Here is a 144,179-nt window from a genome sequence, read left to right as displayed (position 1 = left end):
ATGTGTGTTTTTTTGTGGTAGAAGACATATATTGCTATGCTCTTCTAAGGCCATTTTCCTCACATTGCGTGCATCTCTCTTTAAATATTTTAGAAGGAAAAGTGATGTATTTTTTTGTTTGTTTTGTTATTATTATTATTTGTAACTTAGAGAGCCTAAAATCTATTCTTTTTAACGCTTTAACTGTGTTTAATGCATTGTTCATTTTTTTTAAATTAATTTATTTTTTTGGCTGCATCAGGTCTTAGTTGAGGCACGTGGGATCCTTCGTTGTGGCATGGGCTCTTCATTGTGGCACACGGGTTTCTCTCTAGTTGTGGCACGTGGTTTTCTCTCTAGTTGTGTGCAGGTTTTCTCTCTCTAGTTGTGGCACGCGGGCTCCAGGGCACGTGGGCTCTGTAGTTTGTGGCACGCGGGCTCTGTCATTGAGGCACGCGAGCTCAGTAGTTGTGGCCCGCAGGCTTAGTTGCCCCGCGGCATGTGGGATCTTAGTTCCCCGACCAGGGATCGAACCCACATCTCCTGCATTGGAAGGCGGATTGTTTTTGTTTTTGTTTTTGTAGTACATATTATATTCATGAGTCCTGTTTTATTCATAACTGAATCATCATTTTGGACTGTCATAGCCTTTAATAATAGACATTTTTTCCTAAAGTAATGCATAATTATGGTAGGGATCCTGGAAAATATAAAGTATACATATGATATACCAAAGTGTAGATAAAACATGATCCTACCAGAGATAAATACTACCAGCATACTGTCATCTGTCTTTCCATGGCTGGATTGAATATTTTAATGTAGCCCTTATCTGAGTCTGTCTTGCACTTCTTTTTTTTTTTTTTTACATCTTTATTGGAGTATAATTGCTTTACAATGGTGTGTTAGTTTCTGCTTTATAACAAAGTGAATCAGTTATACATATACATATGTTCCCATATCTCTTCCCTCTTGCGTCTCCCTCCCTCCCACCCTCCCTATCCCACCCCTCTGCGTGGTCACAAAGCACTGAGCTGGTCTCCCTGGGAAGGCGGATTCTTTATCACTGGACCACCAGGGAAGTCCCAGAGAGCCTATAATCTTGATTCAGTCAAAATAATCTTTGGATCCCTTTGTGTTTCATGCCAAATAGGCTTTCTCAGAACTTGGTAAACAACATAAAATGGTATTCAGAAATCTTCCCTTTCCACTTATCTTTCTAAATTCTCCCATATAGCTGAGGAATTGCCATTCTGAGACGTGGTGGGGAGAGGAGGGAAGAGCACCCCTCTAATTTCAGGCCTCCTAAATCTGGATTCCTTATGTTGTTCAAAGAACAAGTATTCTGACAATTCTGCAAAAAATAATGCAAATATTGTTCTCCCACTACTAAATGTGGTCATATGGTCTATCTCTTAAAGTAGAATTTATTCCTTCTTTTTTAATTAAATGAGAAATAAAAGGAAATCATGCACAAGCTTTCAGAGCAATGACTATAATATTAAAAATGCAGTTCCAGCCAGAAAAAGAAAAGAAAAAATGTTGAAATGTGGAAATAATATGAGATCTTACTCAAGTAGATTCTTATGCTCCATCCAAGAGCTGAAAGAATTAAGAAAAACTTTAAAGAAAGGTAGAAGAATGCAGACAATGGAGAAAAGCAGTCAAGGGCAGAAAATAATAAGTGTATAGAGTAATAAATTGGAGTCTGGGATGATTCTTAACTAAATCACTTTCAAATTGCAGTTTTCAAATTAAAAATGAGATTGAGGGACTTCCTTGGTGGCGCAGTGGTTAAGAATCTGTCTGCAAATGCAGGGGACATGGGTTCGAGCCCTGGTCTGGGAAGATCCCACATGCCATGGAGCAACAAAGCCCATGCCTCACAACTATTGAGCCTGCGCTCTAGAGCCTGTGAGCCACAACTACTGAAGCCCACATGCCTAGCGCCCGTGCTCCACAACAAGAGAAGCCACTGCAATGAGAAGCCCACGCACCGCAACGAAGAGTAGCCCCCGCTCGCTGCAACTAGAGAAAGCACGCGAGCAGCAACGAAGACCCAACACGGCCAAAAATACATAAATAAATAGTTATTTTTTTTAAATATGAGATTGAAAAAACTCAATGCCAGAAAACAAAATGAATTTGTAAAGAAAGCCCATTTTGAACTAAGCCTTCACAGATAAGGTCACCTCACTGGAAGGGTTGAAACCAAACAAAGTGGCACAGGTGAGGACATTTGCTAAAAAACAAACCATCATGACTTTACTACATCCACCCGATGTACCAGATATTCTCCCAAAGGCAAGTGTCTTTCCTTAGGTGGTCTACTTCCAAAAGGGATGGGATTTAGTCAACCGTATTAATTCTATGTTGCTGTGTAACAAATATCCCCAAACTGAGAGCTTACAACAATATTTATTATCTTACAGTTTCTTTCTGTCAGGAATCCAGGTACAGCTTAGCTGGTTTCTCCCACTCAGGGCCTCTCACAAGACTGCAATCAAGGCATCAGCTTTTTAAAAATTATAAAAGTAAAATATATACATACTTTTGAAAAGTATAAAAGCATATAAAATGACAAGTGAATTCTCACCCTTTGACTCCATCCCTAGTCCCACCTCAACTTTAAAGGTAAAGAATTTAACTGTTTCTTATTCTTCCAAACATTTTAAATGCAAATACAATGTGTTTCTCTGTGTGTATTTACCCACAAGGGATCACAGTAATATTGTTGTATACCTCTCTCTTTTAAAAACTTAATGATATGTCTGGGAACCCATAGACCAGACCCATCTCATTTTTTTTCTTGACTGCATAGTATTCTGTCGTATGGCTGGCTGTATCATAATTTATTCAGAGTTCCCACCTAACAGACATTCATTTCCACCCCCACCACCCCCAACTTTTTGGCAATTTCAAACAGTAATGCAATGGGCATGCCTATCTTTGCATACTTTGGTGAATATATCTTATAGACAAATCCCTCGCAGTGGAATTGCTAGGACAAAGGATATGTGCATTTAAAATTTTTAAAGCCTCTTTTTATTATAAAATACAAATACAGAAAACCAAACAAAGTAAATGCAGAGCTTAATGGATTGTTATAAGGCAAGGCCCCTTTACCCATCACCCAGATCAAGAAACAGACTTTTGTCAGCAACGAAAGAAGCCCTCCATATGCTCTGTGATCAAAACTCCCTCCCTCCCTGAAAATAACCACTATTCTGACTTTTATAGAAATCACTTCCTTCTATTTTTTTGTGGTTTTACCACCCAAGTGGCATCCATAAACATGATAGTTTAGTTTTGTCCATTAAAAAAACTTTTGATGTATCTTTTAAATCTCTTTAAATATGCAGTTTTCCCTCCCAAACGTTTCTTTTCCATGCAATTTCTCTGTTGAAGAACTCAGGGTTGTTGTCACATGAGCCCACAATGCTTTCAAGTGAATACCCCTCAGCTATTGTTGAACTTTCCTGTCCCCAGATCTTTCGGATACGCTGTTTCTCTTGGATTTCTCTGCTTCCTCCTGCACAGGTGCTGATAACATGCAGGTCTTCTGGCTATCCCCTTTCATTGATATTTTGATATTCATGGAGCTACTTTGTCACCTAGCTTTACTGTAAATATTTTCAAGGGTTTTGAGTTTTGCTACCTAGTTACTTTGTTTTGGGGAAGGGATCGGGGGCATTCAAAGCTATGCTACCACTTCCTCCATCTTCCCAGAATTCCCTCCTCGCTTTAGAATTTGGTAGATATGACCAAATTACCTGGAGGATGATGTGCTTTCTGTGGACATTTGCTTTAAATTAATACACTTCCTGTTCTTAAATAGCAAAAGGAAAATAGTGAATATTCTAGGAAGAGGCTGTACGTCCTGTGCGTTTTCATTCTGAACCAAAAGTCTGTGAATAGGTATCAGAGAGCTTTGTAAATAAGAGCTAGTGGGATCTTCAACTCTGTAGAATTTTTATAGAATCTTTATGGACTGCTCTGAGATGAATAAGGCAGCTGGAGGACAGGGAAGCATACTGCCTTTCAGAGGCCCAGTCAGGAGGAAGGTGCACATGGATCCTTCCATAATCCATAGCATCTTTGAAGCAGAAACTGAAGATCTCTGTGGGGTCATTTGTATATAAATATGTTGAAGGAGTTTATTTGGGCATCTCTCAAATCACAAGTCATATGTCTGTGTTTTTTCAGCTTTCTTCAAAAAGTAAGTCAGCAGGAAAGGACAGTTGGTTTTTATTATATTCTTCTATTTCAACAGGATTCTCATGAACAACATGTAGCTTCTGACAGGGACTTTCATTATGTTCTCAAAAAACTTGCTTTTTTTGTCCTCATATTTTGTTTATGTCTATACTGTAAAATTGAGTCCAAGGCCTCAAAAATTAGCAACGGACATAGTATTGTCTACTTAACTAGTGCAGACATTTAAGAAAAAGAAAACATTCTGTATTTGACTATCTTTCCAGACTGATGTGTGGAAGGGTTCCTAGTCATTGACTAATTATATATTTTAGAATATTAGACTCAACAATCTTCTTATGCTTGGGTCAACATTTGTCCCTGTGAATTTTGTGTTCACTCCCAATACTGAAATATGATGCCACCTACTCAGTGGCCTGAGTATGTAAAGGTGAAGATCCCACTTACATGTCCATGCAGCCCTACTGGCATTGAACCTGTCACTAGAAAACTCAGGATAAAAACTCAGTAGAGGCTTTCTTTGGGAAGTTTTGAGGGCAATGATGATTCCCTAGACTAAAAGTACTTAGAGTGGACAGTTCAGTGAAAGATTAAAGACACCCTGGACAATTTTCCAATTTTAATAAGCTTTTTTTAAAAAAGCTTTTCCTGAGTGAATGGATACAATGCTGCCTTTTTTGAAGATACACCAATGAAACATTAAAACGCATCATTTTCTAGAACTAATTAATTTACTTAAATATATATCGCTGTCATATTTGTGTTAATTCTGCAGAGTACTAGCCCTCAAACTATCTAGAAGGTCCCAAAGGGTATATTACCTCCTAAAAACTTAAAACCCATACACTCCATCCATTCCTCATCAATTCACCACATGATTTCTATCCATCCAACAAAAACATTCATAGAGCTGACTAAACTACCACCAGACATCTGCAGTAAGAAGTATAACCTATAGGATAGTGAGGTATTTCTCATGTAGTTATCAGAGTAAACCCTCATCAATTATTTACTATACATTTCCTATACACAGGGCGCCATGCTAAATCATAGGCAATGTTGTGGAGTCTATTTTTAAAGTATTTAATTATTACCTAAATGTAAGTTTCACAATTGACGTTTGTGAAGTATGAAATGTCAAAAGCTGTATTTTTAAGTACGAGGCACAGAAGATACTGTTAACTGCTAAAATTTATCTGGCCTAAGAGACCTACTTTCCCCTTGCTGCATTGGCTACACATTTGTTGGAGAGTGGGAAGTCTTTTCTTTTTGTTGTGTTTTCAACATATACCCAGTGGAAAAAAAAAAAGAAATATGACAAAGAACCCCTATGGGCCAGAAGAGAAAATGGAGTTTAGTGAGGGAGTAGAAGTATGGTCAAGAGAAAAATTTGGATGTGTAGGGAATAAGGAGAGGGTTTGTTGATTTGTATTTTGCAGGAGAAAAGGAAGGATATGTTGGTTTTCTTTTGTTTTGCATGTTTGTTTATTTTGAGCACATAGATGAGTGCTTAAGTGTACACAGAAAACCAAAATCAGGGAATGGAATGTAGCAGTAGACAAGGAGTTTTGAAGGAATGTTCTAGACAGGTGTTTGCTTCAGTAGAGGTGTTTTGTTTGTTTTTGCAGTAAGGAAATTTATATAGCAATGAAATATCTGGGTAAGAAGCATGGATTAATGACAAACTGTGGTGTGAAATACTGACCTGTTTATTACTAAAGAACTATGTAGACATCAACCTGGATATATATAGAACTGTGGTAGTCTATACCTCGAGTACTTATTGCCTTCTCTCCTTGAAACAATACACATCAATATAAACATGAAGATCTAGAAAAGTTCCAGAAAGGTCTCAGAAATGACTTGAGGACGGTTGACTTACTGAATGGGGTGAAGCACTTTGGAAAGAAGACTGAACAGAAACATGATTAGATTTTATGAAAATATGAAGTTTATACACTGTGTAATCAGGAATGATTCACCAGATTTTCCATCACTAAAACTAAAGGGAAGAAGGAGCCATTGAACTTTGAAGGGAGTAATTTTAGAACATGTAAGAGGAAATTCTACTTTTAGTCTTTGAGTTATAAATTCATCATACCAAGAAGCACTGGAGACATGAGCAAAATAAATGCTATAGGAACGTAGGTAACTGCGTGGATAAAGAATTCACAATGAGTTGTTAAAGGAAGCAAGAGCTGCTTAGGGTGTGTCTATAATTTTGTAAAGATTATGTACTAAAGACTATTTTTATCCTTCTACAAAAACATTCCTTGGTTTGTATACCAGAGTTGTCTTCTGAATAAACCAAACTAGATCTAACCTACTGTGACATCCAGTGCCCAGCACAGCGCCTGGTAGGAAGTAGGCTGTTGGTCTTTGCTTGATTTATTAACTCTCTTTTGTACTTCAGAGAGGAATGGCCTTCAGAAAACTGATGTTGTTGACCTAATATCCTAATATTTAATTTGGATGAGGAAGTCATTTGAGCAATGCAGATAATTGTCATTAATAAATAAACAAATGGAATGAATTGGTATTAGCAATGGGATGTTAATGCAGAGGATGCAAGACTGGGTTAAGATACCTGCGTTCCATTGTGGTTTCTGTGACTGCTCAAGGAGTGGTCTATTTCCTTTGATAAGTAAAATGATGCCGATAAACAAGGCTAGACCAAGACAGACAGCTGCCTTAATGGGCCAATTTGGTATTGCTTCAAACACATAATCTTAAATATGGGCTTAATATTTATTTAAAGACAGCCTGACAACCACAAGAGAAAGAGGATAGAATCTGTCTCTTCTCTACTGCCTTGAGAAATTTAGTTCTGACCCAGACTTGTACCCTCTGCTCAGCAGAAGAGCTCTACAGTTGACCACACCCCACCCCTCTCTGAAGGCAGGTGAGCACACTTCTGCTGTCACTTGAGTAACTCCCTTGGGAGTCTCCCTCCCCAAGCAGCTTCCTGAGAGGTTCCAAGTAAGCATAATTATCTCTATTTTATTCCATTTCAGTATATAGATTGATTCAGTATACAGACTGAGTATACATTTCATTTACAGAATGATACCTGGAGTTCCAACCTTAATTCAACTCTTCAGATGAAACAAAAAGAAGAGAGACAAAAAATTCCGCTGAATTTAAGATTCTTACTTAAATGATTTGCAGTAGCCGTAGATGGTCACTAGATTGGCATTCCATTAGGGATTTTTGTGTTACTTCTGTATCTACATTAACTGGTCCACTGTGGGCAGAGCATGCTTAGTCAGCGCAGTTGTAAACAGTGCATGGATGATCAAAAGAAGGTAACACTGGGTCACTCTCTCATTCTCCTCTTTGTTTGGCCCATGAAGGCACCTTAATGACCACCATATTTTATTCCCACATTGACTCATGGTGAGAATCAATTCAAACTTATGAAAGGAAGTGGCATCCCTGGGAAAGGGCTGCTCAGTTCATGCAAGCCAACAGCCCAGGAAGTTCAGCTTTTGAGCCCAATCATTTAAACTATTCTGCTCTTTCAAAATAACCCAATATGCATTGTATTAGATTGAGCCAATATGAAATAGCCTACTTTCAACCATTTTTGACCTGCAAAGAGGCTAATCATAGTGAAAACTGCATTGTTTTCAGCATGACTTGGTGGAAAGAACATGGAGATCAGCTTCTGGAATTCTGAATTCAAGTCTCAGTACTGTGAAACTGTAGAGGAGCCACTTAACCTCCTCCATGTCGCGTTTGCTCATTCAGTAAATACTGAGCTTATAGTCTATGCAAGACTCTCTAGGGAACACAAGATCTGTGAAACAAATTTTGGTCTCCTTTTGACTCACAGTTTATTTGGGGAGATAAAATTCACCTGCAAAAAGCTATAATCCAAGGCAGTATATGATGGCATCAAAGTTGCCCCTTTTTTATTAACTCCATCCCAAGCAAGAAAAACTACTTCTTGCTGCTATAATCAGGAGAGCAATATAGAAGGGAGGGCAGTTGAGCTTGGGCTTGAGGGATGGTTAAGTTTCATTAAGCAGAGAATTGGGGGAGGGCAGTTCAAGCAAGTGACATGCAGGAGCAAAGGTGCAGAGCCTGAAACACGATGCTATTTTGGTGCGGCTGGACAGATGGTTTATGTGGGCAGGCTGTGGGAGATGAGACTACAAACCTGTTTCTACCATGTCATGTAGTAGGCAATTTTTCACTTCAGTTGCTACACTGAATGAATGAAATAAGGAAGATTGGTAAAAAGAACCCTGGAATGGAAATCAGGACCAGACATCAGTTTTGTCACCAATTCTCTGGACTCCCTCAAACAAGTCACTGTGGAGCTGCATTGTCCTCAGCTGTCAAATGGAGGTAATTTGACTCGTTCCTACAAGGTCCTAAGAGTTACAAGGACAAAATGAACAATCAGAGGGAAAACTCTTGAAAAAGGAAAACTGCTGTGCCTTTCCCTCTAACACGAATTGCTATGGATTTAGATACTCTTGGTAACAGCAAATATGTGTACCTTCTTCCTAGAGTACTTACTGCATGGTAATCTCATTTCTCAGTTACAAGTGAAAGAAACTGGGGGAAAAAAAGCCCAGATTGTATTCACCCCGGTCAGCCAAGAACACAACAAATTCTCTTAGATGAAGGCATGGACAGAGATGGTATGGAAATAGCAGTTCAATATCAAATGAAAGGCCTATCACGGTACCTGGAGAGAAGTGGGGAGAGGAAGCCTCCTGGAAGTAGGAGATCAGATGGAAGAATTCATTGAGCCCCAGGAGTACAGGCTGCAAAACGCTCCTGGTGCCCTTCCAATTGCATGGCGTGCCCTTGCTCCAGCAGCTCATGATCCATGCACAGTTTACTGAGGCAGAGCAGGAAGAAGTATTCTTTTCTTTGCCAGTGACTTACCTGGAGCCAATCTACTTTGGCAGCCAGCCACCAGGGCAGGATGGGTGTTCCTCCATCGCAGCTTCTTAAATGAGTCTTACTCTTTTCAGCCAATTTTCCTCAGCTCATGGTTCCAGGATGGACTCTACCAGGTCAGAGTCTAAAAACAGCTCCACATTTCCCGAATGAGATCTGGCTGGACAGATTCTCCTCTGCTGACTCAAATCAGGTCAGATGCCCTCAGAGGCATCCCCTATGCAGATCCCAAGGAACGTGGCTGCTCTTGGTATTTACACTCTGTGGGTGTGAGAAGGCTACCAGGCAGACAGACCCATCCATGTGGCACTGCCACTAAAGCCGCAGGGAGGGGCAGCAATCTTCTGGGGAGTTTTCCTTGGCACTCTGGACCCAAATCATTGCCATCTGTCAGGTCAGTGACCAGATGAGCTCATTTCCTCTGGTGGGATGCGTTATCCTAGGAAAGCTAGACCTAGCCTCTATGGAGCAGAGCCTTAAGGAGTCCAGTTTTCATCATGGAATAGTTCCCCAGGCATCTCCTTCCTGAGCAAGCACCAGAGCTTCTACCTCAAGTGGAGCTCATGGCAACTCCAGGAAAAGAAATGAGGATGGGATGGCCATGGAATTGGGGCTGGGTAGCAAATGCCCTGCCCCCGTTGCTTCTGTTCCCTAGGCTAACTGATTTGGGGCCCGTCTCAGGTTTCTCTGATTGGGGGAATCCCGGGCTCCCTCATCAACCTATTGTGGAGAAGCAGGAGTCACAAGGGCAGAGGTCCAACCATAGTGGGAAAGTACATTAACATCATGCAGAAGAGCAACGCTAGTTACCAAGTATGAACAAGACAAGAACTAATGTTGCTCCATTTAAATAATTAGAGCAACACTGTCTGGACCCCTTGAGAAAGTTTCTCTTAATATTCAAGTGAGCAAGAAAGATTCAGTCCAGGAAAGTTCTCCACCATGTAAGTCTTCTGGTCTGAGAAACAATATCAAAACACTCCATTTGAATCTGGAGGCAAAAATACCTATCATTTCCTTGTGTGCCTGTCACTTACATCAATATTGTTTCAGAAGGATTGGCTGGTGCTCATGACATGTTTCAGTTACAAGATGGACGAGTTTCAGAAAATTATTATTTATGGCATTTGAGAGTCTGTCAATGTTCTGGTATCATAAAAGAAGGTAAAGGTTAGTCCTGAGGTACGACTCTGAGAAGATAAGCACAGAGCCTGATGGTGAGCTATTAACAGGACTGACATTTCACAGCAGAGCTGCCATGAACGAGATCAAAATTAACTAATACATACAACAGGGAGCTGCTTGGCAGCCTAGAAAAGCCCCGTCAAGAGAGGCAAGGGTCTGAGGCTCGGGGCTGGAGATTTGCAGGCATCCAGGAGGACCAGGGTCAAGTGAGGTCTCTAAATAATGGCGATAACAATACTCTTGACTGATTCCTAAGGACAAAGTGTAAGAGTTAGGGGTGTGTGGATACATCACATCGTGGTATGCCACCACAAGTTTGGAGTATACAGATTTGTGTATTTGATTACTCATGGCTTGTTCATGTATAATGATGTATATTTAGACATTTATGTCCTGAACGTCATCACTCTCTTCCAACGTGGACTAGGCTGAAAATTTTAGGAAACCTGCTTCTGCCATCACAGGTAGTTCATAGAGTTGGGAGATATATATAGAAGACATTTCCACTCCTCAAATAGGGTGACTTTCGGGGATTAACTGGGTGTGTAAGATTTTAATTCTCTAATACTTACCCTCTGGAAATGTATCCAGAATAGCTTGACTAAAGCACAGTTCCAAAAGCAACAGACTAGACATTGGGATGGTTGGGCAGGATCTGTGCCTGGGCTTCCTCTGCTTCCTCTGTGTAAGGTTATTATTGGATTGGAAAGGGTTTTCTCTGTTAGCAACACTTCTCCTTCCAAATAATCGCAGACTGTTCTGCTCACCCCTTCCCTGTATCCCCTCAATATTTATGGATTCCCTTCCCTTGCAATTGTTTATCGCATGCTGCTCTGTGATTACTCTTTTCTAGTAAGCCAGAAGCTCCCCAGCGTTGGGACCTGCTGCCTCGTTAGCCTGGATTTCCCCAGAGCAGGGACCGCTTCTCTTCCAACCAGCCTGGGACACTCATAGGTAGAAGCTCACTCTTCACCTCCTGTCCCCTCCTCAGGCCCCTTGGGGAGGGGGTTGCTGTTAGCTGCCTGCCCTTAGGTTGCCGGCCAAAGCACACAGTTGCAACAGGACCATAGGCAAATAGGCCTTCTTTCTGCAATAGAAAATTCAGTAATGGCTAGAGCCGATTCACAGACCTTGGAGTCCACTGAGAATTTGTGGTGGCTCATCTAGTCTGCTCCTTCTCTCTGTTCTCTCACATGCTCTCCCTGCCCCCACCCTTCTATCTGTCTCCTGCTTATTTTCATTAACCTAATCAGAAAGCCTTCAACATGGAAGAAAATCTTCTACATCTGCCTCATACATTTTGCACAAAAACAAAAAGTAAAATATACTGCAAAGACCTGGCATGGTCCTGAGTCTTTGCAGTTGGTGGCGTCATTGCCCGTGAACTGGTGAAGTTGGGAGGTTGGAGTGGGGGTGGTGGCTGGATGCCTGTTAGAGAGTTTTGGAGCCCCTTCTCTGAGCTTCACCATATCATATAGCCCCAAATTATTTGGATCCCTTCTGGGGCAACTGCTTGGCCCCCAAGTGCTTTTTGAAAAAAAGTGAATTGGCTGCATTTAGCAGAGTAGAGTTAGTTTATTTAATAGCCTGAAAAATGATATCCAGATGCTCAGCACAAAGGAGGGGGCCCTTCCCTCTAATTTCAAGCCTGCCACAGTGATCCTCAGCCTGGTCCCTCCCATCTGGACAGCTGCCCTGTGCTCTCTGGGGGTCTACCTTGGGAGACCGCCCGGGAGCTCCAACTGGCCCCAAACCCAAGGAAGGAAGGCAAACCATCTGGAATGCATCGTCCAGATTGGCTCCACACTGCCCAGGCACCCTGACAGCTTTTTGGGACTGTTAAGAGACTTGGATTTAATCCTTTAGGCTCTTCAGTCAGAGGCCTCCAGAACTCTCTTTGTCTCCTTCCAGAATTTAGATTCCACAGAGGCACAGTTAGACCTGCTAGTCACTTCCAAGTTTGGATTTCTCAGGAAAAGGACCAAGGTGTGCTCTGAGAGATACTTTCCAGCAGCTCTTGGATTAGGAACAAATGAAGGAAAGGGAATGGTTTCAGCAAGAACCTTTTCCTCGCCTCCCTTTTCATCCCCACTGCCACATCCTGACAATCTACTCCAGCCCTGATGATTGACACTTACCTGGACGCGAGAAAGAAAATTTGTCCCATTCCAGGATGCTTGGGGGAGCCTTTAAAATGGCAACCTGGCTTTCCATAGCGTCTTCTCACCATGCAAGGTATGCTTGGGAGAAACAAAGGAATCAACTCTCTACAGGGGAGGGAGTGGCTAGGAAGAGGTTTGGAACTATCCTCAAATCAAATTGTATAAAAAAGATCAAGGGTTTTAAAAACAATTTTCCCCAGAATTGTAAACCCCCATTAACTATCAATGTATTTATTGTAATTTTTTCCCTAGGGCGATAAACCAAGAATTACTAAATTTACAAAGGCTAAACATGTTTCCTACCATCTTGTCTCTACTTCTGATTTGTTTCTTCACAGACAAGAAAAAGATAATTTCACCCAAACCCCTGACCCTGGGAACACAAATTCCAAGTTAATTGGATCCAAATTTAAGAGACTCTAGAGTGTCTCATATCAGGCCAGCTCTCTCAAATGGTGAGTGTGTAATGACAATGAATCCCAGAAAAACCCGGCACAGTCATCTAGGAGTTGCCTTCAAAGCCTCCAGTATGTTTGGCAAACAGGGGGTATGTTTCATGTCCCTGCCTAAGTCTACCCGTGGTTGTTTCTGTGTCAAGGACTCCTCCCTGCTTCTCCCAGACCCAATTTTAGCTTCTGCTCACCCCTCTAGTGTTGACCACCTGGAACTAGCAGATTCCAGCCTAGAATCGAGATCCAGTGCTGCTAGCTACACGTGAGTCTCAGCAGAGGCGAGTGGAGCAGAGCACGTTTCTCTACACTGTCTTGCTCTCTCACTCTTCATGTCTCCACCACAAAAGTTGTACAGGTGTATCCAGATTTTTAGCAGGGAAGAGTTCATATTGTCCCACAGCAGACAAATTAAAATTGAACAGCAGAAGTCCTCTGGTCATGCCACACAGGGAATCTCTTATTGGCTCCTCTCCCCCTAGGTTACAGCATCCTACTGTGTCACTCAAACTACTCCAACCTTCTCCAGGGTCCTCTCTTTTGTATTCTCTCCACCACCTCCAGTATCCACCAATTCCTTATGCAGAATAATTTAGCCAACTCTCTGTCTGCTTTCAGACCACGCCTTTGGAGCATCACTTCCAAATGAAAAGAGGCCTCTAAGGTACCATCGTGGATGGGTCAGTGTATCCCTTCCCCATGCTGGGGAAAACCCACTCGAAGCACCTGCCCTCTTTGGGACATCTTTGTGCTGGATCTCACTGGGCAAACCAAGGAATGTGGCTAGGGTGAGATGGGGTCGGGGAACTGATCCAATGGAGAAGCTGGCCCATGATAGGTAGACAAGCATCCCAAGCTTGATGAAAATCTCAGCAATGATTTATACCAGGTCAAGCCTGGGATCTCCAATCTGGCAGGCAGAGCGCAGCCCTGGGGAATTCAAGAGACAATTAGTGCTCAGAAGACCTCTGGGTGGGCAAACACCATGTAGGAGGTTTGCCCACGGTCTGTAGGACCCAGTCACCAGGTTTGGGAATAGGCCAACAGTCCAGCCCAGGAAGAAGACCAACAGAAGCATAGTCCCCCAATGCTGGATGGTCATTCAGAGTGGAGCTCCAGCCTCAGAAGGGGACTTAGTTACTAAGCAGGATAAAAGACTTAAATGTCAGACACCAAGGTGAAAGCTTTGGTGAACATGGAGGATGTAGGAAGAGCTGTAACTCGGGGCCAATATGCATGACAAATGGTCACTGCAGAGGCCTCAGATCTCCACTCATTTACCCGTGAGGCTATTACGGGAGTGAGTAGGCATCAGCCTTTAGGAGTAGGCACCAGGCTTTGGGAACAGGACCTGATTCTTAGTCCCCCTGGATGGTGGAGTGAGTGGGCTGGGCTGGGCTATTTATGTACTGAGCCAGCAGGACCAGTGACGTCGGGCTGGGGAGGGCAGCAGAAGAGGAAACAACGTGGAGACTGGTAATCTTCAGCCATAAAGGAAAACATGGTTATCGTTAGAATGGTACCTCCCTGGCACTCTGACCATGCACCAGCCTGAAGTGGTGGGGAAAGCACCAGATTAGGAGTCGGGAGTCTCTATTCTAGTCCGACTTTAGCTAATAATCAGTTGTGGGCCCTTAAACACATACGTTTATTAATTGTTGGGCTTTGGTTTCCTCATCTGTGATCTGGACATTGGGCTAAATCAGTGGTTTTCAAAGTGTGGTCCTCAGACTGGCAGCATCAGTGTCACCCAGAAGCTTATGAGAAATGCAAATTCTCAGGCCCCACCCAGAACTACTGAGTCAGAAACACTGGAGGTGGGAGACTTCCCTGGTGGTGCAATGGTTAAGGATCCACCTGCCAATGCAGGGGACACAGGTTCAAGTACTGGTCAGGGAAGATCCCACATGCTGCGGAGCAACTAAGCCCGTGCGCCACACCTACTGAGCCTGCGCTTTAGAGTCCGCGAGTCACAACTACTGAGCCCACGTGCCATAACAACTGAAGCCCACACGCCTAGAACCTGTGCTCCGCAACGAGAGAAGCCACTGCAATGAGAAGCCCATGCACTGCAATGAAGAGTAGCCCTTGCTCGCCACAACTAGAAAATGCCTGAGTGCGGCAATCAAGACCCAACACAGCCAAATAAATAAAATAAATAAACAAATAAATTTATTTAAAAAAAAAGAAACGCTGAGGGCGGCACCTAGCAATCAGTGTTTAACAAGCCCTAGGTGATTCTGATGTACAACAAAGTTTGAGACGCCCTGCGCTAAATAATTTCTAAGTCTCTGAATGCTCAGATGCCTTTGAATCTGTTAGGAGAGATGAGATCAGTCTCTCTGTTTCTCTCTCTCTCTCACACACACACACATACAAAACACAAGCCACATATAACTTGACCAGTAAAATACCAGTCTTCGGATCTTGTAGTTAAAAGCTTCACGAGCAGGTCTTCACTACATGTTCCAGAAACCCAGCCTACATCCTTTTTCTCTTCAGCCTGTCACTAAAATCAGAGCCTGCCTTTGAAACGGATACATTAGTGTTCTAGTCAGCAGGTGGCAAATTGTAGCATAAATTCTTTTCTCCTCTACCTCCTGCCCAATTAGCCAGAGAGAAGATAGGAAGATTTACTCTTTTCCACAAGCAAGGTCACAACCTGGAGTCAATAGAAGCCAGTTTCCAGCCTAGCACTCCTGAGGCTGCTGCAGCGGATTGGCTAAGAGGCAGGTGGATCCGCCTGGTAGCAGGGATTTAATAGGCAAAGCAGCGCAGGGAGGAGGACCAGCAAGGAAGAATAGCTGTGCTAAGCCTGTTGCCTTCTAGTTAAAAAAATTTATAGGTCTATTTATAACCTGTCTTGCTCCACAAAAGATTTGAGGTGCTGCCTTCTTGTTGGAAAATGCTTGTTACCAATACCTGGAATCTGATACCGTGGGCTTTCTGGCCTGTAGCAGAGGGCCAGGTCTTATTCATACAGTCTCTGTGGAGTGTATGATGGCTGCTCCAGGCAGCCTGTTCTAGAATACCCGTCTTCCTGCTCATCCCCTTCCTTCTGCCTGCTTCCACAGAGAAAATGTCACCACAATCCTGTTACTTTTTGTTTTTAAACTGCATAACTTGATACCTGGCTTTAGTCAAATAAACAATATCACTAGGGCTTCCCTGGTGGCGCAGTGGTTGAGAGTCCCCCTGCCAATGCAGGGGGCACGGGTTCGTGCCCCGGTTCGGGAAGGTCCCACATGCCGCGGAGCGGCTGGGCCCGTGAGCCGTGGCCGCTGAGCCTGTGCGTCCGGAGCCTGTGCTCCGCAACGGGAGAGGCCACAACAGTGAGAGGCCCACGTACTGCAAACAAACAAACAAACAAACACACACACACACACACACACACACACACACACACACACACACACACAAAACAATATCACTAGGAAATGTTTAAAAGCCTGGCTTGAGGAGTGGCTCTGGAAGGTCTATACACAGAATTCTTCAGCTTCCCTCAGTGGTCTGTTCCTCGTGGGAGCACACCGACAGGAAAATCATCAGTTGGATACACACTCTGAGTTGATTTGGGTTGGGGTAGGCAGGATTTAAATAAATTACTACATGGTAAGTTCCTGGAAGAGAGGCAGGCCCATAGCAAATGCTCAGTGCTGTCTAAACAAACAATCAAACAAACAAAAATACCAGTAAATGGACATGGATTTGTACCAGAACCATCTATTCTTTTTGGAAGAAAACAGGCGGGTGTTATGGGTTCAGCTAGGTTTGTCTCCTTGTGATATTAGTTGAGCCCTATGAGTCTGAATCCCCAACTCTGGCCTCTTCCCATTTTCACTTATCTCCTTGGCCTAGAACAGTATTCAACAATTAAGTCACTCCTAGTTTTTCTCTTTTTTCAGAATAAATAATTCCAGTTCATTAATAAACCTCCCCAAAGGCAGAGGTTTAGTACCTTTATGATGTCCCTGGGCCACCGGGTTAATAAAAATAAGTAGAGACAGCCTCGTATCACTTTTTGACATTGGCTGAGCTTCCCCATACTGGGTGATCTTGTTCTGGCTCCCAGAGGCCTTGGCTACTGGATTTCAAATATGACCTGGCCACTGGCACCACCTTTCGTCACCTACTCTGCCCCAAGTGGTCCTCATTGCTCTGCATGTAGATGCTGCTCCCTGCTCCTGCTTTCAGCCACGACAAGTCCCTTTAAGAAGCTGACAAACCATTTAAAAATTTTTACAGGGATGAGCCAAGAGCAAAGAATAGATAAGAAGAGAAGAGACTTACTCTACCAGATATCAAGACTTATTATTAAGCTTATAGAAATTAGAACTGTGTTATTGGTTCAGGGATATATTAATAGACTAATAGAATAGAATAAAGAATCCAGAAACAGAGCCACACATGTATAAATATATGACTGAGAAGGTACTAAAGATAGGCAAGGGAGATGAGGGTCTATTCAGTAAGTGAGACTGGAAAATTAGTTTCTATTAACATAAGGAAAAAAAGGAAACTGGATCCCTACTATGTACAAAAACGAATTTCTGACAGAATAAAAATTTAAAGGTAAAAGGCATAATTTAAAAGATCTTTAAAAAACTACAGAATAATTTTAGGAACTCAGGATAGGAAAGAGTATCTCAAATAAGTCACAAAAGGCATAAACCATTATGGAAATGATTAATACATTTTTCTACCTTACAATTTTAAACTCCTATTCATCAGAAGTCACCTTAAAGAGAGTGAAAAGACAAGCCACAGTCAGTCTGGGAAAATATTTGCAACATATGTAACTGGCAAAGGATTAGTGTCCAGAATATACAAAGGATACCAATGAATAAAGAAGAAAGAGAAACACCCCAGTAGAAAAATGGACAAAAGACATAAACAGGCATTCAAAGAAAAGGAAACACAAATGGCTAATGAACAAGTGACAAGATGCTACAGTGAGACACGCATTTCATACCCACCAGATGAGCAAAAATTTTAAAGTCTAACAAAAACAAATGCTGGAAGAAATGTGGAGCAACCAAAACTCCTTATTAGTGTGAGTGTACACTGGTACAGGTATAGGAAAACAAGTTGGTATTTCCTTCTAAGGGTTAAGATAGGCATACCCTACCACGAGCAATTCTACATCCAGGTATGTACCCGAGATACTCTCTATCTATGTTTATATCTATGCCTATACCTATATCCACATCCACATTCATGGATATCCATATCCAAACCTGGAGACACTTACAAGAATGTTTTTGCCACATGTTCAGAATAACCAACCCAAATATCCATCAACACTAAATGAACATGTAAATGTTGATGTGTTCCTTTCAATGCAATACTATACGGCAGTGAAAATGAACAATAGCTACACACCTCAATATGGATGAATCTCCCAAACTATATTGAGTGAGAAAAGCAAGACCAAGAAAAATACACTATGTCATTTCATTTATGTAAAGATCAAAACCCAGGAAAACTAAAAACATGTTGTTCAGGGACACAGGTATGTTCTAGTCAGTGTTCTAGCAAGAAAGAGATGGCACACACAAGCTGGGTGGCTGATGAAGCTTCTTAAAGGCACTCTTCACAAAAAATGTGACTTGGGTTAGGGTATGCATTCTCCATGAGGCCAGTATTATCCCCAAGGGGGCAAAAATTGATTCTTGAGGGCAAAAAAGTATTATTCTTGTCATGTATAAAGCAGAGATATGTATAGTACATAAATAGATACATAGTGTGTCTGTGGTATTAAAATTTCATGGTGGGGAAGAAGATTAGGGAAAAAAATCTGAAAAGGCTACATAGTGGTTGGGGGCGGATGTGAAAATTAAAAAAAAAAAAATTGAGAAACACTAAGTTTGGGTAACCACAAACAATGGTGTAGTGCCCTGGGGGCTGGCAAGACAGTCTGGAAGCTTCACCCTCCCTAGGCTTGAAGGAGCCAGGGGTGGGCAGGGAGCTGTATGGAGGGCTGCCTGCCTTTGGTAGAGGAATGCAACCGACTTATCGTGGGTGACCCAGCAGGGAAGGGCAGGGGAGCTAATATCCCAACCTCATTCTCCTCATCCTCTGATCTCCTGTCAGCACTTCACTTTAGCCAAACCCATCAGAAAGCCAGGGATCAAGGGAGCCTCCTGGTACAGTCCATACAGGGCAGCCTCAGGGGGCACCGGGAAGGATGGAGAAGATTGAAGAATGGATCTGGAGGGGCAAATGGCAATGACACAGCAAATACACATGGTAAAATTATAAGGCACAAAGGTATCACTGGCACACATTTCAGGATTGTGGGAAGGGAAGAGAGGGGCATATGGGACTTCAATAATATTGGTAATATTTTATTACTTAAGTTGAGGGGTGGGTTCATAAGCACTTAATTTTCTTAAACAACACTTGTATATTATTTATATTCATTTGCACATATAATCCATTTCATATAATATTGTTAGAAAGTTAACATGGTAGTAACTTGGTAGGTGAGGTAAAATGAAAAGAAATAGCCTTGGACCTGGAGACGGAAATGGAGGATGAGAATGTAGGTTTTACCACTAATTAGCTGTTTGAGATTAAGCAAGTAAGTTAGTTTCATTGATGAACCCTGTTAGAGGCTGAGGAACCACCATCCCCAGGTCCACCTATTCCCAGGGATGTTAGGATGAAATGAAACTATATATAGTATGCAAAATCATATGATAAACTAATTAGTGCATACTAATTTTTTTCCCTCTTCCCTATTCTACCTATCCAATTCTATTTCCTACTGTTTACTCTCTTACAAGTTCCTGTGCCCCAGCCAGCCCCATCTCCTCCCTGACCCCCCACTCTGGCCTTGCATCCAGACCTGGGTCCATGTGTCCTTCCCCAGCCTGATCCTTTCTCCTGTCAATCATCCTGGCTCAAGACCCCCCCACCCTGCCCCACCCCTCCAGTACCTCCTCCCTTTGGTTCCAGCACAGTGCATCCTTAGTCCCTTACAAATTGTAGACGTTAATAAAAAAAGGAATTAAGATATCATTGCAGATCCTCTCATCAAATGCAAATGGGACTACTGTTGATCAGTTACTTAAAAACATTGGTTAGAGCAGATAAGACAAGGAAACACACAAGCCTTAAGCATCTTACTTTAACTTAAAACATACAGAGAGGGGTTTATTTGCCAGTCTTTTGATGAGAAACCTAGGCTTTTCCGCTAAGTACAAGTTCCTTGTCATCTTTCTTGCATCATGCCGGTTTCTCTAAGGCGGAGCAAGAACACAGTCACTTGAGAAGCCCAAGGTCACAGAGCCTGCAACAGACCTAGTATCAGAATGACTTTGTATTCCTCAGTACAGTGCCGAGCAGAGGAGTGTCCTATAAATTTAGTTGAATTGCACAGAGCAGCTTGGAGGGGTGCCTGACGAGGGCTGGGATGGGAACAAAGAGGCTAAACTGTGAGATGCAGGCGAGTGCCAAAGACGACTTGACTTAAATTATAACACTGCCTCTGGTGGTCATCTCTGGATCGAGCACTGGGCACAGCTACACCCACTCACAAAGCTTCAGCTGGTGTCTGTCTCTCTTATACCCAATTGCCCATTCTGGGATTTAATTGGTGTATGTATTGCGGGGTGGGTTTGGGAGGCTGGAGAGGAGAGAGGGACATGGATGGTGAGAAAGGTGGGCTTTGGCTTCCCTGGCATCTTTAGGCCCTTTTTTGTCCAGTCTGTGCTCTGAGGTCAGAATCTAGTCCACAGCTATTTAAAAGCCTTGACTTGGCCCTGGAATGCTGGCAAGCTCCAGCCGAATTAGAGTTCATAAGTACAGTTTCCTAGGGCTGTTGATGCTTCATGTAAGAGGCTTAGCAAACCCCAAGGAGAAAGCTGGTATGCATACATGCATATAAATACATATGTGTACATGTGTGTCCATGCATGCACGTATGTGTGTGTGTATATGTGATCCCTTCCCCACCGAGGCCAGGTGAGGACAAATTGCACGGGGAGTCAGGGAGTGCCTTTTCAGTTCACGGCTCCTAGAATGTCAAGGTGCACATGCTGCTGCAGATTTTATTGTTTCTCATAAATATTATCTTATTTCCCCTACCTGGACAGTGCTCTCCCAGGGTGCAGGGGAGGTCATGCCAATCCGGCCTCTGTGTCTTGGCTAGGCCTGCCCAGGGATAAAGCATGGTAGGCATTGGCCCTTCCCGTGATGCTGGTGGCCAGCTGTGGGGGAGCACCTGTGCTGCACAGGGAATAATGGCAGGGTTGAGGCACACCGGCTGCAGTGGCTGTCGGAGAGTGGTGAGGTAGAAACCCAGGGGAGGTAGAAACCCTTCAGCACTCACTATATTTTTTCATCCTCCTGCCTATTCATAGGTCCTGATTTAGGAGAGTTACAGCATAGCTGTACAAGTGCTGTCCAGCCAAAACGGTTGTGAATTCCTGATGTACTCCTGATAAGTACTAATCATTTACTTCCTATTAGTACGATTTAGGGTCTTGAGAGATTTGGGCTGGGCAAGAGGAAGTCCTTCTTTGAGAACAAGGGTAATTAAAGACTGGGTCAAAAGCTCTTAGATGGTAGATCACTCCAGAATAGCCTCTTGATTTTATAGAAATTCAAACTATAGCCCAGAGAGGTTCACTGACTTGTCCCAGGTCACACAGCTCATTGGATGGCATGCTTCATGAAGTCTTTTTTTTTTAAAAAAGGACTGAATTATTCAGAAAATTTTCATTAAGTTTTACACTAAATAAAGAGCAAATCAGCAACTGGCTTCTCTGTTAACTAGCTGTGGTACTTCGTGCTACAAAGTACCTTCTGTTTCCTCCTCTGTAAAATGGAATAAATAACACCTCCCAAGATCATTGTGAGGAAGAACAAGTTAATGCGTGTGAGGCAGCCATCTCAAGCACTCGAAGGGCTCAATAAATGCTAGTTCCCCATTCCTTGCCTCAGTCTGCATTTTCTCCTCCTTGCCCTTTAAAATCACAATAAACTAAACTAAACTAAGTCCACACCTTACTTCATAGACAGGTTCACCTCAAATCTGAGAGGATAGGACAAAAACTGGTTAGAACGCATTAGATCCAAGATGGCAGAAGACTCGACTTCCAGTAGACCTTGAAGCTCATTATACGCTCATTGTAATGCATTAGCACATGCTAAATGACACACCCATAGGCGCCATGACAGTTCTGAGGCCGATCATAAAAGGCCAAAAAAGTGGGCAGTGCTCCAATTCCTGGAAATCCCCACCCCTTCTTCAAGATAGTTAAAATATTCCTCCCACCTGTTAGCCTATGAAATTACCCGGTCCATAAAAACTAACTACCCCACATCTCGGGGCTGCTCGCAATTTCCCAGATGACCTCATGCCCTGGGGCTGTTTCCCGCCTTCTGAGACAGTCCACACTCTGTCTATGGAGTGTGTATCTCCCTGAATAAATCTGTTTTCACTTTACTATGGCTCACTCTTGAAGTCTTTCCTGCGCAAAGCCAAGGACCCTCACTTAGCAGCCCATCCCAGGGACTCACCGGAGACCTGGGCCGTGACCATCCTCTCACGCTCCTTTTTCCTGCAACACTTGGAGCTGAAATGCAGACCTGAATGCACAATGTGGGTGGACCACCCTTCAAGCCCAACTGAAGCTCAATTTCAGTCTCTTCTTGGAAGCTTTCCTAGAGGAACCCTAGAGGCACATGATAACTTTAGCTGTCTCCCCAGGCAACATCAATTTGTAGGCAACAACTCAATTGCCTTCCACTACCTGGGTTCCCAGGTGCTCCTTTCCTCCCACAAAAATCATTGTGGGAGAATCTCCTCATTGCTGTGCCCCACTCTGCCGTGTGGTGGCTCCACTCTGCAACTTCCTACCCACAATCCAAGACCGCAGAAACCAAGGTTGAAATGCCAGGCACCAAGGTTGCAGCAGCCAACGTCCAAATCCTCCACACAGACCAGGGGTCCTGAGGGACTGACTCTGGGCAGGGAGTAGCACTCACACAAGCAGGAGAAATGGAATCTGCCAATTCTGGGTGCCAATGATTTGAAGAGGGCAACATCCAGGGGAGAAATGGAAATGCAAATCTGGTCCCATCCAATCCAGTCATCTATCCAAAAGGGCTTAGGAGAGATGGAGAATCCATTTGTAGGCAAAGCAGTGCAGCCAGGAAGAATTCCCTGAGCCCAAGACCACAGCTCCAGCCACTTTTTAAGAGGAAGGAGAAGAAGAAAGGGACCACAGGTTGACTGGACAAGCTATGTCCATTCAATGCTTACTGCCCTGGTCACTCAACCCAGAGGAGGATTCTTGTTCTCTCTGTGCTGCTAATTAAAACTCTTACTAGGTTTCCGAAATGAAGTTTAACGCCCGCTCTGATGAAGAACTTGGGCGAGTTCCTAGGACTCTGCCAGGAGTCTAGAGCTATTTGTGAGTAACGCTGCCACGTCTCTTATCAAAGGTATTCCTTTTACCTCACCCATCCCTGCTAAATCCCCTCTGCCTTCAAGTTCCCCCTGCTTGGGGCAGATGGGCATGTGTCTTCCCTGGAATCAGGGGAGCAAATCAAAAATAGAACAGGTGAAGACGAGAGGGCTGAGTTCTGTGAGCCAAAGACGGGAGTCTAAATGGATGAAGCCAGGGAGATAATGCCAAGACAACAGTGGCTTCACACTGGCAAGCAGGTCATGGTAGAAATCTGGAATGTGGGCTGGAACCCTGCCCCTGCCCAGGCTTTCCACAGCCAGAGGCCAGAAAAAGCTGCGTGTACAGGCCTCCCTGGCCAGCCCAGCCCAGGCCCAGGTGTGGACTTCTCCAGGTACCTCAGCTCTCCTACCTGGGGCTTTCAAGAACTTCTTCCCAGAACTGAGGACTTGTTTATTGTCCCTCTTTCAGGAAAGTAAAGCCTGGAGCTTTGGGACCAATTGTCAATCCTTACAGTCCTCTTTGCCATTTCTCCCCAAAGAAATGGGAGAATTGTCTCTCATGCAAATAAGACCTTTAGGCCTGCCCTCCTTTTCCTAAGCTCAGGGTATTTTATGTATCCTGCCTCACCCCAGACTTTTACTACTTTACTCATTTAGGCATTTTCTTTAACGGCCGGTTATGTTTTTGACAATTATAGCATATAATATGTGTTTTGTCACTCCAATTAAGTAGTACATACTTTGTGTTTAAGTATGGCGAGCCTACTATGTTCTAGACTCTTTGCTAAGTGCTTTACATAGATTTTCTCACCTAATCTGCAAAACAACCCAGTGAAGTAGGTATCATAATTTATTAGCCCCACTTTTCTGGGGGAACTAGGGGAACAGAGATGTCAACAAACCAGCCCAAGGTTCTGGCTCCTTGTATGAGTTGAGCAAGTTAAATAACCTCTCTGTGCCTCACCTCAGTCTCATCTGTAAAATGGGAAGAATAACAGTACCTACCTGATAAGACTGCTATGAGAATTAAGTGAGCTGATATGTGTAAGGTGCTCGCACAGTGCCTGGCCCATAAGTGTTTGTGAAATAACAAATGAACATCTAAATGGCAGAGCTGGATGTGACACAGGTGGTTTGATTCCAGAGCACACATTCCTAACCACTATCCATTTCCTTGTTGATCATGGCCTGTTCTGTTTCTTATGAAAGTTTTGGCAGGGCTTTTGATTTCCACTGTACAAAGATGGGCAAACTGAGCTATAGAAGTGATCAGTACAGGGTGACGCGTGAGCTCCTCTTCCTGAGAATGCCATGGTGACAGTTTATGTATTCTTATGGGCCAGGCACTGCTCTGCTGGCTTGGTTAGTTATGGTCTATCATTGTGTTTTAGAAAAGTAAACTGGAGAGATCTCCTCCATCAGGAAGGAAAGTCTCCCAGGATTTCCCTAGTGTTCCAGCAGGTAAGACTCTGTGCTCCCAGTGCAGGGGGCCAGGGTTCGATCCCTGGTCGGGGAACTAGATCCTGCATGCATGCCACAACTAAAGAGTTTGCATGCCGCAACTAAGAAGCCTGCATGCTGTAACTAAGAGCTAGCACAGCCTAAATAAATAAATAAATATTAAAAATAAAAAAAGTAAAGAAAGTTTCCCCAATAATGTTCTTTACCCTCTTGTGATTTAAAACCAGGAGCTAAACTTCAGTGGATCAGAAAATGGCTGCAGGTTTGTTTGGTGCATAGGGTGACCAACCCATTCTGCTTTGCCCAAGACTAAGAGGTTTCCTATAACACAGGACTTGCAGCTTTAAAACTGGGACATTTCTTGGCAAACCATGTTGATTGGTCATCTTAGAAATAGGCCAGACTGGGAGGGTCTGAAGGTTAGGCCATGAAAGTTATACCCATGAAAGTCAGGCTGGGGCAGTTATCAAAACCTGAGGTCCAAAGAAAGGCTTAGTCATAGACCAAGGCAGAAAAGGTGGGACAAAGAGTGATTCGAATCCCTCAGTAAGATGTCCTTCACACATGACCCACCAAGCTATTATTTTGTTTTCCCTTCATGTTTTCATTCTTCCTAAGAGAGACTTCCCCTAATGATTTCCTTTTAGTGGAAGGCAAGCAGCAGAATAAAGAGATCTGGGCTTGGCATTAGGAAGACAGCATGAGTAGAAGGACAGACATGGACATTGGAGGCAGAAAGATCAGCATGTGAATCCTGTCTCTGACATGTCAATTTATATCTTTGTGTGAATGACAGCTTCTCTGAATATTGTCTGTAAAAGAATAATATGAGAAGATTAGTGATGACGTATGTAAACTGATTTGCATAGGGTGGACTGATAGATGCTAAATGACTGATGAAAGAGGCCATAGCTCAAGGTTGGAGCTCCCAATGGACTGGCAGGATGCTGAGCCTAAATGGGAGTTGAGGTCTCCAGAGGGATGCTGCTGGGTGTCTGATACCTGCCTGATGTTTCTTGGCCAACTTCTTCTCTTCAGTGTCACTTCTCTAGGGAAGTCTTATTACAAACTCACAGGATCCTGTACTTCATACTGCTTTTCACAATTTGAATTCAAAATTTACTTGGAATCTAAAAAATACAACATACTAGTGAATATAACAAAAAAGAAGTAGACTCACAGATATTAAGAACAAACTAGTGGTTACCAGCATGGAGAGGGAAGGAGGGAGGGGATTAAGAGGTACAAACTGTCATGGATAAAATAAGCTATAAGGATGTATTACACAACACAGGGAATATAGCCATTATTTTATAATAACTATAAATGGAGTATAACCTTTAAAAATTATGACTCATTATAGTGTACACTTATAACTTATATAATATTGTACATCAACTATACTTCAATTAAAAATAATAAAAATTTAAAAAACAAAAATTTACTTGACAAATTACTTAATTTCTGTCTTTCCCATCTGACCGTGAACTCCCTTAAGGCAGGGACCATGTCTATCTTGTTCACTGTTTTGTAGATTTAGCAGACAAATCAATGCTCGGCACACAGTAAGCATTCAATAAATGCTGTTGCATGAATGAATCAAACAACCATCAAATGTACTAGGGGAAGGGGGCTTCCCTGGTGGCGCAGTGGTTAAGAATCCACCTGCCAATGCAGGGGACACGGGTTCGAGCCCTGGGCCGGGAAGATCCCACATGCCGTGGAGCAACTGAGCCCGTGCGCCACAACTACTGAGCCTGTGCTCTAGAGCCCACGAGCCACAGCTACTGAAACCCGTGTGCCTAGAGCCCGTGCTCAGCAACAAGAGAAGCCACTGCAATGAGAAGCCCGCGCACCGCAACACTGCAACTAGAGAAAGCCAGCGAGCAGTCATAAATAAAAATAAATAAATAAATAAATAAATAAATGTACTAGGGGAAGAGTTTTGTGAGGAAGCTTAGGCAGCAGTAAGCCACTAGATGGAGCTAATACCCTGCATGAAAACTATCCAGCACACCTTGCAGGTGACATAATGAGGCTCTGAACCCAGGACTGTTGGCCTCCAACAGCATGTGTAGCATTCTGAGGAAGGAGTAAATGATATTCAGTGTATCAATCAGTCATCAGTAGTTCTTCACTGAGCATCTGTGTTGCACACAGAGGGCTGAGCAAACACAGATGAGTTTATAATCTAGTAGGGGATACAAGACACGCATATACAGGACATAATACACTGAAGTACCTAAGTGCCTCGTGGATGATTTATATAATAATAGCACTAGGAATTCAGAGGCCAGAAAGATTCCTATGACTGGGGTGGTCATAGATCTGAAAGTCAGGGTTGACCTCCACAGAAAACACATTTAAAGAGATGGGCAGCAAGTAAACTTGTCCCTTTCTTCTAAAGATGTAAACCAAGGACCAGTTGCTTTGATACCACCGAGACCTTGTTAGAAGTGCAAAACTGTGGGTCTCATCTCAGGCCTGCTGAACCAGAATCTGTATTTTAACAAGATCTCCAGATGATTAAAGACTTTGGGCAACTAAGTATTTGTATTTACATGTCCCTTTAAAATGAAATAATACTCTAACTAAAACACTCTTTAATTTCACTGTTTAGTTTAACTTTGGATTTTGACTTGCTTTTAAAAGAAAGGTATGAAGTACTCCAAACTTCTGCCATTTCTCTCAACAAGAACCTATGAAGATTCCTAATAGCCAAATTTTCTGTGGCCTGGTGATTCATTAACTGGAAGGAAAGCTCTTATCCAAAGCACCTTTGCATGTATTTATGCAATGGAAATTGTCGTTCAAGTAACTAGGCCTTGGAAATTCCTAAAGGATGTTTTCTGAATCACTAAAAGAAGTTTACCTACTATACCTGTTCAATATAATTTTGGTACATTCTAATTCTTTGCTAACCTATGTATGATAGAACCATAATACTGGATCAAGTCTCTTCAGGTCACTACCTACCTCCCCACACTGCTATGTCTTCTCCTAGTACCTCTGGTGGTCCAGCATATGCCATGAAAGTAGAGCCAACAACTGGGGGAAACGTTCTCTCCTAATGGTAAGGTTTCCAAATTCTCTGACCCAATAATCAAGTCAAATGATCTAACAAGTGTGAAAACTACATTTCAATAATGAAAAAAAAGATTTTGCTTAAACACAAGCATGATATTAACTCTACTTTTAGTATCAGCTGGCTAAATGAAAATTGTTGGAATATGGAATCTGTCATAACTCTGGAGAAAGTTATATACTTAGATACCAGCATATCCATAATACTTGATTTGACATCTCAGTAAGAAGTGATGGTGGCCCTATGTCTAACTGTGGTCCCATTTCTCTTATCCACTCATGGAAGTTGGGTGAGTCCATTCAGAAAGGCAGCATGGTGAAAGGAAAAGAGCACTAGAAAACTAAGTGAGGAAACATGGGCTCAGGTCTGAGACATGTTAGCTGTGTAGCATCACTTCTCTGAGTATCAGTTCCCCGTCTATAAACCTGGGATGTGAACTAGATACTTGCAAAGGTCCCGTCCTGGTTTAGCATTATATGAGCCTAGTACTAGGAGTTAGAGCATGGTAGCTATTCATTAAACCCAGATTATATACTCCCAAATAGAAATGGCCCATATTGTCTTCACTTACAGATACAAAAGTTGAGAAGGCTGGTTGCCATAGCAATTTACCTTCATGGAGTCAGTTATAAATTTCATTCTGTGAAGTGACAGTATTATGTACTGGCACCTGCACAACTCCCTAATGTTTCCTTTGCTTCCATTCTTGCCCCAGGCAACGGTGCCAAGAGTTGTCCTTATCTGGAGAAGCAATCAGAGTTCTCAAGCTGCCTTTCGGTCTGCTAGAACAGAAGGTGCTGACAGGGGTGGGAGTGAAGGCAGGCTTCCTTTCAGTTTACTAATTCTGTAGCCGCCCTTCCCAAACTCCAGCAAATATTTTGCGATGTTGCAAGGTGTTACGAGAAGTGAAAAGCAAGCTGTGATTCAGCTGGTATGAAGATTTTGCAAACAAAAAAGAGTGATCAGGACTTCCCTGGTGGCGCAGTGGTTAAGAATCCGTCTGCCAATGCAGGGGACACGGGTTCAAGCCCTGGTCCGGGAAGATCCCATATGCCGCGGAGCAACTAAGCCCGCGGGCCACGACCACTGAGCCTGCGCTCTAGAGCCCACGAGCCACAACTACTGAGCCCGCAGGCCACAACTACTGAGCCTGTGCGCCACAACTACTGAAGCCCATGTGCCTAGCGCCTGTGCTCCGCAACAAGAGAAGCCACTGCAATGAGAAGCCAGTGCACCGAAACGAAGAGTAACCCCCGCTCGCCACAGCTAGAGAAAGCCACCTCGCAGCAACGAAGACTCCACGCAGCCAAAAAAAAAGTGATCTGTTTTGCAAAAATCTATTATTTCTGCCAGAGTCCACAGACTGGAATACTAAAAGAGATATTTGTGTAAGGCATCACCATCATACATTTTGGATTTTCCAAATGAGACTGATTTCAAATTAATTGGCCCAGCAGGTCCCAACTTGTGGACCTCAGACCTCTGGGAGTGGTAGAGTTACCTCACAGGATCTGCAAACCCACGTACATGTTCTGTCTGTAGACTGAATGAAAAATGTGCTCATCCATATGGATTACTTCTCAAATATGCATAAGTGTTTTTATGATGAATAAAAGAAATTATCTTACAATGTTGCTGAATATAGCTTAGCCTTTTGTTATGTATTGTCTTAATCAGCTGAAACTAAAAGTAGAGTTAATATTAAGCTTGAGTTTAAGCAAAATCAGTTTTTTCAATGTTGAAATGCAGTCTTTACACTTGTCAGATCATTTGACTTTATTGATTGGGTCAGAGAATTCGGACATCTTACCATTAGGAGAGAAACTTTCCCCTGTTATTGGCTCTACTTTCATGGCATATGTTGGATAGTACACTCACCATTTGGTTTCTAGAACCTTGAAACCTGTTAAAAAGACATTTTAGTGGCTAGTTGAGCACTGCTCCTCTGTGGGAAATGTCATCCCTAAATATAAGATACGAGCAGTGGATACATGTCTTTATCCACAAATTTATATAAGAAATATAACCCAATTTTTATTTCAATCTTCTATTTCTTTGCACTGTCAGTAACATAATCTCAGTGAATTTGTAGATGTCAACCTCCCCTTTCCCCTGGATTGTGTCTAGTTCTGGGAGGGGTTTATGAGGTGTCAAGGTATGCAGTGGGGGAGGGGGAGTGGAGGGAGTGAGGAATCTGGTCCTCAAGGTCATTCTACCAAATACACTGGTAGTTATTGAGACATCCTTTATCCTGGTTGCATGACCCCTTCAGGTTCAGAGCCACCCTCCATTTCTCTGGCATCGTCTTGGGCACAAGGAGACATGCTTTATGTCTCACTGGGGCATGGAAAATTCTGCTGCCTAAAGCCCATTCAGCAGCGACCCACCATGCACCCACTTCTCTGAGGTCTTGCAACCTTCCTGGGGCTCTACTGAGGATGTAAGGAACACATCTTCTCTATTCCCAGGCCCCATACAAACATCTGGGATTGTGCCACCTTTCCATGGTGAGCCTGTAGAGTAGCACACAGGACTTAGCAATGTCTCTTGCCCTTGGTATTTTCCCAAGAATTCATCCCCCTAGGACTCAGGAGCTCTTTTCTACTCTTATTATCTTTTCCTCCAAGTATTTTGTCTATGGTGCAATTTTTCTTCTTTCTCCTAAGGGCAGCTTTTGAGACCAAAAGCCAGGAAGACACTCATTTCTCTGCTTCTAGCTATCACATCCCTCCTCTGGGTAAGAAGCACAAACTAGGCTAGCTTCCTGAGTGAGGGGAAGAAAGAAGGAGGTTAAACACAGGGAAAGGGATTGGCTGATACTATTCTGCCACGTATACAAATTAATACAGATTTCATGGGTCCAGGGCCTGCAAGAGAGGAAACCAGCCCCAAATGAAATCAGACACTAAGCAGAGTGAAATTTTATAGAATAATTAAAATAAGACCCCCAGCAGTGGTGCAGTTTTTCTAAGGCTCTTCATGTTTTCTGCAGTGCTTGCATCCGGAGCTAAATGACTTTTAGACACAATGCTGAATAATAAAGGGATCTTTTCTAGGGATGGGGTTAAGGATGAAAGCTCTCTCTGTGGTACATGAAGGCTCTCCAGCCTTCAGACTGGGTGTTGGGAGAGGAAGGGTGGTGATGGGAAGAAAGGGAAGGCGCTATGCACTGCCAGGCGGGGTACGGCTCTCTCTGGAACTTCCCTGCCCCTGGGGCTGTTGGAAAGGTACCTCTAATTCTGATGTTCCTGCCCTAGGTAGATCTGAAGTTTGTTCGGTTCGTTCGTTCATTCATAATCATTGAATTCCTATGCTGGGCTATGCACTGGGGAACAAGCAACCCTGTTTTGGTCTTGGTGAATTTATCTGAGTCTTGCTGAACAGAAAAGACATGGTCGCTGGATTTCAAGATCTTATAATTTAGTTGGGGATGGGGGTGGAGCCCATGGAAAGACAGAAGGAGCAATGCCAATATTATGATGGGGAAAATGCAGGTTGTAGTGAAACACTGAGGCAGGACACCTAGCCAAGCCTTGAGGTGTCAGAGAAGGCTTTCTGGGTAGAAGAAGAAAGAACAGGTAGAACTTGAGAGAAGTAGCACCAGGGCTCTGGGGGTAGGGCAGACACTGAGAGGCCAGGCCACAGGCTGTGGGAGAGGGCTCAGGGAGCATCTGATCTGGCTCTGAAACAGCCCGAATTTCCGGTAGCCATACATTTCAAATTTGGTGATTATGAACACAGATTTTTCTCATTCAAAAGAGCTAAGTGCTGCAAGCCTGGGCAAGAATGTTCCATTTCCCTGTTTCTCAATTTGTGCTGAATCAGGAGCCTAGGGAAGGAACGCGTGGGGGTGGGGTGGGTCCTTCACAATGCGACAGCCGCAAACTTGCTCCCCCTCACCTCTTGGAGAGGGATAGCAGTTGACTTGAAAGATGCTGTATCTCAGGCGAAGAAGAATTTGTTGGCAAAACCATGCAGGAGACACCAGAGACCGAAATTAGAACTTTTGCCGGACTGGGGCACGAAACCGTGTCCCCTGCATCGGCAGGTGGACTCTCAACCGCGGCGCCACCAGGGAAGCCCAAGCAATGTATTTTTATCATTAAACTCTTGGCCAAAGCTCATTTGTTCCAAATGGGCTACCTTAGCTGAGTATGCTCACCTGAGTATGGGGTGAGTTCCTTGAAAATACAGGTGTGTTGCAAACGATCCACAAAGAAACCAAATTAACATTTATTTTATAAATGAAGGATAGTGAGAGAAGGCAGAAGGATCTTTGGCCCACTAAATCATGAAATAGGATTATGTTTCTCCAGCTGTGCGAAAATTAATATCCTGTTTGGGGAACCTCAACCACATCAACTAAAGGCCAGCTCCATGTTGTGGAAACAAATCAAAGGACTGCATTTGGCAAGAGGCCCCGACATTCCAGATCACACAGGAAATAATTACATACTATTATTCTGAGTGAATGTAGCAAGAAAGTAAAATCTGAGGGTAAATAATCAGAGCAGACTAAAGACATTTGTTTTAGTCATCTAGATCAAATTACTTAATAGTTTAATCTATGAATGTAGAATAATGAGTTTAGGCCAATAAGACAATCTTGAGAGATGTCTGAGTTACTTCTGGCCCTAAGTGTGGTCCATAAAGTGATTAAGGAGCTAAGAAACAATAAAAGCAGCAGTGTGGGAAAACATTGTACCACTACTGTGCAGCCGCTAGTCTTTTATATCTACCCAAGATTTTTCCCAAAATGCTGATCATTTCTAGCACTATCTAGAACAGGGGTCAGCAAACTTTTTCTTAAAGAGCCAGGTAGTAAATATTTTAGGTTTGCAACTCTGCCACTGTACACAAAAGAAACCATAGACAATCTATTACTGAATGGCCATAGCTGTGTTCTAATAAAACTTTATATACAAAAATAGGCAACTAGCCTGTGAATCATAGTTTGCTGACCCTTAATCTTGAACAACTGCACAGATGTAGAAAAATTATAAGCTCATTTGAAAATATTATGAGTTCGTTGGAGCACCACAGCAGACCAATTTCTGTGGGGCCATGATGACGGTGTATTGGTCTACTGGTCAGCAAACTGTGCCCTTTTTCTACAAACATTACATAAGGAAGCCTGGATGAGGATTGTCCGGTTAAAGAGGCCAGTTGGCTCGCAGGCAGCAGACCTGTGTGCTGGATTCACAGAGTTTTTAGTCTGAAGTGCAAACTACTTACATAGAAGGAATAAGCACACTAAGCCAATCCTATAATCTTTTCACACTTCCACCACTCATGGTGGCTTTGTAAGGTAGCTTGGGGATTCTGTAGCTGACACCAACTCTAAAAGGTAAGGTTATACACCAAAAAGTTTCCGTTTCCTTTCTAATTCAGATTCATTAAAACAATTCTTTCACCTGGGTGGGTCAATGTGCCTGCTGTGTTTGTGGTTGTGTTGACTGGACATCACTGTGTAACCACCCCTTCCCCAACCTATCCTCTGTCACTGCTGGCTGCTCAGGTACGTGTAACTTGTGCCCTGAAATGAAAGGTGGAGCTGGGTCCAAATTCTCTTTCAGTAATTTAACTGAAAGACTAGAGAGAAGAAGCAGTTGGTGGTAGAGATGTAGCCAGAAAGGTCACACGGCCTCAGGGATTAGAATAGCCATCTGTGGGCTTTGTACAAGATGTGTTCATGGAAAAAGCCGAAGTAAAACAGAGAAAGTGTTTCTGTTTCATTCCAGTTCCAGAAGGCTGGTTGTTCTTCAGGAATGTTTATATTCCAGTGAGACCCCTCTGTGAATTCTCAACAGCCTCCCTTTCCTTTTTCTTGAGCTGTCTTGATTGGGCCTTTTCTCAATGACTGAATCATGTGGTGCTCTAACAGGCACATTTCCTGCCACACCAACATTTTATTTAATGTGTTTAGATCTACCACCCATGAATATCAGATTCTGTACATTCAACTGTGATCTATTTAACTTCTATACCTGTTGGAGGTAACAAATACAATCAAATTTTCCTTGTCAATGGCTTTTAAATCTGTCCTTTCCATTCCCATCCCTCCCATTATGGCCTAGTTTATCACTTCTATCTGGATATCAGCCACAGTCTCCTGGAAAGCTCCTCTGCCTCTACTCATTCCCTATTCTTGTCCATCTGTTATCTGAGCTCTTAAGATTAATATTTATAAAACCTACTTTCATCAAATCACTTCTCAGATGAAAAGTCCATAATGCTTTTCTACTGCCTTCTGGATCCAATATGATATATTCAAATCAGTATTGTAGGCTTCATAATCTGGTCCCACCTTATCTATTTATTGTATTCATATCTCTCATAACCCTTCAACATGAACTTCAGTTTCAACCAGTTAATCTCTCATATCCTCTGTTAACATCTTTCTCTTCATTCCCACCTCCCAATTATAATATTATCTATAAGAAATAGAAAGAGGGGAAGGAAATAAAGGCTGTATCTGTTCCCTTCCACCTGACGGCCCACATTCCAAAGGGTAAATGTCTGGTGACAATTAGAAACATGACAACTATCAAAAGTATATGGAATTGAAGCTTCTGGATAAAGACAGTGGAATGAAACATATCTAATTTTTATCCTGCTCAATCTCCTCGCATAAAAATACAGTAAAGGCGCTTAAGGGGGTGGCATAAATCCTAAGGATAAAGAGAGTGAAAGAGGATACCAAAGGAATCAAATTTTGGAGGGTAGAAAGCAAATAGTAATGGACTTGGCAAACTTGAAAGACCAAATTGTAAACTGACATTAAGTAAAGATAAAAATAAATTCTATATGCACTCCAGAATCCTCAAAAGACTCAAGGATTGATGGTGCCTCTGGAAGTGGGGTGAAACAGCGTGTTGAAATAAGGAAGACTGGTTGAATGAAGGCTGTTTGAGGATCACGTAGCTTCCTGGATTTCTCCCCTCCCCATACTCCACATCACTGGTGATTGCCCATCCCACACTCTGGCCAAAGTCTAGAGATTCAGGCTCCAGAGATGGGTAAACAGATGGTTTCTGGATGGAGGAAAACCAGGCACATTTGAGGGTCAGTATGAAGTACTTAAAACAGGAAAAATAAGTGAATGCCTGTATATCGAATACTAAGGCTTCTTGCTTTCTTCCACTTTATCCTTAGGCAAGAGAAATTGGAGGACTATTCTGTGGAGAATATGATCACCTCAAAAAGAAGTATCTAAATATACTGACTTCAACAGTCCCTTTGCAAACAGCTTAGATAGAATCACCCTAAATCAGTGATTCTCAACTTAAGACGCATATGGCAATGTCTGGAGACATTTTTTATTTTCACAAAACTTGGTAAGGTTGGGGGTTCTGGCATCTAGTGGGTAGAGGCTAGGGATGCTGCTAAATATCGTACAATGCACAAGAAAAGTGTCCCACAACAAAGGATTATCCAATCCAAAACATCAGTAGTGTTACTGTTGATAACCTCTGCCTTACATGAAACTCATGGTCAACTTGTCTACCAACACAAGCACAGTTTCCAATAGTCTCCCCACACTATTAAGAGTAAGCAGAAAGAAAAAAAGGCCAGACATTTGAAGAAAACTAACAAGGAAGACAGAGACCTAAACAAACATAAAAGCAACGTGGAGGAAACAGACTGTGTGGGAAGAGGAAAACTCTATAAAACTACACTTGACTTCCACTTATGACCATGATGGACTGCCAGGAACCAAACTTACCTTACTGCTCTAAACAGTTAAGAAACCAGACAAAATCTAGAAAACTGTTTTCTGATACTGGACAGCAGGACTACCTTTCACGTCTAAGTTCTGGATTTGACTTTTGTGTACAGGGATCCAGTTTGAATTTACTGAAGAATTTCCCCATTGATTTACAATGCCACTTGTGTCATGTACCACCTTCCCATATATGTATTCATTGACTCCTGGTCTCTCTGTTTCTGTCTTTGTGTTGGTACAATAGAGTCCTATTGCTTCAGTTTTATGAAAAACTTTGATGCTTGGTATATCAAGACCCTCCAATTTATTATTTTTTAAAAGTGTCTTTTGGCCCTTTGCTCTTCCATATAAATTTTATGATCAGCTTGTTGAGTTCTATCTTGTTCAATAAATTTTATAACTTTCTCCAAAGCACTTGGACACCTTCTGTTATATTTATTCTTATATTTTTGGTTTCTATTATATAGGGTATATTTTAAAATTACATTTTGTTTTTGCTGGTATGCTTAAATGCATTCTACTTTTGTGTGCTGATCTCCTTTGTGGTAAATTGGATAAACTGTTTATTCAGCCTAATAGTTTGCTGTGGATTCTTTTGGGATCCACAAAATACTGGAATACTGCAAACAATTAGTTTTGCTTTTTCCTTCTGATCTCTATACCTTTTTTCTTCTTTGTCTTGTTTTATTGCAATTGCTAGAATCTCTAGTACAATGTTGAACAGAAGTGGTAAGAGTAGGCATTCTTGTCTTGTTACTAATTTTAAAGTCAATGCATTTAATACTTGATAGGATATTTGCTGTGGGCTTTTGATGTTACCTTTTACTAGGTTAAGGAATTTCTATTCTAGTTTTCATTGTTTGTTGGATTTTATAAAAAATAATCACATAGTTTTTTTCATTAATTTGTTAATGTGGGTAATGAATTAATAGATTTTAAAAAATGTTGGCCAGTCTTGCATTCCTGGGATAAACTCGTATTGGTCACAAAATAATATTATCAACTGTTATGCATTGCTGAATTAGTTTTCTAATATTTTCCATCTATGCTCATGACTGATAATGCTCTGTAATTTTCTTTTCTTTACAGTACTTGCCTGATTTGGGTAACAAGGTTATACTAGCCTTATAAGTGAGTTGAGGAGTATTCCCACTTTTTCTCTTGTTTGAAAAAGTCTGTGTAAGTTTGGAATCACTTGTTATTTGAATTTTTGTATAATTCACCTGTAAAACCATCTCATTCTAATGTTTGACTTCTGATAAAATTTCTTTAGTGATTATAGGACCTTTCAGGTTTTTTAGTTTATTCTTGAGTCAATCATTATTATTTTTATAAGAAAATATCCATTTCATCTAATATTCTTCAACTCATACTGGCATAAAAGCATCCATAATATTTTCTTTTGCTTTGCTTTATCTATAATTATGTTCCATTGTTTATTCTTAAAATTGACTATTCCTGATTTTTTTCTTTATCATTCTTGCTATAGGTTTTAGAATTTTACTAGTTTTTACAAAGAATGAACTTTTTGCTTTTTGAGCTCCATTTTTTCTACTGTATCTCTGTTTTACATGTGATTCATTTATGATCTTATTTTTATTAATTCCTTCTCCCTACCTTCTTTGGATTTGTCTTCTAACTTCAGTCCAATTCTTAGCTCATTGTCAGACTTTCTTTTCCCATATAAGCAATTAAAGCCTCTGAATTCCACTTTAGCTGTATCCCACAAGTTTTGATAAAATATTTTCATTATTATTTGATCTTAAGTATATTCTAATTCCACTATGATTTTTCAGACTCATTAATTACTTAGAAGTATGTCTTACATTTCCGAATACAGTCATCCTTTGATATCTGCAGGGAACTGTTTCCAAGACACCCCTCCCCCCAACACACACCACAATTCACAGATGTTCAAGTCCCTTACATAAAATGGTGTAGTATTTCCATATAACCTATGTACATCTTCTCTCCTGTAAACTTCAAATCATCTCTAGATTATTTATAATGCCTATAATGTAATGCTACGTAAATAGTTGTAAAATACAATGTAAATGCTATCGAACTAGTTGCCAGCACATGGCAAATGCAAGGTTTGCTTTTTAGACATTTCTGGAAAATTTTGGGGGGAATATTTTCAACCTGTGGTTGGTTGAATTCATGGATGTAGCACCCAAGGATACAGAGGGCCGACTGTATAGTTTTAAAAAATTATCTTTCTGCTGTTGATTTCTAACCTAATTATGTTGTGATTAAAGGTTGGTTTTTCTGATATCAAATTTCTGAAAATTGTTGAGACCTGTCTTACGGCTTAGTACATGATTAATTTTTTTTTATAAATGTTCCTGGCATGCTTAAGAATGCAAATTATTCAGTTATTGGGATGATCTTTTGTGTGTCCATTAGATTAAGCTAGTTAATTGTACTGTTCAAATCTTACTTAAGTTTTATATATTGGCTGCTTGTTTTTTAAAAAAAATTTTTAAATTTATTTTTTTTATACAGCAGGTTCTTATTAGTCATCAATTTTATACACATCAGTGTATACATGTCAATCCCAATCGCTCAGTTCATCACACCACCCCCCCACACTCCCACGGCTTTCCCCCCTTGGTGTCCATACGTTTGTTCTCTACATCTGTGTCTCAATTTCTGCCCTGCAAACCGGTTCATCTGTACCATTTTTCTAGGTTCCACATATATGCGTTAATATACGATATTTGTTTTTCTCTTTCTGACTTACTTCACTCTGTATGACAGTCTCTAGATCCATCCACATCTCAACAAATGACCCAATTTTGTTCCTTTTTATGGCTGAGTAATATTTCATTGTATATATGTACCACATCTTCTTTATCCATTCTTCTGACGATGAGCATTTAGGTTGCTTCCAAGACCTGGCTATTGTAAATAGTGCTGCAATGAACATTGGGGTGCATGTGTCTTTTTGAATTATGGTCTTCTCTGGGTATATACCCAATAGTGGGATTGCTGAATCATATGGTAATTCTATTTTTAGTTTTTTAAGGAACCTCCATACTGTTCTCCATAGTGGCTGTATCAGTTTACATTCCCACCAATGGTGCAAGAGGGTTCCCTTTTCTCCACAACCTCTCCAGCATTTGTTTGCAGATTCTCTGATGAAGCCCATTCTAACTGGTGTGAGGTGATACCTCATTGTAGTTTTGATTTGCATTTCTCTAATAATTAGTGATGTTGAGCAGCTTTTCATGTGCTTCTTGGCCATCTGTATGTCTTCTTTGGAGAAATGTCTATTTAGGTCTGCTGCCCATTTTTGGATAGGGTTGTTTGTTTTTTTAATATCGAGCTGCATGAGCTGTTTATATATTTTGCAGATTAATCCTTTGTCCGTTGATTCGTTTGCAAATATTTTCTCCCATTCTGAGAGTTGTCTTTTTGTCTTGTTTATGGTTTCCTTTGCTGTGCAAAACCTTTTAAGTTTCATTAGGTCCCATTTGTTTATTTTTGTTTTTATTTCCATTACTCTAGGAGGTGGATCAAAAAAGATCTTGCTGTGATTTATGTCAAAGAGTGTTCTTCCTACGTTTTCCTCTAAGAGTTTTATAGTGTCCAGTCTTACATTTAGGTCACGAATCCATTTTGAGTTTATTTTTGTGTATGGTGTTAGGGAGTGTTCTAATTTCATTCTTTTACATGTAGCTGTCGAGTTTCCCCAGCACCACTTATTGAAGAGACTGTCTTTTCTCCATTGTATATCCTTGCCTCCTTTTTCATAGATAAGTTGACCATAGGTGTATGGGTTTACCTCTGGGCTTTCTATCTTGTTCCATTGATCTATGTTTCTGTTTTTGTGCCAGTACCATATTGGCTTGATTATTGTAGCTTTGTAGTATAGTCTGAAGTCAGGGAGTCTGATTCCTCCAGCTCTGTTTTTTCCCCTTGAGACTGCTTTGGCTATTCGTGGTCTTTTGTGTCTCCATAGAAATTTTAAGATTTTTTGTTCTAGTTCTGTAAAAAATGCCATTGGTAATTTGATAGGGATTGCATTGAATCTGTAGATTGCTTTGGGTAGTATAGTCATTTTCACAATATTGATTCCTCCAATCCAAGTACATGGTATATCTCTCCATCTGTTGGTATCATCTTTAATTTCTTTCATCAGTGTCTTATAGTTTTCTACATACATGTCTTTTGTCTCCCTAGGTAGGTTTATTCCTAGGTATTTTATTCTTTTTGTTGCAGTGGTAAATGGGAGTGTTTCCTTAATTTCTCTTTCAGATTTTTCGTCGTTAGTGTATAGGAATGCAAGAGATTTCTGTGCAATAATCTTGTATCCTATAACTTTACCAAATTCATTGATTACCTCTAGGAGTTTTCTGGTGGCATCTTTAGGATTCTCTATGTATAGTATCATGTCATCTGCAAACAGTGACAGTTTTACTTCTTCTTTTCCAATTTGTATTCCTTTTATTTCTTTTTCTTCTCTGATTGCCATGGCTAGGACTTCCAAAACTATGTTGAATAACAGCGGTGAGAGTGGGCATCCTTGTCTTGTTCCTGATCCTAGTGGAAATGGTTTCAGTTTTTCACCATTGAGAACGATGTTGGCTGTGTGTTTGTCATATGGCCTTTATTATGTTGAGTTAGGTTCCCTCTATGCCCACTTTCTGGAGAGTTTTTATCATAAATGGGTGTTGAATTTTGTCAAAAGCTTTTTCTGCATCTATTGAGATGATCATATTGTTTTTCTCCTTCAATTTAATATGGTGTATCACATTGACTGATTTGCATATACTGAAGAATCCTTGCATTCCTTGGATAAATCCCACTTGATCATGGTGTGTAATCCTTTAATGTATTGTTGGATTCTGCTTGCTAATATTTTGTTGAGGATTTTTGCATCTATATACATCAGTGACGTTGGTCTGTAATTTTCTTTTCTTTAGTATCTTTGTCTGGTTTTGGTATCAGGGTGATGGTGGCCTCATAGACTGAGTTTGGGAGTGTTCCTTCTTCCACAATTTTTTGGAAGAGTTTGAGAAGGATGGGTGTTAGCTCTTCTCTAAATGTTTGATAGAATTCACCTGTGAAGCCACCTGGTACTGGACTTTTGTTTGTTGGAAGCTTTATTTTTGGGGGGGCGGGTATGCGGGTCTTTCACTTTTGTGGCCTCTCCCGTTGCAGAACACAGGCTCCGGATGTGAGGGCTCAGCGGCCATGGCTCATGGGCCTAGCCTCTCTGCGGCATGTGGGATCTGCCCAGCCCAGGGCACGAACCCGTGTCCCCTGCATTGGCAGGCAGACTCTCAACCACTGCACCACCAGGGAAGCCCTGTTGGAAGATTTTTAATCACAGTTTCAATTTCATGACTTGTGATTGGTCTGTTCATATTTTCTATTTCTTCCTGCTTCAGTCTTGGAAGGTTATACCTTTCTAAGAATTTGTCCATTTCTTCCAAGTTGTCCACTTTATTGGCATAGAGTTGCTTGTAGTAGTCTCTTAGGATGCTTTGTATTTCTGTGGTGTCTGTTGTAATTTCTCCTTTTTCATTTAGAATTTTATTGATTTGAGTCCTCTCCCTCTTTTTCTTGATGTGTCTAGCTAATGGTTTATCAATCTTGTTTACCTTCTCAAAGAACCAGCTTTTAATTTTATTGATCTTTGCTATTGTTTTCTTTGTTTCTATTTCATTTATTTCTGCTCTGATCTTTATGATTTCTTTCCTTCTGCTAACTTTGGGTTTTGTTTGTTCTTCTTTCTCTAGTTCCGCTGGGTGTAAGGTTAGATTATTTGAGATATTTGTTTCTTGAGGTAGGCTTGTATAGCTATAAACTTCCCTCTTAGAACTGCTTTTGCTGCATCCCATAGATTTTGGATTGTCGTGTTTTCATTTTCAATTGTCTCTAGGTATTTTTTGATTTCCTCTTTAATTTCCTCAGTGATCTCTTGGTTATTTAGTAATGTAGTGTTTAGCCTCCATGTGTTTGTGTTTTTTACGTTTTTTCCCCCTGTAATTCATTTCTAATCTCACAACGTTGTGATCAGAAAAGATGCTTGATATGATTTCAATTTTCTTAAATTTTCTGAGGCTTGATTTGTGACCCAAGATGTGATCTATCCTGGAGAATGTTCCGTGCGCACTTGAGAAGAAAGTGTAATCTGCTGTTTTTGGATGGAATGTCCTATAAATATCAATTAAATCTGGTCTATTGTCATTTAAAGCTTCTGTTTCCTTACTTATTTTCCTTTTGCATGATCTGTCCATTGGTGTAAATGAGGTGTTAAAGCCCCCCACTATTATTGTGTTACTGTCGATTTCCTATTTTACAGCTGTTAGCAGTTGCCTTATGTATTGAGGTGCTCCTATGTTGGGTGCATATATATTTATAATTGTTATATCTTCTTGGATTGATCCCTTGATCATTATGTAGTGTCCTTCCTTGTCTCTTGTAACATTCTTTATTTTAAAGTCTAGTTTATCTGATATGAGTATTGCTACTCCAGCTTTCGTTTGATTTCCATGTGCATGGAATATCTTTTTCCACCCCCTCACTTTCAGTCTGTATGTGTCTCTAGGTCTGAAGTGGGTCTCTTGTACACAGCATATATATGGGTCTTGTTTTTGTATTCATTCAGCAAGCCTGGGTCTTTTGGTTGAAGCATTTAATCCATTCACGTTTAAGGTAATTATCAATATGTATACTCCTATGACCACTTTCTTAATTGTTTTGGGTTTGTTTTTGTAGGTCCTTTTCTTCTCATGTTTCCCACTTAGAGAAGTTCCTTTAGCATTTGTTGTAGAGCTGGTTTGGTGGTGCTGAATTCGCTTAGCTTTTGCTTGTCTGTAAAGCTTTTGATTTCTCCATTGAATCTGAATGAGATCCTTGCTGGCTAGAGTAATCTTGGTGGTAGGTTCTTCCCTTTCATCACTTTAAGTATATCATGCCACTTCCTTCTGGCTTGTAGAGTTTCTGCTGAGAAATCAGCTGTTAACCTTACGGGAGTTCCCTTGTATGTTATTTGTCATTTTTCCCTTGCTGCTTTCAATAATTTTTCTTTGTCTTTAATTTTTGCCAATTTGTTTACTATGTGTCTCGGCGTGTTTCTCCTTGGTTTATCCTGTATGGGACTCTCTGCACTTCCTGGACTTGGGTATTTCCTTTCCCATGTTAGGGAAGTTTTTGACTATAATCTCTTCAAATATTTTCTCGGGTCCTTTCTCTCTCTCTTCTTCTTCTGGGACCCCTATAATGCGAATGTTGTTGTGTTTAATGTTGTCCCAGAGGTCTCTTAGGCTGTCTTCATTTCATTTCTTTTTTTTTTTCCCTTTATTCTGTTCTGCAGCAGTGAATTTCACCATTCTGTCTTCCAGGTCACTTATCTGTTCTTCTGCCTCAGTTATTCTGCTATTGATTCCTTCTAGTGTAGTTTTCATTTCAGTTATTGTATTGTTCATCTCTGTTTGTTCTTTAATTCTTCTAGGTTTTGTTAAACATTTCTTGCATCTTCTCGATCTTTGCCTCCATTCTTTTTCCAAGGTCCTGGATCATCTTCACTATCATTATTCTCAATTCTTTTTCTGGAAGGTTTCCTATCTCCACTTCATTTAGTTGTTTTTCTGGGCTTTTATCTTGTTCCTTCATCTGGTACATAGCCCTCTGCCTTTACATCTTGTCTTTCTGTGAATGTGGTTTTTGTTCCACACGCTGCAGGATTGTAGTTCTTGCTTCTGCTGTCTGCCCTCTGGTGGATGAGGCTATCTAAGAGGCTTGTCTGCTTATTTCATGAATTAGTGCAAAGAGTGCGTAAAATCTTTCACTAGAACACTTCTGTCAATTTTTGTTTTATATATTTTGAAGCTATATCGTTAGCAGTATATAACTTAGAATTGTTTTATCTTCGTGGAAACTTGAACTTTTTATCAGTATGTAATGGTCTTTCTTCCCTCTAGTAATGCTTTTTGCCTTAAGACTTACTTTTTCTACATTAATATAGCCACACCAGTTTTATTTTAGTTAGTGTCTACCTGATATACTTTCCCATCCTTTTACTATAAACACACTTTAGCATTCGGCTGGAACTTTAAAAAAAAAGTGACAATATTTGTTTAACTGGAAACTTTAGTATATTCACATCAGTTGTGAATAGAGATATTTGAATTTATTGACTTCATCTTACTTTGTCCCTTCTAAATGCCTTCCCCCCAACCCCCTCCTTTTTTGACTTCTTTTGGATTAATATATTTTCTCTCATTCCATATAATACCTCTGGTTTGCAAAGTATGCTCTTTATTTTATTCTTTGTTATTTAAGAAATTTTAACATGTATTTTTTAACTTGACCAAGTTGAAAGTTTGTCAATATCTTTTTCTTCTTAAGTACTTAACCTGATCAACTATATTTTAATATTTCCCAGTATTTTAGTTCTTATGAACTCCACAAATTAGGTATTATCTTGTTATATAATCAATGTTTGTCTACAGTTACCTGCATATTTACCATTTTCTGGGACTGATCATTCTTTCTTACATTTCATTAATTTTTGAGCTCATTTTCTTCTTCCTGAAGTATGCCTTTGGAATGTCCTCTACTGAGGATCTGCTGGTTTAAACTCGCTTGCCTAAAAAAAGTCTCTTTCATTCCTGTTCTTAAAAAACTATTTATTATGAAAAAAGTTTAAACATGTCTCTTTTGGATGTAGGTCAGACCTTTTGCCTCTACCTCTCATGTCTCAATTTCTACTTCATATTTTCTATCTCTGGATCTTTGTGCTAAAGTCTCTGGAGAGATTTTAATTTTCTTCCCCTGGTCCTCCCAGGGCTAAGGCCATAAGAACGTATTCCCACTGCCTTTTTGTGTATAAGTGGGGTTTTAAAGTAAATCCACTGAAATCATTGCCTTGTAGGGCTCCATGCTTAATGCACATGTCTCTTATCTAACCTTCCCACCTTGCTCAAGTCCAAGGCTTTGTCTTCCATGCACGTGATGCTTTAAGATGTAGGCTTTAGGCACTGCGAGATTGGAAGATATTCTTGAAGGCAAGTACTGGCTTTGGTGCTAGTTTACACTTTGGACTTGCACTTTCCCTCTGTTTCTGGCCTCTGAGGATCATCATCACTTTCTCGCCAGTTTAATCAACTCTATATTTTAAAATCATACATATGTACAAATTTTATATACTTATATGCATATGTATATATGTAAATATTTTCCAGGATTTTTATTGTATGGTTAAGTTTCTCTGGATATCTTGTTCACAATGTTGTTGGAGATTTACGTCCATCTATTTGATCTTTAAATTGCTAAAACTGCAAATCTTTTAGCATGATGGAAAATTAAAAACCAAGAAAAAACACCATTGCCCTCTGGTGGAGAACCAATACTATTACAACATCTAAATGAGACCCACTGTGACTCAACTTCTGATTTCCTCATTTAGTCAACAAGGCTGTCAAATCTTTTATCAGGTCTTTCAAATCTGTTCCTTCATTTCGATTCTCCTAGTATCACCTTAGTCTAGTTCCTATTCTCTTTTTTTTTTTTTTGCTAGAATTGTTATTTTTGAACCAGTCTCTCTCTTTATATTCTTTCAATATATTTTCTTTGTGTCTATCATCACCCCTTACTTTTACAATTTTACATTAATTTGATGGGTTGTTTATCAAGTTCTTGCTTATGAGCAAAAAAGTTGGAACCAATAACAGTAGTCTGATTAGGGATGTGAATGTATTATAGATCCAATAAATGTTAGCTGATTCGAAACAAGTATTTACTACCATTTATTCACTTACCAAATTTATCTGGGAGGCAGCACATGCACAAAAGTTCCCAAACTTTTTTCTGTAGTAACAGACTAATGAATGACATTCACATGTATAATTCTCCTACTTGCTTACTTAGGTTTTTTAAAAACTTAAAACTATTTTTAATTACAAAACACATGACTAGTATTAAAAAATTCAGAGTTCTGGGGACCTCCCTGGCAGTGCAGTGGTTAAAAACTCCACGCTTCCACTGCAGAGGGCTTGGGTTTGATCCCTGGTCCAGGAACTAAGAGCCTGCATGCCACTTGGTGCAACCAAAAGTTAAAACAAACAAACAAACAAAATCCGAGTTCTGCAAATAATGATGCTGGAGGCCTGGGTTCTCACTGTGGAAGAAGGTACAAATATGGAATGGGTAAAGACAAGGAAGAACCCTGTGGGGTTGGATTGGAAATGGAGATATCAGAAAAACTGGTGATTTTTAATATATGTTTCCCAGTTCTTTCTGTTGAAGGGGCCTAGAAACAATGACACCCAGCAGGCCCAGAACTTAGTTTCTAAACACCATTCTCTACTAAAAGAAACTAAGGATCTTTGAAGAAATAGTTGATTCCAGGGATAGGGTGGAGGGAAAAAAACAAGATAAACTTGGAACATTTTGTGCTGAAAAGTAAGAAATTTCTCAAAGCATGATAAAAACATGTCAAAAAGACCCAGAAGCCAGCCTAAAAGGTCTCCCACTGGCCAAATATGGGGCAATTTGACATTAAAACAAATGAGAGTAACAGACTGAATAAGATAGGAATTTATGAGTTCATACTAATATAAGTGAGAAAGAGAAGTCTTTTCCTTACAGTAGAATGCCAACTAGTAAATGTAGGAGTGACAGAATTGGAAAACCACAATTTGGCAGCCATCAGAGTAGCAATTAATTCAGCCAAGAAACATCACTGGATGCTAAACTTAGTGTATGAAAATTTGCTGAGAAACAGAATATTTACAGTCTCTAAGTATCTCCCCACAAAATGCTTGTTAATTTAAAAGAAAAAATTAAGAATCTTTACAGCAGAAAGATCTAACAGATACCACCTAAAACAAGTGATCAAAATTAACAGCTTGGGATGGGACAACTGGTATCAGGATATGATGCACTGAAAAGGACACAGCATCACTTCTATGATATTCCTGTCAAAAATGCATAAGCTCAATCTAATCATAAACAAACATCAGAAAACGTCAAATTAAGGGACACTATAAAATAACTGGTATATGTTTTTCATGACCTTGACATTTTTGAAAGACAGGTTGAAGAACTGTTCCAGACAGGAGACTAGAGACTTGACAACTAAATGTAATGTGTTATCCTGGACTGGATCCTGGACTATTTTTTCCCCCCAACAAAGGCCATTACTGGAACAACTAGTGAAATATGGAAAATATTAGATAATGTATTATATTAATGCTAATTTTCTGATTTTGATAATTGTGCTGTGGTTATGGAAGAAAATATCCCTGTCCTTAGAAAATACACACTTAAATATTTGGGGTAAAGAGGAATTATCTGTAACTAACACTCAAATGGTCAGAAAAAAAGCACTTATTCTATACTCATGATAAATAGATAAAGGGAAACCTTTTCCTTAGAGCAGAATGACAATTAATTAATACAGAAAGAATAATGTGTTAGAAAAATCAATTTTGTAAACAGCACAGTAAAAATTTATTCAGACAAGAATTATCAAAAGATGCTAAATCTAGGAGGGGAAAGTTTGATGAGGAACAGAATATCAATCAACCTGGTCTCAAACTTTCTCCTCACAAATTATCTAATCACAAAAGAAAAAAATGGGAACTATACAGTGGAGAAACTGGACAACTTCTTACCCAAGTGATCAAATTAACATCACCAATAATAGGCAATGGGACATTCTGGGAGTCTGGATGTGACCCTGGGAGGACTTATCACTCATAGTATTTCAGCCCATATTGCATAACCTGAATCTAAACATAAGGAAGAATCAGAAAAACCCAAAAAGAAGGATCATCTATACTTTAACTGTCCTGTATTCTTCAAATAAATCAATACTATAAAAGATAAAAAAAGGCTGAAGAACTGGTCCAGATTAGAGTCATGATAATCTAACATATGATCCTGGACTACACCCTGTAGCTGAAAACAAAAATTACCAATGGAACAGCAAATTAAATTGGAATAGGGACTATAGATTAGATGAAAGTATTATATCAATGTTAAATTCCTGAATTTGATAACCAAACTTAGTATGTTTGTTCTTATGAAGTATATACGTAGTATTAAAGGGTATGATGTCTGCAGTGTATTCATCATGTGATCAAGACAAAAAACATGTAACAAGAGATAGAGAGAAAATGGTAAATAGGAGAAACATTAAGAAGTTGAAATGCAGAACAATGTATATATTTCTTCTGCTTGAAATTCTCAAAAAATATATATACATATCTATGTATGTAAATATATATTTCTAAGATACTAAAATTATTAGTACTCTCCTGTTCCCCCAGGTAAGGGAACTAGAAGCTAAAAAGTATTAGGTAGTTGGCATGAGGCTGTAAAGGGTTGTCTTTCTTTTCTCAACCCTTAGTTCCACCCCAAAGAGAAAAACAGCACTAGTAGCTTTCAGATGTCTTCTACCTGTATATATAAACTTCTGGACATATATGTAATTCCTGTACCATTTTGATGGCTGCATATTTTAATGAATGAATGAACTTAAGAAGTGTTCTTGTTGGAATTTAAGTTGTTTCTGACATATACATATATTAAATACAATCTGAGATTTTTTAAAAAACATGTTATTTACTCTAATAAAAGCTATGTTTGATCTTAATCCTGTCATCTTAATGTTGTCTATTCTGTTTTTATGTCTTCTTTTTAAAAACTACTTTATGTTCATGTTTTATTTTGGGAATTTCTTCCTCATTTAATAACTTCTTCTATTCAATTTATGGGAGTCATATTGTTATTTCAGCAATATGAAGGTTTATAATACTTAAACTATTCTGAGGTATAATACTGACAAATATCTTCATAGGAGAACCTCAGTCTGGCTGTTGGATCATTTACAGAAGAAGGCTAGTCAAGGCACGAATATGAAATATGAGTTGGGGAAGTCCAGATCCCAGCTGATACATGAGAAATGTAGTTTCCCAAAGTTGACCAACCCTGCTGTTGATGGATCTGGGTCACTCTCTTAACCAGGTCCTATTATGGGTCCCTTGTATTGATTTTAGTTTAAAATCCCCAATTAAAGCATGAGAAGATACTTCCTGCCCTCAGAGCTGTTGTTATTTATTATATTTTGCATTACCCTTATGATTTTTCTGGATAAGAATAAGAATGTATCCTAGGGAAAAAAACCTTATAGATAAATTAAACAGTTAAAACTTTAAATACTTTCCATAGTATTTTAAAACAAATAAAAATGTGATATCTATACCATATATATCATCATGTTACCTTATTCTTCCATTTTATAGTGTTATGTATTTATATTGCACTTGGCAATAAGGAATACTTTTTTGGTGTTCCACAGTAAGCTGCAGGTTTCAAAAGCAGAAGTCCTGTACCTCTGAAGGCAGCATAAGAAAAATCTTTGTCTGAAACCTCAAAGTGAATACAGAGCCCAGAAATAAACCCACACACCTACGGTCAATTAATCTTCAACAAAGGAGGCAAGAATATACAATGGAAAAAAAGACGGTCTCTTCAGCAAGTGGTGTTGGGAAAGTTGGACAGCCACATGTAAATCAATAAAGTTAGAACACAGCCTCTCATCATACACAAAAATAAACTCAAAATGGCTTAAACACTTAAATATAAAATATGATACTATAAAACTCCTAAAAGAGAACATAGGCAAAACATTCCGTGACATAAATCGTACCAATGTTTTCTAAGGTCTCCCAAAACAATAGAAATAAAAGCAAAAATAAACAAATGGTACCTAATCAAACTTACAAGCTTTTGTACAACAAAGGAAACCATAAACAAAATTAAAAGGACAACCTACAGACTGGGAGAGAATACAAATGACATAACCAACAAGGGCTTAATTTCCAAAACGTACAAACAGCTTATATAACTCCATAACCAAAAAACAAACAACCCAATCAAAAAATGGGCAGAAACCCTAAAAAGACATTTCTCCAAAGAAGACATACAGATAGCCAACAGTCACAAGAAAAGGTGTTCAACATCACTAATTATTAGAGAAATGCAAATCAAAACTATGATGAAGTACCACCTCACACCGGTCAGAATGGCCATCATTAAAAAGTCTACAAATAACAAATGCTGGAGAGAATGTGGAGAAAAGGGAACCCTCCTACACTGTTGGTGGGAATGTAAGTTGGTGCAGCCACTATGGAACACAATATAAAGGTTCCTCAAAAAACTAAAAATTGAACTATTATATGATCTAGCAATTCCACTCCTGGGCATATATCCAGACAAAACTACAATTCAAAAAGATACATGCACCCCTATGCTCATAGCAGCACTATTCACAATAGCCAAGACATGGAAACAACTTAAATATCCATGGACAGATGAATGGATAAAAAAGATGTGGTACATATATACAATGGAATATTACTCAGCCACAAAAAAGAATGAAATAATGCCATTTGCAGCAACATGGATGGACTTACAGATTATCATACTAAGAGAAATAAATCAGAAAGAGAAAGATAAATACCATGTATCACTCATATGTAGAATCTAAAATATGACACAAATGAGCCTATCTAAGAAACAGAAACAATGCGGGTGGGGTGGGGAGGGCAATGGATTGGGATTTTGGGGTTAGCAGATGCAAACCATTATATATAGAATGGATAAACAACAAGGTCTACTGCATAGCACAGGGAACTGCATTCAATATCTTGTGATAAACCATAAAGGAAAAGAATTTTTAAAAGAAGGTATATATATGTATAACTGAATCACTTTGTTGTACAGCAGAAATTAACACAACATTGTAAATCAACTTTACTTCAATTAAAAAGAAAAAGAAACCTCAAAGTAGTCTTTCAGCAGTCTATGTTATATATATATATTAAAAAAAAAAGAGTCAAAATTTTTGCTTAGTCTATTTATTTTTGGTGGGGGAAGGAGAAGAGGAGGAGGTTAAAAAGAAGTTTGGTTTCTGCTTCAAAGCACTTTCCCAAGGAATGGTGACTCATTCGTTACACATCATCATGGATGCACACTGTTCTCCTGGCTTTCATGATGGTCTGAATTCAAGGTAATATGTGTATTGTGTGTTTTTCTGAAATCCAGTGTATTCATTTGGATTTGTGTGGAGTGTTCCTTGCATTCCCATTCTCATATGAAAGGTATTGGCACTTTGGCTTCAAGAACAAATAAAAAATAACATAAATACAACTTTTGTTTGATTTGGGCCTGGGCTAATTACTTAAGGAACTATTTAGCAATAATGATCTCAGATATTTAAATGCCTTATGAAGCTGCAATTAATTAAGGGACTGCTGATCCTAAGAACTATGCAACCAAAAGGGAATGAGGGAAAAATTCCAAATCTGGATGCCAAGTTCAAAGCCAAATATCAATAACCTCCTTCTCACACTTTTGCAATATCTATAAAGTAGAGGGAAAGGATAATAAAAATTACATGAGTAATGATAAATAAAAAGTGCATACAGAACTGGGAAAATATTTTTCGTTAAATTTGTCACTTATCCCAGTTCAATAAGATGTTTGTAAGGAAAATAAAAACTTAAGGCAAAAACTAGTTACACTGCTGCTGTTCAGAACTTCTTGAGAGCACAAAAATGAATACCAATCTACTTCCCTGGTTTAAACTTGTCTTAAGACATGTTATTTTGTAACTTTAACATCTATATTATGCCTTGAAAATTCAAGCAAAAAGTAAAATCATACGGAAAGCCAGAAACTTCAATACATCTAGACAGACGTTTGCTTGTAGTTTTTGGTATCCAAAACCTTTTTTCCACACATAGAGCAGATGCCTAAAACAAACAAACAAAAAACTCATGTAAGTAATCAAATCTTAATAACAACTAATAATACTAATCTACTAGCTAACCAATACAAATGATTTGGTTTATTTAAGTCACTCCTGAAGCTTAAAACATAATTTAACAGCATCAGAAAAGAAAAAAAGAAAATATATACTTTTAACTACGACAAGTTCTAAGTTTATTTTGCCTTAGAAAAAAGAGCATTTGACTAATTTATGAAGGGCTACTCCTTCACTATGTTATCCAAATCAGTATCAAAAGAAGTAGGTTTGATATGAATTCAAAAATGGTATTAAAGGAAACTTACCCTTTTTGTAGGCACAGCCCTGGCAGTAATGAGAACCTGGCTGGTGCACAGAACTTTTACAAATTCTGCAAGTGGAGAACTTATTCTTTCCATATGGATCAAATCTAGAGATTTTTTTTTAAAGAAAGAAAAATGTACAATACAATAGAAATACTCTTAAATAACCTCACTTAAGTAACAAATGTGATTAATTCATGCTCTCTGTTCCCTCTATCAAGCTCTACAATCGATAGGCATAGCACTCTTCTAACTGGCTACTCTCTTAATATGTCTCCACACTTCTGCCCCTTCCATGTAAGCTGTATGCTTGTAAAGAGTCAGCTGTATGTAATCCCAAACCTGTTTAAAACAGTTGTATTTGTCAATCTATTCATGTGATATAATATTAAGGAAACTCATGTAATGAGAGTACACAAAGAGTGATTGATTATATTAAAAACTAAATGAATACTTTAGGATGACCAGGTAAGTGTCAATCATAAAACTGCTATGGAATTAGGCATGGGTAAGAAAACTTAAAAATTGAGGAAAAATCCTAAGTGGAAGGACTTGGCACCTTACAAGTGTCAGTTCTTGCTCTACCTTAAAGATACTGGAAATATATATTCTGGTTATGATTAATGTAAGGAAAATTATAAAGTAGACTCATATTCAAAAAGCCTTGTCTCAATGCCAAATGACTGATGAATGCATGTAGTTATGTGCTTTGACTTAAAATAAGGTATGTGTATCTTTTAATGATTGCCCACTTTAACTGATATTTTCAATTAACTGATGCAATCCCTTTGGATAAAAAAGTTTCTACTAAAAAAAATGTGACCTTACAGTGACTGGAGGGCAAAATAACTTTAGAGGAAATACTTCCCATTAAATTGGCAATAACTTTTTGTAACCGTACTCATATACTGAATACCAACATTGTCCTAGACCTCGTTTCTTCTCTTGGGTATGATACAACAGCTCATTTTTAAAGGTTAATTTTTCCAAATCCAAAAGAATGTCACTTTACTTCCCACAAGAGAAGTTAAGAGTGGACACTATTCTTCCTTTTAATAATAAGCTCAATTTGTTTGGACCTACATGTCTAGAGATTGCTTTTTCTTAAAACCATATTTTATTCTAAAATGTACATTTTAATGTCTCAGAAATCTTACGTACACTTTCCAAAGTGAGATACTTAAAATACCCAAAAGTAATAGCTACTTGTTAATGACACTGAAGTAAGTTTGGGAGCATAAAGGAACTGGAAGTACCTAAAACTATACACTCTGTAAAACATAACAACTTGGTCAATAATAACTGCATGGTCTTAGAAGACATCAATAAGTCAGTCAACAACACATAATGTGACAATGCATTGACGTTTAAGTCTATCATGCTATTTTATATCCATTATTTAATAAGCACCTTTATGTGTCAGGCACTTTACGTATTAAAAGCCTTATTATTATTATTAAATACCAAAGATGAACTTGACAAAGCCTCTGCCCTCATCAAGCTGACATTCTAGTGAGAGGAGACAGATAATAAGTAAGAAAACAACCACACTTTTAAGATAGTTATACCTGCTGTAGAGAAAATTCAGAGAGGATACTGTGGTGGACATGAGGGGAAGGAAGGAAGACATTAGTTTAGGTGCTGGTTAGGGACCTTCTCTGAGGAGATGACATTTCAGCTAAGACCCAAGTAACAAGAAAGAGCCAGCTATGTTAAGCTCTTAGCGATGCATTCTAGGAAGAGGGAGTAGTAAGCACAAACCTCTTCCAGTGGGAGTGGGCTTGGCATATCTGATGCAGGAGTTGGCACAATAGGAAGTCAGAGAGGCAGGAGGGGCCAGATCAGAGGACCCTGTAAGAACATGGTATGGGACCTAGCTTTTATTCAATGTAAAAAGAAAACCAATGCAAGGTTTTGAGCAAAGGAGTTACATGCCCTTTAAAGGACTACCCTGGTTATTATGAGAATGGACTATAGGGAACCAGAGAGGAAGCAGGGAGACAGAAAGTTATTATAATACCCAAGTAAGAAACTGTGATGGTTTAGAAGAGGGTAATAGCAGTGAGATGAACAGAAGCAGGTGTATTCAGGCTATATTTTGGTAGTAGAGCCAAAGAACTCGCTGGTGGATATGGGAAGTGAGGGAAATTAAGAAATCAGTTAGGGATTCCAGTTTTGCACAGCTAGATTGGACCATAGAGCAATGATGAGATGACTATGATTCGACTGAAGGAAAAAGAGGTTGCCTGTCAGACATCAAATTGGAAAAGTCAAGGAGGCAACTGGATATACGTTTGGAGCTCAGAAAAGTCAGGACTGAGATATACATGTGGAATTCATTAACATACAGTTTGAATTTAAAGCCATTGGACTAAAGTCACTTGAGGAGAGATCATAAATTTATAAATAGAAAAAAAAAAAGTCTAGGATTGAGACCAGAAGCACTCAATTGAGAAGGAACAGTAGGTGAGTTAAGAGGAAAGGAGCGTGTGGTATCTCAAAGCCAAGAGAATAAAGTGTTGCAAAAAAGAGAGTTTTCGAAAGGTTAAATAAGGTAAGAACAGAGAAGTAGCCATCAGTTTTAAAGGTCACGTGTGATCTTGACAAGAGTAGGTTTAGGAGTGTGGTGGAGATGGAGGCCTGATTACAGTGGCTGAAGGAGTAAATAAAACTTAAGGACACTGAGAAAGTACTATCTAGATAAGGGTTTTGAAAACTTTTTCTGTAAAAGGAAGCAAGGAAATGGGATGGCAGCTGGAAGGATTCATGGAATTTTTAAGACTGGATATAATAGAGTATGGTGTCAAAAATTGTTTTTATGGTGGGAGACATTTTTATCCTTATTCCTAGGTAAAAAAGTAGTGTTCAGAAAAGTTTAGAACTGGTTTAACTTGCTTAAGGTTACAGAGCTAGACAGTAACAAAATCTAGATTCAAATTTAGGTCTGACTCCAGCGCTCATGACCTGTCCACATTTCTCTGCGGCCTCTGATTTGCAGGAAAATTAAGAACTAGAAAAAATAAGTCATGCTTTCTGGTGAAATTATAAAAATAATGTATGATATCTTTATATACTGATACAGTGAAAATGAACAGGGTGAAATCAGCAGGTTATAACAGACAGCTTGGTTATGCATGCTTGGAACTATCTATGTTTTATCACAACAGAATGAGGCAAAACAAATTCATTCCAATACACTTAATATTAAAAAGAGTGGAAATTAATATGACTGGTTTATAGATGCTCTTATACCTACCTTGCTTTTTTTGAGGTCAAAGCTTTATTTTCATTCAGCTTTCTTCCACCACTTTCTGCATTGAAATATACATGTATTTCAGTGTGTTATGTCTACACATTTCACACATTAACACATACATGAAACATTTAACAATTAGTTAGAAAGTTCATTTTGTGACCTCCTACCAGCAGACTAGCCTATATCAAAATTTTAAAAAATTTCATTTAGTAGCCAGGTTTCAAAGACACTACTTAAAAAAAAAAAACCACACAATTATTTACTAGGAAAATAAAAATTTGGATAAAAGGCAATCATTTTATTTCTCAAACTCAAAGTAGGACTTTAGGAATGGGTCTATATTTACATATATCTAATGTAAAATCTAGATGCCGCTACTTTGGTGCCATTGATCTTGAATACAGTAAAAATGTTTCTTTTTCTTCCCTTTGAAAGCATCTTCACTGTATTTAATGATTATGAAAATGAAAACATTTAAATAATTTGTTCAAGAATATAAAAATCAGGTGAGGAGAGGGGGCTTTCAATACTAACTCTAATTAAGCTGAATCAAATCAATTACTGTGATATACTCATTGCTTAAAAATCATTTAAATATTTTGCTATCTCCTGCCTATCAAATTAGGAACGCTGGGCTTCCCTGGTGGCTCAGTGGTTGGGGGTCCGCCTGCCGATGCAGGGGACACGGGTTCGTGCCCCGGTCCGGGAGGATCCCACATGCTGCGGAGCGGATGGGCCCGTGAGCCATGGCCGCTGGGCCTGTGCGTCCGGAGCCTGTGGCCCGCAACGGGAGAGGCCACATCAGTGGGAGGCCCGCATACCGCAAAAAAAAAAAAAAAAAAAAAAATTAGGAACGCTGACATGTCACTGAGAGAACTAAATAGAAAAGATATTAAATTGTTGGGGTATCTAGTATCCCTTAATGTTTAACAGATAAAATACATTGTACACATAACATATCATTTTACAAATAATGTAAAAGTGAAAACATTATTCACAGAAGTATCTGATTCAGTTTCCATGTTCTAAAAGGAAAAATACCTGTGGTATTCCTTGCACCATCTTTCCATGTATCTGGAGTGATAACAGTACCAAGTTTCTTTTCACCTGTTATAACAAGACAGTAAAAGTAAGGGAGATTAGTGTTTACTATTTAATAAATACACTACATTGTGCCTAAAGTTCGCAATGGCATCACCAGTCATATTATGTACAAGCCTGTTAATGCTGGGGTCGGGGCCAGTGAACTGAGACTTAAGATATTAACTGTGGGCAATGGATAGCTGACTCTTCAGTAAAATTTGTGGATAATAGTATGGCTTATAATAGAGTTCCTCTGTACATGGATCCTTTAAACAAATCTGATAAATCTATTCATTCCATAAATATTTACTAAGCATCTCTGATGTATAAGCCATTGTACAAAGTACAGATAAAAATAAAACAAATGAGATAAAGCTCTAGATTTCAAGGAATTTATAGCACACTGATTTCTCTAGTAGTAGTCCTTAACCTGAGTTTCACAGGTAGACCTTAGGAAATATATGAACAAGATTAAATTGTACACAAACCTTTTGTATATCCATTTTTTAATAAACTATGTTAAGTCTACAGCTTTCATCACATTCTCAAAGGGCTCAGAGAACCAAAAAAAAAAAAAGTTAAGAATTATTCAACTAAAATATAAGCTGGAAAGTAAATAGTATGACAATTGAGAGCTCAAGTACTAGGAGAAATTCCATGGAGGAAGAAATAATCTTGGCTAGGGAAATCCAGTGAAGCTTTGTGGGGAAGGCAATAGAGAGGGTTAGTGGCAATGAGACTGTGAAGAAAGAGGAGAAAAGAAGATGAAGGTAAACTGAATAAGGGACACATCCTGGGGAAAGGCATTGAAAACTCAGGGTACATACGGGCAAACTATTGTTTGGTTTGGCTGAAGTGAAAAGGGTAAGGCTTAGTGAAAATGCAGTTAAAAAGGTAAGCTGAGGCCTCACTGAGGAGGGTCCTCCTGAATGCCAGGCTTCAAATATAGAAATCCCAAATTATTCTCTGCACCCTGAGAATTTATTAAAGTAACCATCCATGGTCATTCTTTCACTTAATATAAAAACTGTGATTCAAACTCAAGGGCATCTATGTTCCAAGTTTTATATACTATAGGGATATAAACAAAGTGGATCACATTAATTAGACAATTATCAGGATAAGAGGACTTGAAATTGTCACAGAAGAGTCAGACATATCTAGCTGGAGGAAAAAGGGATTTGGGGATATGACAGCTCTTTTAAAACACATAACCAGTTTGTGAGGTCAAAATATCATAAGATATTTTCTAAATCTCAAGGGTTGGCATTAGAATCACTGGATGGCAACTATAGGGAGGAAAGACTTTTCTAAAAGCCAGTGAAATCTACACAGACTGCTTTGAAGGTGGTGAGATTCTCCTACCCCTGTGCCTCAATCCTCTATGCATTCATGCAAAGAGCATTTAAGCCATTGGATGGGATATTGACTTAGGTTTGTTAGATAAAATACAGGACACCCAGTTAGATTTAAATTTCATATAAACAATGAATACTTTTTTTTTTTTTTTTTAGTAAAGAATGTCCTAAAAGTGCGTGCTTTGGGACAAAGCACTTACTGTAGTGAGGAGCAGTAAACAGAGCCAAGTCTCAAACATTGCATAGGACATACTTACACTAAAAATTATTTGTTGTTTTCCAGAAATTCAAATTTAACTGGGCGTCCGGTACTTTTATTTACTAAATCCATCAACTCCAGATGCTGTGGAAATGACTTTTAAGATCCATTCCAACCCGGCGGGTCTGTGAAGGGAGGAAGCCCGTCAAGAAGCAGTTCAGGATGATACCCGGAGTTGATGGGAAGCAACGGAAATAAACAGAGGTGCAAAACTGAGACCACTCTGAATGCAAATACAGGACGATACTGTCGTTGGGGAGGGCAGGAATGGTCAAAGGGCAGTATAGGAGGACAGAAGCTAGAATCAAGGACCTGTGGCCGAAGGAAAAACAAAGAAAGAGCAAAGTTCCCGGGGAACTCCAGTTAGGTTCTCCCAGCCTCCTTCTCCCGCAGAAGAGTCTCCTTAACTCACATTTTTCGCACACCATCCTTCCGCGACGATTCCCTCAGCCGCAGGACAAGCGGCAGCTGGAAGAAGTTAACAATACAGCCAGGGAAGCACTCCCCTTCCGGGTTACGAAAATCCACTTCCGGCCCTTCCGCCCTCCGCCCCGCCTATCCAATACCTGGAAAGCCGCGGGAGGAATAAACGCGAGTGGGGAGGCGGGGCTGCCTTCTTGGCCCGCCTCTCCACTTCTGCGATTGGCTGTGAGGCCTTGTGCCTCCTCCCCACAGGCCTGCGCCTGCGCGAAGCACAGGGTCCGAGTTACACCTGATGGTGGGAGGTAGAAACCCTCCGTTCTCTTCCGCGGGCGGGAGAGTTAGGTAAGCCCAGCCGGAGGCTCGGGGTGCGCGAGCCTCCCGGCGCTGCAAGCCACTTCCGCCAGCTACCCAGCTGGCCGGGAATATCTGCCCCCGGCCGGTCCGTGCCTGCCGGCACGCGCCTGCCGGCCCCTCCAGTTCCGCCCTTCCTGCGTGACCCAGGGGCTGCGGTGATGGACTGGCCTCTTTCGGATCCGACATTCTGTGTCTGTCCCTTCTTTTCTCTCGGTCTCCACGCTTGTGCTCTTTGATTATGCTTCTCAATTCGTCCCTCGTTGCCTACACTCCCGTCGGCTGAGGCTTGGGCAGAGTTCGGAGCGACCCAGTTTGGGATGGAGCTGCAGGTTAAGGTCCCTCGATTCCCGCGAAGGCTCCTCTAGGAGCCGCTCAGAAGAACCTTCTCTCCCGCTGCAAGGCTTAAGGACTCGGGCCAGGTCAGACCGTGGAGGCCGGGGCCCTGGCCACCCGAGGAAGCACCTGACGAGAGTCCTCCTGGGCTCGCCAGGGCCCAACACAGGGCTGGTTTCTCAGGAGGGGCAACACTGGACCAACTTTTCATTCGTTCGTTCATTCATTCAGTCATTCAGCAAGCATCCGACTTTGGGTACCATTCACTGTCTTAGGTCCAGATCTGCTTCAGTCAGTTGCGATTCTGAGGGTGTCCCAGAAAAATATCTGAAGGTGTGTCTATTGAGAGACTATATTCTGGATTCCCTTCCCAGCCCCTCAGCTGAGGCTAGGACCTGTGAGAAACATTTCCTTTCTCCTTTCTTGCCATGCATTCTTTTCTCGACCCCCTAGTGCGTATCTTTGTATCAAAGAGGCTAGGTTTTGAAATGGCTTTAGCACTTGGGAGCTTGGGACCTTGGAGTGTTTCCAAATCTGTTTTAGCCTGTTTCCTTATCAGTAAAGTGTTTGCCTTGTAAAAATACAGTGTGAATTAAACGAGAGTGTTATTATAAGGCGTGGATTCGCCCCTTTGCCCCAGTGGGCGCTCTGTGTGTGTCTATAAAATATACACATATATATATATATTTTTTCCTGGAATATTAACCACAGTGTAACATGTGGACTACTACTTTAATAAAGTCCTTACTTAACATTAGTCAATACTATGTATAAGCTATCTGTTAGGTAATTTGTAAATACATACATATACAAAATAACGTGTTTATATATATATATATAGAGAGAGAGAGAGAGAGAGAGAGAGAGAGAGAGAGTGAGAGAGAACGTAAATATTTTTCCACCTTCCATTCGTGCTCTGCTTTTGGTTGGAATCTGGCATGTGTAACTGACATTGTCATTTTGGTATTTTTGCAGTACTGGGACTCCTTAGTTTAGCATAATGTTCTTTGAAGCTTCTTGGTAACACTGGCCACCATTCCAGTGTGTACCTGGTGTTACTTGGCATTTGTTGGAAAATGTGAACTACTGTGATGTTAGACAAGGGTCCATAATGATAAAAATGCCAACAGTTCAGCCAAATTGTATTATGGGGTTTCTAGAAAGCATAGCTTATATTTCCAACAGGGCAAATCATTAACACATGCTGTTTGTTTTCACCTCTGATTTTGGCAAAAAGAAAAAAACCGAATTGCTTAATTAGTCCCTGCACATGACTGTTTTACAGAAACTAGACACAAATATTTAAGAAATTAGTAGATTTGTCCTTTTTCAGGCTCTGTGAGCTGTTTATACTATATTAGTCTATTAGTTTTTACATATATGCATCTTCCTATATTCTGACACTGTGACATTATTGCCCATAGAAAACTGACTTTGGTTCATGGCTTGTTTTTAGACGTTGGAGCATTTAGGACAATAGAAAAAGTCATTATAGCCTATGCTCTTTTCTTAATTTGTTTTTCATTAGATAGCCACTCAAGAAAACACCATGAAAGATACTGACATCAAGAGACTACTATATGTCCATCTATTATGCATATTTTCAATTATCCTAAGCATCTTCATTCCATCATTCTTCTTGGAGAACTTCTCAGTACTGGAAACACACTTGACATGGTTGTGCATCTGTTCTGTTTCTGTAACTGCCGTCAATTTAGTATTGTATTTAGTAGTGAAACCAAATGCATCTTCTAAAAGAAGTTCATTATCATACAAGGTAAGACTTATTTCTTGACAACTGATTTTTAGATGTAGGTAATGTTTTTATTACTGGATGAATAAAGTATTAGTCAAGTACTTATTGGGTTATTTACAGTGAATAAAGAAGCTGATTTTTTTTTTTTCTAGTCAGTAGCCTATTGCTTGCTGGAAGACTGTCTACAATGTTTGATAGAGTCTTGCCATGTATTAATTGGATATCAGCATTGTGAACCTATATAGTCATGTTTCATGTCATCATTGAAGATGAATATATCGTCAGTGTAGCAATATATATAAATACAGCAATCACACCTTTAAATCTTATTTTATAAGACATTTCAGTTTATTTTCATTCATCTTTTGCATTTCTGAAAGACAATGGGTTTTTCATAAATTACAAAATAAGCTCTTGTTTCAAGCTTGGCCTTCCTTGACTAAATAGCAGTTGAAGTTTTCAGACATTGGAATCTATTTTCTGGAATATTCACTACAGTGTAACACTTGACTATTATTTAAATTAATAAAGTCCTCACTTAACATTATTCAATACTATGTGTATGTTCTTTATTAGGTAATTTAAAACACATTTACTGCCCTATGATTTAAAACACTCATTGTGTGTTTTATTATTAGATCTTCTTGAGCTCGAACTCAAGTAGGTCCCACATACTGATTTGCAGACATGCAGGTCTTTTTTTATGTGGATCATATAGTAACATGAATATGATTTGGGGAATTATTTAATATTGTGCTTTTCTTTGGTCCAGTTTTCCTAGGAATTTTGTTTTAAAATGAAAAAATATTATTATCATTATTTTCTATAAATATTTCATGTATCATCACACAAGAAGGACTGTGTTTGTGTTTTTTTGTATCCTAGCACACTTATTGGTAAATATTTCATAAATACTGATTAACAACATAGTTCAATACTTAGCATAGAAACAAAAACATTTTCTGATTCTGCTGTTTAGGTGAGTGGAACATGGGGATCGATTTTTGTATTGTGGCTTTTTTACAGTGTTGTGCAAAGAACATGTGATCTGACTTCAGGAGCAGATCCAAAGAATATTCAGCTGTATCACACTTTATAGGGCTAAGTTGTATTTGTAGATAAAATCAAATCATTTGCTGTCCTTCAGTCATTCTCTTGATTCTTTAAGTTATTCATTTCCTTTTTAGGTAACCAGATTTTTGAAATGCTGTATCTACTTTCTTATGTCTTGTTTCGTCTTTCATGTAATTTTTGTTCTATATGGAGCACCACTAATAGAGTAAGTCTGAAATTTTTTACCTTAAGCCAACTATATTTTAAAACAGTCGTTTATTAAACCAAGTGCTAATTCTATTGGTGATTAGAGAAAAAACATGATGTGTTTAATCAGTTGATCACAGAAGGATACTGACATCATTGCCCTTGGTAGTGTTATTTTTTTAAAAGACAATGGAATAACTTAATTCTTTAAATGCTCCTATTACGTAGCCTTTTGTCATGCAATTGCTTAAAGGGGGAGGTAGATGAGAAACTGTCATATACCAATAGGTGTGTGGCCCTTAGAACCTCTAAGGAAACTGACTATAATGGTACATATAAATTAGTTATAAATAGTAAATGTGATTCTGAAGTGCTTGAAAAGAGTTTGTTTTCTTAAGAAAAGTCAATAGATTCTTGTATTTTATTACGTAGAAGCTAATGTTTATAGTTTAAAGGTAAAATTTAACTCAACACCTTTTCAAAACTGAACAGTTTTGAATTAGTGAAAGCCAAATTCATTAATATGTCTTATATAATGTTCCATTATAGTTTGGGAAAGTTCAGTTTAGCAGTGATAAATGATCATGTTGAAATGAGTGATGCAATACATACACACACACACACACAGCTATATGTATAGTTTTACATATATATATATACCTGGTTATATATACACATACTAGATTAACAGGTAATTATATTCTAGAGTGGGGAGGATAAGACCTTTGTAATGGGAAATGATAATTTCTCTGTAATCCATTTTAGAGTAGAATGAATGTCTGGAGCAGTGGTTCTCCAATTGTGGTTCTAAAACCAACAACATCAGCATTTTATCGAAATGCAAATTCTCAGGCCTTAGTCAGAAACAAATTTACCTAGTTCTCCAAGTGGTTCCGATATAAGCTAAATTTGAACCACGAATTGCAGAGAAAGTTCCAGAGACTATTGAGGAAAAAGTTAATGATCTAGAAATGGGTTTTCTTGCAATGGACAGTCTCAGTATCGTATGGCATTTAACACTTCTGAACTCTATCATCAAAGACAAATATTTGCTAGATTGTTTTTTATAGCTTGCATTTGGTAGTAACATTTTTTATAGTCATGGTTTTGGTAAGACTCATGTTACCTTTCTAAGTGTAAGAAAATAGTTTTATACTAAATCTATTTAAGTAAAAAAGATTATGCATGTGTGTGTATATGCATCTTTAACACTTAAGAAAAAATTAATACAGTGTTTTTTTCCTAGGTTGGCGTTGGAAACATTTTTACTCGCAGTTACTTTGTCCACTTTTACTACTGTACCTTGTTTATGTTTGTTAGGACCAAACTTCAAAGCATGGCTAAGAGTTTTCAGTAGAAATGGGTAAGTTTGAATTTTATATTCTAGTGATGTTTGAAATTTAAAAAAAAATTAATGAGGTACTTTTCTATTCATGGCAGCTTGCTGATTGTTCCTTGAGTGTTTCTCAGCACTGTATGGTTCTCAGTGATGCTGTAAGGGCCCACTGCAGCTGGGGACTGGGGCCAGGGAAGGGTGGCATGCACTTGAGGGAGACCCAAGCAGGCAGAACTATAGGCCTCTCCCTCCACGTTAGCAAGATCAGCTCTGCATTTTTTTTTTTTTTTTTTTTGTATGGTAGAATTCCACTTAGCTTTTTGCTTGAAAAAAGGTTTCTGTTACCAAAAGAAAACTTTGAAAACCCCTCCTTGGGGATAATTTAATCACTGTGATAAAATTGCTACAGATCAAATTGCTTCTGTACACCTTATAATGTAGAATTGGGGTTCACCATCTAAAAATGTTTATTGGAACAGCTATAGTTTCTTGTTCAGCCTCTTTTGTGGTGAGACATCCGAGTGCAGGTTTCACAGGATTTTTTTTTGCGGTATGCGGGCCTCTCACTGCTGTGGCCTCTCCCGTTGCGGAGCACAGGCTCTGGACGCGCAGGCTCAGCGGCCATGGCTCACGGGCACAGCCGCTCCACGGCATGTGGGATCTTCCTGGCACGAACCCGTGTCCCCTGCATCGGCAGGCAGACTCTCAACCACTGCGCCACCAGGGAAGCCCTTTACAGGATTTTATTCCCTTAGCAGCTGTATGTATTTTCAGCATCGTTAAATTAAAATTTTCACTTCTTGAAAGGCAGTGAGATCATTGGTGTCAGAAATGGTTGAGTTATAACTAAGAAAACTAGAAAGTTATTTGGTGCCCATGATTTTGTCTTGTTTATCACCCAGCAGCAAAAACTTCTTGAGCTCTTAACTCTGTGCTCTGTGTTACGCAAACTCTGTGTGGAGTCTGATGTATTAGCTATGCTTCTCTCCATGAGGATCTTGGACATTCAAGGGGCAAGGATGAGATGAACAAAAACAGAAGACTAAGTTTGTGTAACTCGAACAATGAAGTTTTAGGAACTCAGTAGGGTAGGAGACCACTGAAGAATGAGCTGGATGGGGGGATGATCTATGAAGGACTTGGATCAGGAGTAAGAGATTTGGTAAGACTAAGTGGGAAGGGGAGACACCCCGCGCTATGGGATGAATGAAACTATAGAAACTGAAATGAACATGGTATTTTTGTGTGATTTGGAAGAGAACAGCCCAAGTGGAGCAGAGGATGCTTGCTGAGTAGCTAGGCTCCATAAATTACTGACTTTTTGTTTTTGAAATGTTTGTTTGTTCCCCTTCAGAACCATCTTCTAGTGTTCATAAAGTCTCAAGAAAACAGAAGTGTCACATTGAACACTTTTTCCCACATTGTTACCATAGTATCCCAAATGGCATTAATTTCTTTTAGTACTTTAGTTTGACATTTTTAAACAGTGAAAATCAGTTGAAACCTTATTGGTTTGGATTGGTGATTTATCCAGCTTTGAATTCTGTTTCTGATAATAGCATTAATGGTGTACTTGGGGGGAGATACTGTCATTTGATTCTATAGTCGGTTCTGCTATAAGATGGCATATGCATTCCTAAAAATCCTTGCATTATGCAAAACTGGGCAATAAGAAACACAGAACTTATGGGGAAAATGGGATGGGGCATAACACTCAAAAACTTCGTCAGTAACACATTAAAAAATGTAGGAACTTAATAAAAATGGCAGGACAGTTTAATACATGTTAAATGGTTAAGAATTGCATAAATATTTTAATAAATATGCCACTTTTCCTTGGACAAAACCTGAAATTTGCTTTTGGAAGTAGATGTGGGAAGGGTTGCCTCTTGTAAGTTATTATGAAGGAGGGTTGTTGGAAAGCTAAGACAGATGTGGAAGGTGTGGCTCATACACGTGAGGGGAACTGAGATAGCTGGGAGATGGGTTTTTAAACGGTATTGAGATATAATTCAAACACCATGTATGCCACCTATATAAAGTGTACAATTCAATAGTTTTTATTATATTCACAGATATGTACAACAATCATTACAGTCAGTTTTAGAATATTTTCATCACCTCAAAAAGAAACTCCATGTCCTTTACCCGCCACTTCCTTATTCCCCCTCCCCTAGCCCTAAGCAACCACTAATCTATTTACTGTCTGTAGATTTGCATATTTTGGACATTTCATGAAAATGGAATCATATAATATGTGATCTTTTGTGATTGCTTCCTTTGGACAATAGAATACTAGTAAAACTGTTAACAAGGGAAAACACACAGCAAAACTGGATTTATAAAATGGTGCATTTGAGTTTTGTTTTGAAGGATATATACATATATGTGTGTATATATGCAGATGTGCATATATCATTTCAAACAAAATTGTGTGTTTATTTGTGTATGTATAAAATATTTCTGGAAGGATATGTAATAAGCTGGTGATAGCAGTTGTTTCTGGGAAAAGGAATCAGAGTTGATGATAAGGGTGAGAGGAGGACTTAGCTTTCATTGCAGACACTCTTTTGTATTGTTTGATTTTCACTATGTGCATATATTACCTTTCCAGCTGAAAAACACTTGTATCTTCTTACCAATTAATTGCTAATGATTCATGGCAAATATTTGTGTCAATTTGCGATGCTTATTTTAAATGAACAACATATATATATGTATAGTGTTAATTTATGCTGTTTGTTTGATTCCCCAGCAGCTAAGATATATACCACCAATAATTTATATATTTGTGTTTTATAGGGTTACATCCATTTGGGAGAATAGTCTCCAGATCACTACAGTTTCTAGTTTTCTAGGAACATGGCTTGGAGCCTTTCCTATTCCACTCGATTGGGGAAGACCATGGCAGGTTGGTTTCAGCTCTTTAAAGCAACAAAGCAGATGTTTGTACAGTGATGGTAAAACTGATGAAGCTAACGAGTATGTGTATTTAAATTGTTTTATCGTTTAGTTAAGTAGGGATGCCAGTTCCCTCTGTCACTGTAATCTGGGTGATTTATTAGGGCCTGTCTCAGTGCCACAGGCGTCCAGATCAGCCTGTTTCTATCTTCTAACACTATTTTTTTCTACATGTATAGGTGAATAAACAAGCTTAGTTTGAGAATATGTTTAGGAGTTTAATAGCCTAGAAGTTTCAGGAATTCCCTATTTTTAACTTTGATATACATTGCCTTTGTAGTCTTAGATTCATATTTTCTTAGCTTGATTGATAGCCAAACTGAATGTTGATTTTGAGATTTTTTTTTCTTAAAGCATATAGCAAAGTAGGTTTTGAAATAGGGGCTTGTGATATTAGAGGAAGCTCATAAACATCAGGTTTTTTGTTTTCTATGACAATAGGATATAGCTAATAAGCTAGGGGAAATACTATAAGTGTTCTTTTTATCACCATTTTACAGATGAGGAAACTGATACCTAGAGGACATGTAATATTCCAAGGTCACTGAGCTAGTGATGGATACATCTTTGTTGTAATTTTTAATGGCTTCATAGTAAACCTTTATATAGTTATTCCAAAATTTATTTTAAAAATTCACTATTGATCATTTAGTACTATTTTTACTATTATAAACAGTGCTATGATAAACATCTTTGAATCTATATCTTAATGGATTTTTCCAAATATTAAGATGATTTCTCCCAAATCAATTGTGGTATTAAAAAATAAATATACTTTCTTTTTCCAACATGAAGAGAATTTTTCTCTGATCACAAAGACAGTATATATTTATTTAGAAAATTTAAGCAATACTAATAATTATAAAAAGTAAGTAAAAATTATCAAATAGCCAGCCACCCAGAGACAACGCCCATTTGTGTTTCGGTGGTAATCTTTGCAGCTCTCTCTTCATGTGTGTAACTATTCATAATACACATATTATTATTATTATTTTTTTATATTTATTTTTTGCGGTACGCGGGCCTCTCACTGCTGTGGCCTCTCCCGTTGCGGAGCACAGGCTCCGGGCGCGCAGGCTCAGCGGCCATGGCTCACGGGCCCAGTCGCTCCGCGGCATGTGGGATCTTCCTGGACCAGGGCACGAACCCGTGTCCCCTGCATCGGCAGGCGGACTCTCAACCACTGCGCCACCAGGGAAGCCCACACATGTTATTTTTAATCTTTTTTTCCCTTCAACAGCATATTATGGAGCTCATTCCATGTCAGTGAAAATTTGCATTATAATACTCCATTATTTGGGTAAAATCATATACCAATTTCTTATGAATGGACATTTAGATTATTTATAGTTTTCACTATTACTAATTTATTACGAATTATTGTGATTATCATAAAACATATATCTTTGCAGATTTGTCTAGGTTTTTTAAAAAATTAATTAATTAATTTGGTTGCACCAGGTCTTAGTTGCGGCTCACCAGCTCCTTAGTTGTGGCATGCAAACTCTTAGTTGCGGCATGCATGTGAGACCTAGTTCCCTGACCAGAGATGGAACCCAGGCCCCCTGCATTGGGAGCGTGGAGTCTTATCTGCTGCGCCACCAGGGAAGTCCCTCCAGTTTTCTCTTTAGTGTAAATTCCTAGGTAATAAGTGGCTGGGATAAATCTCTGCTATGTATGTCATTTTCCAAAGGCCCTTGAGGGATCTGAATTATATGTCTTGCACTTAACTGCCTACTTTTTAAGTCCATTCTTTGTGCTTTCTATTAGATGTTGTGTCTCCTAGACAAATGAGTTGTTCTTTTACATTCAGTAAGTCTGGTAGGTTTGCCCTTCTCTACTATATGTTATGGAAATCCCTGGAGGTTTGGGGTGTGTGGTGTCACCCTTCCCAAGGTTATAATATTAATAAAGGTTTCCTTTATATTTTCTTGGCCATCTCAGTGACCACTGGGAAATGGGGATTCATTTGTACTCAAGTTACAATCTTATGGAACTTAATTTCATTCAATAGTGTCAGTGATTTCTAAATTGGAGGACAATCAAAATCATTGAAAAGTATACACAGGAAATTGTATTTTAATTCCTTACTTTCAGATGTATGCAATTAAATCTAAATACAAAGTATCGATATATAAAGCACCATTGGCCCTCAGCTTATGAGTTGGTAAGGTACTATGTAATTAACATGTTAGTTTGCGTATAGATGGAATATTTTGGAGTGTAAAAGTTTGATATGTTACACTTGTATAAATCTTCTCTTTATAAGACTATGCAGAAATAGATGTTGAATTATGGGGAGTAGATGCCCTTTGTACAATCTGGGTTTAGGTTTCCATAGAAAATATATTTTTTGATTATTTACAATTCAGTTATCTATTTTCGATTGTTTGGGCTTTTAGCTACTGACTCTCATTTTTCTACCTCAGTTCTTGTTTACAATGAGAGGTGAGCCGGATCCAAATTAATGGTATCAGACTTTTAAAATTAATATAAAGTTTCTATTTGAATTATTGACTTTAAAAAAGGTTTTCTAACTAGCTAATTTAATATGTAACAAATGTTGGTCTTCATTAAGAATGTTTCATTTGACTGGAATATTACTGGTTGTTTAATCATCTTTACTGTTGAGTTGTTTTTAAAGTATTCCAAGTTAATGACCCACTTGTTCACTATCATCTTTTAAAATTATGATAGATACTGTTAGTGAAATAATAGAATTGATGTATAATTAATCATCTTTTATTCATACAATAATCACCTGCCCCTTTCCCTTTTAGCAATGGTTTACTGATAAACTAGAGAAATGTTGAGGCATCTTTTTTGTTCACTTTTTATTTTCAGTGAACAAGTTTTTTGTTCTGTTTTGGTTTTTTTCTTCATAAACCTCACTACAGAATAAGTACTCCGTGTGGCTCATGGTGCTGACAGAATCTGCCAGAGAAACAATAAACCAAATGAAAGATCATGGCGTCACCTCAGAATGGAGATTTTTCTAGAGTAAAATTTCACGAGAAGATAACTATATATACTTCATTATCTAAACTGTAATATTATAGTATTAGGAAGAGAGGTTAGTTCTCTATTCCTTATAGCCCAGTAAAGATTTGATATGTTTGTGGTAAAGCAAGCTTTTCTGGATTGGGATCTGGTTTTACTGATGTTTCAGTCAGAGAAACAAGGGTATCTGGTTAAGCAATTATACTTTCTTTAAAAACACATACCATCCACCTCACAAAAACTTTTGCATGTTTAGTTCCATTTTTTCTACTTTGAAATCAAATTTGACTTCATATAAAATTTCCAGAGGCCAAACATAAGATTATAATGATGTGAGTTCTGTACTGAGCAATTTCAAGAATATTTATATTTTTTAAATTGTTTCATCATTAAATGACTAGAAAGGCCCATTGAAAATATATAACCTCAATGAAAAATGTTTTTCACTTACTAATAGGAATTTTAAATAATTTTAAGTAATGACAAATGACGAAAGATACCTTTATAGTTGGAGGAAGCCTTCCCTTTCTAGGAGGCAGCAAGAGAATTTGGTGAAAGAGAATGTGGTCGGTGGCTGCCCACTATGTTGTTGGTCATCTTTATTGTTTTCTTTAAAAATAATTGAAAGTCATCTTGCTTCTCTTCCTTGCCTTAATTATTACATTATAAACATTTGAATTGCCCATAACCCAGACAGCCTTCTTCAGCCCCTGAGAAAGCTTCTAGCTATAGTTACTGACAAAATGAATATTTTGACCATGGAAGATCTTTGTACATTATAATTTGATGCATTATCTGCTGTAAAAATAGCTAATCAGTAAATATTTGTTGAGTTCTTACTGTGTACAAAATACATATTCTGTGTAAGTTATAACAGATACTTAAATATTACCAGGACTGGAATTTAATTGTGTGGTAATGATAATTTAGATTCATATTGTGATTTAGATTCAGATTTAATATGCTCTAAATATTTTGCAGAATAGATGGTTATGAGCTTTTCATCTGGAAAATGTCTTAATTATCAAAAGTCGGCTAGTATTTCATGTTATTAAAAAAATTAACGGGAGGTTGGGAATTGTTGTTGGTTATTCTGAGCAAAGGAAATTTACCATGAAGTTTTTAAACCCACATGTTTTATTAATAGGTAGACAGATAACAGGATGATTAAGAGCTCTGGCATCAGATTATTGAGTTCAAATCCTGGCTCTGCCACTTGCTAGTGAGGATTAAATAATATAATCCTTCTAAAGTACTTAGTTCAGAACCTGACACATAGTTACTGCTTAATTACTGTTATAGGCATTTATGACCTATAAAAGGAGTAGGTTAATGACTGTTTTTTTTTAGCATTACCAAAAAACCCTGCAAATTCCATTATTTGAGTTCTCCAAGTGTTAGAGCATGTTAACTGTCTCAGTTTATTGTATTCATGCTGCCCGATAATCCTTAAATTGGTAGGGTGGATTGTTAAATCATCTTTTTGTTTCCCTGGTATTCAGGGTATTTGGATTTCATGTAATTTTCAATTCTGTCTGACATTTCGGACGGCAATAGAAAGAAAACATCGTATCTGTCTGTGTATGTACCAGGCATGGGCTTGGCACTGTCACACAGGCAACTTAATCCTGGTAACCCTAGTGCAAGGTAGAGTTCAGTCCCACTTCTACACAAAAGAAAGCCAAGTGTGAGGAGAGGAGTACACATCTTGTTCAACATTTCTTGCCTGATTAGAGGAAGACTCAGGATCCAGCGCCCCAAGACACCATGATTCTCTTTATCCCTGGAGACTCTGAAACATAGCTTTTCTTTTTAAAAAATGGCCATAGCTTAGATTTTGGGGGGAAAAGGTTGAGTAGTTATTATATTGCGTTTCTTTCTTCACGTGAGAATTTCATTTAAGTGCCGTGACCACTCTGGTAGTGTTTATATTTTAGACCATAAAATTTAATGCATTTGTAGGAGAGTATTTGAAGCTAAGATGTGAAGCTTTTGTACCTAGAAAACCAACAAATATCTTTAAACTCTGGACTTCCATGCTACTGTCTCCAAAATGGAATTGACCCAGAGAATCAAATCTCTTCTGAGCATATTTATTTCTTATAAAGTTAAAAAGCAAAATGGATTGAGATGGTCTTGAAAACAATTTTAAGTCGTTTAAAAATATTTGTACTTGTTCCCATCAGATACCAGATAAATGAGGCATTGTTATATTTAAAAACTTTTTTGTTTTCTCTGGTTTTATCAGGTTAAAACATTAATATCTGTGAAACATATATATTCATTTTTAAAAGTCACAGATGCCACAGATAATACTTTCATAAATTGAAGCTGGAGATCATAAGGATAATTAAATGAATCACTGCAAATAATGACAGAGTGAGGGATAAAGCTAAGATTATGGATTTAATTATTGAAGGGTGCATATTTTTAGGTTAATTGGTGTTTCTGATGCTAAAGGTGTTATACAGTATTTTAGACAGACCAAAATAAAATATTAATGTATATGAAATATGAGTTACATATTTCGACCATGGAAAAAAAACTATAATGCGTAACTGATAGAAAATGGTTTTGGATTTAAAAGGTGGGTTCACTGTTGGGCAGTGAAGTTGAAAATGATCTGCTAGCAGAACTTTCATGTGAGGGAGAAGAGTGCTGGCTAAGGAAACTCATTTGCATGGTCCTGCCAAGGACCATTTATCGTCACTTTGACAAGAAGTTCCAGCCTGGAGACTGTGGACCTCTCCACAAATAGCTCTTCCTAAATCTGTGTTCTTAGTCACAGGAGAGTGGTGTGGTATACATGGCACAGGGAAGAGTTACAACTAGAGAGATGTATCCAGATGAGTAGATTCATCTGTACATGTATTCCTACATCAGACAATAGCATTTGCTTTAAGGACACCTGGAAAAACACATCACTTAAAACCAAATTCAGAGGAAAATACAAATAATCATTTAAAACCAGTAGAATTTTGAAAGTAGGTTTTTAAAAATGAATTCTATCAGTCATGCAAACGTAAATTTGTGGTAAGCATGATAAACAAAACATATTAAAAAGTAGTTTGAAATTTAGAACTGCCTGGGTTTTAGCTCCCTTTTTTATCTGAAAGAGCCAGTAATCCTAATGGTTGTGAGTTGTTCTAAGTGTTTCTAGGTTTTTTGATCTGCAGATAGGTCAGTTTTCCCATGATATCTATCATAGTACATACCTCTCCAAAAATTATATTGAAACATATTTTTTAAAGTTTGTGTTATTAAAATTTATCTAAAAAATTAAATAATCTTAGTTTGCCCCTTAACTGCTTGGTTTATAGTAGGGGCTCTCAATAAATAGTTTTGAACATACAGAGCCATTCAAATGGAGACTCTTAAAAATGATAGAAATGCCTACCAGTGGTTGGTTTAAAATCAGTTTCTGTACTTATACGTCTTAAAAGTTACGAAAAATGACAGCTAGGAGCAAGAATCACCCGTCTGTTTCAGTGGTAAGGCTACATATGGTTAATATAATGCCATATGCTATATAGCTCTTGAGAGTTTTCTCTTGTAAGCTTTATGCTTCCCAGACATTTCATGGGAAGAAAAGCAAGTACTAAAGATGCTTATATCACAAGGGCAAGGGAATAGTTCCTGCAGCACAATATAACATTGCTCATAAACTATTAATATTTTATTTGTTCTAAACTGCAGGCTCTAATTATCACCTATTAGAATACCTAAGAAGTACTTCCATTAGTGATCATGTAAGTTTAAGTTTTTCAAGTTAAAATATGTAATATACGGAATGATACTGATGCATGGTACTTTACAGCTTTCATGACAGATTTTTAAGTATTACTTCATTTAATACAAGAGCCCCATGTTTTAAGTACAAGAGGTATTATTATCCCTGTTTTGCAGTTGGGAAACTGAGGCTCAGGTGTTAAGTGACCTGGCAAAGGTCATATGGCCAGTAAGTGGCTGACCTGGCCCTGCATCTCAGATCATTCTCACTCCAATGCCACATGCCATTTCCTAGAAAAGCAAAGTAAAGCTCCCAAGTAAAATATAAAGTATTTTTAAAAGCAGCTTAATGTTTTTATATAATTAGCTTTTTAAACTTTTCGTTGAATATTTTAAACTAATTTCAAAAAAAGTCACCATTATCCAATCCCAAATACCTGATGAAACCTGCAGCAGCTTATAAACTGCCATAGTCAGTGATATACCAAACTAGCTGTTTTATGGAGTAAAAATGTAATCTATTTGCACTTGATATATTGTGCATATTATAATTAAAATGTATTTAAACTGTTTACTCTCAATCCACACAAATGCCATCTACGTCATTGAAATTGATCCTTAAAATTCTGAAACCAAAAAGTGAAAGGTCATTGTATTTCTTTGGCCAACTAGAACAGTTAATAAAAATACTTACTAGGGTAGAGTGATGAAGAGTACAGGGATTTTTTTTTTTTATTGTAGTGTAGTTGATTCACAATGTTGTGTTAGTTTCTGGTGTACAGCAAAGTGATTCAGTTATATATATGTATCATATTTTTCATTATGGTTTATTACAGGATATTGAATATAGTTCCAAGTGTAGGGATTCTTAACCAGGAGTCCATATATGGGCTTCAAGTCTGTGAACCCTTGAAATTATATGGATGTGTGTATGTACACATCCAACTACCATCTAATGGAATTCATGCTTCCTTCTCGTCAAACATGATCCATATATATGTAGATGTAATTTTTTAAAAATACTTTTAAAGTACTTAAAATTTGGGCAGGATTTTAAAAATAGCTTTAGAGATGGTATATTTGAGGAATGATGGTATTCTAGATTATAATGACAACTTATTTCATATGTGCCTATTAAAAATATGAAGTAAAAGATTATTATCAATTATAACTCACATTAATTGGTCACTTGTACTATGTGCCAGATACTGTTATAGGTATGGTTATAAGTATCACACATCACATTGTCTCATTTGATCATTACAATAACCCTATGAGGTGAGTTTTACAGTGATCCTTATTTTGTAGATGAGAAACCAAGGCACAGAAAGGTTAGGTGACTTACCCAGGGTCACATTTTGGTAAACTTTTTTTTATTTTAACATTTTTATTGGAGTATAATTGCTTTACAATGGTGTGTTAATTTCTGCTGTATAACAAAGTGAATCAGCTATATGTATACATATATCCCCATATCCCCTCCCTCTTGCGTCTCCTTCCCACCTTCCCTATCCCACCCTTCTAGGTGGTCACAAAGCACCGAGCTGATCTCCCTGTGTGACGCGGCTGCTTCCGACTAGCTATCTATTTTACATTTGGTAGTGTATATATGTCAATGCTCTCACTTCATCCCAGCTTTTACCCTTCCCCCTCCGTGTCCTTAAGTCCATTCTCTACGCCTGCATCTTTATTCCTGTCCTGCCCCTAGGTTCATCAGAACCTTTTCTTTTTAGATTCCATATATATGTGTTAGCATACGGTATTTGTTTTTCTCTTTCTGACTTACTTCACTCTGTATGACACACTCTAGGTCCACCTACCTCACTACAAATAACTCAATTTTGTTTCTTTTTTATGGCTGAGTAATATTCCATTGTATAAATGTGCCACATCTTCTTTATTCATTCATCTGTCAATGGACACTTAGGTTGCTTCCATGTCCTGGCTATTGTAAATAGTGCTGCAATGAACATTGTGGTACATGACTCTTTTCGGGTTTGTTTTTTTTTAAACAATTCTAACCATTTACTGCTTAAACAGGAAAAGTTTTTTGTTGTTGTTGTTTTTTGTTTTGTTTTTTTGCAGTACGCGGGCCTCTCACTGTTGTGGCCTCTCCCGTTGTGGAGCACAGGCTCCGGACACGCCAGGCTCAGTGGCCATGGCTCACGGGCCTAGCCGCTCTGTGGCATTTGGGATCTTCCCGGACCGGGGCACGAACCCCGTGTCCCCTGCATCGGCAAGCGGACTCTCAACCACTGCGCCACCAGGGAAGCCCCCAGGAAAAGTTTTTTAAAAAGAAAAACACCAAAAATGTATCTGTTAAAAGAGTGTCATTGTCTCATACAGTCCCACCCTCTTCTTGAAATTGCAACACAACCTCTAGATTTCACAAAAAGAGAAATCCAAAATGTGCTATCTTCATAAAAAAATGGCACACAGATCTGTATGTTTAACCTAGTGCCTTCAATAATTTCTTTGTCTGGGTCAGTATTGGTTTCTGCAGTATTGGAATGCTGTCTGGAATAATGACTGTGGGTCATCTCTCCATTTATAAGTTCAATCATACGATACACTTGCTTTTCGAATAAATAGCAAAGAAGAAATGAACAATGAAATCCAGTATTTGCTGGATCTGAGGGGATGACTCTTTTTGAATTATGGTTTTCTCACGGTATATGCCCAGTAGTGGGATTACTGGGTCATATGGTAGTTCTATTTTCAACCCATAGTGGCTGTTATCAATTTACATTCCCACCAATACTGCAAGAGGGTTCTCTTTTCTCCACACCCTCTCCAGCATTTATTGTTTGTACATTTTTTGATGATGGCCATTCTGACTGGTGTGAGGTGATACCTCATTGTAGTTTTGATTTGCATTTCTCTAATGATTAGTGATGTTGAGCATCCTTTCATGTGTTTGTTGGCAATCTCTATGTCTTCTTTGGAGAAATGTCTATTTAGGTCTTCTGCTCATTTTTGGATTGGGTTGTTTGTTTTTTTGATATTGAGCTGCATGAGCTGCATGTATATTCTGGAGATTAATCCTTTGTCCGTTGCTTCGTTTGCAAATATTTTCTCCCATTCTGAGGGTTGGCTTTTCGTCTTGTTTATGGTTTCCTTTGCTGTGCAAAAGCTTTTAAGTTTCATTAGGTCCCCATTTTTTTGTTTTTATTTCCATTTTTCTAGGAGGTGGGTCAAAAAGGATCTTGCCGTGATTTATGTCATAAGAGTGTTCTGCCTATGTTTCCCTCTAAGAGTTTTATAGTGTCGGGCCTTACATTTAGGTCTTTAATCCATTTTGAGTTTATTCTTGTATACGGTGTTAGGGAGTGTTCTAATTTCATTCTTTTGCATGTAGCTGTCCAGTTTTCCCAGCACCACTTATTGAAGAGACTGTCTTTTCTCCACTGTATATTCTTGCCTCCTTTATCAAAGATAAGGTGACCATATGTGCATGGGTTTATCTCTGGGTTTTCTTCCTGTTCCATTGATCTAAACTTTTTTTTTTAATTGAAGTAAAGTTGATTTACAATGTTGTGTTAGTTTCAGGTGTTCAGCAAAGTGATTCAGAATATATATATATATATATATTCTCTTTTAGATTCTTTTCCATTATAGGTTATTGTAAGATACTAAATATAGTTCCCTGTGCTATACAGTAGATCCCTGTTGTCTGTTTTATATATGGTAGTGTGTATATGTTAATCCCAAACTCCTAATTTATCCCTTTCCCCCTTTCCCCTTTGGTAACCGTAAGTTTGTTTTCTATGTCTGTGAGACCATTTCTGTTTTGTAAAGAAGTTCCTTTGCTTCATGTCGTATCCTAGGTTCCATCCAGATTAATTTCCCAGGGTCAGATATTTAACAAATGGCAGAGCTGAGACTCAAATCCAGTCTAATACAAAAATGAGAGTTTTTTTCTTTTTTTTAAATTTATTTATTTTTGGCTGCATTGGGTCTTCGTTGCCACTCCGGGGCTTTCTCTAGTTGAGGTGAGTGGGGGCTACTCTTCGTTGTGGTGCGCAGGCTTCTCATCGTGGTGGCTTCTCTTGTTGCAGAGCACAGGCTCTAGGGCATGCGGGCTTCAGTAGTTGTGGCACACAGGCTCAGTAGTTGTGGCTCATGGGCTCTAGAGCACAGGCTCAGTAGCTGGGGCACATGGGCTTAGTTGCTCTGCGGCATGTGGGATCTTCCCAGACCAGGGCTCGAACCCTTGTCTCCTGCATTGGCAGGCGGATTCTTAACCCCTGAGCCACCAGGGAAGTCCCAAAAATCAGTGTTCTTAATCACTATTCTGTACTACTTACAACATGCTCTGAAATAGATCAAACTCTTTATATTGGTACATTTTCCTTTCCTAAAAAGTAAGCAGAGTTTTATAGTAATGCCTGATCAGAAGAAACCAGTGTGGTCTTCAGGTAGAAATAAGCTTATATAATTTTGAAATGTCTTTCAACCAGTAATAATATTGATTTTTTAACAGAAAAAAAGTTATATCTGTATTATTTAAGATGTTTTTTAAAGATTAGGGTGAAATTGTTTTATTTGTAAGAGAAAAATAACTTATTGGTAGTACGTGTACCAAGACCCTATGTATCAGGCCTTTGCCAATGCTGATTATTTTAAGAGAACACTGACCTTTTTTTAAGTGCTGAAACATATAAGGAATCATTCGATTTAGAAAAAGGATAACAGTAGTACTCTAAGCAAGATACTTTCTTCACATGATGCAGCTACTCATTTTTTTAGTTTTTCTTTTTGACAGTAACTGTAATAATTTTACCCAGTTGCATTATCTTTTGTCCATATTATCTTTTGTTATGCAAGAGGAATTTTTTCTTTTGTTTAGTGATTTAAAAAAATTTAAATTTATAAAGAACTGGATAAAAAGAAGATGGTCGTTTGGTGGTAATCACTTGTGACTTCCTTTTCATGAATGTCTTTGAGTTTTCTATTTTCCTTAAACAAAACAAGATATATATAGAGAGCCATCTCAGATTATCATAATTTGGAGAAATGTTTATAGCAACGCAATTGAATTGTCTCTTCAATAGATGATACGGTGTGTTTTTTTAATTCTATTTGTGGCATGAGGAACGTTACATAGAAACATCTCCATATGTGAGACAGTAGTTTTAAATGGAAAACGTGAAGATCTAATTATGAAAATATGTGATTAAGCTACGATTGTTTGACAAGTCAAAATGAATTGTTGCCATAGGACAGTTTTAATTTTTTTAAAGCAATATTAAGGTCAGCAGGGAATCGCTTGAGGAAAGGTGGTTCGTTGGCAACCTTCCCCAACTCCCTTCAGCAGCTCCTTTTGCCATTCCCTATTACGGAGAGTTGCCCTTATATAAAGAGAAATTCTCTTTTAAAAAATGACTATGCTACAGTTAAGGACTACTTATTTCAGAAAAAATCAAGCAGGAAAGCCTGGTCCATCACTAGCAAACAGTCTCCAAAGCCAGTCCAACATTTTAATTTGCTGATGGCATGGATTCCTTGACATGTTGAATAGCAGGTGCTCCAAGCCTTAACCCCTCTTAAGGCAAAACTTTCTAACTAATATTGACTTCATTTTTGGCATTCCACTGGAGGTGAAGTATAGCAGCTGTTTAAAGAATGTGTGTGTAAATGTGTATATATGTGTTTGGAAACAAAGAGCCACACTGAAATTACAAAGTGAATAAAATAGAATTTAGAAACCCAAATTGGAATTTGGCTGAATTCATGCGGGAGTACGATTCTCCCTGCACTTTGACAATGCACCCTTTACCAAGGTGCAGATGCTCGCAGTTGGCCGATGATGCGTAGATCCACCACGTGAGAAACAGAGGAAAGAGTATTATCCCAGATGTTTACATGGTGTTAAATAAAAACTACTAAGGTAAGAAGGTCAGTGCTTTACATAGATAGTAAACTATGCATATTATTTTATTTGTGACCCCCCATGTGTTAAGATGGGACACTATTAAAGCAACAATCACTTAAAAAGCGACAACCAACAAACCAGTATTTAATGTGGTACTTAAAATTAATAATTAAAACCAAATGGAAGCAATGCCTAAAGTAACTAAGATAATTCACAATAAAAACCATTAGTGCAGGCTCTACTTATTGTAAATGTGATAATTCAACATAGGCTAACCTAAAATGTACCTTTAGAGATAGAATAAGGATATAAGCAAAATATTAAATAAGATTTCAGGAAGCCCCTAAAATTATTTTTAAGAACTTCAGAACTGATTATATGCAAAAAAATATTAACTATAAGTTTAAGTTCATTCATACATGACCTTATTTGAAGCAATGTATTTTCATTCACTAGCAAAATTCATGTCAGTAAGATATTTTTGAAGTATTTTATTTTCCAGAGAATTCACTACTTTGAACTAGTTGTTCCAGTGATTAGCCTGAATTTCAATGGAAACCTAAGTCTTAACTGAAGACATGCTTCTGAAAATAAGGCAACTTTTCTACAATCTGTTTATGAGCAGAAAAAAAAAAATCTTTGGTTTTAGTTAAACTAGCAGGAAGGATTTTGCAAAAAAGAAATACTAAAGAACCAAAGCAACGAAAAGGCTCTTAATAAGCAATGGGAAACTCCAAACCCCATCAAGGTCAATAGAGTACCTAAGGCACCTCAGGTTCAGATGATACAATCATCTTTGCTTAGAGTTCTAATCATCTATATACGGGATTTTTACCATCTTAAGAACATGAAGCCGAAAAGGTAATGTCCAACAATGATTATTGTAAGAAAGAAGAAAATCCTAAGAGTTGATAAATGGGAGAGATTAGAGATCATCTCCTCTACGTCCCAGATGAGGAAAATGAGGCCCAGTCAAGCAACAGAGGTGACACCAGAGTCCTAGTCCATTTCTCTTAGGGCAGGACAAATTCTAGATTTTAACTTTATTGGCTAGGAAACCAAGTGTGAAGAGTTTCAGAGATGTGAATTTGAGGAAGAAAAGAAAAAAATTCCCATCAAATCCCCAAAGGCAAGTTGGAAATAAATGTATAATACTTTACTGTCTTAATTCCTTTATACCATGTGTTGGACAACTTAGCTCATATACTAATTGAGTTATACAGTTCTTTTCAATTCTATCTAAAAATAGCAGACCAAAATTAAATGAGAAAGTTACATCAGATTCCATTTGAGCATACATAAGGCCATGGTACTTAATGCAAACCACCACTTCTTGGGAGAAAGAAGACATCCACTGTCCAGTTCAGGAGAGAAAGCTCCTGACCAGTTATGCAGTAGACTCTCCGCACGTCAATGGGGAAGATGATGCTTATATTTTTTAAAAAATCTCTACAAAGCTCACACACAAGACAGTACATCCTAGATTTGTGACTGCTATGAGCATTTAAGGCTGTCATTTTCAAGTATCAAAGTTTAGTGTTCCATTACCCAATCTGTGCAATAGACATAGCTATAAGCTCACGTCATGGAAATTAACAGAAGCTCACCAAAGACATAAAGAAATCATAATTTAGGCAACAGCATTTTTAAATGTAGGGAAGGCTGGGAAAAATTTTATGGATTAGATTATGCTTCTCTGAACTGCATTAGTTTGTTCACACTGACTGAAACTTTGTCTAACACTATTGTCTGTTGCACGGCATCTGGAATATGGTAGATCAACAGCAGACCAAACGAGAAAGCTTAATTAGGTAACAGAACTAGTCATTAAGATGGTTCACCTCTACCACAGTTATACAGTCTGTTTCCCTAGAGAAAGATTAGAAATGGCTCCAGTATACCAAATAAGCTACATAGATAAACATGAGAAAATTTTTTTAAAGCAGGACCTTTCAAAACCTAGGGACTGCCATGCACTGCTCGAGGATGAAATAAGTCAACGTTATTTACTTCTGGCTTGATGTAATATTGTGAAATGTAATATGGCTGGAGAAAATGGGTATTTGGAAGCCAGTATGTCATTTAACTTATACTCTAGGTGTGTACATAAGCTGTGGTTCTGTAACTTCCACTGTGGTTCCAATATCTATATCTGAAAGGTGAAATCAGTTTTATTATGGAAGCAGTTGCTTTGTTATAAATTCCATGTAACATGCTTGAATTCTAGGTCTTTTCAACACAATTTAAAGTTTCTTGTGGTTTGGTCAGCATACACCCTTTTCGTTTCATTTGATATACAAGCCAACGTGGAAATTAGAAAAACAAAACTACCAACTAGTTCAGAGAGCTAAATTGAGTCCAGGATTATGGCAAAGCCTGACCCAAAGTTTTAATTTGTAATTTCAGCATGTAACTCATGCAGTTTGGGGAGCATCAAACTAAATCTACAATCGCCAGAAACCTTGTTACAGTTGAATGCACATTAACTAAGATGTGTACATTTTTAGTGTTCATGATAAATGCAGATATGACCTTGTTACGCTTTTGGCATTCTTTGAGAAAGCACATTAAGCTTTAATATAGAAATATTTAGGTTACACTTGTGCTCAAGTAATAATAAAACATTTGTTCTTTTCGATCTCATACATTCTCTCCTCAGGAATGGCCCATCTCCTGCACGCTTGGAGCGACCTTTGGCTACGTGGCTGGCCTTGTTACTTCACCACTCTGGATATACTGGAATAGAAAGAAACTTACATACAAGAACAATTAATTGGAGCAAAGGGAGAAGATATTTCTTTGTGCAGATTCCATAAAGACTGTGCAGACATGTATATGGTCTAAGCCAGGCAGTTCCACTTAACAGCACTGTTTTTTATATAGTTACAACATGATGTGATTGTAGCTTTTTAAACTATGAAACCCCTGAGAGATTGTACCTTCTAGTTGAAATAAAGTATTTATAATAGATTGTGGCTTCAGATGCTGTTTGTTGCTTCTTGGACCTTTAAGAAACATTCTTAATCAACTTTATAGAATTCTGAGGACAGGGTTGTTTTTTTTTTTTCCTTTCAAGTTTTAAACTGCTTCATTATTTTTAAGAGGTCTGGGTATAGCTTTAGCATTTCATATGCTTTCTGAGAGAAATGGACAGTTTTCTTGGCCACTGAAGACGTTTCTCACGTAATTAAACAACAGTTTATACATCTTGATCCTATTCTTTTTTTTACTGTGTGTTTCTTTGGAGTTAAAATGGCTATGATAGCCTCATCAAAAACAGTCTTCAATCCCTTCTGGGTTAAAGCTGAACATTCTACATAGCAGCACGCACCTATCTGGGAGGGAGAAAAAAAAATCACAAATATATACAGTCTTTTTTACAACAACTGATACCACACAAATACACCATTATAAGGAAAATCATAAAATGCAAAAAGAATGAAATCATCCATATTTATGATACCCAGAGATAGCTAACTGTTAAAATACTAGTGTATATTCTTCCAGACTTTCTCTATGGAAAATTCTTTCATTCATCAAATATTTACTGGGTACCTACTATATGCCAGGCTCTGCTTTTAGGTGCTGGGGATCATGTCAATGAACTGAGCAAAACAGCAAAGTCTCTGCTGTGTGATGCTTACGTTTGCTTAAGTTCTACTGGGGGAGGAACACACAGAGGAATATAGAGCAGATGGTGGCACACGCTACAGGTTAAAAAAAAACAAGCAGAGTGAGGGAGGGAAAGGGTGCAGGACAATGGTGGTGGTCAGAGAAAGCTGCTCACCAAGGTAAAGTCTGAGCACTGGAGGATACCTAGGGGAAGAGTTTCCAGGCAGACAGAGCCACAGAGGTAAAGACCCTGATGCAGGAGCATGCACGGAGCATTCAGGGGGTGGGAAAGAAGAGGGTGAGCAGGGGTAATGGCAAGAGAGGCAGTCAGTGAGGCAGCCTTGAGGTAGCGACCTCGAGTAAGGACTTTGGCTTCTACTGTGAGAGGGGACCCACCCATCCATCCATCCATCTATTCGTTCGTTCACTGAAAACTTACAGAGCACTCTCATTTGCCAAATGTGAGAATAGAGCAAGGAACAAAATTAAGTCCCTAAGCTATTCTCATGAAGCTTATATTTTAGAGGGAGAAGACCGTGGACTAATAAATATAGAGGTAGAATATGTGGTCTGGAGAAAAATGGGGGAGGAGATAGGGAGTGGGGAGAGGTCAGGCAAGGCCTCACTGACAAGAGTGATATCTGAGTGAAAGAATGAACAATGTCTACATCAGGAAGACTATCCCAGGCAGAGGGGGCAGTGAAAGGACAAAGGCTCTGAGGCAGAAGATTAGGGAAACCGCACAGAGGCCGAGTGCCTGGAGCACAATGAGTGAGGCAGAGAAGTAGCGGGGCCTGCACGCCAGGGTGAGGGCTTGGGCCTTTCTTTATTCGGAAGATAATAAAGCCACTGGAAGATTCTGAACAGAGCAGGGAGCTGATGGGGCTTCTATTTTTAAAGTCCCACTCTGGTTGCTGTGTTGAGAACAGGTTAACAGACACAGACAGAAGCAGAAAGGTGAGTGAGAGGCTGTTGCAGTAATCCAGGCCAGAGAGGGAGGGGGCCTGAACCAGGCTGCCAGAGGAGGGGAAAGAGAGGAGCGTTTGCATTCTGGGTATATTCTGAACGTAGAAAAATATATTTTGCTGGAGGGTTCACTGAATGGTATGAGAGAAAGTGCAAGGTCAAGTGTGACTTCAAGGTTTTTGACCCGAGTAACCGAGAAGATTAAGCCTAGGGGATAAAATTGGGGATTCTGTTTTGGACATGTTAGTTTTGAGATGCTTACCACCCGGATGGACTTGTTGCATGACCAGTTAGGTAACCAAGTCTAGAGTCTAGGGAAGAGGTCCAGGCTGCAGATAGAAATTTGGGAATCTCAGCAGCAGACGGTTCAAACCACAAGACGGATAGAAGCTTACCAAGCTTAAAGGCTGAGTGTGGATATAGAAGGAAAGACATCCAGGAAGCTGACTGCGGATCCCTGGACCCTCCACATTCAGAGATGGGGAGATGGAGGAGAGGCCCACGAGCGGGGAGAAAGCCCAAGAGAGGGCGTTCAAGGAAGCCAAGTGAATGTGTTTCAAGAAGGGACCAACTGTGCCAAATGCTGCTGACAGGTCTAGAAATGGTGTTTTGCAACCACTTTTTTCCCCCTTAAACTACATAATAAACATGAACATCTCAGCAAGTAAATTAGTATAAATTTTTAATAGATGCAGGTTTTTTTTTTTGCCATTATAAACAATGCAGGAACTTTATGGCTATCTCTTTAAGCACATCCCGTATAATATTCTTAGGATAAACTCCTCCCTATGAAATTGCTTGATCAAAAGTGTACATGACTTTCAGGCTTTTGCATGTTGTCGAGGCTTTTACTCAAAGACCAACAGAACAACAAAGTACCCAACTGCTTACACCTGGACCGGTGGGTATTCTAATTAACGTCTCTTTTGTGTGCCAATTTTATAGATGGAAATTGAACTTACATTTGACTACTAAGGAATATGAACATATTTTTTATCTTCAATGGCAATCTGCATTTTTTGGAGAATCTCCCATTGATGTTCTGAGTCCCTTTTCCTATTGGGGTATGCGTATGTCTTTTTCTGATTAATCCTTATGCAAGGGGTTCATGTCCACTAAGGATATTAACCCATTTTTCTGCCATAAATGTCAAGTTTGTTATATGACTTTTAATTTTATTTCGGGCATTTGATGTCATATTAAATTTTTACGTAGTTAAATCATCAATGCTTTCATTTATGACTTTTACCTTCATGAAATTTAGAAATTCCTTCTCTCCTAAGATGACAGAACTTAATATGTGAAATTCCTTGCTAGTAACTTGTTAGTGAAGCTATTTATCTTTTGCTTTAGGAAAAACTGTTCTCCAAAAAGTTTTCTTGCTTCCTTCTGCCTCCTGATAGTATTTTTAAAAATACCTTATTATATTCCATTTCCACAAAAGTCCTATTAAAGTCAAAACATCTAAAAAATAGAATCCTACCATGTTAGGGGCAAATGGAGAAAAAAGTAAGCCTCACTTTGGGGAGAGGAAGAATATAAGTTAAAAGGTATTTTGTGCATCACAGTTATATTTTTAAAATGATAATATATTCCACCTTGCATAAAAATTCTCTTGTGGAAGAGAATTCAACAACACATTTCTTCTCCACCATGAGTCTTCACTGACGACAAGGCCTGATTAAGCAGCCCCTATTTGTGACGCCTCTTTGTACACATGACTTACTAGGAAAATATTGTTGGCAGTGTAGCACAGGTTTAGTAAAGGCCAGAGTGAGGCCTTTACTGGAGCCCAGCTCTGCCACTTACTACCTGCCGGACCTTACAAGTTACCTGACAAGGCTGTGCCTCTGTTTTCTCCTCCATAAAACAGAGGTACTAGCAGACCAACCTCACTGAGTCGAGGCAAGGATTAAATGATCTAATGCATGTAAAACACTCAGCACAGTGCCTGGCATACAGTAAAGCACAATAAATATTAGCTTCTATTATCACCTTAGCTTCATTTACATTTACATTTAAATTCTGTAAAGGTTGCATTACCTCTTTTGCTAGTTTCTGTCCTTGTTCCACACATATAGGTTTTTCCTTCATATCATTCAGTCTTGCTAAAGTTTTGGGGTCATCTCGCAGATCAATCTAGTTAAGAAAGGTTAATAATGTCCCATGATATTATCAGTCTTTAAAGATAAAGCAGGTAATCCCATTTAACCCCACGTATCAAAAAAGGATTACCAAAGAACCTAATCTTTAAAACCAACTAATAAAGTAATTGCTTTCTTTGACACTACTTTTCCCAAAAATGTGACAGAATTTATTATAACAACGGAGATTCAACATATTATTATCTCATCTGCGAAACCTTAGGGCCATTTGTCTGAGAGCAACACCACAAGGCAGGCCACAGAGCTTATTCTTAAATGGGTAAAATCAAAGCAGACATACCTGAGTTCCTATTAATAAAAAGGGTACATTTGGTGCGTATTCCTTAAGTTCTGGTACCCACTCCTCTTTCACATTTTGAAATGAGGCTGGATTTACCACAGAGAAGCAGATAAGGAAGACATCAGTCATTGGATAAGATAAAGGCCTCAGACGATCATAGTCTTCCTAAGGGAGAAAGAAAAACCTCATTATTTCCATTTCTAGAGTTTACTAACAAATATGTACATTAGATTAGATGGTCAAAGGAGCAAAGTCAGGACTAGTCCACAAATGGAATGTATGACATACTACAAAAAAACAACATAATTCCATTTGTCTTTGCTGTTCTATTCTAATTGGAAGCTCTGAACACCACTGGGGTAAAATATGACAGTATCATTAACGTCTACAATGAAACTCTGAGAAAATACATTGTGATGACGAGAGTTGTCACTGGAAGCACTTTTAACTGAAAAGTTTGCACACAGAATTGATTGTAGCTAGATGTTTAAGTATAGTCATTTATAATAATATTATCTGAACGTTCACTATGTTATTAAACATATGATCCATATGCTCTCTCATGTATTACTTATTTAATCCTTGTAACAACTATATGACATAAGAACCATTATCTCTACGTTGCATTTGTCTAAACTGAGGCAACAGAAATTAACTAACTTGTGTAAGGAAGTATATAGCAAGTAAAGGAGATGGGATTCAAACTCCGGCAGTTTTACTTCAGAACCTATGCTTTAACCACTATACATCTTCACTGAGACCTTAAATCTTTGCTTTCCCTGTTTATATAGTTTTCTTAATTTTGTGTGTGTGTGTGTGTGTGTGTGTGTGTGTGCATATGCATGTTTGTGTAAACATATAAAGATAGAAACATACTGAGTAAATTCAAAAAATCCCCCTTCCTCTCCAATTTCCATTCCTTTCCTGAAATGTAGATTTTTCGTATGTATCTTTCCAGTTATTTTCTGTGCATGTATATGCCTACAACTGTACATATTTAAACATCTGTACACAGATGAAAACCGTGCAACCCATGTTGTTCTGCACCTTTCAGTATGTCTTGGACATGGTTCCAGACCGGAATACGTTAGACTGCTATATTATTTTTTTTTAATTGAAGTATAGTTGATTTACAATGTTGTGTTAGTTTCAGGTGTACAGCAAAGTGATTCAATTATATATATATGTATGTGTGTGTACATATATATATATATGTACACACACGATATCTATTCTTTTTCAGATTCTTTTCCCTTATGGGTTATTATAAAATATGCCTTCCGTATTTAAACTGCTGCTTCACATTTTATAGAAGGGCTGTTTTAGCATCTCTCCATCACAAAAGACAGTGAAGATCCTGTTTCATTTAGATTATTTCCTATGACACAAAATTCTACTTGCTTACATTTTTGTGAGTGAACAGTCAGGATTCCATTTTTGTCAGGGCTAGCCTCTCATCTGGTTTCAAGGAAAGTTTATTTTTGGCCTAAGCCACCACCCCTCTTAAATGACCTGCTTCACTACTAGAACTGCATGAATGTGGAATTAAAGGCATATTAAAAACATCTTCCACTCAAGAGTTTCAGGTAGTATTTCTCTCATGGGACAATTTTCCTTTCATGTCATCTTCTGACATTTTTCTTACTACAATGTTACACTCAAACTCATATTATCTCAAACTCTTGACTTTGGAGCTAACCCTCCTGTTTTTCTGTGATGCTTTTGAAGGGCACACCTGCAGTTTGGAGCCAAGGGCACTGAAAGATTTCTCAAGTGTTGGCTCAGGACAAGATGGGAAATGCCATCCCCAATCTTCTTTAGCATTTATTTTTAAAAGTGGAGGCCTCTAATTGGATTCGAATAAAGCAGTGCTCTGGTGTTAAGAAATGATTAATGAAGAGATCACGCAAAATGGGTATGAAACATGCTGGCACCCCAGTCAGTTACAAAAGGACTATTATCAAAAGTATAACATGTTTTAAAAATCAGTTTGTACATAACTGATGTACATCAGTTTGTACATCAGTTTGTAAATAGTACAATTTGGTGAATTAAGTATACTTCTTGTACTCTACTGACTATTTCAAACTGCATGTCGAGAAGAAGAATTAAAGGGACAGTATTTGATCTTAGCATTCCACCTGGCAACTACCTAGCAGTTTGTTCCTGAGCAGACTTGCACACGGCACGCTCAGGGAATGGGGGGCTCTTGCTACACATCTCTCCTCATCCATATTTCGAGATCCAGTTTTCACAGAATTAGAAATGAGGATACTATCTCATAGGACTACGAGGAATAAATGAGATATTGCAACTAAAGCACTCAGCAGAGTGCCAAGCACATAAAAGAACTCTTTCAACTCTTTAACATCAATTCTTCATCCCACGGGAAACTGGTTCTCCTATTCTCTGCCAATCCACGCAGGGTCCCATCAGTGGCACATGAGCCCTGGCTCTGCAGCGTTCTCTCTCCAACCACAGGGAAGAAACTCCTTTAGTGAGAAATAAAATTTTCTACTCTGGCATCAAAACACACAAATCAAACTGAGGTCTCTTGAGGACAGTATAATTTTCAGATTAATAAAAGAGGATGATATATTATTACTGTACTAATTAGTCATTTGGGGGATTCAAGAGCCTGAAGACTATTTAAAATGTAATAAAAAAAAGAATTACACATTTTTTAAGAAAATCAAATTAGATTTTTTTAATGAAAATTTTACCTCATCAGGGAAATAGAAAGGGCACTCTTTCTCTGGGAGGGTATTACAAGAAATAAAAAGCAAGTGAATGCAAAGTTCTCTAGAAATGCTTAATATTCAAATATTCATCCAAACATTTTACAGAACATAAGTCTATCGTACAGATTCCTTTCATAACCACAGTGCATACTGATTTTCCTCGAGAGACATGTGGGCACAAAGGAATGGAACTAGACTAATCATTTCTAGATTTGTTAAACTGTAGATTTTTGTTGGAATAGTTAAAATGTGAAGAATTGGGGTTAAAAAAAAAAGACAAGTGTGTTTAGAACTCCTTGGCAAGAAACGTTACTTCTTAAATCTGAACCATCTAAAATGAACTCCTTCTGCCTGTAATCTCCAGCTAAATAACTGGCAGTGATTATCAGAATGAGACCTTTCTGCTTCCATCCAGCCTGAGTAATTAGAGTCTAATAATAGATAGCAAATTAAAAAAATAAATGATCCCCTGTGCATACTGTACCCTGCATCATATACAATTGTTTATATCTACTGTGCAATATCCTGAGTGAACTTAATGTGAAATTTTAGATTTGGGGATAAATAAATTGAGGCACGCCTCTTTCCTCCCCAGCTATATATTTAAAATTTGACAACACAAAGAAAGTTAAATGCGGAACTGCCCTTTCTTTTAAAAGAATTCCTCAAAGCCAATTCTCTAGTGTCCTCCTAATTAAGAAATCAATTACATTTTAGTCCAAAAAAATTTTTTTAAAGGTAGATATCTAAACATTTCAGCCTGGTAACCGAAATGTTCTCAAGTGTATTAAAGACAACGGTCTTACATCAAAAACAATGGTGAATTTGGTCAACAGGATTGTTGAACTGCTTAGTAAAAGCTTTAGCTTCTTATCAATTGGCTAAGTACCAGCGGGATCCAGTTTTTTACAATGTATTCTGGTAGCTTAGTGATTAGGCTCTCCATTCTCATCAAGAGTGCCTGATCTGTGAGGATGATAAGCTTCACCCTTCAACAATATCACACGCTGACAATCTGACAAGAGTACACAGACAATAAGAGACCAACGAAATGTGCTCTGAGAGGAAACAAAACACCTTCAGGTGCAACAGAGAACTGTGGCAAATGGCCATCAGTCAGGAGACCCCTTTTTATGCCCAGCTCAGTCAGCAGCCCAGAAGCGTGCCCATTTCTGTACCACCTTTGTTCCCTTGGCGTGGACCTGGGTGCTCCCTCCCACTCTAGTGACCTGTTTAAAATACATGTTTTTGTACCACAATGTTCATTGCAGCTCTATTTACAATAGCCAAGACATGGAAGCAACCTAAGTGTCCATCGACAGATGAATGGATAAAGAAGATGTGGCACATATATACAATGGAATATTACTCAGCCGTAAAAAGAAACAAAATTGAGCTATTTGTATTGAGGTGGATGGACCTAGAGTCTGTCTTACAGAGTGAAGTAAGTCAGAGAGAGAAAAACAAATACCGTATGCTAACACATATATATGGAATCTAAAAAAAAAAAAATGGTCGTGAAGAACCTAAGGGCAAGACGGGAATAAAAACGCAGAGACGCAGACCTACTAGAGAATGGACTTGAGGAAACGGGGAGGGGGAAGGATAAGCTGGGACAAAGTGAGAGAGTGGTAGTGTATATATGGACATATATACACTACCAAATGTAAAATAGATAGCTAGTGGGAAGCAGCTGTATAGCACAGGGAGATCAGCTCGGTGCTTTGTGACCAGCTAGAAGGGTGGAATAGGGAGGGTGGGAGGGAGGGAGACGCAAGAGGGAAGAGATATGGGGATATATGTATATGTATAACTGATTCACTCTGTTGTAAAGCAGAAACTAACACACCATTGTAAAGCAATTATACTCCAATAAAAATTTTAAAAAATACATGTTTTTAGAATGTGTACACCTATTTAAAATACTTATCCAAAATATGTACTTTAAGCAAAATCACTCAAGTTGGGTGGTATAGGCCTTGCCATGCTTTTTGTGGTATTCTATCACACAGCTGGTCACTGAAAATCAATTAGCAAAGATGTTTTGAGATCATACTGCATGGAAGATGTTCTAAGGACACGTACACACAAATAAAAAATATAATCGTCCCCCCGTCCCCTTTGGAGCTTATAGTTTAGTTGGGAATTCAAGACATGTACATAGAAAAAGGCAGTCAGGTACAACAATGGGAGAGTGTAAATTGGAGCAGGTGAATATATAAATGCTTAATCAAAGAAACATAATAAGCACCTACTGAGACAGGTTGGGACCTGGGAACCTTTGCTACAGTGCTGCGATGCTTGTGCCTGAATAAACCTCTCCTGGAGCAACAAGACACAAAGAAACTATATGAGACTAAAAATAACTGTGTGCATCGCAGTTGGGGCAAATTCTGGACCCCAAAGAGATCAATACAAAGAGACCAAAAAACCCAACTGCCACTTTTGAAGAGCCTGGAGCAAAAACAGAGTGTCAGGAGGAAAAGCAGGGTACTGTGTATGGCCCCTGCACACACCACCACCTAAGCCGCCCCTCCAGCCCAACCCCTGGACACACCCCTACCCTCACCCCATGTAAGGAACAAGCTCGCCCCTGCTCAGCGAGCGGGCAAGCAAGGGAACCTGTTGTCTGTTCTCCCTCCCTCCCCGCTGCTGCAGCAGGGGCCCCAATAAAGCCTTGCCTGAATCTCTTGTCTGGCCTCTAGCCAATTTCTATTGATTGGGGAAGGCCAAGAACCCTGGTTGGTATCACTGCTATGTGCCCAGAATGTGCTTCCATCAGGGAAACGAAGGAAGGTCAAGGTTTAGATCCTTTCTGACTCGTAAAACAATTTAAACATTTGCAAAGCTCTCATAAGATACCTGTATGTTAAAAATACGGCAACGAACACGAATGAGCAATAATACCCATGGTGTGCCCGTGCACCTCACTAGAACTTTGTAGACCTCGAAGTCACAGCCTAGAACAGAAGAAGAAACTGCGGTGCTGATGAGAGAACATGCTTAAAGTTGGCACTGAGGAGGGAGAATCGATAAGTTGGAAGAGACAGAAACATTTATAACGGTTTCTGCTCATAGGGAGTTCACGGCAAGGGAGACAAATGTATGCAGACATTGCATTACAAGTCAGAATGTGGTGAAAACCAAGGGTAGTAATTAGGGGACTCTAAAAAAAGACTTTTAGAAGAGGTGGCATTTGGGTTGGGTCTTACAGAACGGAGAGGATTGGAACATATATGACCTACTAGCATGTGGCCTTGGCAAGTCACTTATTTCTTAGAGCCTTTGTTTATCAGTCTGTAAAATGGGAGATTATCAACGACAAGTGCTTTGAAGACTATAAGTGCTATAAGAATATATTACGCCTCCGAATAATCCAGGACGTTACTTGATTCAGAAAACAGTCATTATCAAAACGTGTAAGAATTTTTCCTCTGTAACAACCAAGAAAAAGTGGGACCACAACTGAATAATTCTTTAACAGACAAGCCCCAGACTTCTAAAGTCTAAAACAGCTTCTGACTACTTGGAGATATATAAAATGTAAGGCAACTAAGTAAGAATGTCCCTGACAACTGGTGGCTTGTGGTAAATGAAGGAGTAGTAATCTCCATCTGAAACATCTGTTTCTGGTGAGAAGCCTAAAATAGGCATCAGGCATGGCTCTTGAATCACTCTACCCCCTAAAAGGTGCTATACTAAAGCGAAGAGGGCACACGGACTGAAGCTAGCTTCTGAAGATGAAGTGTTTTGTCAGAAATCTTATCAATTATCAACATTTCTTCAATAATTCTTGGTAACAGTAGTCTATGAAACCTCATTTTTTTGTGTTGTCCTTTTGTCACTTTCAAGTTCATTTTGTATTTAACTTTGTGAAATATCACCTTTCACCCCCTTAAAAATAACTTTTTCAAGGAAGCTGGGTTGAGTTCTTTTGTGGAATATTTTGGTAAGTTTGGTTCAAAATGCATCGATGATGAGTTTATTGAATTTACCTACCACTCTCCTGCTACAGGTGGACTAAAGAAAATTTGGGGAGGAGAATTTTTTTTTAAGTGCTGGAAATTCCTAAGAGATCATTGTTTTTCAAAAACTTTAAAAATATTTGACTTTTTTTCCTTCCTTTTTTCTTTCCTTCCTTCCTTCCTTTCCTTTTTTAAAAATCCCTGTTCAGTTGTGAGACGGTATTTACTTATCATGAGCCTGATTAGCTCTTGGTAAAAGAATTCTTGAAACTGAAGGTTCAGCTTCTAACTTTAAGCAACTGTCATCTTCATATATTTTGATTAGAACAAGTCAGTCTCCCGGTTAATTTATTAATTATTTAGCAGCTAGTGGACCAGATCTTTGGCTTCTTTTCCATTATTATCTTCCTTTTGGCTGCCTGACTTATAACTCCTGTTTAGGTTAGCTGGAGAAAAAAAAAGAGAGAGAGAGAAAGGTTGAAATGTGCGGTAGCAGAAAGACGACCAGCTGGAGAACTGGTTCTGCCATTATCTAACCGTGTCTCGTGAACCTGCACTTCCTCATCTCTAAAAGGAGAGGACTGAACTAGATCGCCACGTCACATGGTTAAAAACGCTCAAACTAACACTTTTTACCCTTGTGAGCAGCCCTAGTAACAGATTTAATGTGGGTGGAGGTTTAAACTACTGCATAAAAATTGAGTTTTAGGATACTGTTTTATCTAAGCTGACCCCCCAAGGCAGAGGATCAACTAAACTAAACTCAACTCAACTAAATATGGCCCTTCGGCAAGCTTCATTTCCCCATCTGTGAGGGGAGAATAAATATAGCATACACATGTTAAGATAAATGAGAGAGCTGGTCAAGTGTTTTGAGCTCTTCAACAGACAAGCCTGACTTTCCAAAAAAAGACAAACCACAGCTTCAGAGACAGTGCAATTTCTTTTGTGCATGGTGAGATGACTTCCTTCATTGTAAAGGATTTAAGAGCTGCAATTCTACCTTGTCTGGAGCTATAATTGCAAGTCTCTTTCACTAAAACAGAGGTCAGCTGGCCTAAGGCATGCAGAAGGAAGGTCAATGTCAGGCCACACTTCTGTGCAGTGTACTCCTTTCCTAACTTTTTTTGGTACAAATTTCATGTTGATGGAATAGTCATGCATTCTTTCATTTCAACAAATATAAACCCACTAGGTGCTGAACACTGTGTACTCCAGTGAGAAACAGACGTGGACCCTGCCCTCGTGGAATTCACAGTACAACAGAGGAGAGGCAAGTGCCTCCCCACTGGGGCAGGACTACTCTAGGTCCAGGGGACACTGGAAGTGCGGGAGGTATTTTTGATCGTCAACATGAATGGGGGAACTCTACCAGCATTTAGGGGTGTGAGCCAGGGTGCTACCTGACCTGTGTAGTGAAAAACAGTCCTGGGTCCTGCATGATTGATGAGTGTACCTCTAGGCACTGAATGACTATGAAAAAACTTTTAATAATGACCTGAATCTAGGATCTATCTTTGTTGCATATTAGTAGAAAGGTAGATTTACTCGATGTTGTTCAAACATTACAGGAGTTGCTTACCAATGCAGAAAATTGCACACCACTGGCAATGTTGCTCTTAGTACCCTAATTGTCACTAAAACACAAACCCATTAGTCAACTTTTAGAGCTATTGCATTCATGGTTGTTCACCTGACTACTTCATTATGATTTCTGAGTACTCAGCCCTGGGAACTTAGGAATTTAATACTGAAATAATTTTTTTTTTTTTTTTGCGGTACGCGGGCCTCTCACTGTTGTGGCCTCTCCCATTGCGGAGCACAGGCTCCGGATGCGCAGGCTCAGCGGCCATGGCTCACGGGCCCAGCCGCTCCGCGGCATGTGGGATCTTCCCGGACCGGGGCGCGAACCCGTGTCCCCTGCTTCGGCAGGCGGACTCTCAACCACTGCGCCACCAGGGAAGCCCTGAAATAAATATGTTGATTATGAATTACTTTCCTTTTATTTTTCCTTCCTATTACTGCCAGGATGTTATACTGATTTAAAATTATATATACAGAAAGGTTATATTAGCTATAGACTTCATTTGAAGATAAGTATAGGAGAAACATAAAAATTGTTATCAAAGGGGGGATGGATCTAATATACTAGAGGCACTGAGTCAGGTATTTAACAAATTGGGACAAAAATGATTATAAATGCGAACTGGGATAGGTGCTGTGAAGGAAAACAGCCAGGAGACAGAGAATAACCAGGACGAGCAGCTTCAGTCTGGGTGGTCTGGAAAGACCTCTCGGAGGGAGCGACGTCTACCTAAGATGTGAGGGATGCTTTGAGAAGCCAGATATAGGACACTAGGGGCAAAAGGCCCAAGGCAGAAAAGCCCTGACAGATGCCTCCAGGGAGCCTTCTGGAATAATCCAGGGTTCAGCTTGTGCAGCTGGATGGATAATGTCTTTTACAGGGATGAGGAAGACTGAAGGTGGAGAAACACATTAGGGAGAAAACTCAAGAGGCCAATTTTGGGCATGTTAAGCTCAAGATGTTGACAGTGGGAAACGAGTATCTGGAAGAGCTCTCTGCCTCTGAGTTCCAGACCCAGCTCTAGATGCCTCCTTTTGGCTGAACCAGAATTATCTCAGATTCAACATTTCTAAACTAAAGTCATTTCTTCCCCCTCAAATCTGCAAATCCTGTTGAGTTCACCATCTCACGAAAAGACATCACCACTCCATCAGGATCAAACCATAACCCTGGGGGTCCTCAGTATCAACCCCAAACACAAAGTCGGTCAACCACTTGCCCAGCCAGTCTGTTCTTCCCTCTCCACACTCCTCACCTGGGCAGCTCCTACTCATCTTTCAAGCTTTGGTCTAAAAATCTCTTGGTCCAACAAACCTTCTCCAAACCCCCAATTCAGATCAAGGTCCCTCTCTCTGTAACACCTTCTCCTGTCATCCCATTTCTTACATTGTAATACAACTACCTCTTTTCTTATCTGTATCCTCCACAGGACTCCGTGAGGGCAGAGGACTACTCTTCAAAGTCTGGTTTATAGTAGCTGCTTATTAAATTCTTGCTGAATGAATGAGGGTAGCGTGTGGGAGATGAAGTCAGAAGAACAAACTGCAGCCAGATCACGGTGGCCTGCACCTCCTTTATCGGCTGCAGAGCTGGAGATGATGGATAGAGCCTCTGAATCCTCCACTAACAGGTGAATTTCTCAGGTTACCGCTTTCAGCCAAGATTCCAACTGCCTCCTAAGATCAGGGCCCTTTCTCTGTCCAACCCACCTTCCTGAATAATAAGGTGAGCTCTAAGGCGCAGAGCCTCAGACGGAGCAGTTCTTCCAGCATTTTAGTTCCTGCTACTGTTTTTCACCACCACGTTTTTTCCATTGTCTTGACATTTGTTTTATCTAGGATGGAGGATATCATTGACTGTCTACCCGGCATCCTTCTCCTACTTGTTCTTTCTTTCCAAAACTGATTTAGGTCAAGACCCACCACTCCTCTATTCAGACACATGCCCCTGGGAACCCTGACCCCATATCTAGCTTAAAGAATTCCTGGTTGGATTTAAGCCAATCATGGAGTTTCATTCCCTACCCCCCCGGCCAAAGTCACTGGTTCCTAGGTGGGCACATGATCCAAGTAGTCCAATCAGAATGAAGTGGTCCCTGGATTATCCAAGGGGCTCACTCTCTGCCCCCGGCCAAAGCACAGGCATACCTCATTTTATTGCGCTTCAGTTCATTGCACTTTGCAGATTGCATTTTTTACAAATTGAAGGTATGTCGCAACCCTGCAGCGAGCAAGTCTATCAGTGCCATTTTTCCAACAGCATTTGCTCACCTCATGTCTATGTGTCACACTTTGGTAGTTCTCGCAATATTTCAGGCCTTTTTAAAAAATCATTATTATATTTGTTATGGTGATCTATGATCAGTGATCTTTTTTTTTAAAGATTTTTTTTTTTGATGTGGACCATTTTTAAAGTGTTTATTGAATTTGTTACAATATTGTTTCTGTTTTCTGTTTCGGTTTTTTGGCTGTGAGGCATGTGGGATCCTAGCTCCCCCACCAGGGATTGAACCCACACCCGCTGCATTGGAAGGTGAAGTCTTAACCACTGGACTGCCAGGGAAGTCCCTGATCAGTGATCTTTGACGTTACTACTATGAACTCACTGAAGGCTCAGGTGATGGTTAGCATTTTTAAGCAATAGTTTTTAATTAAGGTATGCACTTTTTCTTTAGACATGATGCTTTTGCACACTTAACAGACTACTGTATAAACATAACTTTCACATGCACTAGGAAAGCAAAAAATTCATATGCTCACTTTATTGCGATATTCACTTTATTGCATGGTCTGAACTTGCAGTACCTCTGAGGTGTGCCTGATATTGGTTCCTGGGTGAGCACAAGATCTAAGTAGTGGAATCAGCATGGTTGTCCCTAGATGACTGAAGGCAGCTCTTTCCTCATCCCTTCTTCTCCTTCTGCTGCTCCTCCTCTCTGTCTCCCTCTCTCTCCCTCCACTCCTCACTCAGTAGGGAAGGATTTGCTACTCACTGGCCCCATCTCTGCAGCTCATGGAGACTATTCAGGGATCCCCACTACATTGGCTGGTGCTGTGGTCCCTGTATCACAGGGGAGTGGATGCTGCCCAGGGCCAGCTATTTGGAGGCAGGCATATATAAGTACCAGGCCTGACACTTCCGGGGGAACAGCCCTCTTACTACCCCTTTTTTTTTTCTTTTGCGGTACGCGGGCCTCTCACTATTGTGGCCTCTCCTGTTGTGGAGCACAGGCTCTGGACGCGCAGGCTCAGCGGCCATGGCTCACGGGCCCAGCTGCTCCGTGGCATGTGGGATCTTCCTGGACCGGGGCACGAACCCGTGTCCCCTGCATCGGCAGGCGGACTCTCAACCACTGCGCCACCAGGGAAGCCCCCTCTTACCTTTTTAATGCTTGAGCTACAGAGGACTGTTGGGCACTGTAGATTCAGGTCACCTGGGCTGCCCATGTGGCGAGGGCACCAACATAGAACTAGGAGTTACAGATGGGCCAAATGCAGAGGAAACACCATTTTCCTCCACTGTGGACTAACACCTACCTTCTTCGCCTCTGAGGCTGAGGAAGAGGCTTACGATGACTGATAGGTGCAGGCAGATAGATAGAACAGGCAGTCAAGCGGCGAGAGAAGCCTCAGGAACTACCCTCTGATTAAGCCTGAAATGCTGGTTTTCTCCATGCCCACCCGAGACAGCCACACTGCATGGAGGAGTTTACCATGACTAGCAAACCCATTTGGAATCTGAGGCCTTAGACCACACTCCTTGGCCAAAGACATGGGACAGGCAGACGAGGGAGGGAGGCTTCTGGGCAGGTAGGCAAAATCAGGATGACCCAATGCGGTTCACAAATACATTTTCACAGAACAGACCCTTTAGAAAGTATACACAATTTCTGTTGGGGTGATGAAAATGTTCTGGAACTCGACAGAGGTGGAGGTTATGCAACATTGTGAAGGTACTAAATGCCACTGAATTGTACACTTAAAAATGATTAATTTTGGGCTTCCCTGGTGGTGCAGTGGTTGAGAGTCCGCCTGCCGATGCAGGGGACGCGGGTTCGTGCCCCGGTCCGGGAAGATCCCACATGCCGTGGAGCAGCTGGGCCCGTGAGCCATGGCCACTGAGCCTGCACATCCGGAGCCTGTGCTCCGCAACGGGAGAGGCCACAGCAGTGAGAGGCCAGCGTACCGCAAAAAAAAAAAAAAAAAGATATTTAAAAATGATTAATTTTATGTTGTGTGAATTTCACCTTAATTTAAGGAAAATACACATAGGTCCACAAGTATGCAAAGTTGGGTCCTCATGGGCCTACACACATGCGTGTGCGCACACACACACACACACACACACAGATTTCTTTGAAATTCAGAGAGATGCCTGCACGTGGCAGAAACACCCTTTCCCTGCAAGGAGTCCCTGGCAGAAATACCCAAGCCATCCACTCCTCAGGACCTGCATTCATCACCGTGACATGCTTCCACGTTGTGGAGCACAGCTTACCCTCCTTCAGGCATGTCTCATAACCCCTACTCTGCCTCTTCTGCATCACCCACTTCAGCTTCTCCCCTCCAGCTCTGGCCTTCTTTTGCTACAGGAGGCTCCCAGCAGAGCTCTTTTCCAGGCTTATTAACGAGTCACCGCATTATGTTACTCTAGCCTTATTTTGCTTCACAGCACAGAGCGCCTTGCTCCTGCTTTCACACTAGCCCTACTATCCCACCAAACCCTCACCATCAGCCTATGAGATAGGGCAGCTCCCACTTTACTGATGAGGAAACTGAGGCTCAGAGAAACTCGTCCAACTTGTCCAAAGTTACAGGACAGTTGGGCAGAAATGAGGCAGGAAGGCAGTTCTCCAATCAACGAGTTTAGGACCCTCCTGGCCCCTTTGTTCTAAGCAAGCAGTAGGTCACAGGTTTTAGACACAGACCTTTTAAATCTTTGAATCATAGTTTTACTGGCTATGTGGCTCCAGGCAAGTCACTTACCGTTTCCATTTCCTTCATCCATAAAATGGACTAAACTGTTGGAAGATTAACTGGGCTAGCGTGGAGCCTGTGTGGGCTGCGAGTTTATCACCACGCCCAGTAGTATTCCTTAGCTCTTCAGTTTCAGCAGATTTGGCAGAGGGGAATCAATCGGTGGAAAAGGAGGATTGAGGCTAAAAGCGACTTTGTGAAGAACACACTGAGGAATGTGGCTGCTTACTAAGTGCATATGTTTACATGGCAGGCAAGAACTGAAGTCAGGAATTTTATTAAAACAACTGAAGATAGCTAAACTATACCCCAAATGTATTTTTTTAAAACAATGGTAAACGAGACCTGCGAACTGAAAAAGAATCATGATGCACGTGGACTCTGATGTGGCCACCCAGCCCTTGCCGCCAGGCCCTCTCTGCCCTGTGCTGCAAACAGCACGGGCAGTTTTCAGCTGCTGCCTGTAAAAGGTTCACTGGACCCACGTTTGTACGAGCATCCTCGTGCTCCCAGAAGCTCAGCCAATCCAGGAGCTGGACTTCCCACCACAGAGAAGCTGGCTAGGAAAATGTGACATTGACCAAAACAAACTGAGAGCCCGTGAAACAAAATCAAAAGGAAGCAACACTATGGGCAGACAAGGAAACAACAAAGCTTTGCAAGAAAAACCCCGGTCGTTCCAGGGGTTTCAAATGTCCATTCTCTTCTGCGTATCCTCGTAAAACCCTTGGAGGCAGTGTGGGGACAGCAGCTGTCATCCCCCGCTCTGGGGTGGAGGGCAGCAGCCGAGGCCAGGGTGAAGTCGGTGAAGTGCAGGCGAAACCGTGGCTGCAGCAGTTGGGCGGGTCAGGGTGGAGGTGGAGGCAGTTTTCAACCATAGCAGGTGTGGACCGTAGAGCCCGGTCAAGCTGCACGGGAACCTGCGAGGTTCCAGCTCTCAGCGCAGCCCGGTGTAACCCACTAAGCTGAGTCCTTTCCGAGCCCACACATCAACCCCTTTAGGGAGTCTGCTGCTTCCTGGAAAATCAAACAGCACACATCTCCCTTCAGAGAGCCACTAGCTTAGTTAAGCAACCTAGTAAGACCCTGGCAGCAGGGGAAGTCACTAATTGAACGACTTACAGATCAGGAGCCTGCGGGCCTGGCCTGAGGTCCAGTGCTGCTCTCATGGGCTGCGCGTGTAACTCATACTAGTAACTTTAGTGTGCCTGTTTTCTCATCCATTAAAACAAAGGCGGGGGAGGGGTGGATAATATCACCTACCTCAGAGGTTGTTGTTATGATTAAATGGGACAAACAGGTCCAGAGGCCTCTGATGTAGGCACGAGATTAATGACAAGAGACACATACGCTAAGTGCCACAGGAATTCACAGGAGTATGTCTACCACCTGAGGACTAGAAAAGGCTGCATGGAACACCTGTTCTACCCATGTTCTGTCCCCACCCCAAACCCACACACTCATGCCACCTCCTCACCTAGGAAAACAGTCCCGACCCTCCCCACCCCCATCCCCAGAGCTAGAAGTGCCCCTTCCTGCCTCCCAATGTCAGTATCTGGAGGTGTAGTTAATAAATATAGGGGAACTATAGTAGGACACCCTAATAATTTGACATATGGCTACATGTTGAGAATTAAATTCATGAAAATGAAACCATAATCGTCATTAGTCATCTGCGATATGGGTCATTACTAAGAGATGACCGAGATTCTTGAAAACACCCGAATCTAATCAAGGTGATTAAAATGTAACTAAAGGAAGCTGTAACCTAATAGAGTATGTTTTGGCCTGTCTGAAAAATGTTGACTTAAAAGTTATTGTCTATAGAGACTCTAAATAGAGTCTAGCAAACGAGAAATTGCCTAATTAGAATATTTGTGTCCATTTAGCTTTGCCCAACGGTAAGACGCTAAACGTGGTGGACAAACAGATGTTGAACACTAGAAAGCCGAGCTCCCGTGGGGGAGGGGCAGTTGACCATGTGGTTCCAGGATCCAGATGAAATTCACATCTCCTCTAAGACCTTTTGCTCCAAAGCCTGAATCCCAAGAAAGCTTCTAATGAATTCATTTTCCTGGGTACCTTATGCTAAGGAAAGGTACACTGGATAACAGGCACTGAAAAGGTATCTATCACTATAGCTTTGATCTTCATATTTATGTTTTCTAACTATTAAAACAAATTGGAGAAGAATTCAGTTAAATGCTAGCCAGTTGAACACATGAATCTATCTTTGATCTTTCCAAAATCGTCTGACATGTACAGTAATTTAAAAAAAAGGCATAAAGCCACAGGAAAAAGCAAACAGGGAAGGAGACAACAGCCACACAATTTTAGAAGCTAGAAAACCAAAGAACAAGTAGGAGCTGATTTAGCAGACCCTGGGAGCCAGATCCTGGGCCAGCAATGAGGGGAAGTTAAGAAGCACCCGGTTCCGTACAACAGAACCCCCTAAAGGTGTGGGAGCTGGAGCACTGTGTTCTGAAAGTGGGTTGAAGGTGGAGCCACAAACAAGAGGGCAGACTGACAGTCTGCTTATGAAGCAGTTAAACCCCAGATCTGTTCTCTATCATGATACTCTCCCCAGCCCTGATGAAAGGCAGAGGATATTTATTCCCCGGAAAGGGAAGAACAGAGGGTTCCCTGGGTGGGAGGACACAGGGCCCAGTTGAACATACTGAACACACAAGGCCAGGGTACACTGAAAATTGAGATACTTACCCTGCGTCCTCCCCTCACCTCCCAGAACAGTGGCAGCCCAGCAGGAACCACTCAGGCAGTAGAGTGGAAGGTTCTTTTCTGGGGAATATGAACAGTGCAAGAGGAAGGACCAGGTTCCCCAATGAAAAGACCCAGATGAATCACCCTACAGTAGTGGTTCTCAAATGGGGGTAGAAGGAGCAAAGGCTGACGCTGCCCCAAGGGAACATCTGGCAATGTCTGGGACATTCCTGATCGTCATGATTGGGGTAGGGAAGACAATACGGATGCTACTAAACATCCTACAGTTCACAGGACAGCATTCACAACAAACCGTCCAGCCCGAAATATCAACAGTGCTGAGGCTGAGAAACCCAGACGTTCAGTAAGGGCCAGAGTCATCCAGCCCCACGTATACACAGAGTTTCCCATTCTCCAATGCCACTCTCGTAAATATGAGTAGACACCTGAGGAACTGCCACAAAAGGCAGAGATCAAAACGACAGACTACGCAGGGAGACAAAAATTTCAAAAAGCTATCATTAATACCCTCAGAGAAATTAGAGAAGATATTCAAACCAAAAGCAAGCCAAACCAAACTTAGAAGATGATAAAGAAAAAAAAAAAAGGAACATCCAAAGAACAGGAAAAGGTTCTTGAAAATTAAAAATAGAATCACATCAAAAAAAAACAGAAGGGGCAGATGATAAAATTGAGGAGCTCTCCCAAAACTAGAGCGAAAAGACACAGAGAAGGCACAATTAGAGGACCACCCCCAAAACCTCTAATATCTAAATACTGGAAGTTCTAGTGAAACAGAAGAGATTAATTGGAAGTGAAGAAATCAAAGAAATAAACCAAGAAAATTTCTCAGAACTGAAGGACACGAGGCCCTAGGATGAAATAGCCCACAATAGCCAGCTACACACTACCCTGAAGACCATGAGTGTGAAATTCCAGACAGGAAAAACAGGTTCCTAAAAACGAATCCAGAGTAAGATTTGCATCAGACTTTTTAACAGCATAAATTGAAGCTGGAAGATGATGGAACAATGCCTTCAAAGCTCTGAAGCAAAAATGATTTCCAATCTATTTTCAAAATGTCAAGCAGGTATGAAGGAAATAAAAACATTTTCAAACATACCAGGTATCAAAAAATTTGCCTACAATGCATCTTTTCTCAGGAAACTAATAAAATATATGCTCTACCAAAATGAGGAAATAAACTATGAAAAATAAAAATTGGCATCTAATACAAGACATAGAGCCAAAGGGAATCCCAGTAATGATGAAGGAAAATCCTAGGATGACAGCTGTGCAGTAGGCTCGAGGCAACTAGCCCAAACTGAAGCAGATCAGTAGGCTCATGACGAATGTCTCCAAGAAGAAACTGACAGAATACTTGATATGCTGGAATGTATGGAAAGGTGAGTTTAGAATGAAATAGACAGGTGGTGAAAACTCAGCAAGGGAAGAAGATAATTAGTAACTCCAGGGAAACAAAAAGCGGCACAAAGAGGGAAAAGTAACTATAGTACACTACATGGTTCAACTATGCTAACACAGTGATAAAAATATAACCACTGATCAATAATCAAATGGAAATTACAATATAGCTACTGGGGATAGGTAGATGGGAAGTGGAAGACATACTCAAAAGACAGCTAAAGCCTCATCATTCATGGTGTGAAGGCAACAGAGGATTTCTTCTACCAACATAAACAGCTAAGAACTGAAAGAGGTTGCCTTGGGCGAGTGGAAAAGGACTTCTCTGTACGAAAGTGGAGAGGGATCTTTTGTTTCTCCATAACAGGATCTTATAGAACTGTTGACTCTTTAAACCATCCGCATATATAACTTCAATAAAGTGACTTTTTTTAAAATTGGAGAAAAACAGAATAAAGTATAAAGAAGTAAATTTCTACAAGTATTCAATATCACTACCTAGAGCCAACTGCTTTAACATTTTGACAATTTTATACCAATCTTTTTCTTACACATTATACATATGCAGATTTTTCAAAGTTGTAATAATGCCATATATAGTTTTGATTCCTGTGTTTTCACACTTAACACACCACTAGCCTTTTCATATATCTTTAAATATTTGTTGAAAGCAGTTCTTAATGGCTGTGATCATTCTTACATATCACGCTATCATTTAACAAATCCCTTTTTACTATGCATTGTGTTAATAATTTATCACTATTATAAATATGGCTGTGAAGAATATCATTTCATGTAAATCTCTGTGTACACTGAATGTTTCCTTGGCATAAATTCATAGAAAGGGATCACCGAAAATTTAAGTGTCTTTGCCAAATTAACCTCCAAATGGATCGTGTCAGTTTTTACTGAACGGTACATACAGCATCCACTTCCCTGACTCCTGAATATCAATTTTTCCCATGTTGCTCAATTTGATATGGAAAAAAAAAAGTTTTTATTTGCATATTGTGTGTTCAACTGGCTGTCTGCTTTTCTTCCTTGTGAGCTACTGGTTTATGGCTTGAGTCCATTTTTCCACCAAGACCACAGGATAAACAATCCTTCCACAACCTTGTTTATATCCAGATCTCTATGAGTTAACACAGATCAGACCGGTGGACCTGATGATATGTGAGCGCCTCAACAAAACCAAGTCTCTGAGCCTTGATGGCCCCACTGAGGCCCTGGCTCTCTGGGAGGCTCCAGGCAAGCAGCCTAGCAGTCAGGCACCCTTATGACACTCCTCACACTTCACCTTTTCTTGGTACGTCCCATATTCTGTTTGCATTTTGGTCACCTGTATACATCTTCTCTTCCCAATGGACTCTAAGCTCCTACAGCGAAAGAACCCTATCTGATGGATCTCCGTGTTCCTCACCTCACCTGTATTTAACAGATACTCACATATCTGATGAATAAAGACATAAGGGTGTAGATGGGGGTGGGGAGGATTATGAACAGAGGCAACAGGAGAACTGGAACACTGAAAGCGTAGAGGGACTAGCCCTAGCCCTACCAGAGCTGGGGTGAAGACAGCACCAGAAGTACATGACCAGTGGTTTCCAGGGTTCGGGCAGATTGTCCATGTAATGAAGACTGACAAAAAGGAATAAAAAGGACAGGCAAGGATTATTCAGCCACAAAAAAGAAATGAAGTACTGGTATATTCCACAACACGGATGAACCTTGAAAACATGATGCTAAGTGAAAGAAACCAGACACAAAGGTCACATATTGTATGATTCCATTTATATGAAATGTCCAGAATGGGCAAATCCACAGGGTCAAAAAGTAGATTAGTGGGCTTCCCTGGTGGCGCAGTGGTTGAGAGTCCACCTGCCAATGTATGGGACAGGGGTTCGTGCCCCGGTCCGGGAGGATCCCACATGCAGTGGAGCGGCTGGGCCCGTGAGCCATGGCTGCTGAGCCTGCGCGTCCGGAGCCTACCGCAACGGGAGAGGCCACAGCAGTGAGAGGCCTGCATACCGCAAAAAAAAAAAAAAAAAAAAAAGTAGATTAGTGGTTGCTAAGAGCTGGGGGAAGGGGAGAATGGAGAGTCACTGATTATAGGTACAGGGTTTCTTTGGGAGTGATGAGAATGTTCTGGAATTAAACAGTGGTGATGGTCGCACAACTTTGTGAATATATAAAACCCACTGAATATGAATAATATCTCAACTTTTAAAAAGGAAAGAGGAGTAAACAAGCAGTCTGGCTCACGAGGAACTTCTGAGGAATTGCTTTGTTTGTAACACCAGCTTGCCTAGACTCTGATGCTTCCACACTGCCTGGCCCAGCAGCAGGATGTCAGGGCTCCCCCTGCTTGTAACAGAGGGACACATGACACAAAACACACTGAAGGAATCCTACAGATCCAAACTTGCTGGAGAACAGCACACATCCTGGCCAATATTTTATCCAAAAAGACCTGGCAGCCTTTCTGCTAATGGACTCCCTGAGTTAAGAAATGAGTTCTACGGTGCCTCAGCAGGCAACGCATTACACCGACCACCTATAACCCGATTTTCAAAACCTTCAATAATGTCAAGACAGAATAGAATTCCCTTTAAAATGAGCTGATGAGAAAACCAATACGGAGGTGATGTAAAGTCATGAGAGATGTTCTTTTCATGGTCATCTTTCTAACAGATTCTCCTGTATCCAGCACACACCTGGCTGCAAGTTGTGCTAAGCGCTACGTGCCACATGCAGACCCCCTCTGAAGGCTTACAATCTGGGTGCTGAATAAAGAATTACACAAGAATAAAACAGAATGCTAGACTGTAGCCTACAGATGATTTTCTCAGCTGAAATTCAAAGACGGGGTTCAACCCTAAGAGGGCTGGAGTCTCAGGGGAGGAGTTCACGGGGTGCCTCCTCCTCAGAAGGACTTCTCACTTTCTGCAGGCTGGATGAAGACCAGAAGCTCCCTGCTGCTAGACAAGGCCCCTGTCTGAAGAAAGCAGGGACCCTCTCACCACTATACCATCCCCCATACCTGCAGAGCCAGGGAGGCCACAAGGAACACCTTAATTGTGAACCCTGAACCAGCTCGCTGGGTGGGACGGCCCTTTGAAAATTACGCTGGGGTAAGTGGAATTTTTTTCTATTCTTTTTGGTTGTTTATTATTTTTTTTTTAACATCTTTAATGGAGTATAATTGCTTTACAATGGTGTGTTAGTTTCTGCTTTATAACAAAGTGAATCAGCTATACATATACACATGTTCCCATATCTCCTCCCTCTTGCGTCTCCCTCCCTCCCAATCCCACCTCTCTAGGTGGTCACAAAGCACCGAGCTGATCTCCCTGTGCTATGCGGCTGCTTCCCACTAGCTATCTATTTTACATTTGGTAGTGTATATATGTCCATGCCACTCTCTCACTTTGTCACAGCTTACCCTGACCCCTCCCCGTATCCTCAAGTCCATTCTCTAGCAGGTCTGTGTCTTTATTCACGTCTTGCCCCTAGGTACTTCATGACTTTTTTTTTTTTCCTTAGATTCCATATATATGTGTTAGCATACGGTATTTGTTTTTCTCTTTCTGACTTACTTCACTCTGTAAGACAGACTCTAGGTCCATCCACCTCACTACAAATAACTCAGCCATAAAAAGAAACGAAATTGGTAAGTGGAATTTTAATTGAGCTGGACAATCAGAATTAAATTCTTTCTCTCAGTGGCAGCTCTTAAAGGGGGGCATACTCTGAGCCAACTCATTTATAATCCCAACCGTTAGGCCATTTGAAAGAAGATGGCTTTTCTACACTGGAACAAGTTTTGAAAAAAGGAAAAAAAAAGAGAGAGCAGTAAAAAAAGAAGGAAGGAAGGAAGGGAGAGGGGAAGGGAGGGAGGAAGGGAGGAAGGGAGGGAGGGAGGGAGGGAGGGAGGGAGGAAGGAAGGAAGGAAGGAAGGAAGGAAGGAAGGAAGGAGGAAAGGGGGAATTTAAAAGTGGAGGGAAGGCAGGGGAATGGAGGAGGAGGACACTTGCGCAGAAAGCCATGGTCAGCCAGAAAGTAATTACTGCCGAGAAGGGTGTCAGTAACAGCCCTTCCTCCAACCGTCCCAGTGGGGAGTTTTAATACAAAAGGACATCATTGCCCATCTGTTGCTTTGTAACTAATTTAGCACAAACCAAACCAGCATTGTCCTCAGTGGCAGGCCTGTCACCTCCCAGAGTGCTAACCTCAGCTACGGTGAACAGAGCAGGTCTTGCGTCTCAAGTCTGTCTGGATGCTTAATGTACAGGGGAGGACATGGCTTGGCACTTGGGCCTCATCAAGGAATACCCCTGGAGCCTACTGTGTGCATGGCCTTGGGCCAGACAGCACACCAGTGGAGCCAAGGGCAGCTTAAGAAGTTCTGCTTCCATTTTCTCCTGATCATGCCTTGGCCCCATCTCCACCAGGCAGGCGAGGAAGGCGGCACCAGTGGCTGAATGATTCAGTTCATTCCAACAAATATGGAGCATCCCAACCACGCATAAAGAACTAGAGATGAGGGTGTGTGGAGGCGTGTTTGGATAGGCAGGGGTTAAAAGATGAATAAGGATTAAAAGATGGATAAGTTATGTACCTGCACTCTGGAGACAGTGTATAAGTAGAGCATGGAGGGAGAGGGAGAGGGAGAGGGGGAGGGGGAGGGGGAGAGAGAGAGAGAGAGAGAGAGAGAGAGAGAGAGAAAGAGAGAGTGTGTGTGTATTGGGGGAGGGGAGGAGGGGAGGTGGCTTGCTAAGACAAGGTATATTAAGTTCACATTTACTAACTTGGTGGCTCCGACATTTCGGCCAGTATCAGAATCACCTGGAGGGCTTGTCATACCAGAGTTGTCCCAGATTTTCTGATTCCAGAGGTCTGGGGTGAAGCCTAAGAGTCTGGATTTCTAACACATTCCCAGAAGATGCATGTTGGTTTGAGGATCACATTTGAGAACGAGTGCAGTAATTCAAACCCTCACTGAGCATCTAGTACATGTAAGAATCCAATCTGAGCACTTTCTCCACCTAAAATCGACCTGGAGAACCCCAGGCTGCTGTGCCCATTCTCATCTCCTGGGAAGGACAGAACCCAGCCTCCTCTGTGACCCCGATGAACAGGCACCCTCTCCCTTCCCCACTCTGCTGAACCGTGAGCTCCTGGGGGCAGGGCCTGGGCCTGATCTGTCTCATAAGCCCCACCCCTTGCACAGGTACTGGCCCAGATTTGGTGCTCAAGGAATGTTTGCTGACTGACTGAATGAGTGTTTTCACCTAGTCCTGGCAGTCACAGCGGCAGGACGCAGCCCAGGCTGTGGGATGTGGGATGTGGGAGCCCATGCGGAGGTGGTGTCAACAGGACGCTCAGGAAGGCAGGCAAAATGAGGAGTGGGTGGCAGAGGAAGTCTTTGGGTGCATATTCAGGGCACATCCCGATGGAAGAGGGACAAACAGGTTGAAAATGGCAGCTTTACCTAAATAAGGAAACTCCTACAGGGAGAAAAGAAAAGCCTGGGGCAGCCCCTATGGGATGGAAAAGACATCTGCCTGGCAGCCCCCGCACAGCAAGTTCATGTCAAGTCAGGGCTGCCAGGCGGAGCAGGGGTGACAATGCAAAGCGGCGCAGAGCTCCTTCCCGGGAACAGGTGACGCCTGCACCAGCATGAAGTTTCTTCCACAGCCTCACTGGCAATGCAGCTACCTGCACCACGCAGGGGAAGTCCTCTTTTTCAGCAACAATGGAGGTTAATGAACAAATGGACAAAACACCCTTCATCTCCCAGGGTGGAGGTGGGGTGGAGGTATCTTTAAGGAGCCATTTCAGCAGCAGCCCCTAGTGTCCCATCTATAGACACCATTCCACCAACTCTCCTGTCCAGAAAAGCAATGGGCCCAGAATGTACTTTTTAATGAAATCGTCAGCAACAGAATATACGTGATGTAAAGGAAACATATAACACCATCAAGCTGATTCTTGTGAGTGGTTTAACACAGAGAACCCAGGTCTTGGAGTTGGGCAGTCTGGCCTGTAATCTTGGTGTTGCCTTTTTACCAGCTGTGTGGTCCGAACAAGTCACTTAACCTCTCTGAACCTGCAAAGGAGGCAACCACGACCTGCTTCCTTTACTCAGAACAGGTGAGAAGCCTCACGGAGCACCACGTGCAACGTGCTTCACACCCTGTAAAAGTGCCACTCAATGACAAGAGTGTCATTATTAACCCCCGGGGTCTTCCCTGAGTCTGGGAAGGGTTGGCGAGTGTGGGCATCAGGAGAGAGGCGGCTGGGCCTCTACTCCCACCAGTCACTTGAAAAGAAACAGCAACAATAATAGAGGCCCCTTTCCCCATGTTCTGTTCTTTCTATTAAAATCAACAAGCAGCACAGCACCAGGTTAATATCTCTCTAATTACTAAGTTGTCAGTTACTGCGTGAAAAACTCCATAATTTAGTTCTCATCCCTACTCCACACTGACACTGATAGCAGGGATCCGAGGTACCATAAAAAGACACATTTGGGACGCCCTGTGCCTGTGCTCCCCATGCTGTTCCTCTCCACCCAGAATATCTGTTCTCCGTGCCCCTCTGCCTGCGTGACCTCATTTAGCCCAATGGTTCCCAAGCTTTCACTTCCTGGGACAGAGAAGAGAGAGATGCGTTCAGCACACAGTGGGTGGGGTAGAGGGGCCATGGGCTAAGTGACTGAGGTTAGACGGCTCAAGCTGGAAGGGATAACCTGAGCCCAGGGCTGTCCATCCCAGGCCCTACCCAGCCACCTTGAGGCTAAGAAAAATCCCTTACCTGGGAGCTGGGAAGCTCTGATTTGATTTTATAATCCCCATTTTACAGATGAGGAAACTGAGGTTTTGAGAAGTCAAGCCCCTTGCTGGAAAGTAGACCCTGGCAGTCCAATGTGGGGGCCCACAGTGGTAACCAGTCTACTGTACTGCCTCCCATCTCTTCCTGCAAGCCTACAGCTTTCCAGAGCTTATTCCTGCTACCTCTTCTCAACTGGGATGGTGTACCACTCAATTTCACATGAGGAGTGTTCCCTGCTGCTTTCTGCCATCTGACTCCCCCTTTCTTCTCCCACGGGAGGTTGGGACACAGAGGAGGCACTGAATCAACACCAGCTGAACTGAACTGGGGTAGAGCCCCCAAAGCCGGCCGGGACCATCACCCCTGACTGAGCGTGAGGCCATCTGGGACAACGACACATCATCTCTAACTAGCCCTGATGGCAACCCTGCGAGGTGGCCATCATCTCCCCCGTCCACAGGGAGGGAAGACGTTGGCTGCCTGACGGTCTCACAGCTAGAGAGGAGGAGTAGGATTCAAAAATGTTCCAGAGAACCCACACTGTCACTGCCGGGCTGCCTCCCCCTCGGGGCATCTGAGAGTGACAGGCCTCAGGAAAGACGTGGAGGCCGGCACCTGAGAGACAGCACTGGGGGACGGGCCCACTGGGGCCCACGGAAAGCCCCCAGGTTGTGGGTCAGGGGATAGCGCCTGGCCTGCTGCTTACCTCCATGCCCGTCACTCCTTTGAAACTTAGAGACTTCTACTAAACGAACAAAGCTTTTTTCCAAGAAAGGGGTTGTGCCAGAAGCTCTTATTTAACAGCAATAACCCTAGTCTTTGGTTAACCTTTTAGCAGAAATGAGTTGACAGCCAAATGCGAATCAACTCAATTTAACAAACAGTCACTGTAGACCTACCACGCACCAGGCACTGGGCTGCGTGCTGGAAACACGGTGGAGAAAAAGAGACACGGTCACCTGTCCTCATGGAGCTTAGAGAGAATCGAGCCAGTCCAGCAGGCAGTGGATCTGGAAGAACTGTACTTGGAGAGCTGGGTGGCCAGGAAGGGCGCCGATGACCCGCCACGGCCATCCTGCCGCCCCGCGCAGCCTCCCTGGCTGGGTCTCCCCGCTCTTCCTCACGCAAAGCAGCTGCCTGCCAGAAACTAAAAGAGGAACAGCAAACTGCTGAGGGCAAGGAAAGCCGCTCCTTGACCCAAACACACCAAATTAGGGCAAAACCAAGCCCTCTGAGTGAAAGGAAATTCAGCTGAGGCGCCCGAATTTTAAAAACATGTGTGGTTTTGGGCTTAGTTTCTTTGTAACAGCCTCTCTTTCCTCCTCCTTGCATTTTGCTATTCTGTACCTGAGGCCTCTTGGTAGTACCAGCTGCTGCCAACACGTGTCATTGCTAGAAACCGATAGCCCCATGGAGAACGGCTTTGTTTTGTTTTAATACCACTAGGGCTCATCTCTTGAAACCCCAAACTCCACAACAAAACCACAAACACCCAGCTCTCCATAAAGCCTCTAACCCATGAGCTATAAAGCAATGCTTCCCCCTTTTTCACATCCTGGCACACATAAAAATGACCATATATGCTCAGCCCCCTGGAAGCTACACACTGCCCCCCCCCCCCGACTCCCGAGCTGAGTGGATGGCATCTGGGCGCACCTATAACACCATTCCTGACACACCTGCTGGTAAGCTTTGGTTCCCAGAGCATAAATGTCACCAAACCTCAAGAGAATCATGAGAGAAGTGAAGCCGGATGGATCAGAGGATCACATCCCAAACTCACATCAGAGTGCCAAGAGGGGGGACACAGGGCATTCGGCCACTGCAAAGGCTTTGAAGCCAAGAAAGGCCATCCACCTTCCCCACGCGGAGGAGTAAACCAGCATTCCCTATGATGCAGTGCAGACTGGAAATATAAATAGCTTCTAAAAAGGTTAGCAAAATGCACAGATGACAAATCTACAGTAGGTTACTAAGGGAAACCAGGATGCTCAGTGCCAGCATCTCACCTGTTGCAGCTGATGTCTGGAAGGAACCCTGCGGCTCCTCCCAAACTCTGCTCCCGGGGCCCCTCAGGGATGCAGTGTCGGGCTGCAGGGACCTGGAGCCTGGGTGATGTGAGTGGTACTTCCTGAGCCCTAATGATGCTCCCTGCAGGCCCCTCCAAAGTAAGGAAATCCTTTTTCCTAATCCCATCTTGGTCTGGTTCTCATAAGCCCACTCACTCTCAATTTCCTCACCTGGGAAGAGTCTACCTCGGAAGGTTCTGTGAGGATGCCTGCCTGAAGGTGGGAGGCGTTCTATGAGTGGCAATACCCTAGGCTTACCCCTCCCCCTTCCTGTTAAACTAGGCTCTTGGGCGCTGCAGGGCATTCCAGAAGGCAGGGCATTCCCAGGCTGCCTCCCTGGAGATCCCCTTCTGGAGGGGAAGTGCTTCCCGGGGCACCCAGAGGGCCTGCAAGGCAGCCACAGCTGCTGGGCTATGTCAAGTAAGAAACAGACCTCGCTTGTCCCTGAACCAACCCCAGGGGACACCTGAGTGGAGGTATTTATAGCTCTCTTATATGCATCCTTGAACTTGTGTGTGTTTAAGTTAACAGATATAGCAACAGCACGCCCAAAAGCACACATATGGACGTGTACACACTGAGGCAGTGGCTAAATCTGGAACTCTAGGGAACCCAAACTCACCCCCAACACACCCTCCTGAGTGTGGGTATTCCAGGACCTAGGATAAACTGGGCGTCCGTCCTTCCCTCTTCAGGGTATCAAGTTCTGCCTTCCTGCCAAGGATTAAGAGATCAGCCTGGAGCCCGCACCTCGAGAGCAGCTTGCCAGGCAGCTCCCACTGGCTTGTCTGCCAGAGCCAGAGCTCTTCTCACTTCCCCTGAGCTCCACACAGTGCAGAGTCAGGTGGGGAAATCTCACCCCTCCAGCACCTCCCTGAGCAGACACTGGGGCTGCTGCAGAGCCGACCCTGAAGCCCTGAACGCCAGGCAAGAAAAGAGAAGAACTGCAGAGGCCCAGACCGGAAGCCGGACCCCTCCAGCAGGCCACAGGGAGGAGGAAGGAGCGCCTTCAACTTCCACTCTGAAATGCTTGGCACTAAAATGTCGGGCTGCTCCTGGGCCGCCAGGGGCTTAGCCAAGAGAGGGGGGCTTCCCTTTGGCCTAATGCTAGTGTGTCGGGGGTGTGGAGGGATGTGCCCAGGCAGGGAACGTGATGGGACTCAGAACGTGATGCCCGACACATTCACATTCACTATATATTCTCTCTCTCTCTGCCAATAGCAGCGGAGGTTAAGGGGGAAGCAGCCTACTCCGGAAGGCAAGAGGTTATCTACTACAGTTATCTCTTGAAGTTCCGTAATATGTTCTTTAATATATAAATTGGGCCATTGGATACCTATGGCTTTGAACTCAACTGGGGTCAAAGAGGGGACCCAAGAGTAAGCACACAGACTAGAAGTTCCAACCCAGGGGAGATGTGCTGTGGTTCAAATACAGTGAGCGCCCAAGTGCATGAGTGAACTTTTTAAAGTGCTGTGAGCTTCTCCCTCATCCCATCTTACCTCCCAAAGTAGAATCGACTGAAACCTACATTCTCCACTTGGTTCTCAAATTTTATGCTGAACTCTTCATTTTTCTAAGAGTTTATCTTACATCACTGGGGATGCAGGTTCTGATCAAGAAAGGAAACCATCTTGACACAACAGGGCATTTAGAGCAGGGAGCACTTGACCGTGTCCATGGGTCCAGTGATGGGGACCGTGGCAATTACGAAGTACAAAGCTAGCACCAGACCTCCACCAAAAAGCCTCTAGGATCTGGCATCCTAGTAGAACTTCTATCAACTCCAAGTATAACACACGGTCCTCTTCCACGTGTGACCTCTTCCCCCTATAAAACTGCCCACAGTGGAGCACAATAATTTCTCATATTTATTACACATCTACTATTATGAACGAAGAACAGTGTCCGCTGCTTTTATAGACATTAAACAATTTAAGCCGACCTATAACACTGCAGTGCAGATTCTAATTAACCACATTTTTACTAGATCACAGAGAAGGTTAATAATACAGCTAGAATCACAGGACCGGTACAGCAAGGTGGAGATCTGGGCCCAAGCTTATTTGGTTCCAAAGCCCATGGACTTTCCTCTGCTGCCCATCAGACTTGAAAATTTCTCTCTATATGTATATGCACGTGAATGTGTTTCTTTATCATTATTATTATTGTAAGATTAATCGGTTACCAATTCATAGAGGCACGAGGTCTTAATGACCAAGTACAACACAGGAATCTCCTACATATCACACATTGCAGATCCCTATCTTAAGTTTATTCTTTTGTACCCCTCTGGCGCTTAGCACAGTGCTAGGTACAAAGTGGGCACTCATTTCATCTCATTGATGATTATGTTGCTAAGATTGCTTATTAGTAATAAACCCTTGGATGCGGAAAGGTGAATTATTGCTAACTCAGAAAAGTCTTAGACGCTGGGAGAAACACCAAGGGGGCCTAACATACCTCTTGGCCAATAGAGTAAGTGCTCCACCACTGGATAAAAACAGTAATATCTGAATCTCACTAATAGGTTGATCCCACTTAGAAGATAGCTTACAATCTCCACTGAAAACAGCACTTGACTCTTTGGACCTGGGTTTTTTCCTCTGCAGGGGTGGCATACAACCCCCACTCAGAGAATGACTGTGAAGATTCCAGGGACCATGTCTACAGAGACACAAGCAACCCAATCAACCCAGGTGGCACCCCAGCACCTCCCATGACTTCCTCTGTACATAACCGCCTCAAACTACAGCAGATTCAGACCCGTGTCCTAATCCCAGCAACATCCCTCCGTAGCTGTGACTTTAGATCAGCAACCTAGCTTCTCTGAGCCCTAGTTTCCTCATCTGCAAAGATGGAGGATCACCTATCTCATGGGGTTGTTTAATGCAGAAAATAAAATAATATTTGCATGTGGCTGCCCCAGGCCTGATATGTAGAAGGAAGTCAGTAGATATTAGCCAGATTTGAATGTGCACAGAACAGCTCTGACATACACACGTCCTGTTGAATAGGGCTCGTGGTCAAAAGATGGCCATGGTGACAAGTAACAAAGAAAAGGGAAGAGGCAGTAGTGAGAGAAGTTAAAATTAGAGACGATTCTTAACCTCTTTCCTTTCAAATAATTTCAACCTGCTGTTTACCAGCTGTACTTCTTAAAAGTCGGTCTTATTTGATTGAATGGGTTCTGCCTCTTGCCCTCCATACCGTCTGGTAATGATAGAAGGAGTAACTACAAAGCAGGTAATGAAAAGGGGCCCTGGAAAGCTAAGAACTCGTTGTACTAACCTGGTTCAGTTTGGTGAAAGTGGGCGGCCTCAGGCACCTGGTGCCTAGTGCTCTGCCAGTGGTTCCTCTATTCTCAGGGGCTCCTCTAACTTCACAGTATAGAAACCAGAGGGCCACATCGAGATGCCCCCCAACAAGACATTCTTCGGAATCTAACCCGGTACTACAATTCTGAAATCCAGATCTACAAGGGCTACAAAGAAAAGCTCCTCTTTATTGACCTAATGTGCGCCTAGTGCGTGCCAGACTCAGTGCTAACCATCCAGCATATAATATATGCCCAGGGGAATGGTCTGAATTTTTTGAACCCCGTCTTACAGATAAGGAAACTGTACTACTGGACATCCCCTAAAGACACTCTCCAAGGCCCTCAGCCGCTCACATGTTCTCAAGGACTCAAGTCTGGATGACACGTGGAAACTTCCGCCCAAATTTTCAGGTCTAATCACAGGGATGGATTTTGCAAAACTTCATCAAACAAATCATCTTAGGCCCACAGCAGAAGTGGGTTTGGGAAGAGGGTGGAGCTGGGACAGAGACAGAGAGGAGAACTTAATGCTTCAGAAGCCACCTCTAATTTGCAAATAATGGTCGGAGGGTGCATCTTCTTTCTGCACAATAATCTCTACCAAAGAAAACCCAGACAAAGTCACCTGGCCTTCCTAGGGAACAACGAAAAAAAGCTCTTCCTCCAAGATTCACACTGAACTCCTAACCCCTCCTTCCCCTCCCTGCCCCTGGGAGTGGCTGGATGGTTGTTGTTTCTTTTCTTTTTTCCCTATGGTCCTCTGGTAATACCACAAATTACGTTTTCAGGGACTGGAGTCCCAGAGTGCAATGATGTTGTAATAAACATAACCAGGACCAAATGCCTTCCCATCATATTAGATGATGCCATTTCCCACCAATCAGGCTCCTCGGGCAGGCAGACCACTCACCAATGAGGGACCAGACAAAGGCTGTGAGGGGAGACCTGGTCATCGGCAACTAAAAATAAGAGTGCTTCGGGATTGGCCGCTGCCACTTTGCAACAGGAGTTGGGACCCACACACCAGGCACCAGACAGAAGGCACACACAGGCAGAAACTTTCAGCCCAGGGGTTCACATGGGGTAGGCTGGTCTGGGTTTGTTGCTGAGATTTTTTTTTTTTCCTTTTCCTAATGTGGTGACTTGAAGAAAGAAATACTTGATCCAGAGGGACCCTTGCAGACACACCCTCCCTCCTAGACACGTCAGTTTCCAAAGGCCCTTCACAGACACCCTGAATTGGGGAAAGGGCGGGGGGGTGCGGCCAGGGGCCAAGACACTCACCTGTCCGGCTGTGTCGTAGAGTCCCAGGAGGTACTGCTTGCCCCCTACGGTGACGCTGACTGCAAGGGCAGAGAAGTGGGGGCGGGGAGAGAAGCTCACAATCATCTAGGCTCTGGGGCAGTTTCGTTCCCCATCAGGACCCTTCCCTCCTAACCCAGCTGGAGGCAAGCGGGAGCTCCCAGGGAGATGCCACCCGTTTTCCCTTGTGCCCGGCTCACTGTGAAGTGGCGTGAGGCTGGGGCGATGTGGCGCCCAGCTGCCCACTCCTTTCTCCCAAGTCCCGTAGCCACGTTTCCCCCTCGGGGATTGGGGCAATAGGGAAGGCGGCTGTAGGAAGGTCAAGGAGGTCGGCCCCGGGCGCCGAGGGGGATGGGAAATGCGGGGCGCCAGGACGGGGCACCGGAGTTGGGGGTGGGAAGAGGGCTGGGTCCGGCATGCTAGGGGCTGCCAGAGGGAAAGCCTGGGGGTGGGGCCGGGCGCCCGGCGGAGGGCGCGACGGGGGAGGGGTGGGGAGCGCGCGCAGGGGAGGCGGTGAGGGGGCTCAGCCAAAGTTGCTCCAAAGTTCCCAGCTCGGGGAGCGGCCCCTTAGTCAGCACTTCCGAGGCTTACCTGCGTAGTGGTCGAAGACGGTGGGCACGTACTCCTCCGGGAAGGCGTCGTTGGCATAGCTCATGAGTAGGCACGTCTTGCCCACCGCCCCGTCGCCGACCACCACGCACTTGAGCATCAGCGCGCCGGGCCCGTGAGCCATGCTGCGGCCGGCCGGCCTCCGGGCATGGTCCCCCCGGAGCCCCCGCCCCGGCCCCGGGCTCAGCCCCAGCCCGCCTGGGGGGGCCGCCGCCGCCGCCGCCGCTCAGCGCAGCACGGCCGACCCCCCGGCCCCATGCAGCGACTCCCCCCACCCGAGGGGAGGGGGCGGCGGGCCCGGGGCGCTGCCGCCGCCTCGGTCGCTGCCCGGGTCCCCGCCCGGGCCCCGGTCTCCGCGCCCACCCGCTGCCCCCGCCGCTCGGCGCCCGCGCCCTCTCCCCGGCCCGGCCTCCCCAGGAGGATCCGCTGGATCATAAGACTGGCCGGCCCCGGGGGAGACGGCAACTTTGGGGAGGGCGGCGGAGGGGAGGGGCCAGGCGGCTCTCCCCGCCCAGCGCCGGCCCGGGCCCCCTCCCCGCTCGGCCCCGGAGGAGGGCGGGCCCAGGCGCCTCCCCGGATTGCGGGCTGCCGGCTCCGCGCCCCCGCCCGCCCGCCTGCTGGCTCCCGCGCCCCGCGCCCCGCGCCCCGCCCGCGGACGCAGCTCGGCCCTGCCGGCTCACCCTAGCTTGACTCCCCGCGAGGGCTGTGGGGAGGGGGCGAGGAGGAGGAGCCGAGGAGGAGCGACGGGGAGGAAGGTGAGACTGGAGGAGGGGGCCGAGCGACCAGCGCTCGCGAGGAGGCGAGGGCTCCTCGCGAAAGTGTGCGCAACGCCCAGAAGCGTCCACAGGCTCCGATGCTGGGAGAAGACGTGGAGGCCTCTTGGGGAACCGCGACGACTCTTATGATGACGCAATAGTCATGAAAAATTATTCACGTATATTTAAACTCCACCCGGAAGGCAGGATCTATTCTGTCGGCCTCTAAGTGCACAACAGAACTAGAAATCGGGAAGGAAGAAAGGGCAAGAGAGTTAAAAATTTTTTTTTAATTTTTAAAAAATTTTCACTCTCACGCACGAGGTGATGGGGGAGGGGTGGCGGTGGTCCCTGAGCTGGAAAGTAGGGACTCCTGGCTTACTGCTCCGTCCCGCCTCCCACCATCCCCACCACCCCATGCTGTTCACGGCAGAGCTTGAGTCATTTACTACGAAACTGGTGTCTAAGGGAGTTACAGCATCTTGAACCACTGACGCACCCTCGCACCAGCCAGAGAAGGGAGACTCTGCGACTCTGGATGCGGCGGGTGTACCTTTGCTCCCCCTATAGGCGACATTCTCTGAGGCCCCTTTACAGTCCCAGTGTCCCTCGAAGGTGTTAGGTTGTGATCCCTGAGGAGTGATACACTCTAGAGCTCTAAGACGCGGCCGGTGATCCAGGCAACAACCCCTGTCCTCCTGCCTGGGCGATGCTTGCTTGGAAACACCCGTCAGGCCAGGTCGCGTTCACTCGCCAACAGTGCTGCTTCTAACTTTAGGCCCTGGAGCCGGGGGGTGGGGGTGGGGGAGAATACTCTGCACGTAGCCACCACACCCTCCCTCCCCTTGCTGACAGGAGATAAATCGCTTCCTTTCATCAGTTCACAGGATCAGAAAATGCTGTGTTGAGAGGCACCGCAGAGGTCAACTGGACCACCTCCCTTAGATCTCCCTGAGGTTGCAGGTAAGCAAATTGAGACGCAGAGAGGTGAAGTGGTTATGTCAAAGGCTTCCAGCTAATTCCAGCATTCAAGGACTTGGAACACACTTTGGGAAATGCTCAGTTATGTCCTCACGCCACACTTCCCAGGCCTCAACTCTCAAATCCCAAATCTGATTTCCATTGTCCTGCAAGACTTCCTGGATTCTTGGAAGTCCCTTGTGGGGTCCCACTGAACGTCTCACCAGACCCCTCCATTTGTGTCTGAGTGTGGGTATTTACATTGCCAGCTGCTTTAGGTTATGCAGTGAATCTGGAAGATATTTTTTATGTACTGAATGACAGGTTAAGGAAGGCAGTTCAGTGCCTTGAAGTCAGATCTTGGTTCAAGACTAGTCTCTGCCACTTCCTTCTAGAGGGGAAGAAAGGAGCACTTGCCCCCTTTGCCTACAGGACTACTTCTTCAGACAGCATTTGCTGGGACTGGGATTGTGAAAGGAGGGTCTATCAGGAGAGGTTAGGCGCACTCAGCCTAGAGAGGGCATTTGGGTCTGGCTCTGACGGTACTTAGCAGTGTGACCTTGAGCATATGCCACTTCTGTTCTTGGGGCTCTGCTTCCTCATCTATAAATGTGAGCTCATCCATAAGGGTGAGGTCAGGGCTCACCTTTGAGAACGCTAGGGCTCTTCACAATGTGTCCTGAGAGATCCTGGCAAAAGCTTTGGGCTAGGGGAGAAGCAGTTGCTAGAGACATGGGGGTGGCCTTTTTGAGGGATAATGAGGTCTGTCCCAGGACTGGAGGATGGAGGCTTCCCCCACTGAGGACTCCAGCCTCTCAGTTCTCATGCTGCTTTTCAGTGCGGCAGATATTTACCAGGGATCCAGAGAGCTGGAGGATTAGCTCTAGAACCTTGAAAAATGGAAGGGACTCCAGGTTCTGGATGCTTTGGGAGAAGCTCTGGGAATATCAGAACACTCCAAGTGGGGAACTGCTGTCAGATGAATCATGCAGTGGTGACTTCATTGATGACGGTGACCTCATCCCTTTGGCCCATAGAAAAGCCAAGACTGACTGCCAGGAGTACTTTGAGCTCTGGACTGATTCCACCAGTTGAATGTAGAGTAGGAGGGAGACGGGAGAATTATCCTGGATGCCCAGGTCAGCCCAATGATGGGTTAGCTGGAAGGACCAAACAGATCTCAACAAATAATTACTATATAATGTGATCAGTGCTGTGATCGAGGATAAAGAACAGTCTTCGGCAAGTGCAGGGAGGCTGTTAGTACCTAGCTCTAGATGTGCTGAGGAAGGATTTGCAGAAGGGTGTCATTGGCCTGGGGGTTAAGAGGCCAATAGGAGTAAGATAAGAATGCCTAGGAAAGACAGCCCTGCCCCCCAGCAAGAAGGAACAGCACACAACTTCTTGGGAATGGTGAGCCATGTAGGTGGACAGAATGCAGGATTAGTGGTGCAGGGCAACTGGTTTGTATGTAATTGAGAAATATGTGATGCTGCCAGGCCATGGGCCTCTGGAAGCCACGTTAAGAGCATGCAGGGCCCCACCCGGGCATGCAGGGCTCCACCAGAACCTTGAAGAATGGAAGAGACTCACAGGATATTCACGAGTTCCTATTTCTGGTTATCCCTGGGACCCTGTCGTACCTACTGGTCTTCAGTTAGTCACTTGATTTAACAAGTCCCCCTTCCCTTTTTGCCTGGTGGGTGTGGGTTGGTTTTCTGTCACTGGTAACCAAGGGAATCTTTACTATGTTAGTATTATCACTACAGTTGAGATAAGTGATGTGCAGCGAAATTCAGAAATTTGCCCAAAGTCATGTAGCTGGTAAGTGGCAGAGCTAGCTTTCAAAATGGTCAGTCTTCTGAGCTCATGCTACTTCCCATGTTCCACATGAAGGAGGCGTTAAAAGTTTTTCAGTAGGAAATGACAAGTTTAGAGCTGTCTTTTGAGAAGATCACTCTGGGAGTGGTGTTAGAACATGGATTTAGAGGGGACGAGAGTGAAGGCAGAGGAAGTGAGGAGAGAGGTCACGAAGGTCTGAACCAGGCATGGCTGTGTAAATGAAGAGGAGGCCATGGGTAGCAGGATATTTTAATTAATTAATTTTTGGCTGCGTTGGGTCTTTGTTGCTGTGCGCGGGCTTTCTCGAGTTGCGGTGAGCGGGGGCTACTCTTCATTGTGGTGTGCGGGCTTCTCATTGCAGTGGTTTCTTTTGTTGCAGAGCATGGGCTCTAGGCACGTGGGCTTCAGTAGTTGTGGCACGTGGGCTCAGTAGTTGTGGCTCACAGGCTTAGTTGCTCCATGGCATGTGAGATCTTCCAGGACCAGGGCTCGAACCCGTGTCCCCTGCATTGGCAGGTGGATTCTTAATTGCTGTGCCACCAGGGAAGTCCCTAGCAGGATATTTAGATGACCAAGTCCACAGGGCTTGGTAACACAGCATGGGGAAGGGCTAGGATACCTCTGAGGCGTTATCCATTGACGTATGATTCCATTGATGTATTCCTTCTCTCCATTCCTTTTTAATCTCCTCTGTTTTTATCCTCCTTATTTTAGTTTTCTTCCTTACTTTTAAAAACTTTCCCATCTCCTCTTGGTGCCTAACCATGAGACCAACTGCCTAAATCAAGCTGAGAGTAGATCTCTAGAAGGACATTAAGTTTCTGTCATTTTGTTTGTGTTCCCTCACATTCACCCCAAAAATGGAAAACTGGATTCCAATGGATCATTTGGTGTCATGATGCTTTGGGTTGCAAGTAATAGGAAAGTCAACCCAAACTGGCTTCAACAGCAAAGCGAGTATATGGACTTCTTTGACTGAAACATACAGAAGTAGCTCAAGCTTCGGGCATGGCTTGATCAAAACTCTGGATCTATTTTTTTCTTCACTTCTCTCAGTTTTTCTCTTCTCTTTGGGCCAACTTCCTACTTAGGTTGCTTTCTCTCTTGAAAACAAAATGGTTGTACCAGGTCCAGGCATTACCACCCGTACACCACACTGCCCAGGAGGAGAAAGAGCTTCTCTTGACTCACTGATTGCACAAAAGTCTTGGACTTTCTCTGATCAGATTAGCTGAGTTCATCATGGTGGCCAGCAGAATGTCAGACGCTCGTTGCCTTAGGCCTGGGCTGTTGGCCATCCCTGAAACCATCACTGTGACAAGGGATTGGGACTATCCTGATTAGGCCTATCAGGGCCCACCCCAAGGCCAGGATTTTAATCCCACTTAGATTCTATGGTTCCTGCACAGCGGGCGGCAGGCATCGCAGGCATGGGGGAATATATGCTGGGGAGGCGACCAGCAATATCTATTACATCTGGATTGTTGCCCACCAGTCAAAGTTTCTAGGCCTCCCCAAGCTATACTAGAAATAAAGAACTTTAGGAAAAGCAGATTTCAAGGGAAGAAGGAAGTGAGAAGGATCTAAGTCAAATCTATGATTTGTTTCAAATTTCAGTCAGTTGGTTTGTCAGTACATGAATCCATGCTTGGTGTGAATCCCTAATTCTTGTCTGACGGTAGGTACACTCTGCCCCCTTCAGATTTCCTTCTTAGAGTTACTGGTAAGGAGGTAAAGTGGTTATCATCCTTTTACCCCGTCCCCTCTGCTCTTCAGTTATGCTTCTTGTCTCCATACATGCTTCTTTTCTCTTTGCAGACTGCAGACTCTTCATTCCCCAGAGCTCTCTTGCTTCCCAGACTCCACCTGTCCCACGATCATAGCATCATGCTATGTGCCATACCTATTCCTCTTTTCCTTCCCACCACTAAAACCTCCCATCTGCATCCTTTTCTCTTAGGGCTCAGATGTAATATACATTGCACATTTTTTTAGCTAAGATACTAATGGCTTAAACACTGCAGCAATTTCTTAAAGGTCAATGGTTCCTAATGATCAGAATGATAAAAAAAATCCAATAAATCTGGCTCACTTGCTTTTCATTTCTAGTTATGTTTCTAGAATGCATCTAGATCTCTTTTTTCCAGTTCATTACATACCAGGAACTCAGAAGTAAACCCCAGCCTCTGAGAATTTGGGCTCAAGCATCTTTAATAATGTTTTCCGATCTTCATTGCTATCTTTTGCTGCAGCCTAGGTCAGGAGACCAGTCATTATACCTGATGGCATTGCCACCATTGCTGAATCATGAAAAGGACACTTCTTTAGAGGTTGCTGGTGCAGAATACTCATATGATCTGGGAGTGACCACCTCTTATAAGGTCCAAAGGAGGCTGGATCATAGATCCCTCTTCCAGAAATGAAATTAATGATTTTATTCCAGGCTTCAGTACTAAGAGTGCCAGAAAACCATCTGAGACTCATTTATGATTGTTCTTGCACAGTGGATGTTGTGGTCACTGAGTATTATAAGCACGTTTTGAATTTGGGAAATCTCCCACTTTGTAAGTCATGGTAGGAAGAAAAGATCGCCCCTTATGGAAGCCGAAAGTTACAGACCCTTGCTTTCATTGTCAGACTCAAGAGCTAAAGTGACTAGAGTTAAATACAGGGCATGCTTTCTGGAGGTTGCAGCTTTACTGTTGGGTACACAACTCAGTACTAAACACAGGAAGTGGCACACAGGGTGGGTGGTGGTGTTGGTTGTGGTGTGACTGAGTTCCTGGTGCAGAAGTGACTGCCGTACACACTGACTGTCTAGAATTTGGTGGCAGCGATGACACCAGAAGTGATTTTCTCATCAGAGCAGGTCCTGAGGCGTGTGTTGGGCGTGGTTCCTGGAAAGGCAGTCTTGAGCAGCTGTGCTAGCCTGCCCACGATCTTGTGTGCTGTGCATGGTCCTTGGAGGTTCCTTTTCTGTTCATTTAGCCTCTGACAGCTTCTGTTCCTCGCATCGCAGCCTCGTGAGAAGAGGTTGGAGAAGTGGATCGCTATATTGAATGTGCTTCCTGCAGTGGGAGCAGAGATTCCCACTTCTACCAGACCAACCTCTGTCTTAGTCCATTCAGGCTGCTATAACAAAATGCCGCACACTGGGTAGCTAATAAACAGCAGAACTTTATTTTTCATAGTTCTGGGGGATGGAAATCCAGGATCAGGGTACCAGCATGGTTGGGGAGGGCCCTCTTCTGGGTTGCAGACATGGCAGAAGGGGCAAAGGGACTCTGTTGGGCCTCTTTTATAAGGGCGCTAATCCCACTCATGAGGCCTCTACCCTCATGACCTACTAACCTCTCGAAGGCCCCTACTCAGACCATTACTTTGGGCATTAGGTTCCAGCATACGAATTTTGCAGGGACACGTTCAACCTATATACCTTCCTAATGTAAGCAATTCGAAACTTGCACAAAATATATGAAATCACTGTTTTCAGATATTGAACATAGCACAGGACTGTGATTTCTGAAAGAAAGGAACAAATGAGGCAAGCTCTACTACTAATTACCCTTTCTGCTGGAAGTACTTTCTGAATTGCAGCACAGTAAGGGGGAACCAAAGTTGACCATAGTGATCTTGCTGAGTCCAAGAGACAGCTGAGGAGACTTTTCAAGGCTGAGTACCAGATAGGGGGGAGTGTCCTCTTGAGTCTGTTGCTGATACTAAGTTGCTCATGCATAGAGTGAAACTCCACCATGGTAGGCAAAGAACTGCCAGGGAACATGAGCTGATTGGTTCCCAGGGCTCACACAGGGCTGGGGGATGTTTGAGTTTCAACCAGCCAATGTGAAGAGACCTATTGAATGTCCAAAGAAATCAGTAGAAACTCCAGAAGGGTTATGCATTAGTAGAAGGGCTAAATTAGCCCTGAAGTAAAAGCAATTCTAGACCCCCAAGCCTCATATAGAACGAATTTATCCACTATTATGATAACTGCTGAGCAAAACAAATTTCATCATTTTTTTAAGGACAACAACAAAATAAAGACATTAAACAGCATAAATTTCAGAAGGTCAAGAGTCACTAGATATGTAAAGAATAGAGAACTGTAACCAGAAAAATCAATCAATAGAAACAAACCCAGAAATGACAGAGGTAATGGAATTGGCAGGCAAAGACTTAAAAAAGAATTAGAAACAAACCCAAAGATTTAAAGGAAAATGGGAACATGGGGAGGAAGGAAATGGAAGATATAAAAAGGAACCAAGGGCTTCCCTGGTGGCGCAGTGGTTAAGAATCTGCCTGCCAATGCAGGGGACACAAGAGAAGCCACCGCAGTGAGGAGCCCGCACAACCCAACGAAGTGTAGCCCTCGCTTGCTGCAACTAGAGAAAGCCTGTGTGCAGCAACGAAGACCCAATGCAGCCAAAAATAAATTTTTTAAAAAAAGGAACCAAATCAAACTTCTAGAGTTTAAGAATACAATACCTGAAATGAAAAATTCACTGACTGAGCTTAACAGCTGATTGGACACTGTAGAAGAAAGTACCTGTGACATTGAAGACATAGCAGTATCCAAACTAAAGAGAAAAAGACTAATGGAATAAAACAAAACAAAAAACACCATAGCTGTATCCTAAACTCTGCATTCCTGAGACCTTCAGTTAAAGATAGGAATTTCCAGCAGATGTCATTGGGGCAGGACTAACTGTCAACCCCTTTACAATGATAGTGAAATAATTTTTTTAATTAATTAATTTTTATTTTTGGCTGTGTTGGGTCTTCATTGCTGTGCGTGGGCTTATTAGGGTGGTTTCTCTTGTTGCGGAGCACAAGCTCTAGGTGCGTGGGCTTCGGTAGTTGTGGCATGTGGGCTCAGTAGTTGTGGCTTGTGGGCTCTAGAGTGCAGGCTCAGTACTTGTGGCGCATGGGCTTAGTTGCTCCGTGGCATGTGGGATCTTCCCGGACCAGAGCTCAAACCCATGTCCCCTGCATTGGCAGGTGGATTCTTAATCACTACACCACCAGGGAAGTCCCTGAAATAATTTTATGTTGGTTGGTAAATGCTTCCTACCCTGAACCCACCTCTACCCCCACCATGCTCCAGTCAACCTAGGCCTTTCCCTGGCTCCCTCTGACTTTCTGATTTAACATCTAAAGGATAATGCCCCCGGCAGAGAAGGAGGCCTTCCAGACCCTGTTCCAGCAGAGGCAGGACTATTTTGGTTGGTTGGTCGTTAATTATGTCAAGTGTCATCCCTGAGTGGGGTGTAGGTTAGGATTGTGAGAGCCTTGCCTGGGACTTCAAATCACCTCTCTGAGTAGAATAGTCTCAACCAGAGGACCCTGGGCAAATTCATTTAAATAATTTAGATTTTAAAAATTCTTATTGAGCTCTGTGTTGCAGGAATGTGGGTGGGACAGGAGGAGGTGTCCCCCTTGTGGCAGGCCACTGCAGCACCTCTTCCATCTTCATATTCCTCTCTCCTCATCTGAAAGACAGTTACAAATCCCTAGGATTGTGACAGTGTATACGGGAGACTCTTTCCTCACTACCCATCCATTCATCTGTGGGTCCAACAAATAATGCTTAATGCTACTGCTATGTACTAGACTCTGGGTGAAGCGTTAAGATGAGTGCAGAGGGGGTCAGAAATAGCACTTTTCCCAACCAGGTCATTGTGGAAGTCACTATGCATGGTGAGGGACAGAGTTGGGTGGATACACTCTCCTCCTCGCCAACCAGTACCTTCGCTGCGTCTGGGGTTGAGCTGTGTCTCTCAGCAGAGGTGAAGCCAGTCAGGACTATCACAGTGAGAGTTAAGTCAATACTAAAGGAGCGCTTGGCGTCTGAATGCATCCCCTGATCCGGGGACGGGTACCAAACGTTGCTCCTGATGTCCCTGAACTAGCAGAGCATCTGCTCTCGGGCCTGTCCCTGGCTCTGGCTCAGAGGCTGGAGGCTTGGCCGGCCAGCTCCCTCTGAAGGGCTTGTGTCCTGGGGCTCCTCGCCGACTTCAAACCCACCCTCTGGCCCCTGGAGGCTTTCTGGGCTGACTGCTGGCCCGCATCTACCGCCCCCCAGGCAGCTTGGGAGTGCAGTTCTGGGAAGGACAGGATGACTGGGGTGGTGACATTCACCTAGCACTTTACAAAGCTTCTTCACTCCTCACATCGTTTGGCTTTCACAAAATTCCTCATTAACACCCTTCCTGTAAACAGATGAGGCTTTGTGTCTTCATCCAGATGGAATTCAGGCAGACTGTGAACCTTTATCCAGATCACCCGCCTGTGAGTGACATCAGGACCGAAACTTTACCTTTGATGCTCCGTCCAGCGCACTTCTCATGACACCAGCTGTGGCCCGTGGGGGCATCCGAGCCAGAGAGAGGCCTCCTGCTTCAGGGGCAGCCTGGTTCCCACCCTCGGTTACCATCCCGTGACGTCCTGTGACCAACCAGCCCGTGGGACACACTCAATAGATAGTAGCCATATAAGCTGCTTATACATCTTGTAGCCAGAATCTCAGACCACTCCCACCCACCCCCATCCCCACCTTAAAGGGGGCCTGTTTTGGGGGACGAATACTTTGATAAATCGATTGTGGGAGAACTTACAAGGGTCTGCTTGAGTAACGATGGTTGTTTTCTAAGGAGGGTGGATTCAATTAACATGAAGTCAGTGTTTTCCAAATGTTTTGTACAGCAAATCACAGTAACCCATACATTTTCATTGTGAACCAGAATACGTATGTACATATATATCATATATTTAACAAAGGTTTGACAGAACAACACTTAAACTTAACTACCTGTAATGAACTCTGGGTTTTCTATTCCATTTGGCTTCACGGCCCACACTTTGAAAAACCCTGCTCTAGGGGCTCTGCTGAGTGGCTACCTGGCTGGCAGCTGGAGTTGAGTGCTCAGGACCACAAAGTTGTAAGAACTCCTACAACTAAACAACAAAAACAACCTGATTTTTAAAATGGGCAAAAGGCCTGAATAGACATTTCTCCAAAGAAAATATGTAAATGCCCAATAAGCATGTGAAAAGATATTCAACATCACTAATCATTAGGAAAATGCAAATCAAAACTATAATGAGTACCACCTCATACCCATTAGGAAAGCTGTTATAAAAAACCAGAAAATAACAAAAATTGTTGAGGATGTGAAGAAATTGGAACCCTTGTTGCATTGCTGGTGAGATTATAAAATGGTGCAGCCACTGGGGAAAATGGTGGGGCAGTTTCCTCAAAAAAGGAAACAGCATTGCCATGTGATCCAGCAATTCCACTTCTAGGTAAGTACCCCAAAGAATTGAAAGCAGAGACTTGAACAGATATTTGTACACCCACATTCAGAGGAATGTTATTCACAATAGCCAAAAGGTGGAAGCAACCCAGATGTCCATTGATGACTGAACAAAATATGATATGTACATACAATGGAATGTTCTTCAGACTTATAAAGGAAGGAGATTCTGACAAGCGCTATGACATGGAGGAATCTTGAAGACATTATGCTAAGCGAAATAAGTCAGTCACAAAGGACAAATATTAAATGATTCCACCTCTATGAGGTTCCTAGAATAATCAAATTCATAGACACAAAGTAGCATGGTGGTTGCCAGAGACTAGGGAGAGGAGGGAATGGGGGTTAGTGTTTGATGGGTACGAAGTTCTGGAGATGATTGGTGGTGTCTGTTGCACAACAAGGTGAATATATTTAATGCCACTGAACATTACTTAGTGGTTAAAATAATAAAAACTTATGTATATTTTACCACAATAAGACAAAGAAAAAAGGTAAATGGATTTTACTTTTTAAATGGGATTTCCGGCTTCTCTAAAATATCAGATCTTGTGCCCAAGTCCCCATATCCAAAAGGCAGCAGAAGCCTGGGCCCTTTAGGCAGGGATGAAACAGAAGGGCCTTTTTTTTTTGCAGGTGGGGGGAACCACCACTGAAAACCTTTAGCTATGCAACTTTGTGGCAAATTGCTCTTGGGGGGAACTTGATTCCTTTGAAGTAACCTTCCTGCAGACGTTTGAAAAGGAGAAATCAAGTTGTGAATTCTTTTTTTATATATAAATTTTTTTATTTATTTATTTTTGGCTGCGTTGGGTGTTTGTTGCTGCGCGCGGCCTTTCTCTAATTTTGGCGAGCGGGGGCTACTCTTCATTGCAGTGCACCGGCTTCTCATTGCAGTGGCCTCTTGTTGCGGAGCGCGGGCTCTAGGCACGCGGGCTTCAGTAGTTGTGGCACATGGGCTCAGTAATTGTGGCTCGCGGGCTCTAGAGCGCAAGCTCAGTAGTTGTGGCGCACGGGCTTAGTTGCTCCGCGGCATGTGGGATCTTCCTGGACCAGGGATCAAACCCATGTCCCCTGCATTGGCAGGTGGATTCTTAACTACTGCGCCACCAGGGAAGCCCTAAGTTGTGAATTCTTAATGTAAATTATTTGGGGAGAAATGTTTCTGACCCTGCCCGGTTCTCTCCTTTATATTACCTGCCTGCCTGTAGTGGCATTAGCTTTCTCCAGCCCCAACCAAAGCCTGCTTTGCCACTGGGATGGAATTCTTAGATTAAAACTGTATGTGGCCCCTTAGTTATCAGCAATTGAAGCAGGGATAAAGCTTTGTGGACACTTCTCTGATTTCCGCTCTGGGTGTCTCCTTTTACTTTCAGACCAAATGAACTCTCTGGCTGCTGCTTTGTCTCCCCACAGCTGGCTCGGGAGGGAGCAGGGTGCATCACACCCGCTTTCCCACATCTTCACGCTGAGCTGAGCTGCTCAGCCCTGTGGGTGGAGCTGCAGCAGGTGCTGCCAGGGCCAGTCCCTGAGTCATCAAACCTGCTGGCTCTTGTACCACATCTCCTTCCATCTCGTGTTCATGTCCAAGCCCTCATCCATGCAGTCTCGACCCGGCATTTACTTACAGCCAGGCTCTCCTGCCTCCACCATCACCAGGCTAATCTTTCTAAACCCAGGTATGGCCAAGTTACATCCCTACTGAGAAGCCTTTGATAGGGCTCCTTAGCCTAATGTCCCAGCTCTCAGTGTGACATTTCAAACCTTCCCCAGTTGAACTCCGTCTTTCTAGACATCACTCACTCCCACTGCCACTGCAGGCCTGTCTGCTGCCACACCAATCTGTTCTCTGCACTCAGACCTCCTACACATTCCCAGTACGGTGTCTCTGCCCACAGTGTTCTCCCTGTCTAGACAATCTCACTCTCTCTTCCTGCTTCTCAGAATTGTTTGTTCTTCAGTGCCCATCTGTACTTCTCCCTCCCAGCTTGACCCCTTGCTCAGAGGACGACTCCTTCAGCTGAAGCCTGTGGCCACACAGCCTGTGTGCTCTCCTGGCTTTTATCCCATCCCATGTTGGGTGCAGGTACCTTTCCATATTTCTGAACCAAAGTCCTCTCTGGAAACCCCAAGGTATTGCTTCGAGTCAGGTATCCATCACAGCTTGATCGATTCTTGCCTATTTGGATAAATCCTCTTTCACGAATACTGTCTACTGGCTAACCTTTTCCAGGTGACCTGCCTCCAGTTAAAACATGCGTGGTCACTAATGGTGTGTCCCAAACCACCCACTACATGGTCTACCTGGTTGCAGAGAAGTTCATTATAAAAGAGCCCATGGTGAGCTGGGGAGGGGCTTTTAGGGATTGGATCCCTTCATTTGCTTAGCTTTCTTGGAACTGCTGATTCCTAACAGATCACACTGTAGTGTGATTTCCTGTTTACCTGTACATCTCCCTCATGACGTCGTAGGCTTGGGAGGTGGGCTGGTGTCTGCTTGTTCTCTATCTCCAGTGTCTACACAGTGCCTAGCACATGGTAGATGTTCAACAAATATTTCTTGAAAGAAAAGGGAATGCCCCCTTCCCACATACTTATTTATAAATTATTTATTTATTTGGTTGCGGCAAGTGCGCTCCTTAGTTGTGACTCTCTCAGGCTCCTTAGTTGTGGCATGTGTGCTCCTTAGTTGTGGCATGTGTGTTCCTTAGTTGAGGCCAGTGGGCTCCTTAGTTGTGGCTCATGGGCTCCTTAGTTGCGGCTTGCTGGTTCCTTAGTTGTGGCACGTGGGCTCCTTAGTTGCAGTAGGTGGGCTACTTAGTTGCCGCTTGCCGGCTCCTTAGTCATGGCATGAGAACTCTTAGTTGTGGCATGCATGTGGGATCTAGTTCCCTGACCAGGGATCAAACCCCAGCCTCCTGCCTTGGGAGCATGGAGTCTTAACCACTGCTCCATCAGGGAAGTCCCCCTTCCCACATGTTTAGTATTTAAATTTAGTATTCTAAATTGCTTCGCCCACTTCCTGGGCCCTGCAAGTTGCCCCATGCTCCGAGCTCTGGAAAGCCCCTTCCCTTCCTCACGCTGTAATGTCTGAGTGTCTGGAGGCCCTGGTTTGGCGCTGCTTCTCTTTCAGCCAGGGTTACGGAGCCCACACCCAGACACATCCACCCTCAGACTTACTTACAAATCCCAGCTAGAATGAGGAACAGTTGCTTCAGGGTCTGGGCAGGGCTTCAGGGTGACGGACACATTTTGCCCACCAAGCACGCCTGCCACCCCTTCTTCCCGCTAATGGTGACGAGGATTCCCCAAGGTGCACACTGGATCACACAGGTGAGGCCGGGGAAGAGAGATTTCCAAGCCCACACTTCCTCTAAGAATGCCTCTTATGCCTACAAGTACAAAATCATCAGTTTTGAAATGTCTTCTTCCCTAAGGTCGTAAGAAGGGGTTTCTGGGGATGCTGGCAATGTCCTGCTGCTTGACCCGGGTGCTGGTTACAGGATATTTGCCTCATAATAATTCATTAAGCCATACACTTTTCTGAATGTGTATTACATTTCACAGTAAAAAAGAAAGTACCCCACACACACCCGCCCCAGCCTCAGGGCCTTAATCCAATCAATTCATGTTTAACCAGTGCCTGTCTGCATCCAGCCCCTGCTAGGGAAAGAGATTCTTGTCCTCAAGGAATTTCCTGGAGGAAGGAAGGTAACTAGAGCATCAGAAGACTCCAAATCCAGCTCTGAATTATATCTGGAAAATAGGCCATGCTGTCATTTTGAGGAGGAGTCCAGAGGTCAAGGAGGTAGTGGGGCTCAAACTGGGCTGAAGATGTAGGTGGGATTTAGGTAAGTGGAGAGGAGCAGAGGAAGGCATTGTAGCTGAGAGAACTGTAAGATCAAGAGCTGTTAGGTAAGACTGAGCCTGATGTGTCTGGGGGGCAATGAAGAAACCCTAGTACTGAATAGTTGTTTTTGTTTTTTTTTTTGCAGTACGTGGGCCTCTCACTGTTGTGGCCCCTCCCGTTGCAAAGCACAGGCTCCGGACACGCAGGCTCAGCAGCCATGGCTCACGGGCCCAGCTGCTCCGCGGCATGTGGGATCTTCCCGGACCGGGGCACGAACCCCGTGTCCCCTGCATCGGCAAGCGGACTCTCAACCACTGCGCCACCAGGGAAGCCCAGTACTGAATAGTTTATGGGAGTACGACTGTCTTGGAGAGCTCTAGATCTGCCCCCAGCCCCAAACATGGGCAGGGTGGATGCCACTTACAGTGCAAGCCTGCCTTATCTGAATGGAGAATCCTGTGCCCTTGTGCAAGAGCCGACACGTGTGTTTCATATTTCTTAAGTTCGTTTTGTTGTTTTGTTCAAGCCACAGGCTCAAGTGGGCTCATAATCCCCATCCCAGACAGACTGGAAGTTACATCTGCCAGACACATTACTCGGGCACCCGAGTTCATGCAGAGACACTTACTTGTTCAATTCCTGACTTTTAGCCCTGCCCCACCCTGCAGCTGCCTTCAAGTCCCAGCACTGATAGACTGAGTAGAAGTGGGAGTCAGAAGAAGTATGAGAACTCAGGACTGCAGATTCAGAGACTGTGACAGGCTGTGGTATGACTCTACCCCAGCCTCAGCCCAAGAGCCCTGGAATTCCAGGACTTTACCTACCATCACCAAGGATATGGCTGGCCACCTGAGACCATGGGTGAATGTGCCACGAAGTGCCGGGAGGTTCCCAAACTCCATGCAGGGCTCCTAATTTGAATATAAGGAAGCAAGACTAGGATGTGTTTCTACTTATTTTAGGGAGTGGAACTCAAATCAGTCATAAGTACTCTGTACACACAGAGAGTGACTGTGATGAGGCTTAAAGCGGAGGGGAAGAGCTAGTAATAATATAGTACTAGTGATGCTGATAATGACAGTAACTACCAAGCGTGAAGATTAACTTTGTGCTTAGCAGCATGCTAAACGTTCACTTCTTTCATTTAAGCCTCACAATAATCCTATGATGTGCATGCTATTATTATTTCCATTTTACGGATGGAGAAACTGAGGCTTCAAGGCATGAGCTGCTTTCCCAAAGTCATACAAATGTTAAGTGCAGAAGTAGGATCTGAATTCCAGCAGTCTTACTCCAGCAACCATGCTGTGGAAGCCGGCGATGCCTCCTTAAGCCCTGTCTGGGCTTGGAGAGGATGTCCTCCCTGATGGACCAGAGCATGCCAGCCCCTGTGGCTGGTGTGGCATTCTGAAAGGCTGTCTGGCAAGTTTTGCTTGCTCTGGTTTCTCACTAAAACAACCTTTGGATTTGGCTTCCCAGGCGACTCACATACAGGAAAAGAGGGCCATGACCTGCCAACATGACAGCTGTATTTTTCACTAGTAACTTAATAAACTGGCTGCCTGGGTTCACATACATACCTGTTTCTGACAGCTTGGTTAAGGTGAGCCCACCCCAGAGCTGAGGCCCACCATGTGCCAACTTAATTGAGATTCTGGGCATGCAAGCGTAGCCCCCAGCTGAGGCCTCTGTGCCAAGGAAATTCCTCTTGGCCTCCTTTTGGCTGGTTTGGCCCGCCTTCCCCACTGACAGTCTGGCTCTTTGGATTCGAGCTGCCTGGTCAAACTGTGAGGGTCTGCAGAAAGAAGGAAGCAACAGTGCCAGGTTCCAGTGCGTGTTCCAAGTTCCACATTCTGCCTACAGACGCCCGGCGCCAGAGCAAAGGCTGGCCCTTGGCAGTGGACTGGTAAGGATTTGTCTGGTACATTTTTTCCTTTACACACTTAACCTGGGACTTCCTGCATCTCTTACTCTCTCTGCTTTCATTCATGGTGGCTTCCAAAGCTGGTGATTAGCAGGGTTACCCAGAGAGCCCTTTTTTAAAAATATTTAATGGACTTGTCTTATTTAGGAGCAGAGAATGTTTTGCTCTGTTTACAAAAGTGCAGTTTAAGAAAAATTACATCCTAAAATAGTGGGAATGGGTGGGGTAAATCATTTTCTTTTTAACTTCCAATGACAGTTTGTAAGGTTGAACTCGAAGTCTTGGTCTTTGTCAGAAACACGGGGTTGTTTTTCCACCAAGCTTGGTGAATGGTGCATCTTTCTGGGACAGCATTCTTTTTATTTCTTTCTTTTTTTTTTTTTTTTTGCAGTACGCGGGCCTCTCACTGTTGTGGCCTCTCCCGTTGCGGAGCACAGGCTCCGGACGCACAGGCTCGGCGGCCCTGGCTCACGGGCCTAGCTGCTCCGCAGCATGTGGGATCTTCCCGGACCGGGGCACGAACCCGTGTCCCCTGCATCGGCAGGTGGACTCTCAACCACTGTGCCACCAGGGAAGCCCCTCCCTTTTTTTAATTGTAAAAGACACATAACATGAAATCTACCCTCTTAACAAAATTTTAAGTGTACAGTACAGTATTAACTATATGCACATTGTTGTACAGCAGATCTCTTTTTCACCTTGCATGATTGAAACTTTATACCCATTAAACACAACTTTCTAATTCCCCTCCACCTGGCCCCTGGCAACCATCATTCTACTTTCTGCCTCTGTGAATTTGACTACTTCAGATCCCTCATTTAAGTGTAATCATGCAGTATTTTTCCTGTGAGTGGCTTATTTCACTTAGCATAATAATGTCCTCAAGGTTCATCCATTATGTAGCATATGACAGGATTTCCTTGTCATATTTAAGGCAAAATAATATTTCATTCAATGTATATACAACATTTTCTTTATCCATTCAATCATGAGTAGACATTTAAGTTGTTTCCATCTCTTGGTTATTGTGAATAAAGCTCCAATGAACATGGGAATGCAAATATCTCTTTGAGATCCTGTTTTCAGTTCTTTTGGATAAATATCCAGAAGTGAGATTGTTGGATCATACGGGAGTCTTTAATCCATTTTGAGTTGATTTCTGTATATGATGTAAGATGAGGGTCCAATTTCATTCTTTTGCATGAGATATTTAGTTTTCCTAGTACCATTTGTTGAAGAGACTATTCCCATTGTGTAGTCTTGGCACCCTTGTTTGACGATTATTTTACTGTATTTGTGTGGGTTTATTTCTAGGATCTCTATTCTGTTATATTGGTCTATCTGTCTGCTAGTACTATGCTGTTTCGATTACTGTAGGCTTGTAATATATTTTGAAGTTAGGAGTGTGAAGCCTCCAGCTTTGTTCTCTTTCAAGATTGTTTTTGCTATTCAGGGTTCTTTGTGGTTTCACATGAATTTTAGGATTGTTTTTTCTATTTCTTAAAAAAATGCCGTTGAGACTTTGATAGGAATAGCACTGAATTTGTAGATCACTTTGAGTAGTATGAACAGTATTAAGTGTTCTAATCCATGAACATGGGATGTCTTTCCATTTATTTGTGTCTTTAAATTCTTTCAGCAGTGATTTGTAGTTTTTAGTGTTCAACTGTTTAGCTTCCTTGGTTAAATTTATTCCTAGTATTTTGTTCTTTTTGATGATATTGTAAATGGAATTGTTTTCTTAGTTTTCCTTTGGATTATTCATTTTTATTGTATAGAAACAATTGCTTTTTATATGTTGATTTTGTATCTCTCCAATTTTGATGTCTTTTTTGTCTTTCTCATGTCTAATTGCTGTAGCTAGGACTTCCAATGTTATGTTGAATAAAAGTGGCAAGAGTGGACATCCTTGCCTTCCTTATTCCTGATGTTAGAAGAAAAGCTTTCAGTTTTTCACTGTTGTGTATGAATGATGTTAGCTGTGCACTTTTCATATATGATCTGCATTATGTAGAGGTAATTTCCTTCTATTCCTAGTTCGTTTTTTTTGATCATGAAAGGATGTTTAATTTTGTCAAATGCCTTTTCTGCATCTACTGAGATGATCATGTGATTTATCTTTCTTTCTGTTAATGTGGTGTTTCGCATTGATTGATTTTTGTATGTTGAACCATCCTTGCATTCCAGGGATAAATCCCACTTGGTCATGGTGTATAATTCTTTTAATGTGCAATTGAATTCGGTTTGCTAATATTTTGTTGAGATTTTTGCATCTGTATTCATCAGGGATATTGGCTTGCAGTTTTCTTTTCTTGTAGTGTCTTTCTGGCTTTGGTATCAGGATAATGCTGACCTCTTAAAATGAATTTGAAAGTGTTCCCTCCTCTTCAGTTTTCTGGAATAGTTCTCAGGAGTTGGCATTAATTTTTAAAAAAATTTTTGTAGAGGGCTTCCCTGGTGGCACAGTGCTTGAGAGTCAGCCTGCCAATGCAGGGGACACGGGTTCGTGCCCCGGTCTGGGAAGATCCCACGTGCCATGGAGCGGCTGGGCCCGTGAGCCATGGCCGCTGAGCCTGCGCGTCCAGAGCCTGTGCTCCGCAACGGGAGAGGCCACAACAGTGAGAGGCCCGCGTACCGCAAAAAAAAATAAAAATAAAAATAAAAAATTGTAGAATTCTCCTTTGAGGCTATCTGGTCTTGGGCTTTTTTTTTTTTTTTTTTTTTTGGTTGGGAGGTTTTGATTACTGGTTCAATCTCCTTACTAGTTATAGATAAGTTCAGATTTTCTATTTCTGCATGGTTCAGCCTTGGTAGGTAGTATGTTTCTAGGAATTTATCCATTTCTTTTAGGTTTTCCAATTTGTTGGTGTATGGTTGTTCAGAGTAGTCCCTTACAATGCTTTTTATTTCTGTGGCATCAGTATAATGATTTTATGTATTTGAGTCTTCTTTTTTTCTTAGTCTAGCTAAAGGTTGTCAGTTTTATCTTTTCAAAAGCTAACTCTTAGTTTCATTGATTCTTTTCCATTTTTCTATTTCATTTATTTCTGCCCTAATTTTTATTATTTCCTTCCTTCTGCTAATTTTGGGCTTAGTTTTTCTTTTCCTAGTTCCTTAATATATAAAGTTAAGTTGCGTATTTGAAATCTTTCTTTTTAGACGTAGGCTTTTACAGCTATAAACTTTTCTTAGTACCGCTTTTGCTGCGTCCCAAGTTTTGGTATGTGTATTTCATTTTTGTTTGTCTCAAGATATTTTCTGATTTCCCTTTAGATATCTTCTTTGGTCCATTGGTTGTTCAAGAGAGTGTTGTTTAATTTCTACATATTTGTGTTTTCCATTTTTCCTTCTGCTACTGATTTCTAGCTTAATTCCATTGTGGTTAGAAAAGATACTTGGTATGATTTCAGTCTTCTTAAGTTTGTTAAGGCTTTGTTTGTGACCTAACATGTAATCCATGCTGGAGAGTGTTAAAACTGTGCTTGAAAAAAATGTGTGTTTTGCTGCTGGTGGTGGAATATTTTGCTGTGTCGTCTGTTAGGTCTATTTGATCTATATCATTGTTAAAGTCCTGTGTTTCTTTATTGATCTTCTCTCTGGATAGTTTATTCATTATTGGAAGTGAGATATTGACATCTTTTAATATTACTGTGTTCCTGACTATTACTTCCTTCAGTTCTGTTAATGTTTACTCTATATATTTGGGTACTCTGATGTTGGGTGCATATATATCTATAGTTACTATATCTTCTTAGTGAATTGACCTTTTTATCATTATAAAATGTCCTTCTTTTACTCTTATGACAGTTTTTGACTTAAAATATATTTTATATGATATAAGTATGGCCACTCCTGCTCTCTTTTGGTTACCATTAGCACAGAATATCTTTCTCCATCCTTTCACTTTTAGCCTATGTGTGTTCTTAAACCTAAAGTGAGTCTCCTGTAGACAGCATATAATTGGATCTTGTTTTGTTTTTAATTTATTCAGCCACTCTATAGCTTTTGATTAGGGAGTTTAATTTACATTTAAAATAGTTACTTATAAAGAAGGATGTGCTATTGTCATTTTGTTCATTGTTTTCTGTCTGCTTTGTAGCTTTTTTTTGCCCCTCTCTTGATGTCTTTGTGTTTCACTGATTTGTTTTAGTGACATGATTTGATTCCTTTCTCATTTTTGTTTGTGAATCTGGGTGTCTGTTTCCTTCCTCAGACTTGGGGAGTTTGGAGCCATTATTTCTTCAAATAAGATTTCTGCTCCGTTCTTTCTGTCTCTTCACCTTCTGGGGCTCCTATATTACATATATTAATCCACTTGATGGTGTTCCATATGTCTCTTAGGCTTTCTTCACTTTAAAAAAATTTGCTTCTCCAACAATAATAGATAATTTCAAATGGGCTGTCCGCGAGTTTGCTGTTTATTTCTTCTCCATAATCAAGTCTGTTGTTGAACACCTCTAGTGAATTTTTCAATTCAGTTATTGTATTCTTTAGCTCCAAATTTTCTGTTTGGTTCTTTTTAATATTTTCCATCTCTTTATTGCTAGTCTTATTTTTTTCATATACCATTTTCCTGGGCTCGTTAAGCATCCCAGTGAGTCTTTTTTTTTTTTTTCTATTATGGTTTATTACAGGATATTGAATATAGTTTCCTGTGCTATACAATAGGACTGTATTGTTTATCCATTCTATATATAATAGTTTGCATCTGCTAGTCCCAAACTCCCAATCCAACCCTCCCCTGCACTCCCTACCCCTTGGCAACACAAGTCTGTTCTCTATGTCTGAGTCTGTTTCTTTTTTGTAGATAAGTTCATTTGTGTCATATTTTATATTCCACATATAAGTGATATCGTATGGCATTTGTCTTTCTCTTTCTGACTTACTTCGTTTAGTGCAGTAATCTCTGAGTCCATCCATGTAGCTGCAAATGGCATTATTTCATTCTTTTTTATGACCGAGTAATATTCCATTGTATATATATATATACCACATCTTCTTTATCCATTCATCTGTCAATGGACATTTAGGTTGTTTCCATGTCTTGGCTATTGTAAATAGTGCTGCTATGAACATAGGGGTGCATGTATCTTTTCAAATTATAGTTTTGTTTGGATATATGCCCAGGAGTGGGGTTGCTGAATCATACGGCGACTCTATTTTTAATTTTTTTTTTTTTTTTTTTTGCGGTACCTGGGCCTCTCACTGTTGTGGCCTCTCCCATTGTGGAGCACAGGCTCGGGACGTGCAGGCTCAGTGGCCATGGCTCACGGGCCCAGCTGTTCCACGGCATGTGGGATCTTGCCGGACCAGGGCACGAACCCGTGTCCCCTGCATCGGCAGGCGGACTCTCAACCACTGCACCACCAGGGAAGCCCTATTTTTAATTTTTTGAGGAACCTCCATACTGTTCTCCATAGTGAGTACACCAGTTTATATTCCCACCAACAGTACAGGAGGGTCCAGGGAGTCTTTTTAAGATATGGATTCCCAGACCCTACTGGCAGAAATACTAATTCAGTAGTCTGGAGTGGGGCCTGGAAAGCTGTATTTCTGAAAGGTCCCCTGGTGATTCATATGTACATCTAGGTTTGGAAACCACTTCCAGTTAAAAGACTACCTTCAACCCCTCCCACCTTGCAGTTCTCTCCAGGATGCCACCATCTGCCTGTGAGTTTTCTGTCTCTTTGAATCAGTTGAGGCTCTAAAAATCTTTTTGCTTCAAGGCAACCTTCCTGGATTTTGCTTCAAGGCAACCTTCCTGTTTAACCACAAGTTTCTTATGACTCTCCCCAGCCCTCTCCAACCCAAAATGTGCCTACATTTTCCATTTTTGTATTAATTTGGCATTTCCATTCTCTCCACTTGCTATCTGTGATTGAGCCATTGCTGACGAGAAGTCTTCCTGAGGTCTGCCCTAATCATCTCATTATTATTTGATGACAAAAAGGTGGTGAGTGTAGTAGAAATGGAACTCTGGGAACCCAGGTTTGGGTCTCTGTTCTACTAGGGTATGACCTTGGACAGGTTGCTTTCCCTCTCTGGGCTTCAGTTTCCTCCAAGTGATTCATGAATAGATGGTCTCCATGATCCTTCCCTTTGGACTCTGACTATATCCTTCCTCCCCTCATGCATTCCACAGCTCAGAATGTGGAACTCTGGAGACACTCCTGAAACTCTGCCCTAAGTCAAAGGAACCAGAGAGTCCACCAGTTCTCCCTCCACCTCCCTTTCCAGGAGCAGCCATGGCCCTGAGTGATGTCAATGTGCAGAAGCAGATTAAGCAGATGATGGCTTTCATTGAGCAGGAAGCCAACGAGAAGGCAGAAGAAATAGATGCCAAGGCTGAGGAAGAGTTCAGCATTGAGAAAGGACGCCTTGTGCAAACCCAGCGACTGAAGATTATGGAGTATTATGAGAAGAAAGAGAAGCAGATAGAGCAGCAGAAGAAAATCCAGATGTCTGCCATGAGGAATCAGGCAAGGCTGAAAGTCCTGAGAGCCCGAAACGACCTCGTCTCAGAGTTGCTGAATGATGCAAAGCTGAGACTCAGCAGGCTCGTGGCAGACCCAGTATTTTACCAGGGGCTGCTGGATAAACTCGTGCTCCAGGGGCTGCTCCGACTGCTGGAGCCTGTGGTGATTGTACGCTGCAGGCCACAGGACCTCCTCCTGGTGGAGGCTGCAGTGCAAAAAGCCATCCCTCAGTACACGACAGTCTCCCACAAACGTGTGGAAGTCCAAGTTGACAGAGGGGTGCAACTGGCTACAGATGCGGCTGGAGGTGTGGAGGTCTACAGTGGTGATCAGAGAATAATGGTTTCCAATACTCTGGAAAGTCGACTGGATCTCTTATCCCAGCAAAAGATGCCAGAAATACGAAAGGCCTTGTTTGGAGCCAGTGCCAACAGGAAGTTCTTTCTATAAGCCTCTAGGAAGTGAAGCTCATGTTGAATTTCTAAGCTATAAAAGCATGAGTTATTAGGACAAAGGAAACCAGTAATATCTCCTCCTCTTTTTTGCTCTGGTATTAGTCTGTCTTCATGAAATACCCTTTGACTAGCTAAAGGCATTACACTTTGGAATAAAGCCTGACTTAGTGCTTAGCAACCTATTTCCAATTTATCTATACATATTACAGCCTCTTGTCAGTTGTACAGTCTGTGTTGAAGGGAGTAGAGACATCTGCTCTTTAGCTCGTCCTCAAACTGAGATGTGAATGGTATTCTTGACCTATGGGTCTGGGTGTTCTAAAGCTCTTTAATATGTATGTGAAGTTTGTTTTTCTTCCTTTGTCTCAGCTTCTTGTTCTTATGTTATTTAATAAGGTCTAGAACTCTTTTTCATGTGTAGAGGGTCAACTTCATGGGTGTATGGTGAGTGCAGTCACACAGAGCTCCATGTCAGAAGAGCCTGGCACTTGGGGTCTAATGCTTTATAGCCACTGTCTGGAAATTCTTAATTTTATATTTGCATGTGTCCTTTATAAGTGAAGTCCAGTGGGACTTTGGAGCATGTGTCAGGGACTTGGACCTTGGCTCACACGTAGTACTCATTCCCGAAGCCTACCCATCTCCCTGGGTTGGGTTCTTGCCCACCCGCTTCCCAGCACCCTGGTGCTCCAAGACCCTGCCTTCCCTTCCCTCAACTAGTGCTCATTGCTGCCCTCTGCCCAGTGTGCATGCAGGGAGGGTCTGTATGCTCCGTAGAATCTTAGGGCTGGCCATAATGGTGGCCATCTCTGCTCAGCTTGGCAGCTCCATGGCACATTCAGCAGGTGACTTGGTGAGCTTGGGTCTCTCACCCACCAGATACTGGGCACATCTCAGTGTGGAGGTTTAAAGACCCTGGGGTTCACCTGTCTCCTGTGGATTGGATCAGCCAGCCTGTTGGAATGGGAGATGCCTGGCTTGGCTTTCCTGACCCCAGCCTCGGTACAATGCGTAGATCTGGGGGCTGGTGGGAAGGAGGACCCAGCAGTTGTCAAGGTTGCTGGGCCTGAGTCTCGGGGAGGGACTTCAGGAGCTTATAAGGGTCTGCACTTGCCCTGTGAAGTATCCTGTGCCTGATGGAGTTCTCCATTAGACAACTCGGTGTCTGGGGGCGACTTGGACTCATCTCTTGTGACCAGCTGGGTGCATCTTCTGGGAGAAGCCAAGAAATACAGTCACTGTGGTGATTCTCTATCTGGGCATTGCACAATATAAAGAGAAATGATAAAATTCATGCTAAGGATTTTATATTGTAATTTTTATTTACTTAGACATTAAATAGCAAATAAACACCACGACAAGCCAAAAGAGAGACTGCAGAAGAAAAGAAAAAGCTTTATAAGTATTTTTAGTACCTTTAACTGTACTTTTTGAACAAAGGATTCCACAGTTTCATTTTACACTGGGCCCCATAAATTATGTAGCTGGTTCTGCATGTGTATGGTGATTTAAAGTCTAATTTATGCCTGAGTGTGATTTATGTATTAAAGTAGAAGTTTTTTGAAGAAAAGAACCCCCAGGCAACTCTGCCAAGGGCAAAGGTTGGCTTGTGTGGTCAGGAATTTATAAGGAACAGAAATCCCATGAAGCTCAAACACAGAGTAGGAGGCAGGTTATTAGTAAACAGGGGTGTCTCAAGGGAGCTCGGGACAGGAATCTGTCATGGTCTCAGGGGAGGGCTGGAACTGGGCATCAGAAAGCTTTCTGAAGTCCTCTAGATGGCTAGTTCATTTTCTTTTTTAAGCAGTGACTTTTTCTACTGTCCATTTTATTTTTTTATTATAATTATTTTTTAAACGTAAGGACTGATACTCTATTTTTTTTGGCTGCATTGGGTCTTTGTTGCTGCGTGTGGGCTTTCTCTAGTTGCAGCGAGCGGGGGCTACTCTTCTTTGCGGTGTGCAGGCTTCTCACTGCAGTGGCTTCTCTTAGTGTGGAGCACGGGTTCTAGGTCACGGGCTTCAGAAGTTGCAGCACATGGGCTTCAGTAGTTGTGGCACGTGGGCTCAGGAGTTGTGGCACATGGGCTTAGTTGCTCCGCAGCATGTGGGATCTTCACAGACCAGGGATTGAACCCGTGTCCCCTGCATTGGCAGGTGGATTCTTGCACCACCAGTGAAGTCCTCTACTGTCCATTTTAAATGGTGGAGTTTGCATGGTCCCCAGAGTTTACATGTAGTAGTTCCAGAAACAAATTTGCTTTTCTTGGAGTTATTTCCTCTTTTCTTAGAAGGAATCCATTTGGCTCAATTCAGATTAGATGTCCACCTACAGTCCAGTTGGTGTCTGGGGCAGTTCTAAGAGAAAAGGGGGTCTTTGTCAGCTGGACAGACTCCTTAAAGGGCGTCTTCTTTGTGGGCCCTTTTGAGTTGTGAATTGACTCATTCATTGAAAATTTGCTGAATGCCAGCAATGAGCTAGGTGCTGTGCTAGCTCCTGGGCTGCAAAGAATACCATCTGGTCCTGTCCTCTAATTATAGACACATACACAGATGATAACATGGTGAGGATACAACGTGGAAGTGCTGTATTCAGCGTACTGTGGAAATACAGTGGCAGGTAGAGAGAGAGGTTCACAGAACGCTCCGGGATGTTGGCAGTTGAGCTGGGGAAGGAACTTCAGGCAGAGGTGGGGGATGGGGTGGGAGAGCATATACAAAGGCCCTGAGGTGCGAAAAAGCAAGTTGTGTTTGAGGCCCTGTGTGTAGTTCAGTGTGATGGAGTGTGAGGGGTGAAGGGAAGTGACACGGATGAGGCTGGAAAGATGGACAGAGCCTGATTATGTGTGCTTCCTGCCCTGCTCAGGAATTAGATGAAATCTGGTGTGTGTGTGGGGGGGGGTGGGGTGTAGGTGATGCAGGCTCATTGAAGGACTTTATTTATTTTTAAGTTTTTTGGCCGCACCTCACAGCATGCGGGATCTTAGTTCCCCAGCCAGGGATCGAACCCACACCCCCTGCACTGGAAGCACGGAGTCTTAACCACTGGACCGCCAGGGAAGTCCCTGAGAACTGGACTTTTAAAAGATTATTCTAGTGCCACTGTATGTGGAGGACACATTGGAGGGAGGGAGAGACTGCAGGCAGGAGCCCGGTTGGGGAACTGTTTATCAGCCCAGGTGGGAGATGACAGTCTCCCCAGCTTTTTGGTGAGGTAGGTCAAATTCTTTGATACACAGGCCAGAGGAGATCAGAATCAGTGACTTGTGTCCTATCCGCTGCCACCTCCCTGCCTTCCACCTCAATAAATCCTTTCACTTGTCCAGGGCTTGAGGCTTTCCATCACAGTTTCACACCATCTT

General features: G+C 41.8%; 4 protein-coding genes across 5 annotated transcripts; 2 read left to right on the top strand and 2 right to left on the bottom strand.

Annotated features, from left to right (window-relative positions):
* Positions 1–50,277: 50,277 nt before the first annotated feature.
* On the bottom strand, positions 50,278–58,152 carry CRIPT (CXXC repeat containing interactor of PDZ3 domain). Its single transcript, XM_082852447.1, has 5 exons — positions 58,060–58,152; positions 55,989–56,054; positions 54,948–55,002; positions 51,695–51,798; positions 50,278–51,375 (listed from the first exon to the last, which is right to left on the bottom strand). The coding sequence occupies exons 1-5, from the start codon at positions 58,073–58,075 to the stop codon at positions 51,311–51,313; spliced, it is 306 nt and encodes a 101-aa protein (XP_082708573.1). The 5' UTR covers positions 58,076–58,152; the 3' UTR covers positions 50,278–51,310.
* A 200-nt stretch (positions 58,153–58,352) lies between these two features.
* Positions 58,353–81,490, top strand: PIGF (phosphatidylinositol glycan anchor biosynthesis class F; the record flags this gene model as incomplete). 2 transcript variants are annotated; one of them, XM_082852359.1, is made up of 6 exons in its annotated part: positions 58,353–58,412; positions 60,286–60,534; positions 61,701–61,792; positions 63,020–63,136; positions 65,912–66,016; positions 81,334–81,490. In XM_082852359.1, the coding sequence occupies exons 2-6, from the start codon at positions 60,307–60,309 to the stop codon at positions 81,488–81,490; spliced, it is 699 nt and encodes a 232-aa protein (XP_082708485.1). In that variant the 5' UTR covers positions 58,353–58,412; positions 60,286–60,306. The 2 variants fall into 2 exon arrangements, with proteins under 2 accessions (XP_082708485.1, XP_082708484.1); XM_082852358.1 differs by having other exon boundaries at positions 65,912–66,020; positions 81,334–81,488.
* A 359-nt stretch (positions 81,491–81,849) lies between these two features.
* RHOQ (ras homolog family member Q) lies at positions 81,850–117,673 on the bottom strand. The gene is made up of 5 exons (XM_082852360.1): positions 117,226–117,673; positions 116,617–116,675; positions 85,698–85,862; positions 85,296–85,391; positions 81,850–82,009 (listed from the first exon to the last, which is right to left on the bottom strand). Exons 1-5 carry the CDS (start codon positions 117,365–117,367, stop codon positions 81,854–81,856), a joined length of 618 nt encoding a protein of 205 aa, XP_082708486.1. The 5' UTR covers positions 117,368–117,673; the 3' UTR covers positions 81,850–81,853.
* A 22,459-nt stretch (positions 117,674–140,132) lies between these two features.
* On the top strand, positions 140,133–141,030 carry ATP6V1E2 (ATPase H+ transporting V1 subunit E2; the record flags this gene model as incomplete). Its single annotated transcript, XM_082852320.1, has 1 exon — positions 140,133–141,030. One exon carries the CDS (start codon positions 140,133–140,135, stop codon positions 140,811–140,813), a length of 681 nt encoding a protein of 226 aa, XP_082708446.1. The 3' UTR covers positions 140,814–141,030.
* Between the last annotated feature and the right edge of the window lie 3,149 nt (positions 141,031–144,179).

This window comes from Leucopleurus acutus, assembly GCF_964270905.1.
Source record: "Leucopleurus acutus genome assembly, chromosome: 12".
Classification (NCBI taxonomy): domain Eukaryota; kingdom Metazoa; phylum Chordata; class Mammalia; order Artiodactyla; family Delphinidae; genus Leucopleurus; species Leucopleurus acutus.
This window is presented reverse-complemented; position numbering and strand designations above follow the sequence as displayed.

What these genes read in the sequence shown, in the direction of transcription:
- RHOQ (XM_082852360.1), bottom strand. Translation starts at nt 117,367, where the DNA reads ATGGCTCACGGGCCCGGCGCGCTGATGCTCAAGTGCGTGGTGGTCGGC. An exon ending in CGTCTTCGACCACTACGCAG is followed by an intron (nt 116,676 to 117,225) that starts GTAAGCCTCGGA and finishes CTGCCCTTGCAG; the next exon opens with TCAGCGTCACCGTAGGGGGC. An exon ending in GACAGAAACTAGCAAAAGAG is followed by an intron (nt 82,010 to 85,295) that starts GTAATGCAACCT and finishes TCTCCCTCCCAG; the next exon opens with ATAGGTGCGTGCTGCTATGT.
- CRIPT (XM_082852447.1), bottom strand. An exon ending in TGGTGCAAGGAATACCACAG is followed by an intron (nt 55,003 to 55,988) that starts GTATTTTTCCTT and finishes ATTTCAATGCAG; the next exon opens with AAAGTGGTGGAAGAAAGCTG. An exon ending in TTGACCTCAAAAAAAGCAAG is followed by an intron (nt 51,799 to 54,947) that starts GTAGGTATAAGA and finishes AAAAATCTCTAG; the next exon opens with ATTTGATCCATATGGAAAGA.